Source organism: Xenopus laevis, chromosome 5L (assembly GCF_017654675.1).
Source record: "Xenopus laevis strain J_2021 chromosome 5L, Xenopus_laevis_v10.1, whole genome shotgun sequence".
Lineage (NCBI taxonomy): Eukaryota > Metazoa > Chordata > Amphibia > Anura > Pipidae > Xenopus > Xenopus laevis.
Window position 1 is genome coordinate 83,733,237 of NC_054379.1, and position 144,179 is coordinate 83,877,415.

Sequence of the window (144,179 nt, forward strand, 5' to 3'; positions counted from 1 at the left end):
AAAAGTGGAATTGGGGTTTGACTGTATATGTTTATAGGCAAACAGATTTTTTTTTATTTTAGACGAGAGGAGAAGAGATACATAAGGTAGAATAATTACTTGTTTTTAGGCATTTTTTTAATATAAAATATTGATATATTTATATCTAAAAATCCTTTAGAAGGGAAGTCTGGGTATGAGTTGCTGTGCCCCACCTCAAAAAAAATCTTTGGTCACTATTTATAATTCACCGGTAGCATGCAGAAATAGGTGCATTAATACTCAAAGCAGAGTACTGTATCAGAAAGCTTATATAAAGAAATTAAAGGTTCTAGAGAGGCTAAGGGATGGTAAAGGGTCTTGTGCGTAGCAAAACTCCAATCAGAAACTTTTGGGCCCTGCACTGAAAGGCAACTCCCAACTGTCCAGTTTTTTGCAGGATAGTCCTGATTTTGACAGCTCAGCCTGCAGTCCAAGATTTTTATAAAAATGTCCAGAGTTTCTCTTTGATCATCTGCAACGCCAGAAAAAGATTCAAAGTTTCTGGAACTTAATTCGATACAAAGCTTTTGCCAGAGAGCCCCAGAATACTCAGCACCTGCACCTAGATACAATTGCAACTAAAAAGATAAGCAGGTCTCTTGGGGGAACTGTGACTCTCAGCTTAAAGGAAAATTTCACCTTTATTAGCAAAACTGTTATACCACAAAAAACATGGCCCTTAAAACCCCATATATGTGTTCAAACTTTCCATAACCTGCCAAGTTTTGTAAAATGGACATGGTATTTAGGGGATGTGGACAAAAAATTGGCACGCTAATTGCAGCAGATCTTTCTGTCCCTCCTCGGTAACTGAAAAGTTCATGCAGGAGATGCTCATATAATTCCATAAATAGATGCCAATATAAATAAATATTATTTTACAATAATAAGTAGTTAATAGAAGTAGTTAAAGTGATTAATGTGCTAATAAATCAGTTGGTTCTTTGGTGGAGAGTGTAATTTCCCCCTGTCACACGGAAGTTCCTTAAGCTTCTACATAAGTTCTGTAAGTTTTTAGGGAAGTCAGGGCAGTTTTTTTACATAAATTGTGTAGTCCCCTTTTGCTTTTTCTGGGCCCAGGACAACAGTCTACCCTCTCCCCCACCCCATGGCAGCCTTAGTGTCCCCTGGTGGAATTTATTGGTAAGAGATGCTGAGCAGACAGGTGGAGGGGACTCTAAGGCTGAGGGCACACACAGCATTGGCTCCTTTGCTTTCAGCCTTGTTTTCTTCTTTTTTTTTTTGCAGCCTGAGAGAAATGGATCTGAAAAACAGGCATTTTCAGGCCGAGCTCTACTCTGTACGCCTGCATGCAACAACAACAAAAAAAAAGCTGCACTTTTCAGTGCAAATCAATGGACCTGTGATCCACTTCTCACAGCCTGCAAAAAAAAACAAGACAATACAAGGCTTAAAAACAGTGGAGCCAATCTATGTGCCCTGGCTCTACCACAGGTCAGAGGTGAGTTAATACAAAGTCAAGGGCCATGATGGTAGTTGTATATTATAGGGACCTTTAGTCCCATATGTAAGAAAAGGGACTTATAGCAACCAATATAGCATTTAATGAACACCTGTTAAAAACAATCTGCTATTCGGTTTGTAAGAGAAGAAACAGGTTGTATGTTTCCCCTGGATTTCTGTCATATGTGTGGTAATTTCAGCAAATGCAGTGGAAAAAAAGAAAGTGTTTTATAGTCAAAGCTGGTTTACAGAGTCCCTGGAGTCAATGGGCAAAAGTGGGTGAGTCCTCCATTCCATTAGGTCGCTCCACGTGAATTGTGTTCCCAGGCAGGTAACTGCAACAACTGTGCAGGGGTTGTTTCCCTAAAAATGGAGCTGGGTTTTTCCAGTGTGCAGTCGGAATAGGGATCAAGAGAAAGCAAGGCTTGACAGTAAGGTCCAAGCAAGCTTGCTCACTATACAGTTTTTGCTGTGATTTACACAGGGCAACAGCGAGGTAGATAACTGTACAATCTACTGACTTGACCAGCCACAATTTATACCAATTATATATCAATTACCCTCATCCTGTTTGGTGACTCCACTGCATCTTTTGATATGTATGTTTATCCGAATCCATTTACCATTACCATGTATGTCTATTTGGCATGTGTTTGTCTCTTTGATATGTGTGCCCCTTTGATACGTGTGTTTATCTTGTTTACCCTGTTCCCCCTAATATGTGTGGTGCCTCAGTGACGTGCTTTTCTGTGTGTGCCTCTGTGAATTGGATTCTATCTACCTTTTGATTTTCTGTATTGCACCCTAAGGGGGAAATTTACTAAAGGGCGAATTTTTGCCTTGGAAGGCTTTGCCACACACAGACGTTAATTTGCATCGCATATGATTCCTCAAAATGCGAAGTTACAGCTTGGCAGACGAACGCTGAAGTGTCGCCAGCGAAAATTTGTTAGTGTGAGAATTTCAAGGCGAACTTTCGCTAGTGTTAATTTCTGCCTAGAAAACTTTGTTAACACACTTATGATTAGGTCAATGAATAGAGTGGGTACATACAAGTCATATATATGTCTTTATTAGTGATGTTGGTAAAATTGCTTGAAGTGGCCACTTATTAAAAATGTCCAAAGAAGCAAAATAAAGACAAAAGAGATCATCTATTGTCCTAGACATGAGCCCTCCCTAAAACATATGTAGAACTTTAAAATATGAAACAACGCCATTGTTTTGTCTTTTTTTTTTTAATGACTATTCAACGTACAGGATATGATGTCATGACATAAAATTGAGGAGGATGTAGGAAAAGGGGTAACGTACTGGAAAATTTGCAATCTAGTGAATTTGCGGAGTAACTATCATTTGCCTGAGCAAAAATTCACTAGTGATGAGCTCTTTTACTAGCGAATTGTCTTCTACGCCTGTTCGGAAATTGGCGTTGCCCCTTCAGATTGTCTTTTTTCACTAGAGACGGCTTGCTTTTTAGTAAATTTGCTCCTAGGAGTTTAGTCACACCTGATAAATCTCCTCTCTTTTACTGAAATGCTTTCCAATGGGACATTGCAGCAATTATACGAAGTAGCCAAAAGTTACCTCTCCAGGAAACTTCGGACGAACTAACACTAGGTTATTTATAGGTAGGTAAGTGACAATACTAAAAGCAGACATACATATATTTGATAGTGGGCACTGGAAAAAGATTTTATATAGATTGGTCTATTTATAGCTTTTTAGAACATTCTTAATGGCAGAACCTCTATTGAACAGCAGTGCACTGATGATAGGAAACAGAAAAAAGCAAAAAATAAGGACATACTTGAGAACCATGGAAAACTGAGAAGGGGGGGGTCTGGGATGGGTTAAATAGTTCAGGAACTGAGAGAGAGAAGGCAGTAAGTCGTTCCTTAAAAAATAAACATGGCAGGCAGGGAAAGGAGCAAGGTGTGTGTAGGGTGAATAACAGAAGGAACTCGCTCACAGGCTCCTTTACCTTATTATCTAGCAACCAGCATAAGAAAACAAATAAATAAGGAAGGCAGTAAGGAGTAATACTTCCCCCCTCCCACCTGTAAATGTCAAAGCAAAGCAGAGAGCAAATTAAGGGAGGGTGGTGGGCGCTGGACAGCAGGCAGGAAGAAGCAAAGTGAAAGCAGTGGCTGCTCTGCGAACCATGTGACTTCTCTCCTCCTGACGTCACACACATGAGCCGATAGGGGAGGGGGAGGACACATCAAGATCCTCATGTCGCAGTGTGACTTGGCTTTGTAACGCAGAGTGGCTGCCCCCAAGCACTAATATGTAATACATCTGTGACTCTTTCCGGATGTTCAAATGCGCTTGTCTAGCAAATGACTACATTTCCCAGTAGCATCTAACTGTGTATGTCGGAAGTCACATGGCCCCAAACATCTGACAACAAGGTTGTGATGGATGAGTACCAAGATTGAGGTTCCCTAATGATCACGGACGCAGCTCAGTTCCAGCGAGAAGGAACGAGAAAGAGGCTCCGGCTCGGGGATGCAGCGTTGCTGCTTGGGACACTGACCTGCCCTAGTAACGATACACTTCCTTTCTCTACCTGTCAATCACGGACAGCCGGCACCTTCCCTGTTTTAGCGATCGCTTGTATGAAAGGAGCACCTTCACATCCGGGTGTCCCACTTACTGCTTAGGAACTGCTGAGCCTCTTCATCGCATTCTGAGGTGGAATATTGTTTCTTTGGGGGCTGAGCTCCCCTTAGGATGGAGAGAGCAATGGAGCAACTCAATCGCCTCACACGCTCCCTGCGCAGAGCCCGCACCGTGGAACTGCCTGAAGGTGATGATGTTTGTAATGCTGTTCCATCCGTTCCTGTCAGAATATTAAATGTTCATTTTAAATATACATTAGCAGCTTAGCACTGGGTGGAGTAACAAGAGAGCTTGTGGACACAGGAAGGGGAAGTGAATTGGTAGGAACATATAGTGTGGAGAGCACAGCCAGGAATAACGCTGACTTCTACCCTGCAGTCTGGCGTTCCTGTGTGCATTCTTCAAGTTCAACAACACCCTGCACTGGGTTATCACAATGTTAAAACTATTGGGCGAGGGGAAAGCTAGGAAAAGAGCAATAGACAAACAAATCTCTGAAGACACTCCGAATAGCTTTTGCTTTACTGGGTGTGGTAGAGAAGGTTGAAATCACATTATATGGTGGTGTTTATAGTGCAAAACTCTTCTGTGGAAGGAACACCAATGAGTCAGTGTGTTCTTGGCACAAAGCCTATTTACTATATAAGAAAAAAAAGTCATTCTAAGCAACTTCCTATTGTACATTCGTTAGAAATTATCCTTGGTCCTACTTTAATTGTTGCAATTTTTCTAGCAGTCCACTGTATTTGTACAACCCGTTTGGTTCTATTATTCTGAAACAATGTAGCAGATGTTCGTCCTACATTGCGTCTGTTAATCTGCAGTCAGAAACCAGTAGATCATAGAAGACAAAGTGAAAGATACTTCTTTCTATAGCAGGTACATTCACAAATCATTTTAATATTAACGAGATGTTTTATAAGCAATTAGGAGTGTCTTCAGAGATTTGTTTGTCTATTACACATTGCCTAGCTCTCCCCTTGCCCAATAGTTTTCACATTGTGTAAAGTGCAGGGTGTTGCGTTTATTGCCAATATGCTTAGAAATGCATTTTCTTCCGTTCCTTTTAAAAGAAGAAATCTACAGATATAAATTACTGAACCAGCACTAAGTTCAGGAATAAAACAATAAATCCAGCAGCACTCCGATATGTGATTCAATTGTTTATGCGTGCCATTAGCAAAGCAACGTTTCCTTAAAGGGCTGGAATAGCCCGAAACATTGCTTTGTTAATGGCACGAATAAACAATTGAATCACATATCGGAGTGCTGCTGGATTTATTGTTTTACTGTGGATGTATTCCTTGGCAGAGAGGAACACAGCTGTGTACCCAACGCTTCAAAAGGCAACTCCGTGTAAGTGTGGCACCATTACTGATTTGACTATAAGTTCAGGAATAAAGTGACAGACAATTGAACAAAACAGATAACATGTTTGTAGACATCTGGAATAAAGTCTGCTAAATCAATATATGGAATTAAAAAAGCCTGAGACATGCATTATAATGTTTTTAAAATGTATATTATTTAGGGCTATGGCACACTAGCCCCCAAGTGTAATACAAGGCACTAAGTTTGCCCAGGAGCAGTAACCAGTAGCCAGTAGCAACCAATAAGAGGTTTGTTGTTAAACATGTGACCAGGAAATTCTACCTGCTGATATAGGATACTGCCCCATGGCAAACTTTGTGCCTTTAATTACACAACCCCATATGAGTTTAGTCCTCTTTGATAAATCACCTCTTCCACTGAAATTAATCTCCTGCAAATGCTTTCCCAACGGGACGTTGCAGCAATTTTCTGAAGTAGCCAAAAGTTACTTAACAAGGAAACTTCAGGCGATTTTGCCACGTATGTTTCCCCATCAGCAATTTGTATGTTAGCCGACGGGACAGATACTTGTTGCAAACAGTGGCCAAGATGAAAGGGGTTGTTCACCTTTAAATTAGCTTTTAGTATGATGTAGGGAGTGATGTTCTAAGACAATTTGGTTTTCATTTCTCATTATTTATGGTTGTTGAGTTATTTAGCTTTTTATTCAGCAGCTCTCCAATTAAATTTCAACAATCTGGTTGCTAGGGTCCAAATTCCCATAGCAACCAGACATTTATTTGAATAAGATACTCGAATATGAGTAGGTGAGGTCTGAATAGAAAAATGAGTAATAAAAAGTAGCAATAACAATAGTGTTTGTATTTTCGATGGGGTCAGTGACCCCCATTTGAAAGCTGAAAAGTGTCAGGAGAAAAAGGAAAATAATTAAAAAACAATAAAAAGCAGATAATGAAGACTAATTTAAAAGTTTATTGGTACAAACTTGTACCTCAGGGTTTTTAAATGTACTGGGCTTCAAATCTGCCATCTATGTTTACCAAAATCGCATACCTTTCCATTGTGTGAAAAAAACAAACATGCCACTAGGTATGTGTAAAAGTGCAGATTAATTTGCTCCAAAAACCACACTCTTGACTACCAATGAGGCTGAGACGTTCCATAGAATTGGAGATGTACCCAGCAGTGCATTGTTGCATAGGAAAAATCATATACATAGGGGTTTCTAGGGTGTTGGGCTTTATGCTGTCTTTTCTTTGAAGGAATATTTGAATCAAATGACGGTTTGAGAACATTATTTTCTGCTGGTTACATATATTCAAACCGAGCAAATATTAACTGCGACATTTTTCTAATTTTCTTAGATAATGAAACTGCTGTTTACACCTTAATGCCGATGGTAATGGCTGATCAACATAGGTATGTATTTTTATGGATTATAAAGGTAGTTATGCCGGTGTACTAATATAGATTCCTACTTCAGCTGGGTGTGCAGAAACAAGGCTTTATTTTGTTATGCATTCTGCAAAATCAGCAGGTATGCATTAAAACCATTGTGAACAATATATATACCAATTTATAACCTGGATTCTAACAGTTCATTTAAGAAAAAAAAATATACTCGGTGACTATGAAGCCTTCCTTGGCTTTTTGTGCATTCTAAACATAAGGAAAAGTTCCCTTGAGGGACAAGAACATTGGTTAAATAAAGCTTTTTTTGTTCACAATCTCCCATGAGCTCTCCGTTTATTTTTGTTATATAGTAAATACATTTTCACCACACCATTAACTAGATAGAAATGACCCCCGTGTGCTGTATTCAAACAAATCCAAAATTAGGTGCACACCAGGAACCTTTGAAAATGAAAAAAAAAAACGAAATACAGGTATCGGACACGTTATCCAGAATGTTTGGGACCTGGCATTTTCCAGATAACGGGTCTTTCGTTAATTTGGATCTTCATACCTTAAGACTACTAGCAAATCATGTAAACATTAAATAACCCTAATAGACAAGTACAAGGTATTGTTTTATTATTACTGAGGAAAATGGAAATCATTTTAAGAAATTTGGATTATTTGATTATAATAGAGTCTAAGGGAGACGGTCTTTTAGTAATTTGGAGCTTTCTGGATAACGAGTTTCCAGATAACGGATCCCATACCTGTACTTCATTTTAGTAATTTAAAATAACAGGCCAACATTTTGGTCTCCATTCAGCCCTTGGTCTGAAAGGTTACTAGTATGCATCTATTTTCTATCTATCTATCTCCTATGATCTGTGTGTGTATATTTTCGTAGTGCAATTTTGTGCATTAAAAATCTTATTTTTGCAGAATGAAATCAATTTAATTTTTAAGCATCAGGAAAATTTATGCATTTCTTTTTCCAAGGTCTGTTTTGGAATTACTTTCAAATTCAAAATTTGATGTCAACTATGCCTTTGGAAGAGTTAAACGAAGTTTACTTCATATTGCTGCCAAGTAAGTTTTTCATTTAGTTTTATTTCAATGGTATTTAAAAATACTTTAGAGAACGCTTTATGATGCCATGTTTATGATGCCATGTTTATGATGCCATGTTTGCATGTTTGCATGTGTCCCACGCTTTAACTGTTGGTGCTTTCCCCAGTTATCTATGCAGTAGGCTGGTTAATCAGCATACTGCATAGATAACTTAACCACTATACTACTGGTTTGCAGCAAGATTTCATTAAAATACATTAAAAATCTCTGGCCTGCATTCAGTATAGTCCGTTTTATTGTAAAATTATTGAAATAGGGCATAATATTTTAATGATGCCTTTTAGGAAAAATAATGCAGTAGCCCAGGAAAGAAACATAGCAATTGAATTCACAGGGGGTGGTGATTAAAGCGGTGGTTCATCTTCAAGTTAACTTGTTATATAATGGCCATTTCTGAAATACTTTTCAATTGCCTTTCATTATTCTTTTTTTTTTTATTATAATTTTTAAATAAATTGCCTTCTTTTTCTGACTCTTGCCAACTTTCAAATGGGGGTCACTGACCCAATCTGAAAAAAAAAGGTTTTGTAAAGCTACACATTTATTGTTATTGATGTTTTCTTTCTATTCAGGCCCTCTCCCTATTCTCCTATTCATATTCCAATCTCTCAATTAAATCAGTGCATGCTTGCTAGGGTAATTTGAACCCTAGCAACCAGGTTGCTGAAAGTGCAAATTAGAGAGCTGCTGAATAAAAAGCTAAATAACTCAAAAAAACACAAATAACAAATAATGAAAACCAATTGCAAACAGTCTGTATTATACAGAAAGTTAATTTAAAGGTGAACAACCCCTTTAAGGCTTTCCTTGTCCTTCAGTGATATATTGAGGCACTTAGTTTTTTTTGTTTTAACCTTTTCTTTGTATAGCTGGCATTGATTAGGCTGCAGCACCTCTTCACTTCCCACTGTCTGGATCTTTTGGGCTGATGGTCTGAATGATGTATGTCCCCTCATACAATATCTGTCTGTTAAGCTTGTAGACTTATTGATTAGACACTTTAAGAGGGCTGGCCATATATACTCACTTTCTATTTTTTTGTTCAAAATGTGCAATGCAAATAAAAGAATTTGTCAGAATTTTCACAATGCAATGCATTTTGTGTTATGTAGTTCCTGCATGCTGTCTGTAAGCTGTGGAGACGTTATGTTGTGAAGCCACAGTCAACTAACATGCAAGCAGGCAATTGTTGTGAGAACACTCATCTGCACTTATAGCTGGACAATCAAAAGGGAGTCACTCTACAGGAATTTGCATGAAAGTCACAAAGCAGGTTTTCACCTGCAACCGCTGCCACCCAGGGCTGAGCCTTGTGGCTTTGAATAGCTGCTGACATCACTGCAGCTCAGAAGCTAGCTGTAACAATAAGGAGAGCTACCCATCTGCATTGATTGAAGCAAAGTCAAGGTCATAAGCAATGGTCAATACAGGCAGTGCAGGATCAGTATCAGGGACACAAACAAGGTGCAACACCATCTAAACCTTCAGCGTCAGGGAAAAGAGCCAAGATTATATATGAAACTGCATTTGTGGAAAAAAAGGAATCCCCAAGCTTTAAATAGCAAGCCACATCACATGATTTGTCTCATTATTTTCAGTTTCTAATACTATTCAGAGACAATATAGTATTTTACATAATTTTGTTTCTTGAAAAGGTGAGCAAGATTACTTAATGTTAGTGTAACAAACTGATGTTAACTCTAAAAAAATCAAACACCATTTAAAAAAGGCAAAAACAATTTAATGATTAGTGCACACAGTGGGTGATAGAAATGCCAGAAATGTTGCTTTTCATTGACTGCCATCAGGGACGGGGCAAGTAGCCCAGGCCTGTAATTATCACCCTATAAGGGCAATAAATGGGGCATGGGAAGCGTAGTTTTCACTGAAGGCATTAAAAGACCCAAAAATATCTGTTCATTGCTATGAATGGATTATCGCCCGTGCTACTGTTCTGTTATACAGCTGAGGAAAATTGCACGTGAAGACATTTTTGCACATCATTACCTTTACCAATGGAAATTCTTGTTTGTGTTAATGAAAAGTTACTTTCAGGCTAATTTAAATGAAACCATATTTACATCTATCATAGTATTGGCTTTGTTTGCTACTTATAATTTTGCCATAAAGTATTTGCACAATGCTTTTACATTCTGGTGCCCCATGTTCCTGTATGAGGGGGCTGCCATATTTGTGCAGCAGGAGTCCGTTAGCATTAGAAACTCTAACTGACAGGCTGAGATGGGACAGTCCAGTTGACAAAACAGTCATATTTAGGAACTTCAACTAAAAATTATTTACAAAAACAGACTATCAACATGACCTATAGGTAACTTTTAATGTGCATTCATATATTAAAAGTAGTTTTTTTAGCGTCAGTATCACTTTAATGTCATCTGATTTATGCACATCATCAAAAAAATCTCTGTCTTCATGTCTCAAGCAATGAAAATAAAGACTCAGATTTAGTTTGCCCAGTCCTAAAGATTAGGCTAAGTGAGAATATTGCAATAGGTCCTGGCATATTAAGACTGCCTAGGCATCACCATTAACCTTGTGGAGATTAGGTACCCTGGTGGAAATAGCACAAAACTTTTAAAGTGACAGTACATCCCCTAATTCACCATGAGTTAAGTTTATAGGGCTTGTGCCTAACATACTTTTTGCATATTGTTTTAATCATGAAAACGATCATGATAATTAGATAACCAGTATACAACTTGCCCCATAATTCGACTGCTATACTGTTTTGTTAGCAGGAAATTATCTGTGTACTGATAATCTAATTATCTTTAGTCTTAGTCATTAAGGGTTTTGAGTTATTTGTATTGTTACTATGGTAACTCTGAACTCTTAAACTGCTTTGATGACTAAGGCTCCAAAAGGGTTTAAGGGTTTTGAATTTCAATTTAGTCAGTGTCTTATGTTTCATTTATATCTACCTTGACAGTTTTAAGCCACTTCCACACTGGCTGAAATTCAGCCTGCTTTTTTTTTTTTTTTTTTTAAAAGGTGGCAACCCTAATCGTATCGGTAATTTTTTTTGCCATAGTTCACTGCTCCATTTTGGAAAAAACAGCACCAGCCTAGGGGAAAAAAGCGCCACACCTCCATTTTATGAAGCTTTTTCAAGAGTCCCTAGTGCTGACTTAGATTCAAGCAGTAGCTTAATATCAGAAAATGTTATTGTCCTACTCATGCCTAAGCCCAAGGTGGGGATGCCTGGGAATACAGTAAATTGGCAGTATAGGGCTCTGTTAGTTGTTTTCCTGGCCAGTGCAGTTTTTTCCAAAGAGGATCACTGGCATAGGGGAGCAATCTTTGCATTTTGATTTGACATTTGCACCCCCTCACTGAATACATCTTTTTTTTGTAATTTAAGCAGGGGTTGCCAGCCTACTATATTTGGCCATACAGATTAGGCTGATCAATTAGCCACTGGGCCTAGATCCGTCAGGCAGGGGTGATCCTGGCCCCTCCGCCGCCTGAGGCAGCAGCAGTTGCTGCTGCCCCCCCTCCCCCGGAAATTCGCTCTTAAAGTACCAGGAGCAGCATTTTTGCTGCCCCTGGTACCTAGTGGGGCGCTGTCGCCTGAGACTACAGCCTCAACTCGCCTCATTGGCGAAGCACCCCTGCCGTCAGGCAAGAACTATTTCTGTCTTATTGATGTCTTATGGATATCTGTCTGATCCCTGGCCAGGTATTGTTCATCTAGGCTTTTGTTTTTACCCCATGCAAGGGCCAGTTAGCTGCTTCTCTGTCTAGAAGACAGTATGTGTGTATGGAATTTATTAAAACAGTAGTTGGTACCAAATATCTACATGGCTATTGAAGATATTCTCAACTACTTGTTTTGGACTTTTCATGCTCCCTGTATTTTCAGGGTCTCAATGATATTTATTTCTTCTTACCTTACCTTTAAAGGAGTTAAATATTACAACAATACAGTATTTTATGTAAAGAATTTATGAACAATAAATTATTTTGTATCTGAAAATGTAAACACAAATACAAAAAACATGACTGTATACGTCCCTGAATTATACACCCTACTGAATTTAAAAACAGATGACCTTTTTAAGGTAATTGTAGGGAATTTACTTTTGAACATACAATACAATAACTCTAAGTAGTCTCCTGTTTCTGGCTGCAGTTGTTAATTCATTTGGAGTTCCGCAAAAAAATATAAAGGTAGCAAGATGAGTAAGATCTCCAAGCCCTTACATTATGATTTGACTTCCCACCATTGGGCTCGTCCTCATTCAGGATGTACTTCAGTGATATACTACACTAAAGGGATTATCAAAGAAGGTGTCCAGTATTGACAACTGAATGTTTTAAAACATTATTGTGACATTCTAAGGTAACTTGGCCTAGCAAAGCACTAGCACAAATTCATGGGAAAAAAGAAAAATATCTGTTTACTGATATTGCATTGTTCACTTAAAAGCATTTCTGAACCAGCTTTTTAATGTTCTCCTTTTTTTTTAATGGATTTTACAGTTGTGGATCAGTGGAATGCCTGGTTTTGCTTTTAAAAAGAGGAGCAGATCCCAACTACCAGGATATTTCTGGATGTACACCTCTTCACTTAGCGGCTCGGAATGGGTAAGGAATGTGAAAGCTTATAGGCCTTTCTGAAGGATGCTTTTTAGAAAATGTACCTCTGTTCAGAAGAAATACAGGACTTAAAGTGGATCTGTCACCCAGACATAAAAAGCTGTATAATAAATGTCCTTTTCCAAGTAAGCACGAAACCCAAATTATTTTTTTTATATAACCATTCATAGCTGTTGCAAACTCTTTAAAAAAATCTCAGCTGTCAATCAAATATTGTCTGCCCCTCCTCTATGCCTTAGGCATAGAGGCGGAACAAGCAATTACTTACACTTTTCATTCAGCACTTATTAGATGTAATTGCACTCCCCACATTCCCCCTGTTCTCTTCACCATTTAATTGTGTAACCAGTGCATGGGGATGGACATCAGTTCCCCAGTTCTGGTGCACACACAAGATTTTAAGCTGATGCAAGGCTTGTCTTTAGAACAGTGTCCACAAAATGGCTTCTGCCTGCTAGCTATAATTATTAATTCCCAAATGGAAGGAAACAAGATTCAAATAATTTTTACAGTGTAATTAAAGTTCATTTTACTTGACTAACATGATAAAATAGGATTTGGAATTATTTTTTTAGGGTGACAGGTCCCCTTAAATCAACATTAAAGCAGAAGACAATATTTATTTATCATAATTTGAAAGTACAGGTCAACAAAACCAAAAAAATAAACATGTCATTGCACAGTGACATGATTATTTGAACTGGTAGATGCTAAATATTTGTTGAACAAAGTTTATTGTAATATTTTTATGAACTGATGTTTAAGTAACATTATGGGGGTTATTTATCAGAGGTTGAGTTGGTTTTTCCATGAAAAATTTGAGTAAAATAATCGGGTTAAAAAAAACTCAAATTTTCCGAGATTAATTATACCCCCGACCCTTGAATTAGCTTGAATCTGAAAATACACCTTCTAAAACCTGTCTAAGTCACGTAGTCAATGGCAGAGGTCCCTTGAATCATTTGAAGATGTTAGCCTTCATGATGTTCGAGTTTTTTCCGGTGGGTTTCCCTTTCAATTCAACATGATCAATTCAAGTGATTCGAGTTTTTTTCACCAGTGTGTGTTTTTTTCCCCATTTGTAATATGTTTGCTATCAGCGCTAGTATCTGTACACATTGCTGCTAATGTTGCAAACATATGCAACTGTTACTTTCATCCTACGCCAGGTCATTCCTCAGATCACCACTTGTGTGATATTCAGATTCAGCTTAAAAAAAAAGCTCAAACTTGCATTTTCAGACAGAAAAACTACTGGCAGTTTTAAAATTCATGTCAAGAAAAGGACATTTCTCTTTTAATATATTAAACACTCTCTTTGCTATAAGCATAAGAGATATTAAGACACATTGGGGCTCATTTATCATTGCCTATAGCAACCAATCAGTGATTAGCTTTTTAAAGCCAGCTGCAAGTAGAAGAATGAAAGCAGCAATTTGATTGGTTGCCATGGGTTACTGCCCTAGGGCAAATTTGCCCAGTGTTGATAAATGACCCCCATTGATGCTGCCCATTTGACTATGGCTTATCCATGTCCCTTCCACATTTGGAACTGTTACTATTTAATGGAATTACTATCAAGTAACAGATTTTAGGGTAAAACATTTTTTTTGTTACGGGTCATATCCTGCACAATTTTAGTTTTTGTAACATCATCATCATCACATTTGTTTCCTGTTTGACTAATGATTCTTGAGTGTTTGAAATGCTTGTATATATTCTCTACAAAATGTTTTCTTGAATCAAATTGTATGTTTGCTTCTAGGCAGAAGAAGTGCATGAGTAAACTGTTAGAATACAATGCTGATGTCAACATTTGTAATAATGAGGGACTCACTGCTGTAAGTTTGGTGTCTATTTCTTTGATTATAACATTTGTTAAGCGCTGTATATGTTGCATTTATATATTGCACAAATATATACAGTGTCTCTTCATTGTGTGAAACTAGGCTTGCAAAATCATGCTTGGCTCGTTTGCATGTTTTAAATTGCCTTTTGTTGAAATAGCATTCAGATAAGAATCTGTCACTCTCTTACTATTAATCTATATAACAGCAAATATAGCTGTCAGCACACCATCAGGTTGTACAACTAGAGGGGGTGGCGCAGTGATTGCTGGGCATAAAAAGCCACATGTTCAGCATGGCGTAAGGGGGCTTATTTGTTAAATTTGTATGGGGCCTGTAGAATTCTGATGGCAAATCTGACACTAGGTCCGATTGATGGATTCTTCTGTCATTATGTGAGGGAGAACTTGAACTGCTGTCATCATAGATATTTAGCATCGTGTTTGCAAATTGTTGCTCATGACTTCTTAGTAAATTAGTAAGTAAATTTTTGAGTAAATGTTAAAAGGAAATGTAATTTGCATGTGTGCGGAGTGTTCCGAATAGACCTGTAAGAGTATAATAAACATTTCAGCCATAGATATCCATGAAAACTATCATGTTAATAACAATTTAGGTCCGTAGTCTATTGTAATTATTTATTAAAGTAATGCTACCAAACTAACAAAAGTTAATGTTAGATGCAGAGCTTATGAATGCTAAAGGATTTCCGGCAGTTCAAATATTTTCACAGCTTCTGCCAATTTCTTCACTGTCAGTTTAAATTCCCAAGCTTTTTGCCTTTTGCATCTTTTCCACTGTAAAAAACTAACATTTATCAAAGGTTTAATTTCGAATTCATGTGAGTTTTTAAAAACTTCCCTAAACTCCCATAAATTCAAAATTCGACCAATCGAAATGTATTGATAAAATTAAACTCAGGTGAATTTAATTGACGCGAAAACTCGAATTGAATGCGAATTAAATTATATTAAATTATATTGAATTAGAATTTTAAAAACTCGAAGGAAGACTACAAACAACTCCCGTTGACTTAAACAGCAATTCGGCGGGTTTTAGGTGGCAAATCGTCAAATTCGAGTTCTTAAAGGGCCAGAGTATGATAAATCTCGAAAATCGATTTCAATTTTTTTAAAAAAAACCTCTAATTGAATTTGAATTACTCCCTAGTCAAATTTGACAGTTTTGACTATAAAAAAATTTGAGAATTCGAATTTTCAATTTTTCCCTTGATAAATCTGCCTCTTAGTGTCCAAATCTTCAACATTCTCATTTCTCACCCTCTATGACCATGTGCTGGCCTAGAACTTGTGTCACAGAAAGCAGGGCTGGGTGTTTTTGGTGACAGATCATACGTAATATTTTAGCCATTGGGTGATTTTGTTGTCTTCCTACACCAGTTTTGCTGATGTAAGACCATTCTTTCAATATGCTGTAATATATATACAATACAAGTATAACACAGTTATCTGCTTTGTCATTTCAAATTCACTATAGGAAAAAACACATATCGTGCCTTCCTTAACACTAATGCAAATAGCCATCAAATTAAAGGAACAGTTTTCTTTTTTTACATTTATTGCTTTCAAGTGCAGACATAATTAAGCTCAAAAAAATAACATAGGTTCTTAAAGAAAATGAACCATGCTCCTCTTTTGTTGTGTATCCTGCTGTTCTCTCCAAATCAACTGAAACCACTGTAATTGATTGTTACTCTTTACTGCCCTCTGGTGTTTCATGTTTACATTTCAGTTTCATGTGGATAAGCGCAACAATTGAGCATGATTAAACTTTTATTTATTGTTTTTTTCTTTTATTCAAAGAGATTGTTTATTACCAGAGACATTGTTGCCCCAGCACAGCAACACATAACAACTGATCAACAGGGTTTACTTGACTAGTGCAGATAAAAATGCACTGGGATCTATACATGATTTGCCAATTTCTTTATCCCACACACTCTGTGAACAATTTAAAGAAGTTATAAGTAAAATAAAATTATGAAACCATTTTCATACTAATACTAATCTCAGGCTTTCCATAAACAAACATTTTGAACTATATTTCATCTGCTTAGATTCACTGGCTTGCTGTGAATGGTCGAACTGAACTTCTTCATGACCTTGTACAACATGTCACTAATGTGGATGTAGAAGATGCGATGGGGCAGACTGCACTTCATGTGGCATGTCAGAATGGACACAAAACGGTAAGTTTCATCACTTTTTGTATAGACTGGTGCTCTGAATTGCTGCCTGCAATGTTACTAGTAATGTGTCTTCCTGATGACTTTTCTGCCGTGTGTTGAAAACTTGATGTACTAAAGTTTTTCAAGTGCTTGCACAGGATAATTTACATTTTTTCCATTGTTTAAAGTAACCCTTATGTTTTTTCTCATTCATCTAGACTGTCTTGTGCTTGTTGGACAGTGGAGCAGATATAAACAGACCAAATGTATCAGGAGCTACTCCATTATATTTTGCATGCAGGTAAGATTCAGGTGAAATGTGAACGCCAATAACATGATTGAAACGTGAGGCGTGTTTAAACACAAGGAAAGGCTAATACACTGTGGGATGCCAATTTACTAGGCACCAGCTAGTGTATTTGTTAACATCTTTTCCCAGGCTAATTTCGCTGTTTCAGGCTTTGTAAATACATGTATAGGATCCATTATCTGGAAACCCGTTATCCAGAAAGCTCTGAATTACAGAAAGATTGTCCCATAGATTCCATTCTATGCAAATAATGTAAAAAAAACATATTTCCTTTTTCTCTGTAATAATAAAACAGTACCTCATACTTGATCCAAACGAAGATATAATTAATCCTTATTGGAAGCAAAACCAGCCTGTTTATTTAATGTTTACATGATTTTCTAGTAGACTTATGGCATGAATATCCAAATTACGAAAATATCTGTTATCCAGAATGCCCCATGTCCTGAGCATTTTGGATAACAGGTCCCATACCTGTACTCTCATCCTACTCAGTTTTTCCAGCGACCCTATGTCTGGAGTAGACTTGTGCAAGTGCAGTACAGTACAGTAGAGACAAATATTTATGGTACTGTACATGTGCAAATATAGAAGTGTGACAGAGTGTAAAATAGCAGCACCCCAGGTCGATGCAATTTTTTTTGAAAAAGTGCACCATCCCGGGGAGAAAAATTTGTGATTTAATGCACACCAGTGTATTTTCCTTTCTACGTTAGTGTGCCTGCCGCTTGCCAGGTTACTTTGAAGGTACGTGCACCAAAGAATGGATTAATTTCATTACCTGCATATGTGCTTTATATATCCTCTTTATAGCAGTAGGTAAATGGAATTTAGCAACGTGCCAAAACATAATAGAAATTTGCATGTTTCACATAGCCACGGCCAGAGGGATACAGCACAGATTCTTTTACTGCGTGGTGCAAAGTACTTGCCAGATAAGAATGGTGTTACACCTCTGGATCTCTGTGTGCAGGTAAGGAGAAAATACAATATTACTTTAGAAAAAAAGTGTGCTTTGAAAAGCTAGATTTATGTTATTGTTTTTTTTATTTATTTATTTATTTTTAAATCTTGCATTCAACAAAATAAAACCCAGTTGCTATACTGAGAATATTTATAAATGCTTGTAATAACAGTTCACTGTGTCGAAGCATATGTATTTATAATCAGTAATGTACAAAATCACACCATGTTTTCCTTTAAGGTAGACAAAATTGAATTATTAGGGGCACATTTATCAAAGTTTTCAGATTTGTGTTTAATGAAGCTAATAGGAGCTAAACGACTTTCCCTTGATATATTATTGGTTTGACAATCAATGTTGTGTAATTATAATTTTTAGAATCCATGGTCACAGTTTTAGAAATTTATGATATAACAAACTTGAATTGACTGGACGTTTCATCTCTCCAGCTCAGAACTGCCAAGATACCATAAACATCATTAGAACTGGAAATTCTGATTATGGACCCCTTGTAAGAAAGTTTAAACATCTTGTAATGCCATCATATCAAATGGGGCCTTTCTGTATAGAAAATCTAATTTTTTTTCATCTGTCCCTTTGACAAAAGCCACGGGGTTGCCATCTTCCTCACTTGCTCCACTAATTAAATTGGTACACTATTGTCCAACCCAAATAGAGCAATATCCAGCTGTTTAGACTGTGGATTAAAATGTCAGATAACGCAAAAATCAGCATGCTTTGCCATGCCAAACCTCAAGCAGTTAGTAGAATGGAACCGGCAACTAAACACATTTTAGAAATAATTTGAAAACATTGTGATGGGAGGACCATAAATGTAATCTGGTTTTTTGTTGTCACCCCAGTAACACAATTTGAAGAAAAAGTAACAAATCAGATGCTATTTGCAGTGCAACACTTTATTCTGAAATGAAAGGGGTATAAGAACAAATGTATTTAATATAATTTCAGAGAGAGGGGATATGTTTACATTTGGCTTTTGAATAGAGATGATGATTATTTATTTATTTTTTCAAAATTGCTTTTACTGAAAGTCCAGCATATCTAAACAATGCATTTCACTTTTGTAAAGATACAGTTGTGTTATTGAAAATTGTACATAAGTGCATGACTAAAAGTGTTGTTTTACACATATGGAGGTCTTAAATGATTGTTATTTAAGCATACATATTACATGAATATGTGCAAAAGAAAAGCACATTGGGTGAAATCTAAAACTTGTTATGATGGGGTGGCGGTGTTCACACTTCTTCAGTTACCACCACACCTCATAAGATAGGTACTGAAGATTCATTTTATATTTTTGAAAAGCTTTAACAACAAAATAAACAAGATAATTGAACTAGAGTCAAACATGCCTATTATTTGTCTTGTTAGATATAGGTCATTCTTAGTTACCTATGTTGGTGGACTCTGGGAGGCAGCTGTCATTTAAATCAGATTGGAGTCGTTGTGGCTAGGATTAATGGATTCCTACCTCGCAGGCTTTCTAAGTCATACCACGAGGTGTAGTGGAAGGTAGATACTGTAAGTTGTCTAATATCAGAGGGGAGACTTAAAATATATGCGGTCCAGGTGTCAAAGAACCTATCAGCTTGAATAGTTTTATTTAGGGAGGCTTTCAACCAATCCATGTGGAACAGAAAATGCAGTTTGTTCCTAACTAAGTTCATGGATGGTGGGGTAGAGGAGAGCCAGTCCTGTAGTATGGCTTTTCTGGTTGCTGCTGCTGCTAGTCTTTCTGCTAGTGCTTTGTTAGCTTTAGATACTTGCTGTGTCCCTTAGTTAGCTGGTACAGATTTGGTAAAGCACAATTAATGCTGTAGGATTTTTTTTAGATAAAAAACTGGCTATCATCAGAAAGGCACATCTTTTTGCCATCCCTGATAAGACTTGTCACAGGGGGTCACCAACTTGGAAAGTGTCTGCGACACTCGCATGCTCAGTGGACTCTGAGCAGCTGTTGAGAAGCTAAGTTTAGGGGTTGTAGCAAATTATCAAGCAGAAAATGAGGTTAGCCTGTAATAAAAGGTGATGCTACAAGGCTAATTATTAAATTCTGATGCTAGTTGTACTGTTTCTGTGTTGCCATGTAGTAATTATCTGTATTAATTACTAATCAGCCTTATATTGTGACATTTATATTCTATGTGTACTTCTAGCCTACTTCTTAAGTTAAGCTTTAGTTCTCATTTAAAGGAGATCAAAATCCAAAACACAAATTTTGGTATAAATGCTGTATTTTATATACAGAACTTACCACCAAGCACCAGTTAAAACTGGTACAGTACAGTAATTATTCAGGCCTTCAAAGTTGTGCACAGGGGTCACCATGTTGTGATCTGGGCAACTCTTGATAAGCTAGGCTTAGGGGTCATTGCAAATCATCAAGCAGAAAAGGAGGTTCTCATGTCTTAAAAGCTGATATTACAAGGGTGATAATTTCTGCTGCAAATTGCACTAATTTCTGAGCTGTTATGTAATAAAAATCTGAATTAATTACTAGTTAGCTCTGCATTGTGGCCTTTATATTTTATATAGACAGTTTATGATGAGCTGATTCAAAAGCTCAAGTAACGGACAGCAGCATGTACTTTGAATCAGCAAAACAGAAAATGGGAAGCTCCTTGGGGTATCTTCATAGACCCAGATCTGTGCTTGCCCAAAACATAATGTACAGCATTTGTAGCCTTATTCTTTGTTAGGTTTTAGTTCTCCTTTATCTCACTTCTCTCTGTACAGTAGATATAGATATAGATATAGATATAGATATATATATATATATATATATATATATATATATATATATATATATATATATGATTTCATACAGTATTTAGCTTATTAACAAAGCGTGCTGTATTAGCTCTGTTGAAATAGCAACTGAGGATTGGCCAATTTTGGTAGCTGGTTATCTGATATCTTATTATTCAATTTTTAGTAACAAAGTAAATATACAAAAATGAAGCTTAATTAAAGTAGCAATTTATATATCCTATTTTGCCGTTTCACCTCTATTGCCTGCATAGCTATAGAATCTGGAAGTACATTTACAATTAGTTTGACCATGGGGAATAATAAACAACATCTTGTAGTTGGAGCGTTGTCAAGTTTATAATTACACATTTTTCATTTTTAATTAGCTTTGACTAAACAGATTTTTGTGAGCTCTGAAAAATTGTTGGCTTGTGCATGTATTAATATATTTTTTTTTTATTTCAATTGTATTATATGTAGTCTGATATTTCAGTATTTTTACTCAGCCAACTTACTTACAAGGTGGGCCTACCTAATGCTGTTCTCATAAGGCTAAAAAATATAGTTCATATATTTCATATATATTATGCTCATGAATATACATGTTCCCAATTATTCAGTAAATATTTATTGGGACTATATGTCTGCCATAGAATTTGCCTAAAGGTAATTGCAGTAGTTTTGTCATAACTAACAGTTATTATTTTGTATTTGTTACTGTTATTCCAATTTTATTATTAAGGGTGTCCAACAAGCGGCACAGAGACTTAATGCAACTCTACAGCCTTTTTTTAATACTTCCAAGCCATCCACACATTTTTCTTTTTGTATGACATTATTGCTTTGCATAATTGGCTTGGTAGGAGGCAAAGTTGTATTGCCATGGTCTAGATAAATGTAAAAATTAAGTCCTAACAGTATACTTCTCTTGATCATTGTTGATGGAGATAAAATTCCAGATATATGTAGTAGTAAGAAAAAGAGAAAATGTAGTGTATGTGGCACAATCCAAAGGCCAATAGCCATTGTTGCTGGCTGGCCAAAAGTCATTGTCATTGTTCAAAAGTCTGTTCATTACGCTGATAAGCTGAACAAAATATCTAAAGAAAAATGAGAGGACACTGTGTGATGCCTTATACAGTACCTTATAACAGTCAAACTGCTAGATAAAGGAGCAGATTTATCAAAAATGTTTAGAGCATAAAAAATAAAAACTCATCCACGTTCTATTCATTCCAGTGGGATTTGTATTTATCAATGGGTAAACGCTAGAACTCCCCATTTGAATGCATGTACGTGGGTGAGTTTTTACTCACATTTTGATAACTCTGCCCCAAAATGTTATGCATTGAAACTTAGAAGAAGGATTTTTTATAGTTCATATCAAATGACGATTTGTATTTTAAGAGTGAGAGAACATAATATTGGCAGTAGAGTTTAAAATAAAAGTCAATTTAAAGCTGGAAGATCACATAATGAACGATTGACAGCATGTAATATCTGTGTGTGAGAGACTTGAAACCTAGAAAAATACAAGGAAAACTTTACCCCCAAAATGAATGGTTAAGTAACAGTTTATATCATAATAATGGCATATTAAAGAATCTTACCAAACTGGAATATATATTTAAAGGGATACTGTCATGGGAAAAAACATATATTTTCAAATTGAATCCAGCAGAATTCTGCACTGAAATCCATTTCTCAAAAGAGAAAACAGATTTTTTTATATTCAGTTTTGAAATCTGACATGGGGCTTGACATATTGTCAATTTCCCAGGTGCCCCAAGTCATGTGTCTTGTGCTCTGATAAACTTCAATCACTCTTTATTGCTGTACTGCAAGTTGGAGTGATATCACCCCCTCCCTCCCCCCCCCCCCAGCAGCCAAACAAAAGAAGAATGGGAAGGTAACCAGATCCCTCCCTAACACAAGATAACAGCTGTCTGGTAGATCTAAGAACAGCACTCAATAGTAAAAACCCATGTCAGACTGAGACACATTCAGTTACATTGAGAAGGAAAAACAGCAGCCTGCCAGAAAGCATTTCTCTCCTAAAGTGCAGGCACAAGTCACATGGCCAGGGGCAGCTGGGAAATTGAAAAAATGTCTAGCCCCATGTCAGATTTCAAAATTGAATATAAGAAAATCTGTTTGCTCTTTTGAGAAATGGATTTCAGTGCAGAATTCTGCTGGAGCAGCACTATTAACTGATTCATTTTGAAAAATCTTTTTCCCATGACAGTATCCCTTTAAGTAAATATTAAGTTCCAATAAAGGCTTTTTTAAACAAATCTTCAAGACTGGTGCTGTCTATTGGGATTTTGAAGCTGGTGGAAGTGGACACCAATTGACGTGCACCTGGTCGCTACATCTAAAGAATCAGAGTGGTGAGTGCTGGCTGACTATTCGTATATAAATATTGACCTTTTACATCTTTTCCCTTGAGCCACCATTTTGTGATGGTCTTTGTGCTGCCTCAGAGATCACCTGACCAGAAATACTGCAGCTCTAACTGTACAGGAAGATGTGTGTGAGTAAAACACAGGGCCTTGCCCAGTGTCGGAATTGCCCACCCGGCTACCAGGAAAACTCCCGGTGGGCCTAGGTGTCAGTGGGACCTCTTGCTTCTAACCATTTAGCCTATTTCATGATCCTTACCTATTCCTTTATGGAGAAAAATGCTTCATAATGGAAAAATATAGTAAGTAGATATAAAAGACTAGAAGAATAAGAGGTTGAGAGAGGAGAAGAGGAATAGTAGTTTGTAAAGTGGACCCACTGTCTAAGGTTTTCCGGTGGGCTGACGGTCTAAGGTTTTCTGGTGGGCCCACTGTCTGTTTTCTGGTGGGCCTCTGGCATCCCAGTCCGACACTGGCCTTGCTTATTAATTGGCTCATGTGACCTTATGTATGGTTTGTTTCTGTGCACCGTGAATCCAAGGATCCCAGGGGATGGCCCTTATGTTTTTTTAAAATGGCAATTTTCTATTTATGATTTCCCAATGGCACATACTACTAAAAAAGTATATTATTGTGAAAATAGTTATTTTTAAATGAAGCAGGGTTTTACATATGAGCTGGTTTATGCAATATATTTTTATAGAGACCTACATTGTGCGGGGGTATAGTTTTCAGCAATGTATGAGCATGCATCCCCTGTTATGGCAAAGATTGCTGTAGGACCACAATTTGTTTAGTTCTAGAAGATGTATGTTTAGTGCAGATTTTGTTAGATTAAAGAAAGCATTATACCACCCATCTGCTGTTACAGTTTGATTGATTACATAAGGAAGAGGATGCCCAGACACCCAGGAAAAAAACCTACTGGTAGAGGTCAACATTTTGAAGGCCAGAATGACCCTCACGTTATTGCATCCCCCCCCATGCTCCTCGTTATTTTGAGACTTGCTTCTCAATCCTATTTCTGCTTGGTTGACACACTTCTTAAATCTGTGTGTTGAGTGTTGTTAGTAAGAGAAAGGGGATAAAAGTAGCTCAGAGCTGCCATCTTACTTACCATCCCCAGGTGTTCTAGCACAGAATTTTGCTCTAATTCATGGGAATATACAGTAAGAAAGAAGACAACAATGTGTTACTTTTTTCCCTGACTGGTGAGTTTTTTCCTTATGGGAGCACTGGCCCAGGGAATAACATAGCAATGTAATTCACTGGAGAATGTCCAATAAATTGGCACCACACCTAGTGAATTTGGCTTTCCTTGTTCTTTAAGTTTAGGGCCCCTGCATCCCCCGTAACCATTGCTGTATGGTATCAAATATGCTTTAAAAAGGTGATGGAACTTGAATTTTATAGATGAAGGATCATTGAAATACTGCCAGTGAGTGTTGTTGCTTGCAGCCCTAAAACATCTGGATAGCTATAGATGCCACAAGCACACTGCTGACAGTTACAGTCTCAGTAACATATATGTCTTAAGAACGGTTATATGACATGCTTACCTTCATATTAAATGTATGAGAATGTATGTAAATAAGAATGCAATATTTATTTGCTTTTTTCTAAGGGTGGATACGGTGAAACTTGTGACATTCTTATACAGCATCACCCAAGGTTGTTTCAGACCCTAATCCAAATGACTCAGAACGAGGAGCTCCGTGAAAACATGGTAATACTAATTTTTCCTTCTTTTTCCTTTTTTGGCTACAATATTACAATGTATATTTACATAATTTATCACTGTCAAAGTTTATCAGTGTATATAGAGTATACCATGCATCACTGAATATTTTTGGTGTAAGTAAGCTTTATTAGGAGATTCATATTTGTATTTTATATGCCATCAATTTGTTGTTATTCTTCTAAACAATATACCATTAATATATTTGTATATATTATTAACATAGATATACTTGCTTAGTTAAGGCAGGTTCTTGAACATTTGTCTCAGCAAAGTGAAGTCCAGTATCTGAAGATACTCACAGGCCTTGCAGAAGTAGCCACAACAAATGGTCACAAACTCCTAAGGTAAGTTTTCTTTTAAAGGAGAATTAAAGGTAAAATTCTGGAGGGGGGCAGTTTGTTAGTTACCTCCAATTGACAACATTTAACCTTAGGATGGCTCACCTTCTACTTAAAAAGTGACTATGCACACTGCAGAGCTTCAAACAGCACTTGAAAGACCTATGTGCATGCCCACTTTTTTTTTCTTTTTTTTTCTTTTTTTTTTAAAGAAGAGATGAACTGTTCCTGAGTCGGTGTCTTTAGCCACTGGGTGTGTTTTTACCTTTTGTTTGCCTTAAATATGGCAAAACACTCCAAAAGAAGCACTTAATTTATTCTGTCGCTGACCTTATATACAGTACATCTTGCATCAAAACATAGTGATTTTTTCACTAAAGCTACAGACTTTTTTGGACAGTCTGTTGCCATGCCATAGGTTTCTTATTAACATGTGCATTTGTTAAGTGTATAACATTAATTCCAAGTAAACTTTTTTTTCTCCTTTTTGTAGCTTAAAGGGGATCTAAAACCAATGTATCCAATGCAATGTATATTTACATAATGTCTATTTTATGTAAATATATATATATATATATATATATATATATATATATATATATCAGTCCACGAAAGCACTCACAGCGATTACCATCCAATGTGTATCAATAAATCATTTATTGATACACATTGGATGGTGATTGCTGTGAGTTCTTTCATGGACTGTTATGATTACTTTTGGATAGCACCCAGCAAGTGACTTTGTGAGTGGTGAGTGCCCATAATCCCCATATATATATATTATATATAACATGGAGGAGCACTCACCAAACTAAAACACAGCATGCCTGGGTCCGCACTCAACAGGCTAATTTAGAGTAACTGATTTTAATAGACAAACAAAAGAAATTCCAACATTTCGATCACATAATATATATATATATATATTCGATTTTGATATAGTAGCAATTTCCATTTGGTTTTCATTTTTTATTACTTTTGGTGTTTTAAATATTTAGTTTATTATTCAACAGCTCTCCATTTTGCAATTACAGCAGTCGTTCTATTCAGGTCCTCTCCTATTCATATTCCAGTCTCTTCTTCAAATCAGTGCTTGGTTGCTAGGGTCATTTGGACTATGAATAGGAGAGGACCTGAATAGAAAGGGAGTTATAAAAAGTAGCAATAACAATAAATGTGTAGCCTTACAGAGAATTTGTTTTTTAGAAGGGATCGGTGACCCCCATTTGAAAGCTGGAAAGAGTCAAAAAAAGACCGCAAATAATTCAAAAACGAATTGCTTTGAATTGGCCATTCTATAACATACTGAAAGTCAATTTAAATGTGAACCACCTTTTTAACGGCATAATTGAGGATTTTTTTTACAAAAAACAGTAGTTCCTAATAGTATAATGTAACACCATTACCCATCTATTTGGTCTTTCCTTTGTGCAGCAAACTTAAATAAATTATGAGTAATCAAAATTGTAGTCAACATTTCTATCCAATGGATTCTTTCTCAAGACAAAAAAAAGTATATATATTTGCAGTACAATAAAATATGCCTAGTGATTCCCTTTACCAGCTCAATTAATGATAAGCATTTTTTTTGTACAGTATCTCAAGTAGTTATGAAGCTCAAATGAAGAGTCTGCTGAGGATTGTACGGATTTTCTGCCATGTTTTTCGTATTGGCCCATCTTCCCCTAATAATGGAAATGACATGGGCTACAATGGAAACAAAACTCCTCGAAACCAGGTGTTCAAGGTCAGAAATGTGTCTGATGTCTTTAGGAAGATAAACATTAAAGAGATGAATTTGCCAAAGCATACACTCATTTATCAGGCCACTTCTGAACAGGACGTAAGTGTAGCTGATGTCATTTACATTAAGTCCTCTACTTACTCCCACTTCTGCCTATCTCCTTTTGCTATTTCTTTACTGTAAGACATTTGGTACCTACTGTGCTACATAAGAATGCTAAGCACGTATTCCAAAGCATTTCCCCGAGCCCTTGACTCTGTAATGTGGGAAGACATTTGATACTAATACTCCCAACATTTGATTCCTTGATTCAATTTTGCCAATTTTCACTTGCAGGGTTTACTGGACAGGGTCATAACACTGTTCAGTCACACAGCCATTTCTATGTTTACTCTTTTAACAAAAGCTTTTTTACGAGAGTGTTTTTTTTTTTTAGTAATGTTACCATTTATTATTACAGCAGCTGAACACATTCCTCAAGACTGTAACAGAAATCATAAGTATACCGTTCTGTTGCAAAGATTTTACCAAATAAATAAAGGAACTCCAATATCTTTAGAGATCTGTTAAAGGGTACCCGTCGCCCAAAAAAATTATTCAAAATCCTATTTTATCACATTAGTCAAGCAAAATTAACTTTAATTACACTATATAAATTATTTGAATTGTGTTTCCTTCAGACTGGGAATTCATAATTCTACCAAGCAGGCAGGAGCCATTTTGTGGACACTGTTATTAAGGCAAGCCGTGCATCATCTCAAAATCTTGTTTTGTGCACCAGAATGGGGGACCCGATGTCCATTCCCATGCACTGGCTACACAATTAAACCGTGAAGAGAACAGGGAAATGTAGGCAGAGCACATCTAGGAAGTGCTGAATGGAAAGTGAACGTAATTGTCTGCTCCTCCTCTATGCCTAAGGGATAGAGGAGGGGCAGACAATATTTAATTGACAACTGAGATTTTTAAATGAGCTTATGAGTGCTTTAATAAAAAAAAAAATGAAATTGGATTTCATGTTTAATTGAAAAGGACTTTTTACACCGCTTTTTGTGTCTGGATGACATGTCCACTTTAAACCCACAGTGTTTTTCAATGTGTTTTCAATCTTAAGCAGTCAGGTCAGTTAGTGCTCCCAAGTAACTGTTTCAAACCCACAGTGTTAACAGTCCTTTTACATTAAAATTGGTTTACTAGGATAAGGTACCAGAATTGTCCCTTAAAAATGTTAGGGTTAATTTCACTTTTTATTTAATTAATATTATCACATATTTCTTAAGTGCCAACATATTCCACAGTGCACAATAAACAGACACTCCAGATAGCTCTCTTGTAATGTCCATTTTGAGCAAATATATATTTTTTATATTCATTTTGTTTTCTTTGTACTTGTACTGTGAGCTATGCTTACATAAACCAATACAGATGGGAAAACTTGGTTCTTTTTTAAATGTTTTTTAGTAGATGTTGACACAAATTATATAAAAATCCCTTATCCAGAATACCCCAGCTACCAAGTATTCCAGATAATAGATACAACACCTGTCCTGACATTTATAGGAAGCAAAGCAAATAGGTTTTTATTGTAGCTCACTGATTAGGAATTGTGGCTCATCCCACAGGTATCCTGTGCTGATATCCCAAACGGATCATCCAAAGATTAAATATAAAGTGTAGGACAAGTCTAAGGCAGTATTTTCAGCTGCAAATACTTTTAGCATTTGTCTGCCAATGACCTTTCGTGTATAACATTGTGCATTGTGGGTAACAGACTAAAAGTGAGAGACAAGTGGAAAATACCATGCAAATGTGCCATAATTTTTAAAAATAGTAGCCTCCAAAGGATGTATAATATACAAGAGTTCATTCAAAAAAGTCCAATCCGTGTAGGTTAGGGTACCAAAACCCAATGTTAGTCTAGTAAAAAAGTCAAATTTTAAAGTCCATAGTTTCCATTGGATCTTAACGCCAGGCCTCAGCTTGTATTACAGTGTAACAGATTGTAGCGTGGTAATGGCGGAGCTCACCCTGATCGGCAAATCCCCTCCGGTCGCTGCTCCTGCGAGATCCCGGACCTTCTCAACCGGCTAGTACAATGTAACATCTACCTCGCATTAGCGAGCGCTGATCCAAGAGGGGAAGACGTTAATAATATCAATACGGCTTTTATTGAAGCACACATATACAATTTACAGCAGTGGGGTGCAAACTAACGCGTTTCGTGCCCGTATCTCGGCACTTCCTCAGAACTTCCTCACAACTCTGAGGAAGTGCCAAGATACGGGCACGAAACGCGTTAGTTTGTACCCCACTGCTGTAAATTGTATATGTGTGCTTCAGTAAAAGCCGTATTGATACAAACGTCTTCCCTTCTTGGATCAGCGCTCACTAATGCGAGGTAGATGTTACATTGTACTCTGCTTGTATTAGCCTAACCTGTGCAGAAAAGAAAATTGCAATTATGCCTATCCAAGCACTAGCTTCCTGAAACAGTGTGTTTGTTATATATTAATGTTACAATATCGGTATTGCCAAAGTGCTTTATCAACATATCAGTGTTTTGTCAGCATATCAGTATTATCAAAACAAAAGCCAGCAATTTAAAACTAGACTCCTGTAACAATTGTTACAGGAGTTGTTCATCCATTCCCTTGGGGTACATACTCTCTAAATGTCTACCCATTGTGCTTCCCTTTGTATTGGAAGCACAGCACACCTAATTATTCATAGTGCCCCACAGTGTTTACATTATAGGCTTTTAAGCCTGGTGTACACTGAACAATCCATATACAGATGAAGCCAGGTTTGCCATATACTGGTAAAGATGAAGTACTGTCAATAGCAAAATAAACACTGGACTATACAGTTATGATAAATCACAAAAAACAGCAGTTAAGGTCAGCTGACAGTGCTTCTTCTGTGTGAAGGTTGTAAGCTCTTAAGACAGGAACTCCTTCTGACCCTGCCATTAACTACACAACTCCAGTGTATATGTTTCTGCTTCTCATTTGTGAACAGTGTTATACACAATATATACATTTAGAGCTTTCTCTCTCTTTACAAAGAATAAAAATTACAGATTTCAGATAGGTCATCCAGATAATGTCAAGCAAATCGCTTCAACCAACCTGTAAGAGAGAAGTATTCAGAATATCAGCATAGCTGCAGGATGATTTAGTTCTGGTTAGATTGTAATTTCTATCCTATAAAGCCTATTCTGAATGAACAGCTTCAGAATTCAAACATAGCTGCAGAATAGCTTGGTTGGCAGTGCAAGGCACTTCTGCTTTTTATTTCTTTTTAAATGTTAGGATCCACAGCAGCAATACATACTATTATATTCATGTCTCCAATCAACATCCTGTTTCCCCACAATCTCTTAATCTTATATACCACAAGATGGTGCTGCTGTGGTAGCATATTGCAAGTGATTATAGCCTGAAATTAAATGATGGATTTTTTTCAGAAGCCATTTATTTCAATAACCTAAACATAGTTTAAAACTTCCCTAGGCCATATACCTGAATGCAAAATCAAATTCCTATTTGACACATCAGTGTATTTCCTTACGTGGAATAACAAATTCCAAAATGAGTTTGCTGGTATTTTGTCTAAAGTTTTGCCACAACTGGTAAATTCTATATCCATTGTTTGTTTGCTGTTCCTTCCCAATTCATTATAGTATCCCCTATTTTTAACATCTTCGTGATAGTAGGCCTAGGGTTACCAGTAATATTAAATTCTTCTACTTCTATGTGTGGATGTTTGAAAGCTGCTGGCTTGTCATAAATGGATTCTGTTTTATTTTGTAGCAACATTTTTAAAAAAAACGTCAGCCAAATGCAATGAATTTTATGGAAGTAATCTCTAGTGTCCAGTATGGACAATAGAAATGTACTGACCTATCTTACCGGCAATTTCTGTTGTATTGCAGTATTTACAGATAGAATTTAAAGGTCAAACCTGTTTTCTGACCCTTGCTCTGCTTCCCTGAAGTTGCCTCCAGAGAAGTGAGAATAACAAGAGATAAGGATTATAGATACAGGTATAGGATCTATATTGTGGAATGCTTGGCATTTTCCTATTTGATTTTTTTTTTCCAGAAAAATATTATTTTCCGTTTCCTTCTATGTAAATTCTCAAAGTGTCTATGTAGAAATGCCTCACCAGAGACCCCTCTGCATGCCAGATGAATACATATGTCCATGGCGTCAACTGTCTATTGAATTTAGATTTAGTTACACCCAATCACTCTTCAAGGCAGCCCTGTAGACACCCCCCATCACGATTACAAATGGTCTAGTGCCTGAAAATCGAATTGAATTACAAATACAAAGCCTTGTATACAGTTAAACAAAAATCCAGGTAACATAATAAGCAAAATATACAATAATGCGAAAAAACCTTAGTTAAAATATGGGTCTAAGTCAGACATGTTGATGTCTTCCAGAATGACCCAGTTCAAAAGGAGGATTTTTAATTAAAATTTAATTACCGTGATAGTCATAAAAATCTTATTCGTTCTCCATGGTGTTCACATTTTTTTTTTTTTTTTGAAAGATCAAATGCAGTAACGAAAGAGGGAAATACTCTAATTCCAAATGTTTGTTTCCATGATGTCCATATACACGAAAGCTATATTTGCCAAGAATAGAGTCTTTTAATTAATTATACAAAAATAATGGTTTAAAATGCACTCAGTTGGAAATGGCATTTCTGGATAATGGGTTTTCAGATAAGAGATCCCATACCTGTACATTTTTTTTAACTAATAGACGTTAATACAAGACTTAATCTTCTGTGATGTGTGCTGATTTGTTGAACTAAATTCATAGTTAATATCACATATAGGTTGGTTGTAGTAGACTGCAAAATGTGCTATATAATACTCAAGACACACTTAGGACTATAATTTCATGTGTAGCATGTCCTTATAAGCAGGCTGCCTATAATTTGTAATCTATTTCATACACGATTTCAATCACTCGGCACCATTATTATCAATGACATATAATAGCGAAGGCCTCACAGCACATGGAACAGCAATGAAAGATGTGACCTTTTAGCACAGTATTTTGTATAGTGCGTTGTCACTCTCTAAAAGTGACCGTGAGGAACATCCATATGTATATGGGGAAGGCATAAATGTGTGTTCTGAATTATAGGACTCCCTAGGAAAATAACACATAGTGCTATTTGTCGCCCATGTTTTGTCGAAACGAAAAAAAAAATGCCAGAAAATAACCAAAGACAATATTAAGAAATGTTTCTGTTAAAACAGAACGATTATGCGATTATGGTCAGTATGGTCTTCGGCATGGTATTTTCTGGTGTTTTGTAGCCACTACAAATAGCATGTATTTGATTGCCCTTATATCCTTATAACAGTAGGGGGAACATGATACGCTATGTAATACAAATATCATATTTATTTTTCACTTCGGCATGTTATTTCCCACATCATATGCTATTAAGCTGTAATGGAACTGGCCTGTACTCTCAAATATATTTGCTAGATAGAAGGGTATTCCAGTGTTTGCAGCTTGCCAAATTGCTAGAATGCATCATTCTCTATCTAGGTATTTATTTTGTTTCTGTCACGGCATAAAGTTTACCCTATAGAGGGAAATGGAGCTACAGTATAACTTCTTTTTGGGAGCGAGGCAGACCATTTGCAGCAACAGTATTGCAAACCTTATCTAGTTACACCTAACATTTCAATACATTTCAATCTGTTTCTTGCATAGTAGGATCATTGTTATTTTTCACCTAATGCAGTTACACTAGTTAATAGAATTTTCATTGTCTTTGTACTGTTTTCTATATATTCAATCTGCACCTTGCTACATATCAGAAAATGCTTATTTCTTTTATTTCATCTGCAATAAGAACATTATCTATTTTGTGCCTGATTGTCAAGTGTGTACTTACATTTTCACCCTTATTTAGACAGCAGTGTTTGTGTTTTTTGTTACTTTTGCAGCCTCTAGAATTGCTTTGGCATTCTTTAGATGAATGGTTAGTGCTCATCGCCACAGAATTAACCAAGAACAAAAGGGACTCCTCCAACATCGCTTGCATTTTACTAAAGCAAAGTCCACTGGATCAGCAAGATATTTCTTTAGCTCATCAATCAGCCATTGGTGAAAGTGGAAATCATGACCATCTATTAGCATCAACAAGAGCAGGAGACTTAGAGAGCTGCAGTGCTATTGGAATTCAGGAACCAGTTGCAGATGGTCAGGATGTTATCTCAATGACCGCAAATCGACTGAGTGCTGTTATTCAAGCCTTCTACATGTGCTGCTCTTGCCAAATGCCTCAGGGGTAAGCGGTGTTTGGTTTTTAAAAAAAGGCTTATGCTTTGCATTTTTTAATTTCCCTTTTTGCATGAAATACTATTCAGAATTTTCTAATGTTTTTCTCTAAATATACACTTAAAAATATGTATTTCCAATTTTCATTATTTAGTGCCTTTGCAAAAGTATTTTGACTCTTGACCTATTAGATTAGATTTTGTTATGAAATCAAAATAAGAAGAATCACTTTATTTTTTTTACTGCCATATTTTGCAGCATCTTTAAATTTAAAAAAAATCCTGTTTTACTCCAGCCAATTTAGTTATGTTTATGTTAAAAGTTGCATAAACACTATCTGAACTTCCAACTTACATACTTGATTCCACCTGATTAAAAGGAAACCATGGTACTGAAGTGACCAGTTCCTTATGCTCCTCAAGCCTCAGAATCCACTACCACTTACTTACTTTGCACTTTGGATGTAACTTTGATCCATTCTTCATTCAGATTTGGTTAAGGTTAGTTGAATGAGTTGACTGAGATCAGGGCTATGGTTTCAGGACGTTTACCTTTTTGCTTCTGAAACACTCCAGTGTTACTTTAGTCTAGTGTTTTTGATAAATGCCCTGCTAAAAATGAACTTTTGCCCAAGTTTCAGTTTTTTTTTACAAAATTATTTCTTTCATTTACCCTGTCCATGTTTTGTTTTAACAAAATGCCACTCTCCCTGTGCCACAGCAAGATGTTACACTACTATACTTCAGTGTAGGTATTGTGTATGTTGAATAAGCAGTGTTAGAGCTTTTTGGTTAAGTTCAATGCAATATTCATGGCCAAATCTATCTTGGACTTGTATGACTGGAATACTTTTTCCACAGTGTCCGTTTTATGGGGTAAATTTATCAAAGAGTGAAGTTCCGCCACTAGAGTGAAATTCCGCAGCTCTCCATTCATTTCTATGGGATTTTGAAAGGCGTATTTATCAATGGGTGAAAGTGAAATTACACCTTTAAAAACCCCATAGAAATGAATGGGGAGTGACGGAACTTCACTCTAGTGGCGGAACTTCACTATTAACTTTACTCTTTGATAAATATACCCCTATGTGTCTTGGTAAAATCTAGGGGGCAGATTTATCAAGGGTTGAATAGTAAATTCGAATTTTCGAGTGAAATTCACACATTCAAATTTTATTCCCCCTATTCAAATTTAAATTCAAATGTGATGTTTATCACAAACCTGCAGAGTTCATATATAAGTCAGTGGCAGAGGTCCCTTGAGCCATTTGGAGATGTTAATAGCCTTCCTGACATTCAAGTTTTTGTACAAAACAAATACGATTCGAATTTTCGGGTCGGATCAATTCGATAGAATATTAGACAAATTTTTTATTAAATAACCTCCGAGTAGAATTGTGAGTATTTTCGAATAAAAAAAAATTCACATGAATTCGAAATTCGACCTTTGATAAATGGGCCTCTAGATGAGCTTTCACATGTTTTCTTTTGAGTAATGACTTCCTTTATGCTACCCTCCCATACAAGCCAGTAGTAATATCTACAGCTTTATACTCTAGGATTGATTCTAAAAAGGGTAAAACGTCTTAAAATGGCAAATTAATGCTCTGATTGCAGTCTGTGTCATTATTTAAATATTGGAGTGCACAAGAGCTAACCCGAATGAACTGGTGAAATGAACAGTATGAAAGGCGGTGCATACTTACTTCCAAAAAGCCTAAACCAGTTATTGTTCCAAAAAATGATGTTACAAAATATTAAAGTTGGTGGAGTGATCCTTTATGCAAGCAACTTTAATTTCCTTTTTTTTATATTTCTTATGATAAACATTAGCAATGTGTGTCACATTAAAAACATAATAACGATCATAGAGACCGTACTAGTATCTAATTATATATATATTATATCTAATTATACTAGATATAATATTCAGTAAAATGAAATAGTCAAGTGTGTGATTGATTTTGTAAAGGCATGGTATGTTTGACAAACGTATTTGAAAACCAGCGCTGCAGTAGAACTACATTATCTTCTGTGCATTGATGTTTACAGCTGTTCTGACATGAACGTTGGTGTACTGAGTTTGCAGACACTTGTATTGTAGTAAAGTGTGCTTAAGCACAAGAGTTTCCACAGCAGATGTCTGCCGCTGCATCTCAGTTGAAGATTAAGTAAATTTGATTTGTTTGATACACAGGAGAGAGGTTGCACAGACACAACTACAAAATAAAAGCAAAACAGCAGGAGGATAAGCTTTAGAACAGGTGTTTGCATATATATTATAGCTAAATCACTTGTAGACTTTCACCTTTCAGATATGTAAGGCACTGCTTAGTGGTTCAGTCTCATTTTACTGTTACTTATAAACAGCAAAAGATTAAAATTGACAGAAACTTCAAATTGTCTTCGAATACCACCACAATAAAAGTGAAGTTTGCATTGAAGCAACTTGTTCAAGCTACACTGAAATAAAACATAGGGATCCCCAATTCACTATTTAATCCACACAAGTCTCCTACAAAGTAGCATGTGTAAGAAGAGGAAACGTACAGTGATACACTATTTACTAAATTTGATTAATTGCTTATTAAATATCATGTTCATGCATATGTTGGTACTGGTTTAACAACTCGAGAAACCACTATTAAGGGGCATATTTATCAAGGATCGAATTTCGAAGTTAAAAAACCATCGAATTTGAGTACTTTGATAGCCGAAGTTTTTTTTCCATCTAAAACGGCCGTATTCGATCAAAGTAAAATCGTCCGATCGTACAATTTAATCCTTCAAATCAAACAATTCGAAGGATTTTACAACTTCTTGATAAGTTTCGACTTCTCAAAACTTGCCCAAAAGCCTCAGATAGGTTCTAGGAGATCCCCCATAGGCTAAACAGCAATTCGGCAGGTTTAAGGTAGCAAAGGGTCGAAGTTTTTTAAAGAGACAACACTTAGATTTTCGAGTGGTCGAATTTTCAAAGTTTTTTCAATTCAAATTGAATTTTGGCCTATTCAATGGTCGAAGTAGTTTTTTTACATTTCTGAGAATTAAATTTCCTTTCACTATGGAAAAAGTATTTTTTGGGTGGTGCATATTTTTTTAGATGAGGACTTACGAGACATAAGTCGGGAACCTTAGAGAAATATATCACCCTTTAACAAATTTTCTTGTTTTTATGATATACATAATTTTTTCAATTCAAATTGAATTTTGGCCTATTCAATGGTCGAAGTAGTTTTTTACATTCAAAAATTCAGTTAAACCCTTGATAAATCTCCCCCTAAAAGTCAATGATTTGGTGCCATTAGGTAAAATAGCTTGCTTTTCCCCATAGTGTACTGAGGTCTTTTATTATGTTTGTTTTGTAGATTTTGTTGTGTAATGCCATCACTATTATGGAACCCAAAGACTAGCTTCTTTCAAACCACTCAAAGCACTTGAAACGTTTTATGACATGATAATTCACAACTCAAATTTGAGAGTTTTGACCATAAAAAAAATTTGAAAACTCTTATTTTAAATTCGACCCTTAATAGATCTTTTGGCATAAATTGTATTGCATATAATTGTAAACAGTAATTGAAAATTGTTCCTGATTTTAAATGTATTTGTAATAGTTTTTGCTATTAAAATAGTGTCTGTCTACCTCTTAATAGCCTCCACTACCTGTTCTGACTGCCTGTAACATTGTATTGGTAGTTAGCTCTACTTTATCGAGTCTTTATCAAAGACACCCTCATTTCCTTTGAGTTTATAGGAGATGGTTTTTCTAATAATTTGGAACTTTTGTAAACAACAGGTTAATCCACACCTGTATTTATGTGTTGTTTAAGTAATTATGTTTTGTGAAAGTATCTTTGTTATTAAACAACTCTGAGATTTAATAAAAATATTTTTCTTTTCAAAGCATGACATCCCCACGTTTTATAGAATTTGTCTGCAAGCATGACGAAGTTCTTAAATGTTTTGTGACAAGGTAAGTTTGAGAATCTGCAGTATACCAGTTATATTTTGTCCTCTTTCCTATGTTTCACTTGGTCTCTGCCTTCATCAAAATAGCTTATGAACAGGCACTCAAAGTAGACAAAGGGGTAGTTCACAATTCAAACACTTTTTTTCAGTACTAGCAATAATTACTTTTTAGCAGTTGTTCTATTTTTATGACAGCAATATTGTCTTTCCATGGATTTGCCTCAAAAATTATACATTTCATATGTTTACAGATTATTATTACTACATAACTGCATTCCGTTTTTCAGGTGACCAGAAAAAAATTGTGTAAAATCCAGGAAAATCAGGGAATTGCATTATTTATTTGTGGTAAATAAAACTTAAAATCGGAAACATACAGTGATACACTATTTACTAAATTTGATTAATTGCTTATTAAATAGCATGTTCATGCATATGTTGGTACTGGTTTAACAACTCGAGAAACCACTATTAAGGGGCATATTTATCAAGGATCGAATTTCGAAGTTAAAAAACCATCGAATTTGAGTACTTTGATAGCCGAAGTTTTTTTTCCATCTAAAACGGCCGTATTCGATCAAAGTAAAATCGTACGATCGTACAATTTAATCCTTCAAATCAAACGATTCGAAGGATTTTACAACTTCTTGATAAGTTTCGACTACTCAAAACTTGCCCAAAAGCCTCAGATAGGTTCTAGGAGATCCCCCATAGGCTAAACAGCAATTCGGCAGGTTTAAGGTAGCAGTGTCGAAGTTTTTTAAAGAGACAACACTTAGATTTTCGAGTGGTCGAATTTTCAAAGTTTTTTCAATTCAAATTGAATTTTGGCCTATTCAATGGTCGAAGTAGTTTTTTTACATTTCTGAGAATTAAATTTCCTTTCACTATGGAAAAAGTATTTTTTGGGTGGTGCATATTTTTTTAGATGAGGACTTACGAGACATAAGTCGGGAACCTTAGAGAAATATATCACCCTTTAACAAATTTTCTTGTTTTTATGATATACATTGTACGTATGCTTATGTGAAGCATTAACGGTATTAAATGTATCATGGAGAAATTAGTATGCGTGACTTTTTAGTTGGAGAGCTTTGTTGATGAGTACAAAAATGTGTTGCCATAGTCTAGTGATGGATGGGCTCTCGCACCACATGTGGAGCAGGGTACCCTCTCCAGCAAAGAAAAGAGTATGTGCCTGTAATTTTATTGAGCTTCACTGGTGTAAGATGCCATCTGAAGAGCATTTTCTTGTATGCCTTGAGGTGGTTGGTACATCTAGTGGCACTTGAGAGTGTGGATTGTATATCTTGCCTGCTCTGGAGTAAGTAACATTTTTTTCCCCATTTTATTTATATTTTATGTGGGGGTGTTTGTAGTCCAATGGCAGGGTGAGTAGAAACCTGTAACAGTCCGAAAGGATTCTTTTCACCTGTCCTCCTGTGGTACATAGGGGCTCTATTGTAGTTCTCCGGCGTAGTGTTTTATAAGTTGGAAGGGTTCTACTGAGGAAATGTGTAAGTGCACCTTCCTTGGTAATTTTCTTTTGTAGTTCCGGAAATGTCCTGTATAGATTTATAAAAAAAAGTTTTGAAATGAGTGATTCCTTTCTGTATCCAACTCTGTAAATTTAGATCCTGGAACAGATATTTAATATTGCCACTAGGAGTGATGGGAGAGGGAAATTGTCCAAAATCCACTTTTTTGTAGCATGTGTCCCAGTTGGATACAATAGTTGTGGTTGTAGGCAGTATGTTTAAGTCTCTCGGTCTACTTTTGACAGGCAACCATAGTAGCCTGGGGTATTGACATGCCTGGAATTCAGTGTCCAACCATTCCTGTGATATAATGGGCTGTAAAGTTATCCATTTTTAAATTCATTTTATTATTTTTTAATGATTTCATTTGTTTCCCTTTCTTAGGAATCCAAAAATAATATTTGACCACTTCCATTTTCTTCTGGAGTGCCCTGAATTAATGTCTCGGTTTATGCATATCATAAAAGCACAGGTATGTTATTTGCTCAGAAGAAGCTTTTCTAGAGCAGGCTCAATTACAAATAAATCGCTGATGCTTACTTAATTCACCAGTAGGTCCTTCCAGCAAACTAGATCCCTTTGATTTAAATAGTAGGCATGTTTCACTCTGGCATTTAGTATCAATTTGATCTTTTTTTTAACCCTAATCATTTATGTTACTTTTACCAATGTAATGCCATTCGGCACTATGGAGTGGTAGTGCTCTGTGCACATGGTATTTTATGCCTCTCTGGATAGCATAACATCTCTGTTTGATGTAGATAAAAATTATTAAGGAAGAAAGACAGAAATCATAGGCAACTGCCAATACAGGCCAGGGGCACTCTGTATACTGACCTGAGAGTATTCCAAGATGTGACTTCAGTGGGAGCACATCCATGTTGATATGCAGTGCCAGTACCATTGCATATCTTCTAAGGATACTCCCTCTCTGAAGCAGATCTGCTGCTTTTCTTCTTCAGATATGTAATTTGCACTGAATGTTTGAAATACCTGGATTGCAGCTTTATTTAGCCAAGCACCTAAAGCAGAGATTTAAATATTTTCCTGATTAAAGGTAAATCCAATAAAAGAGAATTTAACATATTTGTATGTATGTCAAGGAGCCCAGGAAATCCTATCTAACACTTTTTGGAGAGCAAGGGAGTAGAATATCCAAACCTGTGTCTTTGTTATCATCAAAAAACCACAACACAAATGTGTGTGTTTTTTTTTTTTTTCAATATGTAGTGTAAATCCTCAACTCCACCTCTTTCAAAACACGCAAACCCATCAATGGGTGCACATACACGATAGTTTGACAAGCTGCAGTAATTTGTCTTTGTGTATTTTTGTGTGTTTGGTTCATCAGTTTTAAAGCATAACTAAGCCTATTATTTTAAAATCCCCTAAAATTACTCTAAACACCCCCAGAATAACAAACTATCTTGCATTGTTTCCTTAAGTTTCTGTATTACATACAGCTCAATTGCAGCTTTAAGTTACTTCCTTATGTAGCGTGAAGCTTCAGCCCCTTTTCCTTTCTGAGCTCTCCATTAGTGATGGGCGAATTTATTCGCCAGGCGCAAATTCGCGGCCAAAAAAATTGTCGCCGGCGTCCAAAAAAACGGACGCAGGTGTTAAAAACGGCCGTCGGCACCTAAAAAAATGGACGCCGGTGCAGTTTCGTGAATTTTGCAGCGAAACGGCGCAAATTCGCCCATCACTACTCTCCATCTCTCTGTAACTATGAAGACCTCAAAGAGGTGTCTATTGGGCATCCTCAATGACTCTGCTCCAATCGAAATCAATCAGGTATGACCTGTAGGCACTTTTTTTGATATGAGCTATATAAAACTGAAGTCAGGGAAAAAGGTATGTTATTCTGTTGGTTGTTTAGAGTAATTGTAGAGATAGAAACAAATAAACTACTTACTTGTTTCACGCACCTTTATATTTCTTGCATAAAGTGCATAATGCTGTGCACTGTATTAAACTTTATTGCTGTTCTCTTTCAGCCTTTTAAAGAACGGTGTGAATGGTTTTATGAACACTTACTTGCTGGACAGCCTGATACAGATATGGTTCATAGACCTGTAAATGAGAATGATATACTGCTGGTTCATAGAGGTAGGGTTTTAACTTGTAACACTTGGTGAACGCTAATAGTTTTTCTAATAAGGGAGTGCAATTAATTATTGTTACATATTTAGATTCTATTTTTAGGAGTAGCTGTGAAGTGGTGTTTAAATCCAACTGTGAAAAACTAAAGCAAGGGATTGCTGTGCGTTTTCATGGAGAAGAAGGCATGGTAGGTTGTCTCTAATGTTATATCAAATAAAATGGATTCACGGTATACTGGATTCATGTTATAGATTTTGCATGGTGCTTTATCAGCAATACTCTTTTTTTTTTTTTAATTCTATTTGCAGGGCCAAGGAGTTGTAAGGGAATGGTTTGATATATTGTCTTCTGAAATGATCAATCCTGACTATGCTCTCTTCACACAGTCAGCAGACGGTAGGCAATTGTTACAGTGCAGATTTTAAGAGATTCTCACACACACAAACTCACACTCATTAAAAATGATATATGTTTGGATAGCCTACTAATAATTAAAATAACGATAAAACACAACTAATGGAGGTAGGATTGACACACTTAATGGGATTGCAGCATAATTGATTTTAGAAATCGTGGTGATAAGTGCATAGTGTATTAGTAAAATAGCATCAAGTAGTTAGGTTGTATGCCTAGGTAGTCCGAGGCATTGTCTATAAGCTATATCTTTGCAATTGAGAGAGAAGAGAGAGCACCAGGATACTATCACCATTATACCCCAAATTAAAATGATTTCACCACAATGTCCATTTGCCTCATCTAACTCTATTGCTAAAATCAATCTTGCTGCAATTCCATTAACAGCTTCAGTCCTACCTCCACCCCTACATGCTTTTTAACCAATCGTATCTATATTCATTCAACTTGCTATCTTTAGTTGGATGCTGTTTTTAATGACTCACTCTATACTCTGTGCTTTGGATGAATTGTCACATTATTAATTTGAAGGAATTAGCTTTTTTAATAATTAGTAGGCTGGACAGCAATTGTCTTATGAAGTGTTGTTGAAGAAATCCCACATATATTATATTTTGTCCTTGTTTTATCCCATTTAGGGATAAATTGGTCGCTAATCAGACCTTAGTGAGTTTGGATTTTTTAGAGCACTCTATCACCCCTTAATTGTTATCAACACACACACACACAAATTATTTTTCAATAAATGTATTTTTCACAAGTATTCCTGTTGAGTGCTATACTATATATATATATATATATATATATATATATATATATATATATATATATATATATATATATATATATATATATATTATATATATTATATATAATATATATATATATATATATATATATATATATATATATTATATATATTATATATATTATATATAATATATATATATATATATATATATATATATATATATTATATATATTATATATATTATATATATTATATATATTATATATGATATATATATATATATGATATATATATATATATGATATATATATATATATGATATATATATATATATGATATATATATATATATGATATATATATATATATGATATATATATATATATATATGATATATATATATATATATATATATATATATATATATATATATATATGATATATATATATATATATATATATATATATATATATATGATATATATATATAATATATATATATATAATATATGATATATATATATATGATATATATATATAATATATATATATATATATATATATATATATATATGATATATATATATATGATATATATATATATATATATATATATATATATTATATCAGGGTGTTGGGTGTATTTGAAGCAGGATTTTAGTAGTAGAAAATATATTATGCTGCTGCCCACTGATACTGGCTCTGATTCTGAGATCATTTCTAGAATACCTTCTTTAAAAGGGCATGACCTCTATTTGTAGACAGATGAGAAATAGAAATAGTAACATGAAGACCATGAAATACATTACAGTAAACTACTTTACAATATTGTATTCGGGCAAAAGAAAAATGTTTTTAATTCGATGACAGGATCCCTTTAAAGGGCAACTAAAGTCTAAAATAGAATAATGTTAGAAATGCTGTATTTTGTATACTAAATATAAACATGAACTTATGGCACCAGAAGCCCAATTAAACAAATGATTTATGCTTTTAAAAATGGCGCAGGGGGCTGTCATCTTGTAACTTTGTTAAACATCTTTGCAATACCAAAACCATGCTCATGCTCAGTGTGGTCCTGGCTTCAGTTGGGAGATTTAGCTTAGGGATCGTCATAAATTATCGAAACAGCACAAGTCAAATAATATCTGTCAGAAGCCGATACAGCAAGACTGATTAATAATCAGAATATACAGACTGCGCTGGGTCTGTGGATACAAATCTACACACTTGTTACAGGGAAACAAGCAAAGATGCTCGGGTTCTGGGAAGTAAGGTGGGGGTCGTTTGAAAGTATGATTGTTTCCCTGCACAGCAGTTAGGGACTGTCTGAAGTTTCCTATCTGCAGCTGTCAGAGTAAGTAAATTAAGGGGGAATTTCACTGCATACAGACAGGTTTCTTATAAAAACGGTACACATTTTTAAATTAAAGTATATTGGAGGTAAGTTTCTTTTTCATTAAAGAAAGTAAAAATGGGATTTTATTTTTTTGCCTTTACATCCCCTTTAAGATTCTTGTCTGAGAAGAGTAGGTGCTTGTGCCATTTGTCAAGCTTCAATATGTCCATGACCATTATTCTTGGGAAATTAAGGTTTTCTCTGTACATGCCAATCATATATAAATATTTATAAGTGCAAAACTAATTTACAAAGTTTTGCAAATTCACAATTAAGTTGACCAGACTATCAGCTTGGAGATCTATGGCAGCAGCCCTGGGAAGTCCCCAAACCAGGATGCTCCCTTTGGCTGTGCTGTATAATGTGTGACACTGAGACTTTACTGATACCAAAGTCCTTGGGAATGATGCATCATGATAGTTACTAAAATGTACACAGTGACACTTGAGGCTCTATGCCCAAGTTATATGGTTGCAGTTGTTTCTTGCCTTTGTATTGTAAAAATATATTTTAAATAAATCTTTAATTGCTTTTTAAAATTCTCTTCAAAGGAACAACCTTCCAGCCAAACAGCAACTCTTCTGTAAATCCAGACCATCTCAACTACTTCAGATTTGCAGGGGAAATCCTGGGCTTGGCTCTCTATCATAGACAACTGGTCAACATTTATTTCACCAGGTCATTTTACAAGCACATCCTTGGTATGATTAATACAGCAGTTATAAAACTATGTTCTTGTTAGAAAAACCACCTTATGCAAGTATTGCATAGTGTGGGTAGGTTTGATGTAGCATGCTACAGGTAGAAACTAGATACAGCTGTGTTTTGTGTTTTATCAAGAGTGGTGAGCTCCCATGAGACCACAATGCCTGTGTGATTGATCTTGTTCCTGAGCTGGTGCCATACATAAATAAATATAATTTTTTAAAGGTGATGTTCACCTTTAAATTAACTTTTAGTATGATGTATCGAGTGAGATTCTGAAAAAAATTGTAATTGGTTTTCATTTTTTATTATTTGGGGTTTTGAGTTATTTAGCATTTTATTCAGCAGCTCTCTAGTTTGCAATTTTAGTAATGTGGTTGCTTGGGTTCACATTACCCTAGCAACTATGCATGGATTTGAATAAGAGACTGAAATATGAATTTAAAAGGGCCTGAATAGAAAGATGAGTAATAAAAAGTAGCAATACGATACATTTGTTGCCCGTCAGAACATTTGTTTTGTAAATGGGGCCAGTGACCTTCATTTGAAAGCTGCAAAGAATCAGAAGAAAAAGACAAATAATTAAACAACTATACAAAATAAATAATGAAGTTGCTTAGAATTCTCCATTCTATAACATACTAAAATTAACTGAAATGAGAACTATCAAGAACATGAAAATTTAACATTAGCTCTAGGATACTGAAATAAGAAACTTTCTGAATACAATCAATTAAAGATTCGGTACCGTTTCTGAAATAATCAAGTTTATCTTCACTATTCTTCTCTCAGCATCTGCTATCTTCGTTTAGGAGTTGGGTGTCAGATGAATGATCCAATATATCTTATAGGGGGGGCTCCTTTTGCCTAGAAGATGTATTAGGGCTCACTCTATTAAAATCACCAGAAATCATGTCTCTCTACATGCAGGATTTATTTTGTTAGATTTTGTTTGTACTGGAATCATTTATTTTAGTGAGCTCTGTTACATCTGCTACAGTACCATGTAGTTGCTGATAACTAAGTTGCATGAATCTTTATTGTTGGTAAAACAATCCTATTGGGTTTATTTAATGTTTACATGTTTTTAAGTAGGCTTAAGGCGCAGAGATTCAAATTCAGAAAAGATCCCTTATCCAGAAAACCACAGGTTCCTATCATTCTGAATAATAGATCTTACACCTTTATATATTTTATCTATCTTAATGTATTGCATTATTGAAGTGCCACTGAAGAGGGCAATCTTCTACAAGAAATGTGTTGATGAGTATAATGAAGTAACAAAAAATTCTTCAACCAAACATCTGCGTTACAGTTTTTTTTCTCTCTACTGCAGGTATTCCTGTAAATTATCAGGACGTAGCCTCCATTGACCCAGAATACGCAAAGAACCTGCAGTGGATATTAGATAACGATATTAGTGACTTAGGACTGGAACTCACTTTCTCAGTTGAGACAGATGTGTTTGGAGCTATGGAGGAAGTCCCTTTAAAGCCTGGAGGAGCAAGCATCCTTGTTACTCAAGAGAACAAGGTGAGTGATGAGAGCAGGATGTGGCTGTAAATTGTTATTGGAATCATGCAGTTCACAGTTGTACAGTGAGGTAGAAATTACTACATTTACTCCACTGGGGTATGATTTCTTTATAGAAAATGTAACCTTGTGTCAGATCTCTACTCTTGCCGTGACATTAGTAATCCATCATAACATTAACTATTCCAAAATGCTTCCTTCGCATGAGTTTGCAGCGCTATGCATGTTTTCCATTAATCTGCTGAGATTTAGTGGTGGTGGTGGGGGGGATTCTGCGCCTGTAAAAGCAGCAGCAGTTACAAACTGATGGCTATTATTGCAGGCTATCAAAATCAATTGTGCTATTGTGTTTCTGTAAATCCATTTTAAGGGGAACATGAAATCCTGCAGCTTGGTCTTGTTCAAAGGCTGTAGCATTTCTGCTTTTTTGGCTTTGTGTAAGGTGATGCTTTCTCAGTCTGAACATATTTCATTTCTTTTAGGTTTTTCTGGTCAAACATAACTTACAATGGATTTTCTATAAGCTATTAAACAAATATTAGGTGTTTTTGTTTGATACAGATTATTATTAGACATGTAACATTTTTATCCATTCTGTGTCAGACTATCGAGGAAAATATGAGTTAAGTTTAGACTTTGCCACAGTAATAAAGAGTATTGATTTTTTTGTGTGTGACAAATACACAAATGTGGCCGTAGTAAGAGTCATCTGTGTGTTTCTGTAAATGTATCCACTTACTCATTGACTAATAAATCACGGCTATGAGCTATGATTGGATTTAACAAAGCACTGGGTAAAGCTGTCTATTCTGTTTTCCTTCCATATGTGTAGATGCTTGGAATTCACTACAATTTAATTATGGTGTATAAAATATTCACAGCTTCTCTCTGGTGATATTTATATTTTGTTATACGTTGGAAGGACTTTAAGTTACAGAACAAGCCAATGTTTTTGGTGGGATTAAAATTTAAACTGAAATTTAACAAGCAACATAATCAATAAGATTTACAACATTCATTTTACGTCATGCTGCCTAGTTTTATTAATGTAACTTAATTAATATAAACCTTTCTCTTCAAGACAACCTATATTTGCATAACTAGGGACAAACTTATACTTGAGCAACATAGTTTGCTTCAAATGTGAAGTGACATATCAAAAGGCAAGACTTTCTCACAAACAATCTAATATGATGAAACTACATTTTTGTGGGTGAAATTTTGGAAGAATTAGTTGCATTACTTAAATTTCTATGAACTCATCATGTTTAGTATACATTTTGATTTCCCTGCAATGAGCAATGCTTTGTATTTATTGCAAAACCGCACCCAGGGTCAGACTGTATGCGCTCCCTGTACTTACTGCCCCCGACCTGTCTCTCCGGGCCTGGTTACTGCAAACGAAGGTACACGCATGCACGAGGGGGGCTGTAGGGAGCTTTCCGGCAGGGGTGGAGGTGCCCAGATAGACAGTGGGCCCAGGGACCCCAGTCTGACCCTGACCACACCCCAAACATGCTACATTTTGTTTTACCATGACATGTTTACCTGTGACCAGTCCAGTATGCCCTCGAGTTATTTCACAGATTTTTTTATTTAATATTTTGACAAGTGAATCTTTCTAGATGATTTGCTTGTTTATCTTTAAGTGAACATTTTTTTTTCTATGATTCAGTCTCTTACTGTCCTAAATACAGCTCTTAGCAATTTGGTTGCTAAGGTCCAAATTACCCTAGCAATCATGCACTGGGATATGAATAGCAGAGGGGCTAAATTGAAAGATGAGTAATAAAAAGTAGCAATAACAAGAAATGCGTAGCTCAGATAAGAAGAAGAAGGCAAATAATTCAAAAACAATAAAAAAAAGTGAAAAATGAAGACCAATTGAAAAGTTTCATAGAATTGGACACTCCAACTTACATAAAACCTTGAGAAAGCAAAAATAAAGACTTACAAAAAAATTGGACACTCTATATCATTAACTTAATGGTTAACCACCCCTTTAAGTTGGAGATATTTACTCCAGTAGCCTGCACTAAGGCACTAAAAACAGCAGTCCTTCGTGACCAGATCTAGCATGTGCAGCCACCAACTCTGGCTAACTCTGGCTTCTGTGCACAGAAGAAAGTGTGATTTAAAACTAACACATTTCACATGAACATAAAATAATGTAAAAGATTTTTAAAGACTTTTTTTTATCGTTCTTTGACTGTTTTTGTTCACATGATATTTTAGATTTCATTGCTTTATTATTCTGATTTAAAGAACAGTTCAATTAACTGCGAACATTGAAAACCACTTTACATCCCCTGCTTCACTAATTTAATAGTTAATTACAGTTAGAATAATATGAGCAAAAAGATCTTAAAGTGAAGGAAAGTTAATGATATACACCTGCTAAAATACAAATTGCAAACTCCCATTCTCAGGCCTGTCTTTATCTGACAGAGGTCTGAGCTATTAACACTTATATTACAATTGGAACGACTAGGCAATCTGTTTCATCGATGTAAAATTGCACACCTCTGAAAGGCACCAATTCTCTCTATAAAGAAAATGGAGAAAAAAAGACCAATGCGGTGGAAGGAATTAAAAAATAGATTTCTGTTAACCCATTTGTCTCAAAAACTATTTTCGATTTCCCATCGCCCTCACCCATATTATATAGGAATTGGTGTATATTAACCCATAATTAAGAAAAAAAGACGTGTTGCCATATATTTTATTTTACATTTAAATCTAAGGTTTTGAAAGGAGTAGAGTGAAGAAAAACATACTGCATACTATACAGGGTACAAGAAAAGAACGAAAAGAATGCATCTATTGCTTTGTCTCTATACAAAGTTTAGAAACGGATATATATGTAGAAGAGGTGTGGGTGGGGGTGGGTGGGTGTTTGGGCTAAATTCTGAATCCTGGAGTATGGGGTGATGCAGTATCAGTATACAACAGTTCTCTGAGATTAAAAACAAATTGTAACAAACCAGCCAATTGTTTATGGGAGTAATATTTTTCTCTGAAGCATAGTGCAATGCAGCTTCTTATACTTTGTGATCTATAAGGGAGATGATTTTGGAGCCAGTGATCAGCTTTGACCTAGGTACTTTGTTAAATATTATTTTCTTTTTGTACTAAATCACCTTAATCAGCATTCCAATTTAGGGCAAATTCATAAATGTAATGTGCTCAAAAGAACTGTGTAGGACAGTTATGGAAAGCAATATCGGATGGTGGAAAATTTTAGGCTGGGGGAGAGGGTTAACCTTTGATCCTGCAATCTGGATATATGGACCTTATATCGGAGCAGCAAAGAACACTATATTAATATAGGGCCATTGTTCTTAAAGAAGAGTTGTTACCTACAAATGGTTTATAACAAGTGTTATATCACCAGACAATCCTCCTTCTGTGAAATCCATCTACAGCTAGGGTGATTGTGGATCATCATGCTCAATAATATGGAGAGTAGAATCCATACATTATTAATCTATTGCTGTATGTTGATTCAATTACCAATATACTTAAATATATAATGCAATCATTTTAATTTTCTGGCAGGGCATTTATTGAAGTTTGTCTTTTACAGGGAATAGTGGTGTTCCACTGTAGTTTAACTCCAATCATAGCACCTCTAGGTCCCTTTTGCTGTTTATGCAATGCTGGGAAGATATAACAGCTACAAACCCATAGGTTGTTAGTTCTTTGATCTAATTAAAAAAATCACCCTGCTGCATCAAACTGTCGTATGTATTAGAAGTGCCTTTCAGCAGCACATAATACAGTATGTGTTTTGCTGCTTGCTTTTCTGCAGTTTCTCTGAGCAGAAAAAAATGTTCATCCTGGGTACTGGGTTGTCATTTTAGTAGCCTCTGAGACATCGACAGCCCTGTGATGCTTTTGTATGTACATTTGCAGAAAACATTAAATTGCGTTGCAGGCCCAGTAGCAAAATATTTTAGTCTCCTTTTTTCAGTATTGCTGTTGTGTAGCAACTGTATTTTAAATGTATATTTAAAAAAAAATCCTACATGGAAGATTTAATAGTAATTCATAATTTCTTGAGAGACTTGGAATGCAGCTTTCTGGATTGCTGACTCCCTTAATGCCAAGGTGCTTGGGATTCAAAATCTTTGCTGGTCTTCTCTAATAAAAGAAAAAAAGATTTGTGTTAAGTTAGTGTGTAGGTGTTTAAAATAGGAAACATACCTTATTTTAATGTGGGTTCATCTCTTTAACCTCAATCTATATGTTTGCTTTTTGTGTAAAAGGAATAAAGTCTTGAGGCTACCACTATTTTAAAATCTTTTTATTATACCTTGTCTATATGACTTTATAGCTGGCTGTTGATATTTTGACATAGAATAGATGACTCTTTGAGGTAAGAGTATTTATCTCCCATTTAAAAATTCAAATTAAAAGGGTGTTTACCTTCAAAAAGCACGTTTTTTTTTCAAAATAGTACACCACATACAATGAGCTTTGTTCCTTTTTTAAAAACACAGATCAGTAAGCCTGTGCTCTGACTGTAAACAGTCCTAAATCAAATACAATGCTGGCATTTACATCTTGCTAAATTAAACACTGTTATAAATTGTATATATATATATATATATATATATATATATATATATATATATATATATATATATATATATATATATATATATATATATTGTAAAAAGGATCAGCACACACTGTATGTCAGGTGAAAAATCTTGTCATTTATTGTGAAAATATCAACATAATCCTTGGATTATGTTGATATTTTCACAATAAATGACAAGATTTTTTTGGTACTGTGGGAATATATATATATATATATATATATATATATATATATATATATATATATATATATATATATATGTATATTTTTTTTTCGTTTTAGGACCCTCAAATATGTGGCTTGTTTCCAATGAATGGTTTAAGAATTAGTTTATAAATGCAATTAACAATAGGATTAAGTAAAAAGCCTCAGTTTTCTTGATTTCTAGTACTCATTCATTAATGGTCATCCCTGCGTACTTGCATCGCCAGAAAAGATCTGTGCTGGCCTTTTGCTATACTAGCACATATTGTTATGCACGCAACATTGCATTGTATGACCTTGTGAGATTATAGAGCACAGTGTGTTCTGGAGATATCCTTTAGATGTCACTATACAGCTGCAGTTTTCTTGTTTAAAACGATGGATCTTTCTACTGCATTTCTTCATATGTTCAGCAATTAGTAATGTTATTTAAAAGGGATGTAAAAAAAAAACGCCGTGCACATTAATTTATCTTCTGCATGGTTGAAATAATGTGCATCTCTTAAAGAATACTATTTTTTCTTCTGGGCGCTAGTGTAAAGTCTGTATATAGGGGCTGCATATTTTTATTTGATATGTAGGATGTTTGTGTACAGTCTCTGAACTACAGTATGTATGCTCAGTCTGATATCTGGAGGATGTTTGTGTCTGGCGTGGTGTACTGCGTCATTTTAGCTTGTTGTTTGGGCTGTGTGTCTGTGTGTTTGCAGTCTGATTTCTGTTGTGTGTTTTTTTTTTTGTGCAGTCTGATATCTGAGCTATGTGCTATTTCTGCTTCATATTGTACATCACAATTTGTATTGATCAGAGTCTACATAAATGAAAGAATGTTTGTATTTGAAGTGATAATCACAGATCTTTTCTGGTATTGGTTTGTATCCATGCTGCATACTTGTGTGCAGCTTGATACTTGGAATGTGTATTTGTTTATAATCTGATGTTTAGGCTGTGTATGTGTTAAGAACAAATAACTGTAATGGAGACTTTATACAATTATACTATCTGTAAATAATGCTGTCCCTTCTATTGTAGGCAGAATACGTCCAGCTTGTTACTGAGCTTCGCATGACAAGAGCAATTCAACCTCAGATCAATGGATTTTTGCAGGGGTTTCACATGTTTATTCCACCTTCCCTTATACAACTATTTGATGAATATGAGCTGGTGAGAAGAATCCTTTCCTTGTACAATTTTCTATTTTTTGTTTAACCATAAAAGCAATCCAGCAAATTAACACACACACACTGCTTCACTTATACCAAATGGGCAAGGCATTGTACTTGAAAAAGCATATATGAAAACGTGGTCCTAAACCTCTGTCATGTTTTCAAAGAGGTATTGCTTGATTTGTTCTGGAGACTGTGACTTAAGTTTAAAGTGGAGACTGATAGAGACTTTGACACTGTGTTTAATTACAGGTATTCTCGGGACCTTGGGGGTTTTCCCAGATAACTAGTCTTTCCGTAATTTGAATCTTTATACTTTGTCTACTAGAAAATAGTAAATAAACCCAATAGGCTGGTTTTGATTAATTATATCATTGTTGGGATTGAGTACAAGGTACTGTTTTATTATAACAGAGAAAAAAAGGAAATCATTTTTACAAATTTAGATTTTTTTTGGATAAAATGGAGACTATGTGAGGCAGTCATCCCTTAATTCAGAACTTTCTGGATAACAGGTTTCCAGATAAAGTATCCCATTCCTATACTATGTAAACTACAAATTAAAGCATTTCTCTTTGTGAAAAGTGGGAGAAATGTATGTTTTTTCTGCAGTTTTACAAACTTCTTTAACTTACATTTATGGTGTGCTCCTCTGTTTTTTATCCCAAATATGACCTGGCTCAGTGTATGGTTGGTGGTATAAATTCTCAAATTTTCTTGCTGGGTTTTACATTCCCCAGTGCAAGGTTACAATGGTATACTATTCTTTTCAGCTAACTCGTTTCCATATACTTAGCGCTTCTAATAATAATAAAATGTATTACCTACAATTATTTTTTATGCATATTTTGAATCGTCTCCTAAATGAAATCTACTGAGTAAATAAATCTAATGTGCAGTGAAGCAATCCAATGCAAATAAGCTGTTCTGTAATTGCAAGATAGGAAACCAGCATTACTGCATATACCATTAGAAGAAGAGTGAGATAAATATGCACAGTCAGCCTTCCTAATTTCCTAATGCAGTTCTGGAGCACATCCGGGCTCTCAAGGGGGGACCAATAAGATACTTATTAATTGTTTACATTTATAAATTAAAACTGACTCCTGTAATTATATCCTTAAAGAATTAGTTATTTTACCATATTTCTCTGATTTTGCATTTTTCCAGATGTATTATATGGTTTCATGGTTCCCTGAGAAATGTAAAACGTGGGTTATACTGTCTTAAGATAATATCACTATGATTAATTTTTCTTTAATTGCTCAGAAACAAAACAACAATACAACCTTTTGATTTATTTTATAACTATAAAATGTGATCTACAAATTGCATTCAGTAGCTCCCAGATAGAAAGACAAGTGTGATTTGCATTTCAATGGGCTAGCAAACGATTCAAGCTAACTCTCCTACACTTTTTTTGTGGATCCCTGAAAAATAATGCATGTTTTGTGACCTAGGTTAAGATCTGTGGTGCAACTCTAAAATATGGCAAGTCAAGACAGACAAAACCTTTTTGAATATCTGTGCCAATGAAATGTGAACCAGCCATGTGAAGCTGAAACAATAGTTTTTTTTTTTTATTCCCAGTTCTCCCAGCAATTTGACACACAACATTTGGTACATGCTGGAATTCTGTGTGATCGTCACATTTAATGAAGAAGAAAATTGCTTGTAGACTCACATTATCTTTTTTAGATGGAATGCGCCTACACGGGGCTGCTGTATGCTCTGAAAATGTCTCTTTGTAAACCAACTTTAATATCCTGATTGATTGAAACTTCTTTCTTTTAGTTAGTTATATCATTCAACATTTTTCCGTATAATTTGTATTTTAACATAGTTACAACATACATTTAGCAAATATTTTTATAATGCAAATTAAATGCCTTACATTTTTAATTGGTTTTTAATTTAACTCATTTAAAAAAATCATCTTTTTTAGGAGCTGCTTCTGTCTGGCATGCCAGAAATTGATGTGAATGACTGGATGAAAAATACAGAATATACAAGTGGCTATGAAAGGGATGACCAAGTAATTCAGGTGAAAGCATCTTTAAAATTTGTTAAATGTGCTTCCTATCTTCATAGGTTTTTTTTTTTTAAATAATGTATCATTTTATGGGGAAAGGGGTCCTGAAAAGAGAAGGCTGGGAAGAGGATATCCAGTAACATCAAGTTGTAATGTTTGATACAATATAATGAACAAAATGGTGTACATCACTGTCCTTATTACATTTCATTTCTTAACTAGTAAGTATATCTATAAATCAATCAGCCTTATTTATATAAACTATAGTAATGTTTTTGACGCAAACACATTTTTATTTACCAGTGCAGGGTAACAGCACATTGTATTTAAATGCACATATACAATTTCATTTTTGATGGTACTGTTTCCTTAAAGAAATGAAATGTACAACAAGCTTCTTTCTTTTCCATCTTGCTAACTTTGTCTCAGACAGAAGGTGGTGTTATTATATTATACAGGGGTTTAACTTTGTGGTAGTTATAATTAAATTATGCTTCTTCTATAGTTGCACTGAAGGTCCAAGAAGGTGAGATCCAATGGAAGCTGAAAGTGGTCTCTAATTTTAGTGTTCTGTACTTTGGTATAAAGTGCAGAAGATTTTTTATTAAGACAAAATGTGTTTTCAACAGAAACTCTATTCATTTGTCTCATGTTGAATGCATAAAAAATAATTCATCTCTATTTTAATCAATAAGAATATTAGAGGTCATTCATATATACTATGGCTATACATTTTTATTCTGTTTATGGAGCTCTGTGTTATAACATTTGTTTTTTGATTTGCATAAAGCAAATAAACTTCTTTTTTTGTCTTTTTAGTGGTTTTGGGAAGTTGTACAGGAGCTAACTCAAGAGGAGAGAGTCTTGCTTTTACAGTTTGTAACAGGCAGGTCAGTTATGTACCTTGACAACAGTCGTATTACATATTTTATCGATTACTTTTATGAACTGCAGAGGTAATACACAGCTCGATATTTAGATCTGCATCAAACATCGATGATAGTTTCTGGGTATATCCTGTGACCCGCTGTATCGCTGCAGGTATCTTTTATTTCAAAAGACTTGTGTGCCAAAAGCACAGCTAAAATGCTTTATTTACTACCTACGGTACATTTTTGTGAATGCAAAGGTCTAGTTTTGTTGAAATAAATGGAAAGCATTACTGCCAATCACTGTAGATCAAACTCTAGAGAAAAATGAAAACACAATTCAAGTTCCCTGATCATTAGCTGTTTTTTTTTTGTTTTTAGTATTTTCTCATATAAATAGGCCTCCATTGCCTGCTTTCTGCATTTACAGTTTATTCATTACAATCTCATCTCCGCCTGAGTATACCTTTAGTACCACTTCAGTGGAAAAATCAAACATTCTTTTCTCTGGCTGCAGACCATAAAATTAATTCAATGGATCTGGTAAAGCAAATACATTTATGATTGTGGCATTTATTATTCCTGAATATCTTTACGCATAACTTAGATGTCTTTGTCTCCTGCCGTACATTTACTTGACAGTAATAATGGTCTAACTTTTGCTTTCTACACTGTTTATAAAACAAAAATATATTATTAATATTGATAATTGACAAATAATACTCATAACTGTCATTTCTTATTGATGCCCTATTTCCCCCTTTCTGTTCCACACTTTCTAGTTTTCAGTAATGTTTACATAATGGGATTATGATGTTTTAGAGCATTTTTAGGCTTCAGCAGGAAGGAAAATATTCCAGAGTAGGAACCTTATGTTAATATACACTGCTAAGAAAATCCTTTGTAAATACAAGGAATCTAATACTGATCATGCTGTTTGAATAAATTAAATTTTACTGAGATAATGGAGTTACAAGGAGATACAAGCAACTCTACATTAAATATTTAGAATTTGTGCAAGAATTTTAATTATAAGAGAAATCTATTAGAAAAAGCAGAGTGTGCTAGTGGTCTAATCACCTATACCAAATAATCGTCAAGAAGCATTTACTGTTAACATGCTTAAATTCATGGATCTAATTGGTTGCTATTAGGGATGTACCGAATCCACTATTTTGGATTTGGACGAACCCCCGATTTCTTTGTGAAAGATTCGGGCGAATACCGAACCGAATCTGAACCCTAATTTGCATATGCAAATTAGGGGGAAGGGGGAAAATATTTTGCGTCCTTGTTTTGTGACGAAAAGTCATGCGATTTTCCTCCCCACCCCTAATTTGCATGTGCAAATTCGGGTTCGGCCGGCCAGAAGGATTCGCCCGAATCTGAATCCTGCTGAAAAAGGGCGAATCCTGGATTCGGTGCATCCCTAGTTGTTATGTATTACTGTACCTAGGCAAACATAGCGCCTTTTACATATGGGGGATAGTTAGCTAGCTGCTGTTGTTTCCATATAGTTTGTGTTATACTCTTATAGCTTCAGTAAATAAGACATTGTACAATATCTTTAGACCAAGGCTAATAGATGACCAGGAGGTGAGTCTAAAATGGCCAAAATCACCTCCCATTGGCCCTTATGTTTAACTGCAGGGGATACAAACAAAATACATTAGAACTTTTATCAAAACATATTTTTCTCATACAGGTATGGGATCTGTTTCTGGAAACCTGTTATCCACAAAGTTTCAAATTACGATAAAGCCATCTCCCATACACTTAATTTTATCCAAATAATCCAAATTTTTTTTAAAAAAACAGTGCCTCGTACTTGATCCTAACTAAGAAAGTATTACTCTTTATTGGAGGCAAAACAAGCCAATTGGGGTTTTTTAATGTTAACATGATTTTCTAGTAGACTTAAGGTATGAAGATCCAAATTACGGAAAGTTCTCTTATCCGGAATAACTCTGGTCCTTAACATTCTGCATAACAGGTCCTGTACCTGTATGGTTATTTCAGCAACAGAGCTGTATTAAAATCCAAATACTGTCATCCATGTCTGCTTAATGCTGGCCATGTAAATTGATGTAAGACCCTTACAAAAACTGATTTGCAATATCAACCTTTAGTATGATCATAACAAAACAAACATAGGCAAGCCATAGATCTGATTTGCATAACGCCTTTCAGGCTCTTCTACTAAGTGTGGCAGTGCAATTTGACGATACACATGTGTAGAAAATATACACTAATAACCTTAATTATGCTCTTGTAGAGACACTTATGAAAAATAATGACCCCTTCATTTGCTCTGGCTTCTGGAATACCCTGCTATTTATAAATTAACAGTTGTAAAGTCACTGCATCAGAGGGAGGTCTAGTATAACCCATTGCTTGAGTTAAAAGTGCCTGCCCATTAAGGCATCAAAATTACTCCTGTCTGAACCATGAACAGCATGACACTTAAACAAGACACTTGAGCATTGGGTTGATTAAGTGGGCTGATTGGCATCAAAGAGTGGAGTAAAACTCCAAGAACTAAGTAAACTGGAACATGCTTGAAACATCTAAGCAAAAACCCTAATATTGTTTTTGTAAGATTTTTGTTTGTAGATGCAATAAACTTGGAGACTGTCTCATCAACTAAAATGTCTTTCTACCTACAATAGTAGGAAAAAAATGATTGGCCTTACACAAAAATATATTTAATTCAGTATATATAGAGACCAAAAGACAAATCATGGTCTGTGTCAGTTTATATCACTTTCACAAAAATAGTGACTGTTTAAGATTATCTTAAGCACTATATGTACATTTAAAAAAGAAGTTGCAAACACCAGCGGTAACATTATGGAAAAGGGAAGGAGTACCAGTATGGGATATGTTGCTCTGAATTATGGGAAGGCCATCTCCCATAGATTCCATTTTAATCAATTAAAATTTGTAAAAAAGTTATTTTTCTCTGTAATAATAAAACAGTACCTTGTACTTGATCCCAGTTAAGACATAATTAATCCTTATTGGGACAAAACAATCCTATTGGGTGCAATTAATGTTTAAATTACTTTTTAGTAGATTAAAAGTATGGAGATCCAAATTATGGAAAGATCCGTTATAGGAACCCCCCCAGGTCCCAGGCATTCCAGATAACCAGTCCCATACCTGTACAATATAGTGATTATGTAAGACTCTTTAAAACATATATGTTTATAAATATAAAATCAATGCTTATGTTAAAAAGTATCCTCTGCATTTTGTTAATCTGAATAAATATAATTCATGTCATGTTACTGTTAATGGCAGAGTTAATTAGTACCCTGTCCAGCAACATCTGGGGACCCAAGATTAAGAAACACAGTGAAGTTCATGCCTATAGTAGTAGATATTATGCAAATGAATACATGCAGCACAGAGGAAAAGAGAGGTGCTTAAGCATGCATTGGTAATGATGAGCACATGTACTGGCTGTTTATTTAAAGGTGTTGAGTTCCACTCTTACACTTTAGGCTAAGGCCACACTAGGCGATAGCGCGGCGATTTGACTCGCGGCGACTTTTCGCCGCGACTTTTAAGCCGCAATCGCTGTGGAAACTTTTACGCTGGCGTCTATGGGGAATCGCGAGCGTAAAAACACACGCGGCGATCTTTTTTCTATTGTCGCTCGAAATCGCCTCGCTAGGCGATTTCGAGCGACAATAGAAAAAAGATCGCCGCGTGTGTTTTTACACTGGCGATTTGTCGCAATTCCCCATAGACGCCAGCGCCAAAGTTTCCCCAGCGATTGCGGATTAAAAGTCGCGGCGAAAAGTCGCCGCGAGTCAAATCGCGGCGCTATCGCCTAGTGTGCCCTTAGCCTTATGATGATTTATCCACTAACCAAAGCTCTCTTTTGTCCTGGAAAAAACTTTTTCTGTGTATTTTGCACAAAGGTTGTATTTTTTCTGTTGACGCTTTTATCTATCTTCCTAGTCTTTTATGAAACCAGTGCAGATTGTCAAGCTTCATCAAAGTTGAACCTTGATCTCAGAACTTTCAGCCAGCTAGTTTTTCTTGAAGCTACTGGACAATCTGCTGACAGTTCAGCATTCTTTATTCTCATTTGTATCAACCAACCCCATGCCCTTGTTTGTTTGGAATAATGAATTTTAAACTGTTTAAAGTATTAAATTTTAAAATTGACTTAGAAAGGTTACAGTTTCCATTGCTGTGTAAAGAGTATTGGAATGACCCAAGTCATATGCGCAGTATATGACTTTTTTATAGTTAAGGTTATTTTAAAGTTTAGAGCAAGCTTATAATTCTACTTTCTGCTATGTGGTACCACTATTGTTGATACAGATATATCCGTAACATTTATAAGTAACTCTGATGAGCCAATATAAATTTTTCCCAGAGGATCCTCCTCCTCTTTCTAAAAGTAAGCAAAGGGGTCATAGCACTGTGCAACCTGTACAGTCATCTAATTAGCAAATGCAGGTGTATAAAAAGGCAAGAATAACTGCCTAGTGTTGGGCGCACAATGTTGCACAATGCATGGTGGCAGAGCTGGTGCAAGTAGAAATAAAAAGTAATATCATCACACTAATGGTGGGGTATAGAAATGTTGCGACCTGCCACTTATGTTCCTTCGTTAATGCAACATGTAACTCAAAACACAAGAAAATACATACTTAGAAGATCAATCATTTTCCAGTGTAAATAATGCTGATAAAACTAGTTCTAGCAAAAATAGTAAATGAGAGCCATCAGATATCTTAACATTGTGGTATGGGTTGGAATTGATATTTTTCCTAGACATAAAAATAGACTTTGTGGTCTCCAAGGAACTATTGAACCAGTGTCACAAACATTATTGATTCATTTAAAGGAGAAGAATGTGATAATCAATGGGGGGGGGGCAAGATATTAGGCACCCCAAGCAATTATAATCACTTTTTACACAAAAAAGCTGCTATTTTCACTCTACTATGCCTGTGCTGGCCCTAGACCACTGTAGAATAAAGAAAGAAGACGATGGTTTGCAACATAATGCTTATACAGAAGTACCCTGGGTCAGTGCAGTTTTCAGCAGACAGGAGCAGCAGCCCAGGGTATTAGGTTAGCTACTATAATCACTGGTGGTGCTTAATATTTTGGCAGCAAGATTTGTCTAAAATTTTAAGAAGGGTGTGCCGTTTTATTATATATATATATATATATATATATATATATATATATATATATATATATATATATATATATATATATATATATATACTAAATAGTATGGATAAGACTAAAGCAGTGACATTACTAATAAGTCATGTTCATTATGCCATCTTTGGTAGAACATAATGCTGTTTTGCAATTGTTTGCTATAGAATTATGAAGCACATTTTAATTTCCTGTTTATTATCTCACTGGCTAAAAGTCTATAATACAATATTTATAGAACTGTCTCTATCAACAGCAATAGCAGCGGTATTTTCAAGGAATTTCCAGTCACAGTACTGATGAACAGTAGTTAATCAGTGGGCCAGTAACACACCCCAACTATAGTTGCAGATTACACATTTAAACAGGCTTTAAATATCTAGAATCACTTGGGAAGTCACTGCTCATTTGATTGCTCTTGCATAATAGGTTTTTCAATAATCATTGTGTGTGTTTTCTTTACACAAGACATATAGCCATATTAAGTCAGCATTGTGTGATGTATTGCTGGTGTTTTCATGGTATAAAGTCTTATTTTGGAATTCATTATTTCCATTGCAGTTCCAGGGTACCCCATGGGGGTTTTGCATATATCATGGGTGGAAGTGGGCTACAAAATTTCACCATAGCAGCAGTAGCATATACAGCAAATCTACTGCCTACATCAAGCACATGGTAAGTACATATATTAACAGTCATGTGATCAGGTTTCTATGTATGTTTGGTAACAAAGTAATTTTAAATAAACAACATATGTATGGTGCCCTTTTTTCTTAATTGAACAAAAAAAAATATATATATATATTTTTTTTTTAGAAATAATAAAGCAGTTGTAAATCCAAAATGAAAATTTGCCTTAAAATAAAACTTAAGGGTTAAGTAACTTTACAATATTGATTCATTACAAATTTACACAGTTGTTATAATATAAAATTATATTTTAATGTTATTACTGTTAAAAGCAGAATGCTTTTGTCCCTCTGATTCTCCTATTCTTATGGTCTTTGGAGAATCCCTCCACTGGGGCATGACCTATGGCATCTCAAATAGATAAGTATGAATGCTGTAGAAGTAAGAATGCTTACTTCTATATAAACTCTCCAGCTTTTAATTGCAGAGATTTTTTTTTTTTAAATCTAACCACTTTTGTCCTCAAATTGAGAAGAAAAAAAAAACGCACTCAATTTGTATATAAATAAGCCCGAAAGGCTTTTTAAAAATACTAAATAACAAATCAAAAATAAATGTTATTGGATGTTAAATGTTTTTGCTTTCAGTTTTATTTTTCATTCTAGTAAAATGGAAACCTGTTATCCAAAAAGCTCAGCATTATAGTATCTCCCATAGACTTCATTTAAATTATATATTTCCGATTTTAAAACTGGATTTCCTTTTTCTCTGTAATAATAAAACAGTACCTTGTACTTGATCCCAACTAAAATATAATTAATCCGTATTGGAGCCAAAACAATCCTATTCGGTTTAAATGATTTTTAAGGTGGCCATAGACACACAGATCCTACCGTACAAATCGAGGATCCGTACGATTTTCGGATCGTGTGTGTCGTGTGCCGATCTTTCGTCCGGCGGAGATTGGTTGTTTGGTCAATCGGTCAGGTTTGATTTTGACCCAACTGATCCCGCCGGAGCCCATGGCACATCATAATCTGATCGTTTGGCCGAACAAACAGATCACCCCTCGCTGCGTCTATGGCCACCTTTAGACTTATAGTATTGAGGCAAAAAGATCCCTTATCCAGAAACCCCCGGTCCCAAGCATTCTGGATAACATGTCCCATGCCTGTATAGAAATAACAATCATTCTGTTAACATTAGTGTTGTATTTTAATGGATTTTCTATAGCAAACTTGCCATTAAAATGTATTACTCCATTTAAGTCAGGTTTCCTGTATAACACTGTTGTACTTTTAATTCTGTTTTTCCAGCATCAACATGCTAAAATTGCCTGAGTACCCAAGTAAAGAAATCCTTAAAGACAGGCTTCTGGTGGCATTGCATTGTGGAAGCTACGGCTACACAATGGCATAATGAAGAAAGTAAAACTCATCTGACTACTGATGCGCAATTCAGACTGGCAGAAGCAATTTAGAAAACTGTCAAGAGGAAAACAAGCTGGATATTGCCCACAGGCAGGGCTGACTTTCAAAAGATTTGTAAAGTACCTTTTTTCCCCTAGATTAACCATTGCTTATGGGGATGTGTGATTCTGTTTTTATTTAAATGCTGACAAAATCAATGAGTTTACTCTCTGTTATCAGTGATTTTTTTTTTTTAACTAGAGATGTACTTTACAAATTGCCTTGTTTTCAAATTGTTTTAAATTTGATTTGCATTTTCTTTTATATGCCAAAATGAACACTAGTGTATTTTATCTTTTATTGGGAAGAGGTTAGTGGTATGATTGTTGTGTGGGCAATGCAAGTGTTCTGGGGGAAAAAACAGCACATTATTTTGTCTTTCCAACTCTTATCTTTTTGCCATCTTAATGCATCTGTGCTGAAAAATGACTAAACTTTATTTTAAGCTGACCACAAAGATGACAATTTCCCCTGTATTTTAGTTTGCATAATTTGTATTATCATACATCTTTCAATGTTTTTGTTTATGCATATTTTGTTTAGAAATAGTTTTTAGTTGACCCTGATTATGATGCAGTTGTGTTAATATATCTTTTATCATAGGCAAAATGTGCTTTTTATTCTGTATATTTTTGCTTATTTTGTTATCTGACATTTCTTGTGCAAAGAAATCTGAAATGTATTTTTGTACAGAGACATTTGCAGAAATGTATAAAACACTTTATAAATTGTATTTAATACAGTGACACTAAATACAAATCTTTTTTGCCTTGCATTCTTAATACAACATTAATGATCTGCACCAGCAGTAAAGATCACAAATCATATGAAACAACCCTGTCAGCAGTCATGAAGGCTTTTTAATTGAAAAGATAAGAGCAGCAACACCAAGCTGGAGTCAGGATAAATTGAGAGGATAATTAGAGTGTGCACATTACTTTGGAGTGGTCTTTTTATGGATCTTTTAATGAATAAACAAGACCATATACAGCCCAATTTATATGGTCCCAATTCAAAGCATGTTAAGGACTGTCATAAAATAGCATTGTATTTAAAGCATATGTTACATTTTGTTTTGGTTTTTCAAATGTTTGTTTCACTCTTTCATACCCTGATAGGTTATACTTCATCTTTTAGGAAAAAAATGAAATCCAGGATCAGCCTGCCTTGCTTAAATCGTATGTTATTTTGAGTAGTGAGGAGCAAGCTACAATAAGCTTCATTGTTTTTGAGCTTAGTCCTCAACCCTCTGTGTTTTAACTTCTGCTGTTTTGGTGGGGTTCCAACTGATTGGTTACAGTGCAAGCTATCTTAAGGTGGCCATACACGGATAGATCCGCTCGTTTGGCGATGTCGCCAAACGAGCGGATCTCCCTCCGATATGCCCACCTTGAGGTGGGCAATATCGGGCTGATCCGATCGTGGGCCCTAGGGCCCAACGATCGGATCCTAGTGTTCACCAAACGGGCGGTCGGATCGCGGGACCGCATCAACGAACAGATGCGGCCGCGATCCGACGGGATTTTTAATCCCATCCGATCGAGATCTGGCCGACTTTCGGCCAGATCTCGATCGGGGAAGCCCGTCGGGGGCCCCCATACACGGGCCAATAAGCTGCCGACACGGTCTGTCGGCAGCTTTTATCGGCCCGTGTATGGCCACCTTTACATGCTGACCTTTGCTTATCAAGCCAACTTTCATTGTCATGGTCAGCTCTGTGTATTAGCTGCTCCAAGATTTCTTAAACATTTGGGAAATAAGCTCATTGCAAACAATTTAAACATTAACATTTCAAAGTGGCAAGGAAAGTTGGCACACCAAACCCAAATGTTTTACTGAAAAATACATTTGTTGACATTTTCTGTTAAAATTTGATATTTTTTGAATATTTCTAAAAGGCCATAAACAAATTTTTACATGCCTGTTTTTTTCTGATGCCATTCCTTTATTTGAGATGCCCTGTCTGCTTAGTATCTGCTTAGCTACCTGAAGTTTATGTTTGGTATGGAGCTACTAGAAAGCATTCTCTTAGGGGGTTATTTATCAAAGGTCAAGTTTGTGAGGTTTGTAAGGTTTTTACAACCTTGAATAAACTTACAACTCAAATGATTGCTTATTTATGAAAAAACTCGAATCAATGTAGTCGGGATGAAAACCTCAAATACTCTAATCGATCAAGTTATCAGCGAAAAAACATTGAATACCTCAAACTGATCGAGTTTTCTAGCGCATAATGCCAAAAAAGGAAAAATCATGAAGGCTAAAAACATCTTCAAATGGTTCAAAGGACCTCTGCCATTGACTTCTACATGACCTCAACAGGTTTTAGCTGGAGTATTTTTGGATTTGGACTTTTTGCGGCTTCTAGGCATAATAAATCTCTAAAAAAAATGAGTTTCTTTTATCCTGAAAAATTCAAGTTTTTACTGAAACTACCTTTGAAAAACTAGAATTTTTTTTAGAAAGAACACAACCAAACCTTAAATAAATAAATGACCCCTTAGTGTCAAAACATTAAGGGGTTTATTTATCAATGGTTGAGTTGTGCTTTTCCAAAAAGTAGGAGGTTTTTTTTTTTGAGGGTAGTATTTAGTCAAAAACTTGAATTTTCAAGTAAAAAAGCTGGAAATAGCTTGAATCTGAAAATACTCCAGTTAAAACCTGTCGAGGTCATGTAGAAGTCAGTGGCAGAGGTCCATTGAACCTTTTGAATGCAATAAAAGCCTCCATGATGTTCAATTTTTTTTCAGTGGGTTTCGCACGGAAACTCAATTCGAGCGATTTGAATTGTTTACCCGCAGAAAATTAGATTAAGTTTTCCGGTTGTTCACCCTAAATTCATTGTTTTTTCTTAAATCAGAAAAACCTCACAAAACTCTAAAATTCAACCTTTAATAAATAACCCCCTAAAATTAGCTCTCCTGAGTTAATTGCTGTCTGGCAAGGACATGGTATTTTCCTGCTCTGTTGCCATATCTGCAATCAAAATGACAAAATAATATTACAGGTATGGGACCCGTTATCCAGAATGCTCAGGATCTGGGGTTTTCCAGATAAAGTATGGAGACAAAAATTATGAAAAGGTTCCTTAAAGGACCAGTAACATCAAAAAAAATTTGTTCGTACACAACGAAAAAAAACACCAACACAAATTATACTTTAAAAAAGCAAAGTCTTTATTAAGAAATAACTTACAGAAACTCTGCTTCCTGTCTTCTACAGAAAAGGCGAAAGGGCGACCATCAATTAAGCGGTGCTTGATTTCTCCTCCCTGGCTCTCTGCTGCTGGATCCTTTAGCTGCCACATTCTATGCTTTCTGTAGTGCAGCGGCGCTTCCAGCATGAACTTTCTTTTCTCTTTCGGATCTGCGGTGCCATTGTTCCTATGGGGGCCATGATCTCTCTCTCACTGCTGTACAGGCTCACACACTGCTCCCCAAAGCCTTGCTCTCCTGTTCCAGCCGCGATGCAATTACCAACACCCCTGAGGCGCCTTCTGCATTTGCTCATTATCCCAGATGTATGGGTACAGGACGGGAAGGTCCGGTCATTAAAAGCCGGCTCTGGATGCTGCTGCCCTTCGCCTCTTGAGCCGGTTGATCTCTTACTGCTACCCCTGCGCACCGGCACCGTATCTTCCTGGCCCAGTCTCCCCTCTTGCTGGCTGCCCGGGAACAACTGCTGGTGAATTGCTTTGTTTGAATTCCATTTCCGACATTGATGAAACACTGTAACAACCTGGTCTTGTGTGTGAATAAGATCTGTGCACAACTCAATGCATGTTCTCAGTCCCATCTCCTTCTCCATCTCTGCAATTTCTTTATTCATGGGAACAGAAATTCGGCTATAGGATTCCGTGCTTGGGAATCTGAAATAGCGCCGGTGTGAGCACCGAGGCACGCATTGAGTTGTGCACAGATATTATTCACACAGTGGAAGGCACGGTGCCGGTGCGCAGGGGCAGCAGTAAAAGATCAATCTGCTCAAGAGGCGAAGGGCAGCAGCAGCATCCAGAGCCGGCTTTTAATGTCCGGACCTTCCAGTCCTGTACCCATAAATCTGGGATAATGGGCGAATGCAGAAGGCGCCTCGGGGATTTTGGTAATTGCACCGCAGCTGGAACCGGTGAGCAAGGCACCGCAGAACTGCAGAAAGTTCATGCTGGAAACGCTGCTGTACTACAGAAAGCACAGAATGTGGAAGCTAAAAGAGAGCCAGGGAGGAGAAATCAAGCGTCAATCAATGGATGGTCGCCCTTTCGCCGTTTCTATACAAGACAGGAAGCAGAGTTTCTGTAAGTTATTTCTTAATAAAGACTTTGCTTTTTTCAAAGTATAATTTGTGTTGGTGTTTTTTTTCATTGTGTGCTAACGATTTTTTTTTTTTTGATGTTACTGGTTTAAGTCTGTAAAAAAAATAATTTACACTTTAAATAAGCCCAATAAAATATTTTTGCCTCCAATAAGGATTCATTATATGTTACTTGGGATCAAGTACAAAGTACTGTTTTATTATAACAGCGAAAATGGAAATAATTTTATTTAATTATTTGTTTAAGATGGAGTCTATGGGAGATGGCCTTGCTGTAATTCTGAGCTTTCTGGGTAATGAGTTTCCTGATAACGGATCACATACTGCATTTTTAGAATTTGAAGGGTTTCTATGATTTTTTTCGGGCCCCTCTTTCTCTAGTTTACAACTTCTGAATGTTTTCTCTTGTCCTTTAAAGGAGAAGGAAAGGTTAAAATTAAGTAAGCCTTATAAGAAAGGTCCAACTTAATATACCAGTAAACCCTTAAAGTAATGCTGCTCTGAGTCCTCTGTCAAAAGAAACACAGCATTTCTTTACTTCTATTGTGTGTACATGGGCTTCTGTATCAGACTTCCTGTTATCAGTTTAAACTTCCTTTGCCCTGGGCGTGAGCATGCTCAGTTTGCTCCTCTTCCCCACCCCTTCCTTCTCTGCTGTAATCTGAACCCAGAGCTATGAGTTAGCAGGAAGAGACTAAGGCAGGAAGTGATGTCACACCAAACAATATGGCAGCTGCTATCCTAAACAAACAAAGCGCTTCTAGAGCTAATTACTCAGGTATGGTAAAATAAAATAAATATATTGCAGCTAATCTATTGGCAATAAAATGCCTCTGTAGCTTTCCTTCTCCTTTAAAAATTTTTTATCAATTTCTAAAATCCTCTAGGCAGGATTCCAACCTGCATTTGTTAACTGAAGAGGATAACATACCCAGGCAATAGTAGTGAGATAAAATACTGATTTTTCAGGCTCAGGAATATGATGTTGAAGTACATTTCATGGAGAACAGAATCCAATTAAATGAAATGGATCTAAAAGCAATGGATAAGAATGTGTATGCTATTTCAGTGACTTTGATATTCAAGTGCTTTAGTAGCTTTTTTTCATGACAGGCTTAATTAAAAGAAAGCTTGGAAAACTCTTTGAATTCCCTAATAATAAGCCAGTTTTGTATTTATCCTTTTTATGTCATTAAAAACAATTGTGACCCCCCCATTACAGTTAACAAACCTTTATCATATCTATTTAATGAGCACAGCAGATTTATTTTTCTATCCTTTGAAATAAGTGCAATACGTTGCTTTCAGTCAGTATGAATGTATATTAATATCTAATTGAGGTGGGCTCAAATTAATGTTTACATTAAACATGTTTGAAATGGTTCAAATTAAAATGTTTTTTTTTAATCTAATTGTATAGTCAATATTTATTGAGTTGCACTTGCAATAATTCAAGAGAAAAGAGTCCTAATACAATATCCGAAAGGTAAATATGCATGAATTAAAGAACAACAAAGAAACAGGAAATGGAGTTCTCCAAACATGTTACATGTCTTAGGTTGTCTACTTATGAAGATAGATCTACTAATATGTTGTAGTAGTAACTCAGCAGTGATAGCTCCTTATCTTCCATTGTAACTATATTGCGAGCTTTTTTAAGAGATCATAACGTTACCAATAAAATATATACCAAAGAATACATGCTCCAAATTTATATAAGATAAACTGCAGCTCACCGACAAAGGTTTTTTGCTGGTTGTCCTGCGGGGTAACTTTGTGTTGATATCCCAATTTAATTGTTCAAAGGAAGGTAGAAGTGCAGGACAAATCCACGGCAGTAGCCTTGAAGGGGGAAAATTCACTAACCTGCGGAGTTGCGCTAGCGCGGGCTTCCCCCGCACTTCGCCAGACGAAGTTTCGCCAGGGTGCCGCTAATTCACTAAAATCTGAAGTTGCAATCAGGGAGGCGAACGGTAGCGAAGTTGCGCTAGCGTTAATTCGTCAAGCAAATCGAAGTTACGCTAGCGATGCCTAATTTGCATATGGTGCCAAGATAAAGTTGGATGGACATATATGTAACATCAAATACATTACACTACACAAGCTGGGAAAGCTTCATTAAATAAAAAAGATTTCATATTTTGCCCTATACATGTGCCCACTGTATAGTTTAGGTGCCATATGTTAGGAAATGTAGGGGGGAAGGAGGGATGCTCCCAAAATGTACAATCTTTTTCAGCCTGTCACCCTTAAAAAAGGAAAAGACGCCAGTGTTTTTTTTTTACTTACAAAAGATTTCAACTTTTTTTTTTTTTTTTGAAGCAATCCCTATCTTCACTATTGCACTTCGCCAGGTCTGAGGTGGCAAAGGCAAGTCTGGCGCAAGAGGTAACGTTCAGTAAAATGTGCAAGTTATTGAATGGTAGTTTGGAAGAATGGTGGACAAGATCTTAAAGTGTCCGGTACGTTTTTAATTTCTACTTAAGAGTTAATGTGATACAGACCTCTTTTTACAGTTGCCGCTAAATCAACATCAAGACCCGATATGTGGGGAATGGCATCTTTTCAAATTCTTATATTTGCAGGGCTACAGTTAGCCAAACATTCTAATATAAAGAGGCTTAGTAAGTTGGGCTGCTGACTCCCATAGAGCAGCAAACTTATCTCTGGTATTTAGTAGTGAGATACACCTAGAAATTTACGGCCTATTATCATGAAAATAAGATGATTTTAAAAATAGCATCACTATAATATCAGGTCCTGGGGATGGCATTGCCACAGCAGTCATAAAAAGTCCATATTGCTTAAAGGACTGCACTAATGCTGATGATATGAGAAGGTTAGTGAAAGCATTGAGTCTAACAACTATAAACTGTCTAGTTTAGATATGTAGGCTGACTTGGATTATTAACACTAGTATTTGTGGAAACAGAACAAGCTCTAGATGCTTTTTACCCAGAGCAAAAAAATGGGAAAAGTAACATGCTTGCGCAGCATCCAACATTGACCTACCCCCCCATATCTGACAGCTTGCAGAAACCTAAAGAATAAAGTTACCTGCTCATATATAGATCAGAACTACATCTACAAAAACATATAATTCATACACTACTATTAATTAATTAATTAATTAATTAATCAATTCATTTAGTCAAACCAGTTAAGCGGCAGAAAAGTCAGATATATATAGTCTACCTAATCAGGAAAACCACAACACCTTATGTGAGCATTTTCCCGTAGCTGCATATAGCATAAAAAAATGGAGCTATATTTAGCCCACATCTCACCAAAGAGATTAAGGAAAATATCATCTGATTTATGAACATGCCCATGAGATTTTGCCAGCTCTGGAGTGTTTTTAGGAAAAAGGATTTGTCTTTGTATCCCTGGTGACAATACCTGTGATGAGATCCCCTTAACTAGGTTAATGTTATAAGCACCTTAAGACAAAATGTTTCTGTAAATATGCTGTTTATTGTGTTATATTGTAGGGTGCTTAAGTTAAATCTGGCAGTTCTGCTTGCTTTTCCATGATATGTGATCCTGTAATATTATCCAGATACACACATACTTTAGGAAGGTAAATAGAAAGAATCTATCATACAGTTTCTGAAGCACAGCCACCAAAATTCACTCTGGTTAAAAGCTGATTAGAGTTGTGTGAAAGTGCCTTGCTAAGCACAGGCCAGAGTTATTCTAGCTATAGAGTGTGAATATGGAAAGCTGTAGCCTACTGATCCAACAAATCTAAAGTCACATATAAAATGAGAAACCGTTTAAGAAACAAAAAGGGTTCCTCGTGTCTGAAACTGTTACTCTCATGTTTAGTTTTACATTGCCTCCACGCAAAAACCAGAACAAGTGGATTGCAATATTCTTTCTCAAAAGACAAAAGAAAATCTTTGTAGGCCAGTATGTCTTATTTAAAATAACATTTAACAATGTAACTTAAAACACCCAATTTTGAAGAACACCTGCTGGCTAATATATTTTAGCTATTCCAGGCCTGTTGAGAAGCAATAACTTTATATAGTTTGCAATTTAGATTGATTAATCTTTTCCTTTAGTGGCACTACAAACTTGGGTGGTTGTTTTATCATCTATGAATGTCTAGGGATAAAAACAGATGTGTTGTCGCATCATAGATCATGAGTACTCATTAACTTTTATTATTATATATATATAAAACCTTAGGCTTTAAAGTATTGCTTTCAGTGGATGGGAATATGTTGTGCATCTAAAGTGGCAAAACTGAAATATATACATGTGATTAGCAAGATCTGAATATTCTGCATGACAAAAACAGTACCATTATGCAAAGATTGTAATGTTGTCTCATCAAGTCATTCCAGTGCATGAATGTGTTCTTCCATGCTTTTAATACAAATCAAGCTTTGTTGCTTTTCAAGGGCAACCACTAAGGAAAACATTTTCGTACATCATATAAGTGACATTAGAACACTTTATTTGTGATGTGAGCGGTTTTAGGAAATCACAGGTGTTGTTCCATAGTGATTCATATTCAATGGATGTGCCCAAAGGAGGCCTGTGATATTTAATGTAGGTGCATTGATTAAACATGTGTCACTATACTTGAAAATTTAAGGTGAAGAATTGATTGGTTGTAATAAAGTGATGAAGGTAATTATTGATCTCTAGGAATAGGATTGAAAAATTCATTTTCTGTTTCTGTTTGCTATGTGCTATGAGTGACAGTCTTCATGCAAAAACACCAGGGCACTTTGTTATTTCATGTATGCCTTTGCAGCAATGCTATTTCCCAAGAAGGGTTGTCAAAAAAATCATTTAGGGGAAGTACCAAGTTCTGAGGCACCTCTGTTGACCAAGGATTTTTTTATGTAAATATGTTTATTTATTCTCATATACACATTGTAATGGTTGGCACCCTGAATCTAGAACCAATGCCAAGCACCCTTGTCTCGGCTCATTCTTCTGCCTGTAGCAGCCGCCTTTGGCCTCAGGAGGAGCCCTCAGCTACTCAGATCCCGCCAGGTCTTAAAACGAGAGGTGCAAGGCGAAAGGTTCTAAACAAGCGAAGGTCCACAACTGTAAGCAAAGTCTTTTGGGCAGAAGGTCGTGGTGCAAGGTGTAAGACAGAATCGTAGTCAGGACAGGCCGGGTCGAGGCAGGCAGAGAATAAGCGAAGTCAGGCAGGCAAGGGTCAAAACTGGAAGATCAATCAGAAGGGATTTAGCAGAAGAGGTAGTCGGTATTCAGGCAAGGGTCAGGATCCAGAGGTCAGAATAGTCAAAAGCCGGGCAGGGGTCACAACAGGAATCAAACAGGTTCAAAACAGAATAGCACAAAGCTCAAATAGCACCAGCAGGGCAGCCATCAGGGGGGGACAGGGGGGACAGTTGTAGGGGGCCCGAGGGTAAGGGGGGCCCGGCCATGCCACACTTTCTTTATTAGCCAGGCCCCCCTGCTTTCTTAGAGCTGCTGACTTCGGGAAGGCAGGGCGGGAGGTATCTTCTGTCCATTCCTTTCCCTTATTGGTCACAGAGTTTAAGTCCTGGTTGAGCTGCTCAGGGATTGGATAGCTGAGGTTTAAAATTCTCCTCCAGCTCATTCAATCACCATGCAGCTTTACCAGGACTTGAAATTCTGTGACCAATAACTGAAGAAAATGCTGTCACTGGAAGAAGATGCAGCCACCTGTGCTCCCCTCGTCCCTACTGTAGTTGTCAGCTCACTGACAGCAGGTGGGCCTCACTTATGAAATGTAACATGGCAGTGCCCCCCTAAAGGTAACCCTTTGTGGTCCCTGTTGTGTGGTGGGGCCCTGGGCAATAATTTTTTTTTAAACTTCTGGGGGGGGCAAGTTTTTTACATGGACGTTTAAGAGGGGTCCTGGCCACCAATTTTCTTATAACATTTTTTCCCCATGTGGGGTCCTAGCCACCAATATTTTTTAATGGGTGGCCCTGACCACAAATGTTTTTTTCCATGGGGGGGCCCTGGCCACCAATATTTTTTATTTTGTTATTTACATGTGGGAACCATAGCCACCAATGTTTTTTTTTTTTTTAAGTGTGTGGTGGGGGGTGGACCTGTGGGGTGGGGAGGGCGGACCTGTAGGTGGGGCTTGTGGTGGGCATAGCCCAGGAGGCCCAGGAATTTTTTTCGTATGGGGCCCTGTGATTTCTGATGGCAGTCCTGAGCACCAGGAACAAACTCCTATAACGGGCAAGGTCTGGAAGCCCTATTATGCTATTTATACTATTTGAATTTTGCGCCCTCACGCTGACGTCATCACACCAGTGCGCCTGCACCTTTAAATATACCAGCAGCGCACCGCGCGCGCCCTAGAGAACAGGCGCCTGCGGCCTAATAGCAGACACAGCACGGCGCAGCATGCAGTCCCTGCAGTCCCCCCCACTAGACCACCAGGTACAATGGCTACACACATGTACATATGTAGTCCTGGCTATAATGGTTCTTTAATGAAAGAGATAGCTCAGTCAATATATACATTTATTAACAAAAGCTATTGACAGATATCTACAGAAATAAATATGTAAATACAAAATAACACTGAAACCACTGCCTCCTTCCATTGGGTCTGGTAGCTGTGTTCTCACTGCAAGAACTCTAGAAACGCTCTGACTAACCTATTCTGTTAACCTAGAGATTTACCATAGGTAGATGTCAGGTTCTGATTGGTTTGTGACCATTAAGTTAATCTTGGGGAATTGGGCGTGGATTCCTGAGGTAGTCCATTCAGAATCAAGATACTAGAAGGTTGAAAATGCAATGTGGAGACAGAAAGGACTGAATTCTCAATTGCCCTTGGTCAAGAAGGAGGGGGCATAGCAACTCTGTGCAAAATAGGATGTGTTTGAAGCTTGTATGTATTGTATCCTGATACTATCTAGTATTTACACAATAACAAGTGTGTATGTATTGTAACTGTGTGGGGAGAGAGGATGGTGCAAGTGCATGACCGGGCCTGGGTTGGCAAGGCCCACGAAGGCCAGGGCCCACTGGCTTTTTTCCCGGTGTTCCACTGGCCCAGTCTGACACTGGGCATGTACCATGCAGAATTGCAGATGGGGACCCAGTAAAAGAAGAAAGATTTTGGTGCACTTCCCTGCAAGCAACAACCAGGTTGGCACTTTTTGAAGAAGAGGAACATCAGTCTGGGTTAACAGGTAAGTGACTAAAATCACCTGGCACCATCCATTAGGTTTTTATTCTTCGCCTATAATGTGTTACATAGTGGTAGACTCTGTTAAGAAATATTCATATTTATGTGTTATGAGTTTAACTATGAAGATTTTCATTCATCCAGGTCATAGTATATCTAGTATAGGTCAATCTAAAAACAACTGGACTTGCTGAGTAATCAATGAAGTTCATTGATTACTCAGCAAGTCCAGTTGTTTTTAGATTGACCTATACTAGATATGTTATGAGTTTGGTTAAAATTGATCAAAGAACTATAAATAGTGTAAAGACTAAAACTGGTAAAAGAGAACATTACAAATATACAAATAGCATAAAAAGTCTTCCTGAGATGGAACAAACTACTGGGGAATTTACAATCATATATGGGTGTACAAAGGGTCACATGACCTGTTGTCAAACATTCACCATGTTTGTAATTAAACCTTATAATTTGGCATACAACTTATAATTAGTTTACCATTGTCCTTTTTTTTTCACTAACTTTTATCATGTACAGAGTTTTAAGTGTATTTGTAGGAGAGCATTTTCCAAGAGTGAGGGGTTCAACACTGTCAAAACTGTCCCCGGAATTTTGCTTAAATTGCCAAGGGCTTCCAGTAAGAATAATCTGGAAGAAATGCTTACTCGTCAATATAGAGTTATGATTCTTACTGGAAGTTCCTTATGCCTAGATCCTACTATATTTTACAGTTTCTTACTCCTTAAACTATCATCCACAAAACATTACTGGATATGTGTTCTGCCATAAATATTAACTGAGATTCTATTATACCGTTAGTCAATCATGGCTGAATATAATGAAGTGACATATTATCGGTGAGATATAAATCAACAGCGATATTCTAAAAACAATTGAGATGATTTTATCTAAAAGGCAATAAAGCAGTGGTTTCAATTAGGATCAAACAGCTGTGCTCTATATTGTAAAGACGTCCATAGCCATAACTGAAAGACACAAAGGTAGCCGAGTCAAGAAGAGTTGAATTATGGTTTTATTTAACAAAACACCTTCCACATAACATATCACCTTCTGGAATGAGACTGGCAAGACCTAACACCTCTGCCGTGCAAGAGATTTTACAACATGCTCTTCAAATGGCATTTTTGTCATTTTAATCAATATGCTCTTTTGTGTGACAATAAGTGCCATCTTTTCTTCAAATGGTAATAAGAAAAAGTACTACTAGGACTACTACTGCACAAACTTTCACAGCTAGTATTTCTCTTAATCGCTTACATTAAGTTACAATGTTATTATAATTTAAAATTAATATACAGTACACACAATCATTAGACATAAGACAACTTTGACTGAACCCTAGCAAAATACAGATCTATAATGAAAGGGTTAATAATATGTTGAAAGTTTGCATTTATACACCAAAGGAGAATATTTAGTGTGTAGTGCTGGAAAAAGTATTGTTTATATGATTTAATAAATTACATTTACAGATTCTTGATTAGAAACGTATTGTTTAAAAAACACTGCACTGCATAGAGACCTTTATTATATTTATTGGCAGATTTGTAGAGGAAAAAAGCCAAAAGACATCAAAACACTGTAAATATGTACTGTACGTTAATAGCAAACTGTGTTAATTAGATGTCCATGCTGCATTTAATGTTCATGGAGGCTTTTACCATAAGGCTAAATGAGAACCTTAATTCAAGTGGCAAATCCAGGGAGCAGCAAAAAAGCTGCTACTGAAAGCAAAATATCATTCCATTTGAAGCTCAATTCATAGGAAAAATATTGATGGTGGGGGAGAGATGTGATTTCACCTCAATTATTGACCAAAGTGCCCCTGTATTAACTGTTATGGAAAAATGGAAACATGGATCGACATGGTAAGGCAAGGAAAGGGGACAAAAAGGAGGACTTCATTTTATAACTATTGTTGGATGGTTTATTTGAAAATGAGAATTACTATTTATATATTTAAGATATAGTTTGGGATATTTTTTAATCCTTAAATTCTGCTAACATTATTTTTTTTTTGGCATGATCAGTTGGCCTTGTTGCACTTTAGATGACCTAAATGTTTGAGGGAGAACTAATGTCAAAAAAGAATATGGCTATAAATGCTGTATTTTGTATAGTGATCTTACCATACCAACCCAGAGGATCTGCATTCATATAACAGGTATGATCCATGTCTTCAAAGATGCCCACAATATTTCTGATTCTTGAATCTTGCTAGACCAACTTTTGAGAGCCAGCATCACTGGACATGCTTAAAGTGCTCTGGGCTGCTGTTGAGAAGCTAATCTTAGGGGCATCAGAAATCTTCAGAGTATAAACTACATCTGCCATAGAAGCTGATGCTATATAGGGCATCATTTCAATAAGTTTAATTCAGGTAACTCAGAGCACACCAGTAAGTTAGGGGAAGTTTAGATAGTGGGAGGCTTCTACATGCCCCCCACCAGCCCCTCTTCAATACAGTAGTACAGTAGTGCTGGATGCAGTCTAACTAAAGACTAAAGAATCACTATATTTAATCTTACCCAGTATTTCCAAAAATAAATTCCTTTGAAGATATTATATATCTTTATTTTGAAAATTAATGTGTCGGGCTCTCTTTTCATCTGTATCTTTGTTCTTTTGATGCCAACTATACCACTATTTTCTTCTACACTAAATTGCCCTTTAGTTGATGAAAACACAAAGACAATGTTCTGCAGAGGCGTTATTTGCATGCATATTATTTTCTTTCGTTTTTTTTTTTTTTAACAAAGTGATTTTTAATTTGTACATGAATGTACTTTGCCAGTTTGCAGAAAAAGGCTTTGTGATGGCGAGTGTCTATCAAAATCCAAATATTAGCTTTTAGATAACCAATTGCGAATTAAGTAGAAAAGCTTCCCTTTGGATCCCGGTTTGTACAACAAATCATGACCATTCATTTAAAACCGAACTGTATTTAAAAATGATCATATCAAATTAGCTGGGGGACGTACATGTATCAGAAAATCCAACTTAAAGGGGAACTATCGCGAAAATGAAAATTTAATATAAGCTGACATAAGAAAATACAATCAATTAAAAATTCTGCATTGTTTCTGAAATTATCAAGTTTATCTTCTCTCAGCATCTGTTTCTCTTCATTCTCTCTTCATGCAGGAGTTGGGTGTCAGATATTCATTGACAGTTAGATCCAATATATTTTATAGGGGGGGCTCCTTTTGCCTGGAAGATGTATTAGCGCTCACTATATTAAAATCACCAGACATCATGTCTCTCTACATGCATAATTTGTGCAGAAGCAGTTATTTTGTTAGATTTTGTTTGTACTGGAATCAGTTATTTGAGTGAGCTTTAATTCATCTGCTAGGAAAGGAAGTCCTCCTATAAGATATATAGTATCTAACTGTCAATGGATACCTGACACACAGCTCCTGCATGAAGAAAGAATGAAGAGAAACAGATGCTGAGAGAGGGATGGTGAAAATAAACTTGATTTCAGAAACAATGCAGAATTTTTAATTGATTGTATTAGAAAGTTTCTTATTTTAGTATGATGAAGCACATATTAAAATTTTCATTTTCACGATAGTTCCCCTTTAAAGGTAATTATAAAGTCACAATATGGTACTGGTAGTTTTCAATGCAGGCAATGTACAGTTATTTCAGGTGCATCCATTCATACAATTAATAAATTGGTACAGCAAGGGTAAAAAGTTAACTGCTTCATCCCCAGTGGTCTTTTGATCTCTTCTCTTTGTGTGGTTTGTTGATGAAAGCTTTTGTATGTAGAATGTCAGCTGGTTTTACTGAAAATCATTCAAATGTTTATCTGGGGAGCCATGTTTATATCCTGGTATCACACTTTTTATCATAAACAATATGTGTGTATGGATTTGGTAGAAAGATCTAAATTTCCCTTTTTAATTCTGAAGGCCTGGCAACTTGAGATATTCCAGTTAATGCTGGAGATACACTAGCTGTATGAGTATACACTATCTTTCTCAAGATTTCATTCTCTTGGTTGACTTGCAATATGAGTTAGGGGTTAGGGCGAGGGTGAGGTGGGAACAGAGACGTGGACAAAGCTATAATACAACCAACTCCCAAAGCCTCCTGTGACTCAGTGGAAAAATAACTACTGTAGTTCTCCTCTGTGCATATCAAGGTTCTAAACTGGCTGGAGATGTGAAAGCACAGCTGTACCCATATTTCTTTCTTTCTAATCTGAAATGTCCTAGGCTGCTTGTGACTAAAACTCAGGCATTTCCATAGTACCAGCTGTATCATAACCTAAACCATGCCACTGGGCTGACACTTTTTGTTCATTTATTTTAGTATTGCAGATGAAATTGATTGAAGTGGTTACAAGAAATCTACTTAAATATCTGGGTTTGCAGTAAATGTACCTGCCATTATATCCCAGTATAAAACTGGCACCCTGATTTTGCTTTTTTTTTTCTAGATGCACAGTTGAACTGTTGCATATTCCATCATTTTAGTGAGACAGAATGTTTAATGAAATGATTGTGATGTTTTCTGCAGGTGTTTATTTGAAAAGGAATATGCTTTGTTGATCTTCCACTTTCAAAACATTTGTCATTCTTTCCTTGGTTGCACATTGTGATACTAATAATTTGAGAAAACCTTGAAAGGAAATTATCTAGCTAAAATGTATTTAATGTTTTAGTTGTGAATAACAGCCAGCTTATATGCAACAGTATTTAAAAGACATGAAACATGAAAAATTACTCTTTAATTCTCTCTTGTGCATGTACAAATCCTTTCTCCTTTCTTTTAAGCAAAAATATTGAGGGCCCTTTATGAAAATTCCCAAAATTTGTCTTTACTTTGCTTATAGGGGACCAATGTTGTCAGGTTCAAATCTTTAGGTCTAGGGAAGCATCTGATTTTTAATGGTGGTTGCAACTGGAAAGCTGGTGGTTGCAACTTGTGACCACCATATATGGGTTGGCATGGAAGATGTCCTCAAATATTACATTTTTTATGTAGAAATCACACTTTTATAAATAAGACTGTAAATTAAATTTAAGAAATTACAAGGTGATTAGTACTGCTAAGAAAGATAAATCAATAACTTGATGTCCAGTTTTTTTACAGAGGCTCCCTTGTACAAAACAGAGAGAAACTACCACATTCTTGTGTTCTATTATCATTTATAAAAAAAATTCTGCTGTACTGTACTTGTTTAAAACAGTCCAAAAAAATTAATTACAAAACAAATGAGTTTATAATAATGGGGGGGGGGGTATTTAACCTTGCCAGCAGTGTCATATTATTGACCACTAGTTAAACTTAGGTGGCTAATAGGTTTGTAGGCCTTTATTACTGTGTTGGCATATGAGACTTATGGTTTTACTGGAGCACAATGCCACTAGTGATCATCAATAAGGAGCTATTATTATTGTTGTCAGTGGATATTTTACAGGCTTAACTCAATAATATGGCACATTCTGTGTCTTGATTACAAACCTGCAGGAACTAACACCTATGAAGCTATCTCACCTTTATAAATATGTTACCTTAAAGCGGACCTGTCACGCTGAGATATAATTCCATATACTTTTCTATAATGTCAGTTCAGCAAAATAAACTTAAATGAATATATAACTATAAATTATTTGAAATGTATTTACTTCTCCCCATTTTGTGGACACTGTTATTAAAGCAAGCATTTGCCCCTTAAAATCTTGTACAGTATATGCACCAAAAAGGAGCTCCTAATGCTCATGCCCAACCTTCACAAATATAGACTGTGAGGAGGGTGGGGAAAAGAGAGGAGGCAGTGACATCTAAGAAGTGCTAAATGGAAAGTAAAAATAATTGACTGTCCACCTCTATGCCTGAGGCATAGCAGTGGAGCAGGCAATATATGATTGATAACTCATATTTTAAATTAATTGATAACAGGTATGGATGTTTTAATAGAATAATAATTTGGGTATCGTGTTTAATTTGAAAATGACTTTTATTATACAGCTTATTATGTGTGAGTGACAGGTCCCCTTTAATTGGTTAAGGACTACTGAGTGAATAATTAGATGCATGAAAGGGAAAGCAAACCACAAAGGCCACCACCATCATATCATAGTTTGCAAGGGGTAAAGGTAAGAATTACAGAAACATATGAATATGTTTCAATATTAAGATTGATTATGAGTAGTTTAATGAGGATAGAAAAATAAATATTCTTTCAATTATATGTTTTAGAGAACAGTAGAATCAATGCCACGTGGACTGCGGAAGAGTGTTCCAGAGGATATGGTTAATGTAGGGAAAAAATACATGGCATATAATAGATGGAACAGAGAAAGAAAAGATTGAAAAAAATGTGACATTAAGCAGTCTATATGTAATAGAAAAGACAGAAGCTGATTCTGACATTTATCAGAAGTGAATGTTTTCAGATATTTATGTTGAGGCAGTTGTTACATACTGAATAAAGATATGTCAACTTCTAATTCTCAAAATTTGTATATGTTGCATTTGGTGTTAATGCCTGAGCCTAAGCCTGATGTCAGTATACTGTTTACTTTTCACTTCAATGGGTCGTAATGTTTAATTGCTGGCAGACCATTTAAGGTATCCAAAATGCTACTCTTTGTCTGTCCAGTTTGATTTACACTTAGATTTCTTTCTTCTGTGCCAATCACTGGCATTTTGTAGTTATTTCATCTTTGCTGGGCTGAACTGCTGTGTGGTAACACTTGCCGTAGGTAGAGCATTGTGATGCCACATTTGCTTTATATGTCTTATGGTGTATTATTCTGCTCTCCACGTGTGATACTCATTTAAAGGCTGTAATAGAGATGTCTACTCCAATGATTCCACTTACCCTGTAGTAGTAACTCTTTCATTACATGTTCCATTACATCCACTGCTTAGCTTACCTCTGAAACTGTACAGAAAATCCTAAGGTTTAATAGATCTTTTGATGGAAACATTTATTTTCAAGGTTTATTTTATCATAACTTAAATCTATTTTATTTCTATTTATGTCCTACTTTAACAAGCATCTCGACACTTTATTTATTTTTGTTAAGGTGTTTTTCAATTAGACAGTTCCTACTGAACCCATTTATGTAGCCATTTTGCTCATGTACAGACTATGAACAGGTAATTAGTTAAGGGACTTGTTGTTATGCGATGCTACATTGCCATTTGATCAGCACTGACCTTTAAGTAAATCTGTCAAACACCAAGACTATAGAAATTGCCCACAACCAATACCTGGTGAGGGGTTAGCTAGATATCTATCAGGCTGGCTGGAGATTAATTTCTGGGGATGGGCTCACCAGGCTGAGGATGCACTACTCTCCCAAAGAGTCAGAAAAAATCATGCAGTGATCTGCTGTTGTCAAACAAACTGTGAGGGTTGTGAGGTTTGTTTTATACCTTGAATGAACTCACAACTCGAATGTTTTCTAAGTTATAAAAAAACACAAATGTAAAAATCTTGAATCAGTGAATTCAGGGTGAAGAAACCCCAATAATTCTAATTAATCAAGTTTTTGCCAAAAAAAACTTGAATTGCTCGATTTGATCGAGTTTCGAGTGAAACACTCCAAAAAACATTAACATCCTAAAGGCTACAACCATCTTCATCTTCATCATAAAAAACTAATTTTGACTGAAAAATGCAATTGAAAACTACTTTAGGTTAAATACAACTCAAACTCTAATAAATCTGCCCCTTAATGTATAACTATTTTACTATACACACATAAATGTTGTATGAATCTGACTCCTTCCCTATATTTATTTCTGAAGACATTAGGACATCATTTTATTAGTAACACAAAAATCCTTTCAAATGGCTCTAATAGAAAAATACAATGAACTTCAGGCAATATAAGACCCTGATTAGTATACCCTGCTGGGGATACACGACAGTTACCACTAAAGATGATGGAACGTGATATATTGCTCCAGGAAACTGAAGCATATAACACTGTTCGTGTTTGTAAACAAGACATTTAGGGAAAGAAAACTTAACTGCATTAGACTGTAGATTTTTCTGATGTTTGTACAAAATACATTGATTCAAAATATATCACCTATTTGTATTATTTTCATTCAGGTTTATTTTTTTTTGGAAAAAAGTGTGTGTATTATAGTACTGCATCACTATTTTTATTGTTACCCTACCAACCATCCTGTGATTGAAACGCCAGACTGCAAGTTGACTTGGAAAGGGCCTCAGCTCACACATCAATTTCTATTCAACTGTCCAAAACACTATTATCTTCAACCTCACACTACAATATATTTATTTTTCTGGGTTATTGGTCACATTCTAAAGCTATCAAGACGAACCTTTAAAAAGATATCAATGTGAAAAAAAATCATATCTTATTTGTTAACTAAAACATCTCCACATATATCCTAAATAGGCCTTTCATCAATTGTCATCACTAAACATTCTTAATCAATTCCCTTTCAATGGATCTCAGTAATACACTGTGTAAACCATTTAATCATCTACAATTGTTTGCACATGACTGTTAACCCTTCATCTTTGCAAGTTGAATGTGCTAAGCTCATTTTCAATATTGTTTTTAAGACCCAGACCTGAAAGTGTTAATCTTAAATTTGGCCATTGCAAATAGGACTATAAAACTCTTCACTCCTTGGGGCAGATTCACTTACCAGCGACAATTCGCCAGCGACAGCTTCACGGCCATCTTTACACTTCGCCAGGCGAAAATTCGCTCAGACAATGCTAATTCACTAAAATGCAGAGTTTCGACGTGGGTGCCGAATGCTGGCGACTTTACGCTAGCGTTACTTCGGCAAATCGAGCAATTTAAAGCAACAATGTGCTAGCGTTCATTTATGCCTAGCGCAAATTCACTGGAGGTCTTGCACTCAGGTTAATTTGCATACGGCGGGAAATTTAAAGTTGAATGAATTTATGTTATATGTTGCAGCAAATACATTACATTTCCACATGTCCAGGGAACCTTAATAAAGAAAATAGAGTTGTTATAATGCCATACACATGAGGCCACTGTATAGTTAATGTTCTATATGTTACAAAATGTATGGGGGAAACCGGTTTATCCAAAAAAAATGTTTTAGGACTTTTGCAGGCTATCACTCTGAAAAAGGAAAAGATGCCAGTGTTTTTTGAACTTTGATGCTTGTTCCACTCACATAATATGATGTAATTAACAGAAGATTGAGGTACTCCATTGCACTTCGCCTGGTCTGAGCTGGCGAAGGCAAATCTGGCGAAAGAGGTAACGTTCAATAAAATCCGCATTTTAGTGAATTTGCGGAGTAACGTCCATTTGCCAGACCGAGTTGTCTCCTGGCGATAGAGTGCGAATGAGGTCTACCGCCTATCTCTTTCGCTAGCGAATTGGCACCTGCGCCCATTAGTAAATTGCCGATGCACTTCGCCCTTTAGTAAACCTGCCCCCTTGGCATATCGCCTTTATACGATGGAAAATGTTGGGGCTCCTTTCTGGCTCAGATGCGTCTGGGATGCTGAGAAGAGAAGACGACTTAGGAGAGCAAGGAGACTTCACTTAATATTGCAGCTTAGAAGGGCTGTTGCTTCCCCTGCTGCATCACACCACTCAGCAGAGGATCTACTAGTAGTTGCTGCAGCACCACTGCCAATGCTTTATAGAGCCAGGGTCTTGCTGGCTGGCTTAGGGGAGGCTGAAGTCGTTGAATGATATTGACTTAATAATCAGTGCCTCATGGTTCTTTAAGAGCTTATCTAAAATTATATTGCTCTTCTGACACCTACAAATAGGGCAGTTTCAGGATTCAGCAAGTTATTGGCAACCTGTCATTTTCTGGCATCTGGCAGGTTTCAGTCATCAGAAGGGCTTGTCAGTGGCATGTCTCAGTCCACTTTCTCTTTGTCACTGACTCAAGTTGTACAAGCTCTTAAAAAAGTTGTCATCTATTTATCAAATTTCCCAACACCAGACAGGAGTGGCTGAAAGTGAAGGGACTGTAACCCTATTTAGACTAGGCTAGACTGGTAGGTGTCCTGCTAGGAAACAAGCAGAGCACCAGTTACATTTGACCCTCTCTCCCCTGAAATCCCTACACTACAGGCAATATGGCCTGGGAGAGATACCTCCATATTGCCACTCCTATGTTGGAGCTCAGAACTGCTCTTTTTAGCTCAACCCTTACTGACTTACACTCGGGGAGGCACATTTATCAAGGGTCGAATTTCGAATTCATGTGAACTCTTTTTACATACTAATTGTGCCGAACAATTGTTAAGTAACATGAACTATTCCAAATCATTCTTAGTCAACATCCATCCTAGAGTGTAATCCCTTTGTCTATATGATGTGTTATACGTGTGTTAACGTTCAAAGGAAATACGCTTATGCAATGAATTGACATTAGAGGAATATATAGAAATAATGGTGTTTGCTTTATTTATGGCGGTTTGGAAACTATAAATCTATAAATTTTAACTATAAATCAAACTAAGGGTTAAAACTGATCGCATTGGGGTTGATTGAATTGATAAATTAATTAATTCATTTCCTGTTTGGGGTTTTAAAAAACCGTAAGTGCTATGCCTATGACTACGTATCTTGTATACGAAACATGTCATGATTTCGGATGTTTTTATTCTGTTAAAATAAATCTTGACTTTTATCCATCGAGTGACTTCTGGAAGTGCTTGCCAAACTTTTGTATTCTGTGTTACTACTAAACACTCATACCAGCCTTGTTTGCAAAGGGATGAAAGATAAATCTTTCAAAAGGTGTTAATTGGTAGAAAATGTGTTGACACTCTATCCTTTGTTTGTTCAAGTTAGATGTTTTCCATTAAAGTGTTATGTCTTCATTTCAGTTGCCCCCCCACCAACAAAAACTAAATTGCAATTGTAAACAGAATTGTAGGTGCCAAAAGAGCAATGTAAAGTGTTTAATTTTTATAAATTCATGTAGAATGATTCAACTCTCTATACTGATTAAAGCATATGCCTAGGTTGGGAGTTGAAGTAATATCATTTGATTGGTTGCGATGAACCAACAGAGGATGTTGCTAGGCGTCCCAGGCAGACTTGACCTTTAGTAACTGGAGTTTATTTTTTGCACCAAATAATGTAAAGTTTTGAACTTGACATATGATGTATTTATGCAATTGTATATGGAAGTAGAACTTTGCTTGTTAAGTTGCGGCATGAGTTGCAAAAAAAAAAGAGAACAACCAGTTCCACAAAAAAACATATTCACCAAATTCCATATGGCAATGAATTGAATTAGGTAGATTAGTGCATTATTTCTCACAGGTAAACGCATCTTTTCATTATCGCACATTAAGCCCATTGAATTGAATCAAGCCCATTATGTGGAAATGGGACACTCTGACTATAACTTAAAATATATGGTGTTGGAAGAAGTCCATCCACTTAAACTGTGAGCTGGCATTGAGAAAGAGAGAGGTCTGGTGGATCCATCAATGAAATTCACTGGCTCCCAATGGGTGAAATAAGGACTATGATTTCTATGTTTATGTAAATAATATTAAGGTTCCACTGTTATCTCTTTTTGCTTTATCTCCTTTTTTTTAGAGGGGAGGTATTGGGAGTAGAATTAGAGGAAATTGATAATGTGGCGGAGTATTTTTTTTTAAAGATTTACATATAATTTAACATCAGCTCAGAGCATGCTGAGAGTGTGCGGTGCCACTGAAACACAAAAGATTACCTTACTGGTAAGGCACAGACGATGTGAGCAAATTTAAATGTCATCACTTTTATAGGACTGCTTAAACTCTGGGATAGCACAGTTAGTTTAGTATATAAAATATAGCACTTCTAGCTTTAATTCTCCTGTAAACATTACTGATTACTAGGGATGGCTGAATCTGTGCCGTTTTGCTTCACCGAAAAATTTGTGAAACACATTAAAAGTCAATGGGCGTCAAAATAATTTTAACACGAGCGTAAATTTTTATACGCATGACTATTTGGTCCAAATGCATTAAAGTCAATGGGCGTCCGAATAATTTTGATGCACGCCAATTTTTATGCATGCAACAATTTTGACACCCGCCAATTATGACATGCGCCATTTTTTTGACACCGTTGATTTTTCACAGGCGAATTGTTGCTGCAGTTTCGCTAATTAATTTGCTTGCGCCGATACGTGGAAATTCACAGCAGATTAGTGTCATCACTACAGATGACATGGGTTGTAGAGGAGGACATAATATGTCAGTCAAAGGCAGAGGTAAAAGGCTAACTGCCCACTGACCACATGCACACATTCTGGTGCAAACATACGGAGATTAAGAGATCTAGTAGGAATATTAATATAGCATTTTATGACTAATTTCTCAAATAGTTTTAACAGTATTGTAAGGTGTGAAGACAGGATTTTTAATGCACAACATTAATTGCCTAACCTGCTTTGACATGACGTGTGTATTGCCATATCTTTATATGTTATTTTCTGCATCCATAATTATGCTCAAGATGAAAATCCTATAATCTGTAAGGTAAAACATTATAATAAGACATAGATTAATTTTCCAATTTGAAAGAATCTTGATTGAAAATTAATTATGGCAGTTTTAGCTTTTCCCAAGAGTGGGCTTGTTGCAAAAATATGTTTGAATTTGACAATGTTGTCTAAATAGCTCATAGTAGAAGGTCCCTGGACACTTAATTTAATATTTCTGAGTACTTGACTTAATAACATGAGAATAAACCTTTCTACGAAAACTTCCCAGAAAATTGGCTATTATTCCCTTTACACATTTCTTGTAAGTATTTTTTTTCCAAGGCTAAATTCTGACTGAAAAGCATCAAACTAATGAAATTAAGAACTGGAACCTGTAGAAATAGCAAAATATTGCGTAATAGATTGTATGACTATTATAGTTGCAGAACGTACAGAGGTTGAGGTGGCAGGGAAGAAGGCATTACCTTTGGTGAAGAATGAAAAGGAAACACTATGTAAAATCCAACATTGTAAACATTCAGTAAAAAAAGAAAAACAATATTCCAAGGAACGGTAATATCATAAAGTGAAAGTTTTTATACTAAACATTTATATTTGTTTATCCAGCAGTAAATGTCCTCTTTTATACCAGAAAGGTCTTAATTCTATGTTCTTTAACCCTGTTTACCTTCTCTGTTATCTGCTATGTAAACCCATGCCCTATAGCCCAGTTTTAACTTGATTGTCTTCACAGCATTTTATTTTTCAACTATAGTAGTGTTTCTTGGTCTTACTGGTCTTTTAAACATCTCAAAAGTTGTTCTTGGCCTTTGGTTGAACTTTTCTTACTCAATTAGCCTCATTAATGGGGTAATGTAATAGAAGGCACTAAGTTTGCCCAGGTGCAGTAACCTATAGCAACCAATCAGCAGGTACTAGTGAACTGGCCCTCTCTGCTGCCCTGGTGGACCCCCCTGGACCCCCTCAGGCGCAAAAAGGTAAGTGCACGGGGGAGGGGGCGGCAGCAACTGCTGCTGCCTCGGGCGGCGGAGGGGCCAGGATCGCCCCTGCATTTGCTGATCACTTGTTTAAAAGCAAATATTTATCTTATTGGTTCCTGCTCCTGGGCAAGCTTAGTGCTTTATATTACATATGGGGGTTAGTCTTCTGTACCATTGTTAGTTCTTTGGGTTCTCAAATGCAAGCGCGATCTGCAGAAATCTACTAAACCTCAAATTAATCAATTTTTTTTACTAAAACAAAGTCGACCAAATTCCCTTCCACGAATTGAACGCATTTATCAATAAAGTAGGAGCGACAAAATGTCACAACAGAATTGAGCGTCAATTTATATTGTACGATTGACACTCGACTTTATCAAATTGTTGCTGCGAAAACTCGACTTTATTGGATTTTTGGCCAAAAAACACATTTCAGATTATCCAGTGTAGATCACGATGTCACAACAAACAACTTCAGGGACATCTGCCATTTACTTTATTCAGATTTTTTAATAAATCTCACAACATTTGTAGTTTTAGAGTTTGTGAGTTTAGTCTAGGGATGCACTGAATCCAGGATTCAGTTCGGGATTCGGCCAGGATTAGGCCTTTTTCAGCAGGATTCGGGCGAATCCTTCTTCCTGGTCAAATTACATATGCAAATTAGGGGGCGGGGAGGGAAAACCACGTGACTTTTTGTCACAAAACAAGGAAGTAAAAAATGTTTTCCCCTTCCCACCCCTAATTTGCATACGCAAATTTTTGCATATGCAAATTAGGATTTGGTTCAGTAATCGGCCGAATCTCTCGTGAAGGATTTGGGGGTTCGGCCGAATCCAAAATAGTGGATTCAGTGCATCCCTAGTTTAGTCTGGGTTTCAAAAACCACTTAAACCACGAAAATGAGTCTATTGATAAACAGGCCAACATGTGTGGCACAATCAGGGCCGGACTGGGAGTAAAAATCAGCCCTGTCAAAAAAATCAAAGCAGCCCACACATAAATGCGTCCTGGTTTTTTACTTATACACATGCATATTTTTATATATATATATATATATATATATATATATATATATATATATATATATATATATATGTATATATATATATATATATATATATATATATATATATATAAAAAAAATATGCATGTGTATAAGTAAAAAACCAGGACGCATTTATGTGTGGGCTGCTTTGATTTTTTCATCTATCTATATCTCTCCATATATATATATAATATGCAGGAAATTATGGCAAAAAGAAAAAGGGTCCTTATTCAGCTCAACGTTTCGAGCCCGCACAGGGCTCTTCATCAGGAGTATATAACAAAATATTATGTACTCCTGACGAAGAGCCCTGTGCGGGCTCGAAACGTTGAGCTGAATAAAGAACCTTTTTGTATTTACTAAACAAATCCTATTATATATATATATAAAATTATGATAAGGACCAGAACTCGGTTTTCAAAAATCACGATAAAACCGATAATTTTCATAATTATCTACATATTATTTGACCAAGCACCCGGAAAATGGAAATATTGTTTGAAATTTGTTTGATTCACAAAGAATTGGAGTGCGGGTCTTTTCAACTAAATTGTATATATTTAGTTTGACCCTGCACCTGTACACATCAATGAAAGACTGGTTTTCAAGTGCAGCTGCTTAATAATGAATAGACAGATAGACAGACAATAAAAAGATAGATAGATAGATAGATAGATATAGACAGACAGACGGACAGACAATTATGAAAAGGACCAGCACTCCATTTTCAAAAATTACAATAATTTATTGTAGTGTAAATATACTTGGTAAAAGTGAGAGAGTAAATTAACAGTGGCAGATAGTTATAGTTTGAGGCGAAAAAAGCTTTAGTCTTTTGCACTATTCTCCAGGCACGCAGTTTGGCTGGGGGGGGGGAGTTTGAGAGCAGAGGGGGAATCTGGAAAACAGCCAGCCACAAACTTACCCAGTTTTTTCAGAGCCCAGATCAGTATGAGGCTGTCTGCAGCTGTTTGGTTGTTCTGGCGCTCGTTTGCTCTTCCCTGACAGAGGAACATCACAGGCAGGAGGCGGGCCTCACATTGGAGAGGATCCCGGCAAACTTCTGTCACAGTGTGCACAAAGAAATATGCTGCTCCTGGGTCCTAATGGTGAGCGATCTGCCGGCCCTGTGCTCCCCCCCACACCCTCACTCAGTCTGAGCAGCAGCCAGCAGGGCAGTCCTAAACCTTACAAAACAGGCGCAATGTTTAATTAGTGCTGCATCTATTCAGGGAGCGGGCAGCCCACTTAAACAGAGGCTAGAGCAGCCCTTCGGGCAAATGCCCGATCTGATACATTACCAGTCCGGGCCTGGGCACAATGTGTGGCATTTGTGTACTTCCTTTAGGTGCTCAGGATTCGTTTGACACCCCAAAGACCATACTGTTTGGTTTGTTAATTGGTCCCTGATTAACTGGATCTATGTGGCAGGGATGGATGTGAATACCTGAATATTCTCTTAAGTGTGGCATAATATGTTGCACTAATGTTAGTACTACATAACTAAAGATTATAATAATGATACATTCTAATGTTTCTGAAGTTAAATATCATGAAGAATAAAGATCAATGAAATAGTATTGACAAGGGAAACAAGAGATATAAGCATGAAAGATACAAGTAATGCTTTTGATGTAGTCCTCATATTTCATTATATCTCTGAAAGTTGAGAGTTCCAAAATGTATGTTAGCATTTGCTAATGTATTTGCTAATATGTTGCTAATATGTTTGTTTTCAATTTCATCTCAAACTCTGTAGGTTGCAATATCAACTCATTACATTTTAGTACAAGATGATATCATATCGATAACTTTCCTACAATATGCTGAGAAGGTACCTTCCTGCTCCAAACTTGACCATAAGATAACTCTTGTCAATTAACACTGTTGTTTATTAATAATAATAATAAAAATAATAATAATAATCATAATAATTATAAATACACAGAATAGAATGTAGTCCATAACAAGCCTTGCCAATTTATACATGATTAACAATATGATATGTCCCGCAGTAGTGAATTCCATGACTTGATTTACTGGGGGTCATATTTAACCACTGGGCAAATTTGTACCTGGGCATTCATGCATAACAACCAATCAGGTAATTGCTTTCAGTGTTTGACCTGCAGCTGGTTGAAAAAAAGCCAATCACTGATTGGTTACTGCCTAGTGTTAATAAAGGAATCCAATTGTATTTATGAGTAGAGAATCTTTACGAAGCAAAGGATTAAAGGTTATTAATACAAATCTCGAGCAATGTCATCAAGTCACCTTCACCATCCAATGGGCAAATTATTAGACACATTTATTATGAGTTATAAATGTTATAGTTAGCAGATCATTGACAAATAGAGCATAGTTTAGCAGATAGGATTTACATCTTATAGAGAACAATTAGATCCAGAAAAGAAGCATATACAATACATGTGGTTTGCTGCATTGACCTCTTTGTTTTATTTGTATAAACAATGTTCACTATATTTGCAGTCTATAGTTTTCAGCAAATACAGGTCTGGGACCTGATATCCAGAATGCTCAAGACCTGTGATCTTTCTGTAAACTGGATCTCCAAACTTTGTCTGCTAAAAATCATTAGAACATAAAATACATCCAATAGTATTGTTTTGCCTCCAATATGGATTGTGATGGAAGATGGAGGACACCCCACTGTTGACGAGTTCTGCCTGTACAAAGGGACACAGTATAAAATGTTAACTGAAACCCCAGTCCTGAATACAAAGAGGCTAACCTAAAGCAGGTGGGCAGGAGATAGTTGATGGTGGTCTAATAAGGTAATATAAGACTGTGCTATTTCAAGATAATGTCAAGACCCTGCTGCCAGAGACCAAGCGCTTATCATAAATGTAAATACGAGACAGGACTGTAACAACCAACAGCACATACACCCTGTCTGCAGTTGGCAGATATAGACCACAAGCTTCCCAAGATTCCAATTTCTGTCTGATAGATTCAGTTATTCTGAAGAACCTTGTCTTGGAATCTTGCTTAATAATATGGTTCTGGTAAGTAAATTACCAACAATTGATATATACTGTATCTTTGTACAAGGTACTGTTTTATTATTACAGAGACAAATGAAATCATTAAAATTAAAAATTATTATTTGATTAAAATGGAATCTATGGGAGATGACCTTGCCATAATTTGGAGCTTTCTCCAAATGGATAACATACCTGTAGTATGTTGTTTTGCAGTAACTCAATTATAACATTAGGAAAGAGGAGGGTAAACACATACTTGTCTTATGAATCTGATACTGAATTGAACTTGGAATTAGAGTTCTACCCACTTTGGTCTCCTGTATATCTGGATCTGCATACATGCAAATGGTGCATGTTTAACCTTGTCAGTTGCTTGCCCAATGTCTGAACCTTTTTATAATAAAAAATATTGCTATAACAACCCCATAGCACATTCTGACACTGCAATAGGTTTTTGTATTATTAACAAACTGCTCTTTACATTTATTCTGTTGCATCTGAAAGATAGTATCAATTCCAGTGCGATGTTCCATTTCAGCTTTTTCTAATCTCAAGATTTTGAGATTTTGAGAGCCTTTTTCCTAATACAATGTTTTAGGGTTAAACCCTCTAGAAATGCACTTCATCTCAGACAGCAGATGTGCATATTGTTGCTCTCTGTGTTTTAATTGCACTGCCATTATCATGGATTTGACAAATGTAAGCTGGCTGCATCAATATTTTCATGAGGAATTTGAGTATGCAGTATTTTTTGTCTTGTACCATAGTAAAGTTATTGGTAGGGGCTGTTGCACAAGATGTGTCATCTAGAGGCAGAGTGTCATATATATAACAAGGGAAAGTTGTGCTCACCACTAATTTTTAAAACCATTAGGCGGGGGTGCAATGAGGCTGTGACCACAAAATACATATAGACAAATACAAGAGTCCTCTGCACTCAACCCATTATCAATATGAATGAAAAGGATCTAGGGGTCTTTGTAGATAACACGTTGTCTAATTCTGGGCAGTGTCATTCTGTGACTACTAAAGCAAATAAAGTTCTGTCTTGCATAAAAAAGGGCATTAACTCAAGGGATGAAAACATAATTATGCCTCTTTATAGGTCCTTGGTGAGGCCTCATCTGGAGTATGCAGTTCAGTTTTGGACTCCAGTCCTTAAGAGGGATATAAATGAGCTGGAGAGAGTGCAGAGACGTGCAACTAAATTGGTTAGAGGGACGGAAGACTTAAATTATGAGGGTAGACTGTCAAGGTTGGGGTTGTTTTCTCTGGAAAAAAGGCGCTTGCGAGGGGACATGATTACACTTTACAAGTACATTAGAGGACATTATAGACAAATGGCAGGGGACCTTTTTACCCATAAAGTGGATCACCGTACCAGAGGCCACCCCTTTAGACTAGAAGAAAAGAACTTTCATTTGAAGCAACGTAGAGGGTTCTTCACAGTCAGGACAGTGAGGTTGTGGAATGCACTGCCGGGTGATGTTGTGATGGCTGATTCAGTTAATGCCTTTAAGAATGGCTTGGATGATTTTTTGGACAGACATAATATCCAAGGCTATTGTGATACTAAACTCTATAGTTAGTATAGGTATGGGTATATAGAATTTTAATTAAAAGTAGGGAGGGGTGTGTGTATGGATGATGGGTTTTCATTTGGAGGGGTTGAACTTGATGGACTTTGTCTTTTTTCAACCCAATTTAACTATGTAACTATGTAACTATGTAATATATTTAAGACACTATTTAGTGTTCCTTGCAGCATGCTGAAATACAAGAGCCCTTTCCTTTTTATTATTCCCTTTTATTATATGTCTAGCTGTTTTTTTCAGTTTTGTGCAACATTATGAGTGCTAATTGAACACATGTATTAGTTCATCCATTTTATGCTGCAGAAAAGAATAATGTCAGGTACAATCAATGCACAGTGATTTTTGTACAACGGCTGTTATTGTGCTCTGATGCAAAGTTAATTTCCATCTCTGGCAGTTGTATGGTTCAAAACCCATGGTGCTCAAAATCAGCAGTGAAAACATTTGGTATTAAGTAAAAGGGTTCATTTCCAAATCAATCTGTCTCTCCACTGATCTACAGTTTGTAAACTTTTATAAATGTAAATAGTTCTGGCAACGTGTTTCTAGTTCCTGTTGGCCTGTGGGGTAAATCCCCTGCAAGAGAAAATATAAGGCAGTGCCTAACACCATCTACAAGAGAGACAGACATACAGTACAGTAACTGAGCCAGACCAGGTTGGTAGCTGATCCTTGCTAGGCATATACCAGGAGACCTCAAAAGAGGCCGGCACAAGCCTGGAACCCACGAAATAGTAAAGCCGGAGTCAGATGGTAAAAGGTTAAAAAAGCTTAGCCAATGACTAAGTGTCCTTGGTAGACACGAAACGCGTCAGGCCTTGGTTCCTAATTTTTGGAAAAATAAAATGTAAGCTTTTTTAACCTTTTAACATGTGACTCTGGCTTTACTATTTCGTGGGTTCCAGGCTTGTGCTGGCCTCTTTAGAAGTCTCCTGGTATTTGCTCCCCTTGCTGAAGGTCTGGGGTGTGTGCACTTGTGCAAGTTTTGAAGCTGGGGCACACAAATTGTGGTGTGCACCCAGGGCTGGATTTACATAGTGGGCACTGCCATTCATTGCCCCAGTCCCCTCCCCTTTATTCAGGCAAATTTTCGTCATCAGGACCAGAGCAATGGGGATTGGTGCATGGGAAATTTAAAAAACTATCTCCTGCAGATTCCCAGTGTTTCTGAACCAATGTGGGTGTGGTTGGGCAGCATGCTGCCCCCTAAAATTCTGCCACCCTAGGCCTGGGCCTTGGTGGCCTCTCCACAAATCCGGGCCTGTGTGCACCAAGAATTTTGTGTGAAAACACAAAATGTTGTTTTTATTTTGACCTGAGCCCACAGTTTTTAAAAACTGAGCACAAAGGATTTTTTTGAGCACAAGAAGGAATTAGAGGGAACATTGGTCACCTCGTCTCCCACCATATACACACACCAAATATCGTATGATATTGTTGCGTACAATAATAGCTGTGCCTGTATGGCCACCTTTTGTATGCAAAAGGTTCTTTGCTCTTCCAAGATACCACTGTGTCCAAATAAAGTGGTGGCTGGTTTTGGGCAGTTTGGAGTTGTTTAAACAACGTGTTCTCACTCTTGATTTGAAATTCATTTTATGGTTAGGTAAAGTTCATTGAGTTCCAGGTACCTGTAGAACAGCTGGGCAGGGGGGTTAGTGGGAATTAATTAATAATTAATATATTGTTTCCTGGAAATATTGTATTTATTAATGCTCATTAGTTCAGCAAAACAAAAGGATTTCCCGCAGTGATGCTTGTATTGTGCGTTAGGCAAACTAGCAACAATCCTAGCTGAGTTATTGCTTCTGCTTAACTTTCATATAAGTTAATGTTAGCTAATCTATTCCTTCTATGTGTGCAATGGCTCTTTGGGCCTAATGTTTAGTATTTACTACTATTTCAACATAGAGTCTAGCGATTTTTATTGTTCTAATTATGGAATGGAAAACATTTAAATGACAATTAAAATATGAGGGCACTTGTAACCCAGTAACATTCCAGTGAGCAAGTCCTGTTTGTTGACTGTCATAAGCATGATGAAAAAAGGAATGAGAACTGTTGCTTTAATATCAAAAACCCCTGCGGGGCCATGGCCAATTTATTGCAAACTGAATCCTGTTTCTAAGCTTTTGGGGGGTTTTATGTTCCTGTATCATGTCCATTTCCTTCCTGTACTTGTGGAGTTGTTGACTTCTAATTAGAAAGTATGCCGTGATATACCAAAGATCTAAAACAAACTGCAGGTAATTATTTTGTCAGGTGATTTTCTAGTCACATGTAGAGTAATTTCCTCTTAGAATACGATATTGGATTTCACAACGTATGGTTCTGCATACAATTAATTTGGTTCACTGCTGTAAAATATAATTTGTTAATGTTTGCACATTCCTGCACTGGCATATATTTAATTGTTATCTGCTGGATGTGCAGGGGGAAGAGATAGCTTGTTTAATGGATTTGGCAAGAAATAATTCAGCTAAAGGATTTATGTCCATTCCAATTAAAATACAACCAAATGGGTTTGGAGATGTGTTTATCGTGATCCTAAAACCAGACACATTTTTGTTATAGGCTTTACATTTCTTTCAGTCATTACATTGTTTACTGTCTTTGTTCTAAATTATTCTTTTTACAATATGTTAAATGAAGAGTTTCTTATCATTTGGTATTTACAGAGTTTATGAAGCTTGGTTTATTTTGTGCAACAATATGTTCCATATTTACTTGTGGCTACTCCACTCATTCTTATAATAATTTGGATTTGCAAAGCCTGTTTTTTAAAAAAAATAAAGTTAGTTATTTGGTTGCAGAGTTACACATTGGAGCAGCCAATGATCCACATTATGTTACATTCTACATACATTGCTTTAGTACAAGTGGCTTGCCTTCTTGGTGGGACATTAATTTTTCATTATGTTCACCTACAAATCTGCACAGGATGTTATTCAATGATTATGCACACAATAAAACAGAAAATGTACTTTTAGTTATGGAATGGCAAGCCCAATTAGGAGAATTAGTGCAATAAGAAATTGCCAAAAATATATATTGTCACTACAAATACGACATTTTTACCACCACTCTGAAGCTGGTGGTTCCCACTGTGGGCTGCACAGCAAATTTGAGCCTACTGAATCACTTGCAGCAATTGCAACTAATGTTTTTATTTGTCAACATGCACTAGATATTGCATTTTTGATGCATCTGGCAATATTATGTCAGATGCAACTACCCCTTTAGGCCGCAATTACCCAGGTTTTTTGGGTAAAATACTGTTGTGAGTTGAAATGCTGAATTGCATCTAAAATTGGACTTTGCATTGCATTCATAACTGAGTCCTAATAATATGTTTCTGTCTCAAGAATGATAGCAATATCTACCTGGGGTTGGGCACATTAGCCGGTTCAGGTTCAGAACAATGACAATAAGCAGGGAGTAAAAAGATAGTAGTAAGTTAATAGGCAGTAAATGACGATATAGGTAAGACAGTCTATTTTGAGAGTATAAACTGGTTCTACAGTAGAAACAGTAGCAAGAGAAGTCTTTATTGGAAATGAGCAATGGGTAGGATATTTTAGGGATTGAAACTTCCTTAACTTAAGGGAATACAAGTGAATTTACAGAAAATGTCCAAGCTCAAATGTCTACCTATAGGCATATATTTAAACAGTGGTCACAGTTTATATACCTTTAGATCCATAAACACTGTATAGAAACCTTCCCAAGTGATTGAGATGTGACATAATTAGCCTGGGCAAGTAAATTAGAAGGAAAGAATCTGAAAGTTAATAAATGGAAATATGAACTAAAGAAATTAGTGACCATATAGAAGGTCTGAATTAACTATGTGATAAGCGGCACAGGTAGCCAATAAGGCTGCATAATGTCTTCCTTTGTGTCCAAGTCCAACCTCAAGTCCAAAAGTCACAATGTTCAATGTTGAATCCTTGGAAGAAAAAAATGATTTACACCTACCATTTAATTTACAAGTATGCTAGCAACTCTAAATCAGTTCCTGCAAAGCTTAAACCAAGCATCATCTGAAACATTAATAAATGTTCGCCTTCATAAATATCTATAGGCAGGGGTTACTTGTATGGTCACTTTTGTGAAGAGCACCTTTGTGTTCTGCCACAGGAATCCTTTCCCATAAATTGCTACATGTTGTCTTCTGTATCGATATTTCCTGTGGGATTGTGAAAGAGTGACTCTACTTTGATTACTGTATTGTGCATTCTTGTTGCTTTGGATACTTGTGTGGTTACATGCTGTAGGTTCAGAAAAAAATATGATCTTGGAACACCTTCTTGAACAGTACAATATGAGTACATTAACATTTAACCATTAACAAAGGAATGTAATACAAGTCACTGGGGCTCAAATGGACAAATGTGCCCATGGGCAGTATCAATTGCAAGCAGGTTAAACAATGAAAGTAAACATCTGATTGCTTACCAAGGGTTACTGCCCATTTGCAGATTTGCCCAGTGTTTATAAATGAGCCCCAGTAATAAAAAAAAATGATTTACAATGTGAAAATGTATGCCTTTGTGCCAACCACAAATAGTAGCTGCCTTTGGCTTCGGGAGGAGCTCTCCACTACTTAGATGCCACCAGGACTTAATGTAAGAGGACTAATGAGAGAGTTCTGAGCAGGCTTAGAAGAACTAGTGTGTATTATCATGCCCAGATTTTAAGAAATGTCTTCTGCCAGATGCAGAATCATAGTAGTGAGGTGTTGGTGTTATCCAAACAATGACTAATACTGCACTTTAATTTTATGTTTTTGAAGGACAATCATTCCATGGCTCACTCTTGTCATGCCATTTCCACATAGATATAGGGTTGACGGTAATTCTCCCACCTAGCCGGTAAGTCAACAACTAGGAACACTGCCAATTGTATTACAAATTAACCCACAATGTAATAGCTGGTAAATTCATAACTCCCTTCTTTCTTAATGTTTTTCCCTTCACTCATATCCCCATTCTACACTCATGTGAGCTCATTGCCCCACCTCTGTGATGTCACTGCTGTCCTCTCTGGATGGTAAGACTAGGGAAAGGTGGCAACCCTACATGGATATGTGGTGCAAATGAGAACAGTTAAAGGAAGGCTTATATCATGTTTAATACGCAATGGGTAATTATTAACTTCAAGGGGCAGATTTATCTAAGGTCGAAGTGAACTTTCGAATTGAAAAACTTTGAATTTCAAGCTATTTTTTGTGTACTTGGGAATAGTCCAACTTTGATTCGAATTTGAAAAAACTTTGAAATTCGAAAGACTAATTTTTTTGAAATACTGTCTCTTTTAAACTTCGACTTCTACCATTCGCCACCTAAAAGCTGCCGAAGTGCTGTAGAACCTGTATGGAGGCAATTGGGGGAGTTTGGGAGATCGAAGGTCGAAGTAAAAAAACTATGAATCGAAGTAGCGCTACTTCGAATCGTACGATTCTAAGTAGGCCCACCTCGACCTCAAAAAACTTAGACCAACATTGATTGGTCTTTTTGAATTCGAAGTTCGAAGTTTTTTTAACTTCGACCTTTGATAAATATGACCCCAAGTGTTTATTAAGAAATGGGAGACACCAAAGCAAACATTTAGTTTTCCATGTAAAGGAATTGGAGCTTTGGTCACAATGTGCTGTTTCCTTATTAGCATGACAACTACATCTTCACAAATGTTATTTAGAAACCCTGTGCTGCAGAACTACATTACGTGGGAAAGGGGTATATACTGTAGCTTCTATGTGCTATGCTTTAAAGCCCATTGGCTGAGTATCAAAATAAAAAAAATGTACAGGGAATCTGAGTCTTCCTATATGTATATAAAAATAATAATTTATTTGAAATTATGCATAAATGCTTACAATCATTGCACAAATAAAAAGAAGAATGCTAAACATTATAAATGACCACAAAATTGGTAAAAGTTCTAAGAATAAAGCCCTACATGAATAATCCAGCTACATGCAGGGTTTTGAAACTGGAAATAAAAAAACAGGATTGGAAAGAATTTGAGGCCAAAGAAAACCAGGCTAAATCAGTTGGATGAGGCCTGTTTTTCTTTATTTATTTGTGCCAAGATCAATACTTTGCTGTAAGTCTACTACTACATTAAAAGCAATTACAGCTCTTGATCTCTACAGGTAGAAGCTGTAGCGAGTTTTCTGTTGACTCAAAAAGCACTACTGAGCAAGCTATCACAGCAAGGAACAGTTTCCATGGAAAAACCCATACCATCGCCTTTCAGCTTCTGCATTGTTTGTTGTATCTCTGGAGCATTAGAGAAACATTCATCACAGAAATATATGTTGCTATGCAGCTGTAAAAAATAATATTCCAAATGGTTTAAGTTTAAGTGATTCTAAGAATTATTTATACTTTATGGTGTTAACCAAACCAATACTGCCAAGATGGCAACATAATTAATGAGAACAAATGCCATTTAATAACATTTTAATTGGAACATAAATTATTTTAATTCTTTCAAAAGTCATAATTTAACATAGTTTGTAAAAAAAATGATAAAGAGTTTACCGAGCAATAAATCAAGTAGGGCAATCAAGTCGTAAATGTTTCACTTTATTATTTTATTGTATAGACAAGACAAACATTCTAGAGAAGTGTACACAAGGGGAAAATAAAGAGAAACTTTTAGTGCCAAAGAGGGGCAGATACAAACAAAAAACAAGTTTTACATTTTCTGTAGAAAGACAAAGCATTACACGCTAACCTCATTTCAAAGGACAAGGAAAGTGAAAGAAATTGCTGTTTATTCCGAGCTGGTGCTCCATTTTGGAGGAAACTGAACAGGCCTGTCTCAGCGAGCACTAAGATTATCCTTACCTATTTCCCAGGAGTCATATTTAAGCATGCACAGTAAGCAAAACTAGAAAGTCATACTTAAGTGCGCATGCATGTATGCTCAAGCCCAAGCTCAGACAAACAGAAGGTAATTAAATGTCCCTTGCGTCCAAATAGTAATGCCACGCGTCCTTTTGCTGCTTCCGGGTTTACGCGTCGATGCGCGTGATGTCATTGCGCACCAGCGCGAAATTCAAATATTTAAAGGGCTCACGAGCTAATTTTCTTTGCCCAACGTAGGTCTAATTTGTTAGTTCCTGGGTGTGATTTGCATTGTGTTTATTCATGTTTGACCTTACCTGTCCCTGATCTTGTCTTTTTTGCCACCTGTCCTGACCCTTGCCTGTATTTTGACCATTCTCTCGGATCCTGTCTATTGCTGCTTAATTGTGTACCACCACGGCCTGTGACCTTGACTATGCTCCTGCCTCCCGACTTTGTACTGCACTTCCTGATTTGGTATCGACCCGGCCTGTCCTTGACCATGCTCCTATTCTCCATTCCTGTTTGCAAGTACGGTTCCCTTGCTCACTCAGAATTCTCTCCTAGGTCCTCTCACATTAAGAACTGCCGGCATCCGAGTAGCGGAGAGCTCCTTCCGCAGCGAAAGGCAGAACAGTGAGCCGTGACTGGGACCTTGTGGTCTGTGTTTGGGATACCTAACATCACACCATGAGACTTAGCCATATGCCATTGATGACTTTTCTTTCTAATTTTCAGGAAAGGAGCAGGGGAGTGGGAAATCAAAGGGACAACATGGGGGCCATAAACAAAGACCCTGGATGCAAAGGTAAGAGCACAAAGATGAGAAAAAAAGCACAACAATCAATTAAATTTTTTTTTTTATTTGTTTACTTACTGAACAACGCTAATGACACATTGCTTTCTATGGATTACTACCCAGTTGTAAATTGTCCAGTTTGAGTAACTGAAATCTGTCAGTCTGTGTACTTTATATTTGTTTCCAGTTTTCAGTTAACCCTAGGGTTGCTGACTCTTAGTTGAGCCAAAAGCCTGGTTTAAAATGCAAATATTTCAAAAACTGCTAAAAATAAATTAAATTGAAAAAAAAGCTACTCCCAAAAGCACTCTGAGTAAGTCTACATCAGTTAGTTTTTTGGATTTAAATCCACTTTAAGGGACTCGCATATAAAATTGTTAAATGTATGAACAGCTAAAGATACACTGCAGTTTAGTGAATTTCTCTAATAGTGAAGGTTCGCCTTTATAGACTTCACATCATGCACTGCAGAAACTAGCAAGATGAGAGCAGGCTAATTTATTTTGTAATTCATTCTGCACATAGTACTGATAACAGGCTGGACTCAAGTCTGTGGTTTCTGTGGCTGCAAATGACGGGAACTATTAGGGAATCTTTTTTTTCTATGACATGTTCCCAGATATTATTTCTGTCAATTTAAAGCTGCATATTTCCATTAAACAGATATGCTTTTTTGTATTTGCTAGGAACTTATTATTCTTTGCTTATCTACATTTGCCTAATTTGCATTTATTAGCTCTGTACGTACAACTACTGCCTACATTTTTTTGAAGCTTACTGCTTTTCTTTTCTACTATTGTCTTTCTAAATGTAGTGTCATCTAATAAAATTGGATAAATTACTTTACTTCTTTGTTTTAAAAGATTGATTTAACATTGGAGTCTAATAATGACAATTTTAATAAAACATATGGTGCATTTGTTATTATAATTTGACTCCTGGGTTTTATTAAAGTGTCATAAACTGGCAGAAGCTCTTGAAAGTGAAAATTGGAGTATAGATAACTCTTGTACAGAACACATTCTTCTTCTCTTTCTCATCAGCAGGGTGACAGAAGTCATTCCAGGGCTATTTTGTTTAATTGCATTTAGGATTCTTGTCATAAGAGATGTTAAAATGTCAGCGGATAAACCAAATATTTTTTTATATGTAATATACAGTAAATATATACACAGTTTTAGGCTCCGTACAGGATGCCCCAGTAAGCCAATATTGAATTTGGACAGTACTCGTTAACTCATGATTATCTGAAGCTGTAGGTACAAAAAGTCAAGCAAAGTTTTCTTAGTAGGTCAGTTAGCTCCCCGGCATCTAGTTCTATTAGTTAGAGCAGTGCTGTCCAACTTCTTTGGTACCGAGGGCCAGGATTTTTCTGGTCTACATGGTGGAGGGCTGATAACAGAAGCCAGTGTTAGCCACTCCCTGTTTTAGACCACATCCACTTTAAACCACACCCATGTTACCACAAGACCATGTCCACATTAATAGCACACCAAAAAACCAAATGTTTGGTGCTCACTGCAGGGATCAGGGCCGGAACTAGGGGTAGGCAGAGTTTTCGGCTGCCTAGGGTGCCATAGTTGAGGGGCGCACTTTGAAGGGGATTTTTTTTTCTATTCTAGTTTTTTCCAAGCATTTATTTAATCATTTGTTTCAGTAATCATGGTCACTCAGTCAGGTGGAATCCACCTCCTCCCTCTTGCCAGCAAGTAATAGCTCCTTCTGTGCGGTGCGACGGTGCAGCGCGACATGCGTACATGTGTTAGTGATGTCAATCACTGCATTTCTGAAATAAAGTGATTACTGATCAAAGAAATTGACTCTCCAGAGTGATACCTACAATTTGTGAAAGATTGGGGGCAATATAATGGCTGCTGGGCTTGCTGGCACAGGTACGAGGTGAAGCCTATGATTAAGGGAGTTGCTCCCGAAACGCGTCAGGCGATGTCAGTCTGTGACCTGTTGCAATAAACCACCTTTTTCTTTTTAATTGGAGTGCCGCCTTTCCAATTTTTTTGCAAGTCGTGATTACAGTGGGAACGCTGGTGGCTGAGCATCCGATAGAGCAGAATGGAGCTGTATTAATTATACACACAGGGGGTGAGTCTGGAGTGGCCTTTCCCCCCCCTCTTTCCACTTCACAGCTACGAGGGGGCTGTATTATGGATGGCTGCTGGGCTTGCTGTTACAGGTACAGGGTTGACTTTTGGCACAGGTTTGGGGGGGCTGTATTATGGATGGCTGCTGGGCTTGCTGGTACAGGTAGAGGGGGCAGTCATATAAATGAAAAAGTGTTGAACACTTTCTTGCTTTCTTTATTTAAAAACCATCATGGTAAGGAGGGAAACGGTACTGCAGGAAGGGGGGCAAACTAACTTGGCCCGGCCCTGGCAGGGCTGTCAGTTATATGTGAAAAAGTTTTTTAAGTCATATTAAGTCATATTAAGACATACCCTTAAATCCATATGCCTCCTCCTCCCCTGTGTATAATACCGTACTCCCAGCATATGATTAAACACCTTAGGGGCCCCTTAACAATAATTTTCAAATGCTAACAAACCCCCAGAACAAATACCAGGCTTATGTTCCATTGGGATCATAGGTCATGCAGAGTATGGCAAACACAGGGTGCAAAGAGCAGGCAGAGTATGACACACACAGGGAGCATAGGGCAGACAGAACAGAGCAGGAGACAGGGAAACCCATCAGGACCACTCTAAAATGTACTATATACAGTGACACAGTTCTGGTGCCACATTAGCGTTTTGAATAAGGTGCAAACACGTGAACAATTTGGGCAGTTTCAGTCTGGGTCTCAGGTGTGAACAGTACAGGGCATTAGGATGTGAACAATAGAGGTGTCAGAAATGTGAACAATGCAGGAGGGATTACATGTGTGAACAATACAGAGGATTACAGTGTGAATTTGAGGTTTAAACAATGCAGGGGCCAGTTAATTTCTGTAGCGATAACTTTTAAAGTTTACACATGGTAAGCAGACACAGCAGGCTGACTTTGCTCTCCATTGAGGACAATAGTCTGTTGACTAGTTGTATGACATATAATGTGTTTTTTCCCCTTCTGCTTCTTTAGTTCTATGCTTGGATCATAATTAAAAGAGAGCACTCCTGTATCTCCTGGAAATAATAAAAAAAAAACTGTTACATAGTTACATAGTTAAATCGGGTTGAAAAAGTCCATCACGTCCACCGCCTCCAAATGAAAACCCATCATCCATACACACCCCACCATACTTTCACATAAATTATATATACCCATGTGTCAGGTACTTACTGGGATTCTGGGAGACACGGCTCTTCGGCGTGATGCGTTCCAGCGCTGCGTTCCGGTGACGTCACAGCGCGGGCGCCGTGACGCCAGCGCTGGGGAATGGCTGGGCGCAGTGTATTGACGCAGGCGACGGTATTTCTTTCAGCGCAGAGTTTCTCCCAGTGCTCGGACATCGCCTTACTAGCTGTTGTGAGTAAATTCTCTGATTATTATTGTACCTTGGTTTTGACCCTGTTTCTGCCTATTGACTACGCTCCTGCTTAACCCCTTGGAACCCTGCTTGATTTACTTGAACTCCTGTTGCCGAACCTGCTTGTCTTGACTACGCTTCCGTGTTAACCCTTTGAACTCTGCTTGATATATTGATCTCCTGTTGCCAACTCCTGCCTGCCTTCTGACTTCGCTGCTGAATTAACCCCTGGAACCTTGCCTGTATCCGTTTACCTGTTGCCGAACTTTGCCTGTTATTGGTTCCGCCTTTTGCCTTGACTCTTGCTTATCGAATATTATTACTACTGCCGATCCAGTACCCATCTCGTCTACGCTTCAGTTTCATCTTGGGAGCCCTTCTTCTGTGTCTACCATCAACGTGCGCTACCTGCTCTAAACCAGCAAGTACAGTGCAGCAGCCATAGTGTCGTCGGTGCTGATTGTTATTCTGCTACTACTCTTCTATCAATACCTGCAGTGAACACTAAGGTGATTACCGCACTAGTTCCTGCGACTTCCTCCCTAGACCTACTGCTCAGCAACTAAACCTGCACTTTCCTATATCCCTACAGACACCAGACCTGCTCCTTCACAGACCAGCGCACCCTGCCGGAAATTCCAGGCTCCCCTACTACACCTTCACTGATCTCCCTCTGTTCCCATTGGAGGGTGTATTGGTAGAGGAGCTGTAAGGGCTGTCTTCCTCCCGTCCGTGGTCCCTCCCGGTTCGGTAAGTCTGACACCATGCCTATAGTAACTATAGAGTTTAGTATCACAATAAGGTGACAGGTGAAAATTGTGGCAGGTATGTTGTAAGGCCCCAGGCTATATTGTAAGGAGCTTGGTGGAGGCTTGGCCCCAAGATATGTGGCATGTATGGCCCACTGGTGTGTGGCTGAGCGCTGGCACACACACATATATCTCAGAAGTGAGTAAATAACTTCACAACCTTGTAAATGCCATGGGGAAGGATAAGATTAGGGAATTAACCATAGATGATTCTGGACTGTCCCTAACAGTCCCTCTGTGGTTTACTTTAACACCTTTCTAGCAGCTCCTGCAACCATACTAGGGTAAGATGTCTTACCCTGCATTCCAAGTCAGAGCACTCCTCACTGTACTGCACTGCATACACACTGTTACTCTTCTTATGCTTTAGTAGTGGGTCTTTTGGGATTCAAACAGCAGATACTAGTCCATGTGGGTTTGTTTCCTGTATACCCCTATTTCTAGCGTTATGCCCACTCTGACTCTTACCAAGTATGCCAAAAAGCTAGTGTGTTATCTTGCCTATCATCATGTGTAAACTTGATGTTATGGTCTACTATGTTGGTGTGTTCAATGAAATCATGTACCTCTTGTGTGTGTGTGTATGTTAACCCAAGTGTCATCTACCTATCTGAACCAACAACTGGGTGTGATTCCTTTGAAGGTATTCAGAGCCTCTCCCCCCCACTCTTTCCCAGATTGTACAGGGAGACTGTGAGGTCAGGTTCTGCTCTGAGTGATGTTATGTTTTATGGCATCAACTGGGATGCAACATCTATTGTCTGCCACATACAGTGCTGTTTTTGCAACTCTCCCTGGACAGTTTAATAACATCTCATAGCTCCAATCATGCTAATACAAACAGCACCTTGCCTCCATGAGGTCGCTGACCCCCATGCTGTTATGCTAAACATATTATGATGCTTAGAACAAGATTCCAGGGTATTTAACTTCAGAAAGATCTTTGTGCAAGTTATTCTGAAGTGAGAAAGCCAATCAGATGACTAGCAAAATGTCTTCAAGAGAAAAAATATAGCATGTCCAGTTTATTTGACTTATTACTATAGATATACCCAGTCAAGAGGTTAATGCTATTATGGGTACATGGAGCTAAGTGCTCAAGTATAACAAGCAAGTGAAATTTGTGTACCAGGTAAATCAAAACTAAAAGAAAAGTTACCAGCATTATTAGCAAGCTGGAATGTTAGGACATTGTACTCGGCAATATTAGTAGTCCTGGTGACAACAAGAAATAATGCAACTCATAAGGAACCCAGGCTTGCCTCCAGAGGATCTATTAAGGAACAAAATTGTACTTTTGCTATTGAAATGTAAAGACCCGAAGGACACTTACATTGTGGTGTTGCCTTCAAAGTCAAGAATATATCTGGCGATTTATCTAATTTGCATACAGAGAACTTCGAACCTCTTCTGAATGATATTATAAACCTTTTAATTAATTGGAGAAAGATTAACCTGTCATGTCTGGGTAAAATTCAGGCAATAAAGATGATGGCATTACATAAAATACTCTATATTCTTAAATGCTTCCAATAGAAATTCCTAAGAGCTTTGGAGAGATAAAAACTTATGACAATTTCCAAATTTGTGCAATTTTAGAGAAAGGTAGACAAGCAGTGGCCAAAAAACAAAAATTATTATCTATAAGGAAATTTTAGTATTAGTGGCTTAAACCATAAAATACTCTCTCTAGTTTTCTCTTCTTCTTTGTTTTATTTTTTATATGGTTAATTTAAAAGTTTGCATATGAAATATACACGGAAGGAGAATGACATGCAGTAAACATTTTCCCTTCCTTCCTTATTCACTTTGCCCTGTTTTTTTCTGTATCCCTTTGAAAAAACTTGTATAAATAAAGAATGTAAAAAAAAAAGTCAAGAATTCTTTACTGGTTTTGACCATCCACCAGTGGGTCAGAATGCACTATATTGATCTGCCAGGCAGCATTGCCAAGACTTATAAACTTCTTATGCTTCTTATAAACAAGCCTTGGTGTGGAGTAAAGTGAAATTCTGATTATATAACCATATTGCTCAAGGCCAACCACACATCATCCTGGCTAGGTACCCTGAATAACAGGAGGAATGTACATTGTCTCAATGGTAGTCTCTTACCAGAACAAGATGCAGCTGCAAGAGGTAGAAAGAAAATGGATGACATTTATAATGTTGCAATTTCTGAATCTGGCAAAAGGGTACAGTAAACCATGGACAGGATTAATGCAAACTTGATATGCTATTGAAGCTGCACAGTTCTGTTGGGTTATAAGATGACCCATGCAAATTGCATATAACACCCATATCTCTATTGACTGGGGAAATGTTAAGTACTGCTGAAGAAATGTTCTCAGTAACCCAGATGTGATGTTTCTAAGTAGCATAGCAAAGCCATTAATTTACTCTTTAGAGGAAAATTAGCATGCATTGATGACATACCTCCAGATATTACCAAGTGTGGTAAGCCCACCCTGTTAAAGATGTTTTATCATTAACTTTGCCTGTACTGGGAAGAGGGTGAAAAACATGATATTCTATTTTTTCCAGCTTCAGTTGAGCAGCAAGACACTGCTGGTGGCATTTATTGATGTGACCAAGACCTGACATTTGTGCTAAAAGAATAGGGCACATATGACATTCAAACACTGAAAAACAGAAATGACACAGAAGCACATGTGCAGTTGTGTTCAATTTGGCAAATCTGGTGCACTTGTTTTGAGTGCAGTGCACTTGCATCAGATTCAACACCCCCTTTGTGTAAGCAATGATGCTGGAATTCTGGGGGAAATGCTGCATTGTGGGAAAAAGACATGGTGGTGATTGCGCTCAGCATTGCACTTAGCTTACTGCACTTGTGAATTAACTCTAATGTCTCCTTCATCCTAATTTTCAGTGAGCTAATGTATATAAGTAACATGAATTGTAGACTGCCACTTCAAGATATGCTGCAATATGAATTACTTAATGTAAGTTAACCAAGGGTCGCACTGACATTGTCTCCTGAGACAAGGCAACAAAACCATATAGGGTAAATAAACATATAGAAAAATAGAAATCATTTAGTATAGATCATTCCCTAGTATCCCACTGTTTGTTTTTTTTTTATATATTAGCGGTGTACTGTTTTCTGTTGCTTTAGATAACCAGTTTCATAGAATGGCACACTTTCTAACATCATTGCTTGGCTTTCACTTTACCTTTTTAAGTTTTCCTATACCAATTATGTTGATAATTAATCTTATTAAAGGACTGACATTCTGCAGTTATTAAAATAATGAGTTTTAACTAGAACTGAATATAAAACATGCACAGGGGCTCAGTAAATCCAAAGTAAATAAACTGAATACATAAGTGTAGTGATGGGCGAAACAAATTGTAGTCAATGGGTGTCAAAATAATTTTTATACACGCAAATATTTGGTCCAAATGCATTAAAGTCAACGTGTCCGAATAATTTTGATGCCCGACTATTTTGACGTGCGTCAATTTTTTTCTATGCGGCAAATTTTTCACCGGCGAATTGTAGGAGCGGATTCACAAATCGAGTTGCTGGTGGCGAAACATGGAAATTCGCAGTGAATTTGTGTCTGGCGAATTTATTCACCCATCACTAGTGCTGAGACAGCTTTGGAAAGACTGTGTCCCTGAAAAGTGTGTGCTATGAGGGCGAGGAAACATACGGGAACAAAACAGGAAAATCTATTCAATAGAAATATTTCCTTTATTATTAATATCAGTGTTTCCTAATATACACTTTATAAAGGAAGTATTTCTATTAAATTGATTTTTCCTGCTCTGAATAATTCAAAAGTTATTACCAGCTCATTAAAAGGGTTGTGGACAGCGGATATACTAATAAGACCCAGTGAATATTATAGTGGGTCAAAAATTGTTACATAGGGAACTAAGAACTCTAAACTCTAAAAATATGGACATAGATGACATATTTTACACACTGAACTGCACCAGAATCGCTATCACAGTAATTATAACAGTATAACAGTAACAATTTTATTTTGTTCACGTTCATATATGGACTATCCTCGACATCTACCCAACATACGCCATGCCACAAGGACACTGTACCATAACAATCAATCCTCAGGTATCACATACTAGTCTGCTGTTCAAAAGTGAATGTTTAAATTCTGTGGGTTACTAGACTTGAAGCAACCTTAGAGTCTGCTATTTACATAACACTAATAATAACAATAACATTTAACAAAAAATTGTTATGAAAAGATTGTGGGAACAATGGTGTTACATGCAGGTCTTTGAAAATAGTGCAGGTATGGAATCTGTAACTTGGATCATCATTCCTGAGTCTAATGCCACACAGGCCTGAATCAGTCCCAACACTGGCATCAGCCTTTTCCTGTGACTGCACATGTAGCCACTGCATTGGCCTGGGTGCTGGCACACAGAGAGAATTTCTCTGTTGAGATACAAACACATGCGTTTCGAGATCTGCTCCGTGTAACAGAACGGAGTCTTAAGGCTACTAAAACATTTAAACATTAAAAAAAGACTGGTTTGGCATCAATATGGATTTATGCAGCTTATTAATTAATTTATTTTTAAAATCAGTCAAAAATAGGATCACATAATTTGGAACTTTGGAAAACAGATCGCATAATTGTAAAATATAATTAAAATATAAGTAAATATATAAATAAAACACCCATTCTTATTTTGTCCAGAAAGCTGTAAATTGAATCTTAATTTACATTCAAATAAATTCTTCTTTAGGAAATATTTAAATGATTGCAACAGGTCCAACAATATGATCTATTTAACAGCATTTTTATATAAGATTAGCAAAGCATTTAGCATTATTTCGTTGTTCAACGCAAGTGGTTCAGGGATTGTTTTTAGAAGTTAATGATTCAGAATAATGACTTTTTTCATCTTTGGCTGTAAATAGACTTGTAATGTCTTTAATTCCTGCTCTGGGAAGGAATAGTTCTGCAGATTCATTAATGCATTTTACTTTAGAGTGGTAAAACAAGCAAACAAGCAAAGGGAAAAAATGTAGATTTGGGATTCTGTGCATATTCCTGTAATTTGTGAAAAGCTGTTTAATTTGCTTTTAAATCAGGTTTTGAGTTAAAGGCAATTCAAAGAGTTGGTAAGGATGAGCTCTCAAAGGGGGAATTGTATTTAGAGCAAAATGCTGTCACTGATTGCCTCTGTCTTGAACATAACATTTAGATGTCAAAACAAACAAAAATTCAGATGACCAGGCTAGATCAGACTTTTTTTACATTTCTGTTTTAAAACTGAATATGTAATTTGTAGTAACATATTTATTACAACAATGAAATATCATCCAATTAAACCATATTTTGTTACTGTTGCAATTATTGGGAAGACAAAGGCCTATCCTATTGTATATTTACATAATTTGAACTGTTTTGGACATATGCAAATTTATCTAAAAAGGGAGATTTGTTTACTAACAAGGAATCATTGGGGCAGAATTGAATTTTTTTTTTCATATTGAAAAACTGGATTGCTGTAAAATGACATCATTTTCAAATTTCTAATTCATTGCCTAATTTCAAATGAACCTAAAAAAACTCGACTTGAAATAAGCTCATCATAAATTTGAAAGAACAACTCCTATTGACTTCTACATGAACTCAACAACTTTTAGAATGTTTTGCTGTTAATAAATTTTCAAAATCCAAGATTTAGAAACTTGAATTCAAATTCATGATTTTTGCATCAAAAAACTTGAATCACAGTGAAAATAATCTAATTAGAATGTTATAATTCTGCACCATAATGGACCTGCCTCATGAAGGGAAGAATTGCAATTAAAGATATTGCCAATTGTTACTTGTTTGATGAACACAACAAAATTAGATCCTGACATAAAAATCATATTATTTCTTACTCTAATATTACATAGTGATCTTTATTGAGCATTATCTGTTCTCACAAAGAGATTTTTGTTGAACAACATTATTTTACATAATGCAAGTTTACCAGAAAATTTGGGGATATGTCTCTAGAAGATCCGACTAGAAGGGCTAAACTAAGTGCAATTTAATTTAAATGCAATTATTGCACATACATTAGAAGTGATCTGGTAACCTTAACATAATGACTGTTTTTACATTTTTAAAACTGAGCCATCGTTCAACAAATCATTGGTGTTCAGTGTTGACCTCTGCAAGTAGAGCCAGCATAGGGAATGTGGGCTAACAAAGTAAAGATGCGCTTCTGAAAAAAAAAAAAAATTTGTGGCAGTGGTTCAGTCTGAATTAATGGGATACATTTATAGGTATGTTGATGTCTTTACACCTTTCCATCGCCTTTAAAAATGTACTTGCAGTTCAGTGTTACTGTTTGTAAGAAAAAATAGAGAAGAGAACGGCTCAAGACTTTTGTTCTTCAGTTTGATATTCATCAGATCTACAGAGACTTTCTGAAAGTAATGTAAAGAACATTTCAACATTCAAAATAACTTTTTTTCAAAATATTGTTCGTAGGTAACATAATTATATATTAGGACTTTATTTCTAGCTAGCACTTTCTCCATTTCTCTCTTTCTCCTGTTTCATAAAGGAGGTTTTTTTACATTTTCACAATTTTGTATGTTGTCTACACAGACATCAGGTAACAGTGAAAATGTGGTTTATTTAGTATCCCCTATCTCCTTTCCCTTGCTTCTCTCTAACTCCATGTCTGCTTACCCAGCTTATCTTTTCTGTATACAGATGCCTGCATACGCCACTATCACTAACATGCACCCACCGCCACTAACACATGTAATATGAAACTGCAGAGGGAGACACATTTATCGCAATATGAGACCATGTGATCAGTCTCCTCATTTTTATCTGATTCTGTCACCTTTCATGTTAAAAAAAAAATTGGGGAACTCTTTCAGTAGCAAGAACAATCCAACTAAATACAGTTCTTAGTGTGTAAAATTGACAAATTCCTCCTCTCATTTGTATTAGTATCAAAATATAAATATGGTTTAGATGTTAAATATTCATGGGCCTATGAAGGGCATTTTCAATATAGATTTAAAACACTAAACATTAGGAATTTTAATGTTAGCATTCCACTGAAGCCGACTAGGGGTCATTTGTACGAGATACTATATTCTAGCTGTTTGCATGTGATGCTTTATTGTTAATTTTCTGGGAAATTATCAGCCACTAGGGATGTAGCGAACTGTTCGCCGGCGAACTTGTTCGCGCGAACTTCGACCGTTCACGTCCGCCGAATGTTCGCGAACGTCGCGCGACGTTCGCGTTCGATTCGAATACAAATCGTTCGAACATTCGACCATTCGAATTCCTTCGACCGCTAAAAATCGAACGATTTCCATTCGTTCGAACGATTGTAAGCATTCGATCGAATGAAAAGCATTCGATTAAAATCCTTCGATCGTTCGAATCGAACGATTTTAGCGGGTGTTCGAAGTTCGCGAACTGTTCGCGAACGGTCGCATTTTTTGCCGGTGTTCGCGAACGGCGTACGCGAACACCAAATCGGCAGTTCGCTACATCCCTATCAGCCACTAAAATGGATTTGCCAACACACATGGAATCAAAATTCGAATTTGTGTAGTTAGAGGTTTTTTCTACTTTGAATCTCAAATTTTTTCATAACTCAAATGTTTGCTTATTTATTGAAAAAACAAATATAAAAAATCAATGAAAAAAATACAAATACATCAAATTTTAACTCTGTTAAAAACTTTGCATTGAAAAAGCTCTTTAAAATTGACAGCTCCCTTTGACCGAGATGCCGAACTTTTTCATTCAAGCTTCACAAATTTCAAATTTCAAATAAAATTTCAAATTTTTGAAAGCATAATTTGAATGCCTGAGTTTTTGTGCAAAAACATTTGAATTCAAATGCTGATAAATTACCCCCACAGTGTCACTGTACAGTCCATGTCTGTGAAAAGCAAAACCTAATAATAATTGAATAAATTTACCTATTGTTAGATCTCACTCGTAGTCATCTAAAACTATCAGTGTTTTGCTTGGCAAACCAAAAGCACCACTTTTTTTTGTCTTTCTACTCTAAGAGGAGGAGGATGGCTAACCTAAGAGCACCATTTTGACACTTTGACATTTGATAAAATTAAATTGTCAGCCAATTAGAACACAGAGGAGACCCTTCTCCATTATGCATCTTTTTCTGGTTCTGCATCAGTTCAAGTTTCTTTTGCACACTTGTACCTCACCGAGGCACCTGAGCTGATTTATCCATCTGTCTATCTATCCCATGACGGTAGTCAATAGTTTGGTGTTATTGGTAATTTTTTAAATATTTCTACTAAGTTAATATTGGGCATTGACTGTGAGATGCTTGCACGTTTCATATATTATTTACAGATTTATATACTGCTCAGGCTAGTATTTTTATTGTGTTGGTAAACAAAGGCTTTCCAAAATATAAATTCATCTGCACAGGGCAGCTATGAAAGTTTCAGTTAAATGCAAGAACTTTTGGCTTATAGAAATTTATTGTGCCTAAAGCACATTCTGCAGAAAACAAGTATGCATTTTACCGTCACACTCACAAAGTGATGGTTTTATTGCTTAATATGTTTCTGCTGGAGAAACTTATTGCAGGCTGTTGGTTTTGGGACCAATGAAGAATAAATGATTTGAGATCCACTGGCATACTAACAGCTTTTCCACATATACATGAGCTGCCTCTAGAGAAACGTTACCCTATTATGGAAGGAATTGATTCTGCCAGAGTGCCAGCAGAAACAATTTCTCATAGCAGAACTGGCACAGTAAAACAGTTAGTGTAACTCAAAAATGCATACATATGTACATGCTGTATGGCAGGAAAATGGAGGCATTTGCAAATAAAGCAGTCTGTTTTGAAATCAAGACAGGATTTCTCCTATGGGCAACAGAAAGGTCAAGGTGGATATTACTCTTACCCACTGAGTTATGAGATTAAATGATATTTTTTTTTCATGAAGTGCATGGTGGTTGTCAAGGATATTTCAGAAAGTAAAGCTGGTTAGAAATAGCTGAAGTATTTTATACAATGGCAGGAGAAAAAAAACAACAACAGGAAACTATAAACAAAAATACGTTTTCCCTTTCATTCTAGTCAGATACTGTAAATTAATGATTCTTAATATATGCCTAATGCTGCTGATGCTTGACATTGAAGAATATCTTACTCAACTTTTATCTAATGGCAGAAGCACAGGAAACAAGCAGGAGTTTGGAGAAACCTTTATGTGCAAATGTCAAGATTCAGACTCATAATTTAATATAAATCTTTATGGCACTTTTCAAAGTCACGTGTCTACTCAAGAAATTCCCTATAATTATATACATTCAGCACCGTAGAAAGAACACACACTGTGCTTGTTGGTCGTGTTGTGCTTTCGTAGTGAATACATTACATTACCAAACTGCAATTTTTGTTATCAATAAATATTTAACTAGTAGAGAAAGCACACTTCCAAGAGCAGTTAATATGCTTCTAGACAAACGAGCTGTGATTTCTCAGGTACACTTTAACTATTATATCCATCTTCTCAATGGTATGTTTTTGATCTTGAAAGGTAATGGACAAATGCTCAGTTATTTATCTACTTAATATAAATCCTGCCATTCTTAATGATAAAAAAAAAATCTGACGTATAAAATATTTAACAGCAGAAATCCATCAGTTCACTCGCCCAGACAAACTCGCCCAGAGAAACAAACAGATTTAGCTTTCTGCAATGAATACTTATAGTCCATTGACCTTGAAATAAGGCTACCCCATGACTTTAAATTGCAGTTTTACATAGACAACAATGCTGCACGTCAGCTAGCAACCCTGACATGTACAGGATAATTGGTTCTTACGAGAACAATAGAAATTAAATTAAAGGAGTGTAAGAAAAACATGGGAGCAATAAGAATTTAAAAAATCCCAGAGGCATTTGTTCTTTCTTTTTACAAACCAGTTCATTTATGTCAATGTTCTGCTTTAAAAACAAACAACAATAATATATATATATATATATATATATATATATATATATATATATATATATATATCTTCACAAGGGCAGCACCCTGGGTGCACAGTAAACAGTTCACATATCACAAAAAGACCAGCAACACCGGGATATTTGTGCATCAAAATAAAAATGTATTCAAATTGTGCATGAATAGTCAACGTGATGTTTCGGTCCACGCAGGGACCTTCCTCATGGCAAACATACCCATATTACACATCCCCCTAAATACCCAACAAAAGGAAGTCACATCATGACCAGTTAGTGACTGCTGTGCACATGTCAAAATGTTTTTGTGTATACAAAGTGACTAGTGCTGATAGTGTGTTGATGTTTCTATTCAAATTGACTCAAGTTTTTCATATGTGTGATGTTATCATTATCATAATAAATATGTGCGTGTACATTACCTTGTGCATTTAAAACATATATATTATTAAGAATTTTTTGCACAGACAAAGTGTATCTAAAATCTGATAACAATGTAAACGTGGTAAAGTTAAAAACATGTCAATTAAAAACAATTATATCATGCTCCAGTTCAAATTTGCACAAATATCCCGGTGTTGCTGGTCTTTTTTGTAATATATATATATATAGATATATATATATATCTATATATATATATATCTATATATATATATATATATATATATAGCAACAAAAAACCGCACTCACAGGACTTAGTTTAGTGCAAACAAAGTGGTTTTATTCAGACGTTTCGGCTCTAACACTTGAGCCTTCTTCATTTCCTGAAGAAGGCTCCAGTGTTAGAGCCGAAACGTCGGAATAAAACCACTTTGTTTGCACTAAACTAAGTCCTATGAGTGCGTTTTTTTGTTGCTATTTATATTATTATATAACCAGCACCCAGGCAGTTGACCAAGCTTTTGAGTGAGTGCTCCAGCTTGCTTGTTATATATATATATATATATATATATATATATATATGTGCTGTATAGAGATAGTAGGGAGTCCAGTTGATTTCAGACTTGTATAGTATAAGTAAAGCAATATACCTATGTCGAAATGTAATCCAAATTTTTAAATATCAGTTGCACTGCTAATAGTTGAGGCCTTGCCTAACATGTTGAAAAAAAGAGTCACACTGAACACTATTAAAGGGGTGGTTCACCTTTAAGTTAACTTTTAGTATGTATTTAGTATTAGTATTTAGTATGGCTAATTCCAAGCAACTTTTCATTGGGCCTTCATTTTTTTCTTTTTCATAGTTTTCAAATTACTTGACTTCTTCTTCGGACTGCTTCCAGATTTCAAATGTGGGGCCACTGACCCCATCTAAAAACAAATGCTCTGTAAGGCTACAAACTTATAGTTTTTATTACACATCTTTCTATTCAGGGTCTCTCCTATTGAGAGTCCAGTTTTTATTCAAATCAATGCATGGTTGCTAGGGTAATTTGGATCCTAACCACCGGATTGCTGAAATGGCAAATGAGAGCTGCTGAATAAAAAGCTAAATAATGCAAAAATCACAAATAATACAAAATGAAAACCAATTGCAAATTGTCTCAGAATATCACTCTCTGCATCATACTAAAATTTAATTTAAAGGTGAACAACCCCTTTAAATAGATAACCCTTAAAATGATGGTCCCTCAAAAAATGTCATTACTGCATGTGTCTACTGCCTGCAATAATTAGCACATCACCATGGCAACCTAATTTACCCACCGGGTTAGACTTTCATATTGGAGGTAATTTCCTTATTTCCTGGATGCATGTGTGAAATTTCGCCCCTGTGCTAATTTACACAGTAATCATGTCTGAGGCATTGCTGTGCTCTTCACTTTGTATCAGATTGAATATTCAGCTTTGGAGCAAAATGTAGCCCTGCACCATAGCATTTCCTTACTTGTGCATCTAAACAACTTCCAATTTATGGAGGCCCAATAGGGGATGTCTACTTGCCATCCATCCCCTGCTCCTGGTGCTGGCAAATAAAGGCAGAGCTGTTTTTATTGAGGTGGCACAGGTCTATGGGTTCTAAGTGCAAAGAGAGAAAAAGGTAGCAGTTTATTGCCTTATGAACCCTTCCCTGTACATTGTAAATGAGCCATTAAGTGCTGATGAAGTGATAGCCCCATAATTACTATTACATACATTTGGTTAGAGGATTAATTTTTTGTATATTACCAAAATTATAGCAAACTTTTATGCCAATGGCATAACTTTCATAACTGTTTTCGTATAGGACTCCAGAATAACATTTTTATTATTATTTCCATTTAGCACTTTACAGAGAAGAAACTGTAAATAGCAAGAAAAAGTCAAAGACATAAGAAATGAATTACTTTCTTGGATAATTTGTCCAAGGGCATTTCATTCTTTCAAATATTATTTTAAATAATAACATTCCTCTGTGCTATTCTCTAAATGAAAGATAGTGAGACGCTTTGTACATGAGATTACTACAAAACAGACTTTTTTCATCTGAGAATCCTGATGAGGATTTACATTGCTATGCTTTGAAGATGTATTGGAAACACTATAATGTGCTGGAGACTAAGGATTTGTGGAGTAGTAAAAGAAATGTACAGGGTGAAATATCAATGTGTTTTTATCATTATGCTATTATTGTGACATGCTGTAAAAATGTATTTATTTTGCATTCAAAGTAGTATAGGTTTAGAATTTGAACTCAGGCAGATATTTGGAAAACTGCATCTTGACTAGTGGCTTTGGGAGCAATGCTAGTGATGCCTTAGGGCACAGGGATGGGGTAATTCTCTGTAACCGTTAAATTAAGCCTTGGCATTTTAAGCAGAATTGCCCAAAGCTATGTTAACTCATTATAAGGATTAAAAATAAAATTAATATTTGCAATTTTATTGAATAGATAGAGACTGTGATAATGGGTTGTAGTAAAGTTTACTCTTACAGTAGATAGAACCATTTATTAGACATATTTCTTTTGTACGATAATGTTGCTTTGTGTTAACCTGCAATTATGTGTTACGGATTTCATGTGAACAGAGAGGGAACAGATTGCATGTCTTCATAGGAGGGCACAGAATACACCCTGATTGCTGGATAATCCACATATACAACAATCACTTATCAAGTAACAAGATGTTGCTTGTAGACTAGAGTAAAATAAGCAGTGACAGATTGAACTATTTTGCCAAAAGGTTGACTGTCCAGCAAATAAACTGGAAATAGATACAGGTTGTCTCACTCTTTCTTCTTTCTTTGTATTCACAATAACTGTGGGTGCAGTGGAAAAGGAAGAATTATAGAATAGATATTTAAGAGAAGAAGTTGATTTCAAACTTGGAAAAATAGGGAAATTGTATTGAAAATATTGGTGGTTTTTAAGGGAAATACAAACATTATTTAATTTAAAGTTATATTTAGATCTCATTATATGTGACAAATGAGATAATGGGTCTAGGAATTCTTTACATTTGAGTCCTTGCCAGTATAAAAATTAATGTAATTTTGCAGTATATGTTATCATCAAACTGCTCCATTGTTCATTCCAGAACCTCACTGTCCTCACTGTGAATAACCACCTACGCAAATGTAACTTATTTGTCTCTAGTCTAAAGGGTTGTCTTCTGGTCCGATGATCCATTACTCCAATACTAATCATTTCCCCTCGCAAGTGTCTTTTCTCTAAAGAAAACAACCACAACTATGTCAGTCTACCCTCATAGTTTTAATTCTTCCATTCCCTTAACCAGTATAGTTGCACGTCTCTGCACTCTCTCCAGCTCATTTAAATCCCTCTTAAAGGAGAAGGAAACCCCCTGGGCGTAAAAATGCCCTCCCCTGTGTTCCCCCCCTCCCTCCTCCACCCTGGCCTACCTGTCCCCCCGGGCAAATGCCCCTAACTTGTTACTCACCTCTCTGTGCAGGTCCTGTCCACAGAGTTCACAGGCGCCATCTTCTCCCAAGCGGTCTTCTTCCTGGATTAATCTGCATCTTCTGGCGCATGCACAGTAGGAGCATTTACTGGTACGGATCTACTGTGCATGCGCTGTACTGGTAAATGCTCCTACTGCGCATGCGCCAAAAACGCCAGTCAAAGCAGGAAGAAGACCGCTTGGGAGAATATAGTTACATAGTTAAATTGGGTTGAAAAAAAGACAAAGTCCATCAAGTTCAACCCCTCCAAATGAAAACCCAGCATCCATACACACACCCCTCCCTACTTTTAATTAAATTCTATATACCCATACCTATACTAACTATAGAGCTTAGTATCACAATAGCCTTTGATATTATGTCTGTCCAAAAAATCATCCAAGCCATTCTTAAAGACATTAACTGAATCAGCCATCACAACATCGCCCGGCAGTGCATTCCACAACCTCACTGTCCTGACTGTGAAGAACCCCCTACGTTGCTTCAAATGAAAGTTCTTTTCTTCTAGTCTAAAGGGGTGGCCTCTGGTACGGTGATCCATTTTATGGGTAAAAAGGTCCCCTGCTATTTGTCTATAATGTCCTCTAATGTACTTGTAAAGTGTAATCATCGCAAGCACCTTTTTTCCAGAGAAAACAACCCCAACCTTGACAGTCTACCCTCATAATTTAAGTCTTCCGTCCCTCTAACCAATTTTGTTGCACGTCTCTGCACTCTCTCCAGCTCATTTATATCCCTCTTAAGGAGTGGAGTCCAAAACTGCACTGCATACTCCAGATGAGGCCTTACCAGGTACCTATAAAGAGGCATAATTATGTTTTCATCCCTTGAGTTAATGCCCGTTTTTATGCAAGACAGAACTTTATTTGCTTTAGTAGCCACAGAATGACACTGCCCAGAATTAGACAACTTGTTATCTACAAAGACCCCTAGATCCTTCTCATTTAAGGAAACTCCCAACACACTGCCATTTAGTGTATAACTTGCATTTATATTATTTTTGCCAAAGTGCATAACCTTGCATTTATCAACATTGAACCTCATTTTCCAGTTTGCTGCCCAGTTTTCCAGTTTAGACAAATCACTCTGCAAAGTGGCAGCATCCTGCATGGAACCTATAGTTCTGCACAATTTAGTATCATCTGCAAAAATAGAAACAGTACTTTCAATGCCCACCTGTCAGGTATCAAGGTGAGTCTGTAGGTAGGAGCCTTCCCACTGAGCTGCGCCCTGGAAGTTGGTACAGGACGGTCCCAGATAAGGAATAGCAGGAGTGCCAGGTGAGCCCGCAGAATAACAGTTCGTAATAAGGACTCTCTTCAACTCTTATCTGCAGTTGAAGAGACGAAGTCAGGGACAGGCCGGGTCATACACAGAGAAAGAACAGGAAGCAGGTGCCAATTGAGGAAAATCCAGCAGAGTAGTCAGGGAAGCCAAGGACGAGATCAGGAATAACAAACACAGGAATCCAGGGATAATCAGAAGAATAGTCAGGAACAAGCCGTAGTCGTAATCAGAATAACCATCAGTAGTAAATACGCTCAGTGTCAGTAGAGACGATCACCTCGCATTGAGCCTAGGCCTGAGTGACCTTTTAACCCCAGGGCGCCCGTTTGCGTCAGAACACGTGCCTGCGCCAGAACGCGCGCCTGCGTAAGAACGCACGCGCGCCTGCGCTAAAACGTGCGCGCATTAGAACATTCGCCTGCGCTAATTACAGGCGCTAGCGTGGGGACGTTGGCTAGAGGGGACGTCGGTTCAACCCGAACCTGACCTGCTGGGACCTGACACCACCTCCAGGTCATTAATAAACAAGTTGAAAAGCAAGGGACCTAGTACAGAGCCCTGCGGTACTCCACTAACAACACTGGTCCAATTAGAAAATGTTCCATTTACCACCACTCTTTGTAGTCTATCTTTTAGCCAGTTCTCTATCCAGGTACAAATACTATGTTCCAGGCCAACATTCCTTAATTTAACCAGTAACCTTTTGTGTGTCACTGTATCAAATGCTTTAGCAAAGTCTAAGTAAATCACATCCACTGCCATCCCAGAATCGAGGTCTCTACTTACATTCTCATAAAAAGAAATTAAATTAGTCTGGCAAGATCTATTACGCATAAAACCATGCTGGCACAAACTCATAGTATTATGATTTGCTATGAAGTCCAGTATCTTATCCTTTATTAACCCTTCGAAAAGCTTTTCTACCACTGACGTCAGACTAACAGGCCTATAGTTTTGAGGCTGAGAACGGGATCCTTTTTTGAATAGAGGCACCACATTAGCAATTCGCCAGTCTCTCGGCACTATGCCAGATCTCAATGAATCCTGAAAAATTAAGTAAAGAGGTTTGGCAATCACAGAGCTAAGCTCGCTAAGTACCCTGGGATGAATACCATCTGGCCCGGACCTTTGTTAATCTTAACATGTTCTAGTCTCTTTTGAATTTCTTCATGTGTGTACCATGCATCATTAGTTGTATTACTAGAATTGGGACTATTAAGAAGGAAACCTTCACTTACTGGTTCCTCATTTGTGTAGAAAGATGAAAAATATGAGTTCAGAATCTGCGCTTTTATTTTGTTTTCATCAACCAGCTGACCCCCCTCTGATAGTAAGGGTCCCACCCCTTCCTGCTTCATTTTTTTACTATTAACATATTTAAAAAATAATTTTGGATTTTTTTTACTGCTTGCTGCAATATCCTTTTCTATATCAATTTTAGCTTGCCTTATAGCTTCTTTGCATGATTTATTGGCCTCCTTGTACCTTATAAATGTTTCGGCTGTACCAGCTAACTTGAAAGCCTTAAAAGCACGTCTTTTCTTACCCACCTCAACACCAACGCTTCTATTGAACCAAAAAGGTTTTGCTTTGCATCAACGTTCCTTGCTTACAAGTGGAATATACTGACAAGTATATTTATTAAGCAGCATTTTAATAAATATATGGCACCTGTGAACTCCGTGGACAGGACCTGCGCAGAGTGGTGAGTAACAAGTTAGGGGCAGGGGGGACAGGTAGGCCAGGGGGGAGGAGGGAGGGGGGGCAACACAGGGGAGGGGGGAGGGTTTTTGCGCCCAGGGAATTTCATTCTCCTTTAAGGCCTGGAGCCCAAAACTGATCTGCATACTCCAGGCGAGGCTTTACCAGGGACCTATAAAGAGGCAAAATTATGCCCAAAATAATGCCCTTTTATATGCAAGACAGCACTTTATTTACTATAGTAGCCACAGAATGACACTGCCTGGAATTAGACAACTTGTTTTCTACAAAAACCCCTAGATCCTTCTCAATTAAGGAAATTCCCAACACACTGCCCTTTAGTGTATACCTTGCATTTATATTATTTCTGCCAAAGTGCATAACCTTGCATTTATCAACATTGAACCTTATTTTCCAGTTGCTGCATAGTTGTCTAATCTAGTCAAATCACTCTGCAAAGTGGCAGCATCCTGCATGGAACCTATAGTTCTGCACAATTTAGTATCAGCAACAATAGAAACCGTATTTTCAATGCCCACCTCCAGGTGATTAATAAACAAGTTGAAAAGCAAAGGACCTTCTGACAATACTGGTCCAATTAGAAAATGTTCCATTTACCATCACTCTTTGTAATGTATCCTTCAGCCAGTTCTCTATCCAAATATAAATACTATGTTCATGTTCCAGGCCAATATTCCTTAATTTATCCATTAACCTTCTGTGAGCCAATGTATCAAATGCTTTAGCAAATTCCAAGTATATTACATCCACTGCCTTTGAGGAGTTAAGGTTCTTGCTCACCACCTCATAAAAGTGTAGCACCCTATTATGTGTGCAGACTGTTTGAACATTATAATGCGGGACTATAATTAGTATTAATGGACAATGGATTACTAAATTGCTCCCTGATGTGATAAAACAGAGACTGCAAACATTTGATATTTCTGGAGGCAGAACTATTGCTTGGGGTTAAGAACTACATTTCCAACAAGCCCTTGTTACAGGAAGTACATGGAGACAGCCAATAGGAGCCCAACCCAGGAACCGGAAGAGGAGGGGGAATTAACCAGCAAGGAGGACTGTGCTGTGCTGGAAGACTTAGTGACTGGGGCAGTTGTGTTGCAGCCAGGATTAGTGATTAGTCAGAAAGAGAAACTATCACTAATCTGCAGAGGAAGACACTGCAGTTTTGCTGAAAGTTGGTTCCTGTTATTCCCTGGAGGGAAAGTGCACAAGGTCCCAGTAGCCAGTGTGATCCTGGGTTGTGGCCTTCCAGCCATTTTTGATCAGGAGGAAAATCCAATGAGAGGAGAAGCAGAGTTCCTGATAAACTGTGAGTCATCATTAACCCCTGCCCTGCCAGATTGGAAGATTAATATTCAGCCTTATTCTATCTGTGAGACTGTGTGATTTCTACGGACAGAGGAGCCCCTAAGTTGCTGGATGTTTTCACATGTGTTCAGATGTGCCTCCTTTTTGTTATTACAATCATCAGCGTTGAGAGAGTGTTGCAGTGAACCAGCAAAGTTACTGAAGGTGATTTCAGGGATTGCATAGTCACCTCATCAACCTGCAAGGATTATAAGTAAGGCTGACAGCATTGCATTCATCACAAGGGGCCCCCACCGGTACTCACACTATATCCAGCTGGCAACTTGTTGGGAGAGACTTAGGTGTGCATACCAGGGTTACACTGGGCTATTCTTATAGCTGTTATTGTTGTTATATTATTGTTATTTACTACTATTCTAAGTAACTAATCTCTTTTCTTACAGCTTCAGCTTTTAAATAAAATAAGGCTGTGCCTGTTGCATTGCCATTCTTGTTTGCCTGTTCACTGGATCTGGGGTGTCACCAGTATACTTTACAAGATCATACCCAATAGCACAATTTCATAACACACTCACGGGTGTGCTACAAAAGGCAATTACATTTGTTTGGCAAGATCAGTTACACATAAAACCATGCTGGCACAAACTCATAGTATTATGCAATGAAGTCAACAATTTTATCCCTTAAACCCCTGTATATTTCCTGTCATTAACATCAGACTAACCAGCCTATAGTTTTGAGGCTGAGAACAGAATCCCTTTTTGAATACCTGTACCACATTAGCAATTCGCCAATCTCTCTGCACCATGCCAGACCTCAATGAATCCTGAAAAATTATGATTTGGCAATCACAGAGCTAAACTAGTTTAGTACCCTGGGATGAATACCATCTGGTCTTGGACCTATATCTATCTTTACATGTTTTAGTCTCTTTTGAATTTCCCCTTGCGTGAACCATTGCATCATTTGTCAAATTAATTTAATTGGGACTATTTACTATTTACTTCATTACTTGGTAAAAATATAGATGTAACACACACAGAGATACCTGCCTCTATATCATATTCTTGCCAGAAAGAGACAAAAGGTACTTTGAGATACAAAACATGGTACATGTTACTGCACTTTTGGTATGCATAGACTGATTAATATAATTGATCCATTTTCCTAGGATCTAATACAAAATTAAAGAACCATCAAGAATTTAAATTATACATTTGTATTGATACAGTATGTCAGATTTTTTTATTCCAAGTTCTAAAATATGCTTGTATTTGTTTCTATACCTTGTTATTCAGAATCCAGTTACACATTACATAATAACAGAATAACCCAAGTGGAAGAGAAAGACATGTAAATATATGAGGTAAGAAGGGGTGTTACTTGTACATATAAAATTAATTAAACTGAATGAAACCATTCCATACTGTATGAACAATGAAGATTGCTTTGGCTCTACATTGTAATATTTTTTTTCTAAATATTTCATGTGCCCCTTGCAACAAAAAAGCAACTGAAAGCCCTTGGAGTATGTGTATACTGTATGTGTTTCAATATCATGAAAGAAGAGGGTATTTATGCACAGCCTATTTTTCATAGCACAAGCTCTAAATACACTCAAGGACTTCTTGGACACAGCATATCTTTTTCTAGATACCTTCTGTCACATTTAATCCTTTCTCCATGTCCAGTGAACATAAATGTCCATGTGACTGGCTTCCTGAAATTTCAGAAAGAACCTTCATTTCAGAAAGAACCTTCATCTTTAAAACAAAAAGTGTGTTAAAACAGAAAAATTTTAGGGCGTGTGCAATGATTTGATAAGAATCCATACTGTTCTAATTATTAAAAAGAGCAATGTAGCCCATGCTGTCAAATCAGTCTGGTGACTGTTACCTGTGACCCTAATGCATGCAATTCGTCGGCTTCAATCCTTGTTAAGTACCTCCACCTGGGTACACTTCAAACTGGAACAATAAGGTTTAGGCAAGGAAGAGCCTGAGAGGCAGAAAAACTGCTCAAGTGAATTTATTTATGTTTCACACTACATGTTTTGAGCCTCCTGGCTCTTTGTCAAGTGTCAAGCCCATGCTGTCCCATGGCTCCATTAAAGGGGACCCGTCACCCAAAAAAATGATTCATAATCCTATTTTATCACATTAGTCAAGCAAAATTAACTTTAATTAGACTATATAAATTATTTGAATCTTGTTTCCTCATAAATCATAATTATAGCAGGCAGGAGCCATTTTGTGGACACTGTTATTTAGACAAGCCTTGCATCATCTCAGAATCTTGTTTGTGCACCAGAATGGGGGACCTGATGTCGATCCCCATGCCCTGGTTACACAATTAAACGGTGAAGAGAACGGGGGAATGTGAGGAGAGCAGTGACATGTAGGAAGTGCTGAATGGAAAGTGAAAGTAATTGTCTGCCCAGCCTCTATGCCCTCTGCATAGAGGAGGGACAGACAATATTTGATTGACAGCTGAGATTTTTAAATGAGCTTACAACTGCTATGAATGCTTTAATAAAAAATAGAAATTGGATTTCATGTTTAATTTGAAAAGGACTTTTATTATACAGCTTTTTGTGTCTGGATGACAGGTCCACTATAAGTAAAGCTGAGTTGTGTCTTTTGTGTTCAATTTCAACTACTGAGGTGGGGTAGGGTTTATCATCTGTTACATAATATACATGCCTTATTTTTTAAAAACTGAACAGAAGAATCAGCTAAAGATCCTACTGTTTATATTTACATAAAAACACATAATGCTACTTTTCTGATTGTCTGTCCAGATTTAAACTCACAGCTACGACTAATAAATCTATCCCAAATGGCTTTCGGACAAAGTGCTCTTTTAAAGGGCCATAAGTCTGCAGGAGGATTTCTGTCAGCTTATCTGAGCATGCTCGTGTCCTTGATACCAGCATGTTGCCAGCAGCAAGCTAAATGGCAGAGTACGCTGGCCATTAAACATTGTAGGACAGAGCCTATTTTGAGTGGTTCCTCCTAAGGACACACATACCACGTCCATGGAGTGGATGAAAAACTGAAAATGGTCTGCTAAACCTTATAAATAAGCCCTATAGTATTTAGTGGCCAAACTGGGACAATGTGTCTGATGCTTCTAGGCATTTAAAAATAGCCTTTTTACTGCCCACCTTGTAGTTGGAGTATATGCAAACTGCAGACATTTGTAATCATCTCCCTATCTTGTAATTTAGGATACTTTATATTGCCAGCAGCTGTTAAATACATTCAATTATATTTTGTACATGAATGCCCTCCCCTGCCCTCAATCTGGCAAAGTCCATATGTTTGGCGGCATCCTTCAGTGATGTTTAAACCACACCAATGTAATTGCATTAGAAACAGGTGATTGTTATTCATGGGTGGGATTATTTAGGATTAAAACTCCTCAAAATGCATTAAGCATATTTCAGAAGAAACACATATACAATGACTTTCCATTTGGTTTGGTTCTTGCTGAGCCTTCAAATTAGAAAGTGAAGCAAAGCCAAAAGATTAATACAATGAAAACAAAGATCGGGAAATTAAATGACACGATGCAATTTTCTGCCTCATTCGCCTGGCACCAATAAAATGCAGAGAGAGCTGGCACAGTAGTGGTTAGCCACTATAGTCATGGGGGACAATCCATCTCTTACTCAAATTATGACATTTTTTTAAAATCACAGAGCCACTGACTCTTTCAATTAACAGAGTTCCCTGAACAGATCAAGGTTCCCATCTGCTTATGTTGATAAACTTCATCAGTCATATTACAATCATTACTAAGGGATGTAATTCACGCAGGTTCACAATGTACATTATCTTATTATTTTATGCTTAATATAGTGGGGGGTACAATTGCTTTTACATTTTTTTCACATCACAGATATTAAATAAAGCATATGAAGCTACAAATGAAAATGTCAGCAATCAGTACATTTTATTATAGAACATTAAGGTCTTAATGCTTGTTTCTGATTTGCAAATATTAAGGGGTTATTTATTAATGTTAGGTACAAGTACTAGGTTCCCTAATGGACACTATTTGATAAAATTAACTGAACATTGTGACAGTCATGTTTGATCCATTGATCATCACAAGGTATATATATATATATATATATATATATATATATATATATATATATATATATATATATATATATATATATATATATATATATATATGCACAAATACAAGAGTCCTCTGCACTCAACCCATTATCAATATATTTAAGACAGAGACATTTTGTGCATACTACTACTGAAAAATGCCTTACCCTTTAAACAAAACAGGGATTGTTTGTCCATATATTGCAATATATTTAAGCTGGCCAACTACGTCAAAGTCATCCCATATCTGGCCAGTCCTATGTTCAATTTTATCTGATTCATTAAGAATTCTATTGCTTCATTATACATTTTACAAAAGGGACTAGTTTTACCTGCAACTTACTAGCTGCTTTCAAAGTAAAACTCCCAAACTTGGCTGCCCTTTTATTAGACACCAGTGGGATCACCTGACTATAGCTGGGAAGGGTGGGAGCTACTACATGGAGCTGATCACTGCTCCTGTATTAACTATAACAAACAAGGGAAAGTTGTGCTCACCAAGTTGCACCCCCGCCTAATGGTTTTAAAAAATAGTGGAGAGCACAACTTTCCCTTGTTTGTTATAGTTATACAGGAGCAGTGACCAGCTCCATGTTGTAGCTCCCACCCTTCCCAGCTATAGTCAGGTGATCTCACTGGTGTCTAATAAAAGGGCAGCCAAGTTTGGGAGGTTTACTTTGAAAGCAGCTAGTAAGTTGCAGGTAAAACTTAGTCCCTTTGTAAAATGTATAATGAAGCAATAGAATTCTTAATGAATCAGATGAAAATTGAGCATAGGACTGGCCAGATATGGGATGACTTTGACGTAGTTGGCCAGCTTAAATATATTGCAATATATGGACAAACAATCCCTGTTTTTTTTAAAGGGTAAGGCATTTTTCAGTAGCAGTATGCACAAAATGTCTCTGTCTTAAATATATTGATAATGGGTTGAGTGCAGAGGACTCTTGTATTATATATATATATATATTAAGGTACCAAGGTTTTCATAGTAACTTCATTATTCAGATTTTTGTATTGAAATTTTATAACTTTGACAAGATGTTGGGTCTGTTTTAAGAATAGTTACATAACATGCAGTACATGAATGGTCAATCCATACTTGAATACTGCAGTCTTCTCTAGTAGTGAATATACTTTCATATGGTGGGGGCTTAAGATGGCCGACCTTCAAGGATTAGGGAACTATTATTTGAGTTGCTTAGAAGTTGCCTGTCTGTGCACACAACATACTACCTTCTTGTATTACCACAATCATCATGAAATTGATGCTATGGTGTCTTTTTGTTCTAAGAATGTGAAGGCATGGGCAAGCCATGGAGAGGATATACTAATAGACGGTGGATCATATGTGCTAACAGGAGTTTTATGCAGAATACATAATATTACCAGTGCCTGTATGGGGGTCAATTATCAAAATCATTAACTAAAGTTCTTTCATCCTGTAAGACATGATATGGCAATTAGATGCACGCAATTACATACATACAGAATATACAGTAATAGTTCAATCCTATGACACAGAGCAGCTGTTTTGTGCTCCTTTATGCTGATTTGCTTTTGAAACTGGCGTGAGGAACATAGGGTAGTGCTGTTCTCCCCATGGAAGCCTGGTACAGGCTAATGCTGTTCATTCTACTCCTTCTAGGGCTTAATATATTGCATATATAGAGCTGCAAAGAGGCATACACGTGGACACTCCTTGTAATGTAATTGCATTAGAAACAGGTGATTGGTCACTGATGATGTTTGTCTTCAATGTTAATAAATATGCCCATTTGTGTACTAAAGGAACATAATACTGCTTGGATAAAACAACACAACATATTTCTTTTTATTTTCCTAGGCCATACACACACAAACTCAAACAAGTGAAACTAAGTATTATACAATGATCTGTGTGTGTATGCTGGCCTGTTAATCCCAGATGATATATATACATGCATTATAGTTATTAGTTGATAATGGATCACCTGGGTATAAAAGTTTACAGATTTGGTTTTGTGTGGGTTTTCCTGTTGTAAAAACTGGCATGTTTAAGATATTATTTGTTCAATCGTGCAAACATTGAACAATTGGTGGGAACAAAGTCGCTGGTGGGAACTCCATGAATGATCCCTTTTATATAATTTATGCAGATGTGTACAGGCACATGTCTGGGTACAAGGGAAGCTATCAAGGTGTGTACTCTCTCTTGAAGGTTTTTTTTTTTTTATCTCCAATAAGGATTAATTATACCTTATTTAAGATCAATTACAAGGTTGGAGTTTCTGAGTTTTAGAAAAAAAAAACTGGAATCATATTTATAACCCAAATTTGAACACCGATAAATCAGCCCCTAAAAGTAAGCAAATTAGTTAAACTCTTGTATTTAAGTTCATTTAGGCATTAGTTTCCTGAAGAGCTGTAGTCTGCTAAAATTGCTTAAACATTAAATAAACCCAATAGGATTGTTTTGTCTCCAATAAAGATTAATTATATCTCAGTTGGGATAAAGTACAAGGTAGATCAAGATCAAGTACAAGTACTGTTTTATTATTACAGAGAAAAGGGAAATCATTTTTTAATTTAATTTGAATTATTTGGTTACAATGGTGTCTATGGGAGATGGCCTTTCTATAATTCTGAGCTTTCTGGATAAAGCATTTACAGATAATGGATTCTGTACCTGTACCATCTTTAGCTGGGTTAACTTCTCATTCCTAATACGTCCAAGGGCTCATTTACATCCCCAAGTGCAGTGAGCAAAGTGACAAATGCCATGGTTTTTCCCATAATGCATAATTCCCCCCCTGTAATTCCAACTTTGTTACAATAGCCTGACACAATTGCAGCTGATACATCAGACTTAACACAATTGTGCACTTTCATGTATATCGGACGCAATTGAGCTGAATGGTTTCCAAGTCTGGTTGGCGTAATTTCAAGTGTTTGGCATGACAGTGACATGCGTGCCTGATTCTTGAAATGAAAGTGCTCTGGGTCTATTGATGCTGTGCACTGAGGGAACCTGGGAGCTAGAGGTGGTGGTGCCTTTAATTTAATGGGTTTTAATGCACAACTGACTGTGTGAAATATTGTGCGAACGCAGAAATACAAAATTCAAAGTTTTGGGCATGAATTACCCATAAAGACTTTTGACATAGAGGGGCACCAGTGAAAAAAATCGTATGTATGAAGTATTTTTTCCCTGTTTACCTCCTAGTCAGCATCCAAACGGATTGCCAAACTAGAGTATTTATGTCTGGGAGGAAAGAAATAAAGACAATCACAACTCTAACATGAAGATAAGACATAACCAACTTTACTCAGCCTCAAATACAATATTGGTCAAAATAAGTTTTCTTTTTGAGCATATTTGATTTTCTGAAGCCTTAGGCAGCCTCACATACATGTCTTTTAAATCTGCATCTACCCCATCTCCCAAATAGGTTGGAAGAGATAACTTTTTCTGCAAGTAAAAACAAAACTAGATACAACGTTGGGCTTGTTGGAATGAGGGACAGAATTTCAGAAAAATTTTGTGTGGAAAAAACTGAGATAAATCAAATTTAAGGGCCTCCCCTACTCATTTTACAAAGGTCACCAGGAAGACCTCCCTGAGGGTAAGCGATCTTCACTGTAGAAAAATTAGATTTAGCCACTGCATGGAGGACTAAAGGAGGATCTCATTGTGAACATCTAACCAGAAGTGTCCTAACCTCTGCTTGTTAAAATGGATAACCAGGGGATGTTGAACCCACTTAGCCAGAGAATGTTGAAATTGCTGAAGCCTGCGCTGTGATGTTTAATGCTTTATCTAACATGACTGTAAGAATTCCAGTTCCTGAGCCACTTATAAAGTATTAACAGAAGCAATTCCAGCATAATAAGGTTTCTTATGTCTTCAGATACCTAGCATTTGTGGACTGTTTCCTTAACTTAACACATTAACAAAAGTTTGACTACTCCCTCTGATATTGCTTCTGCCTACTGAACCTTGGTCTAGACTCACAAATGGACCATTTACTAAGGGAGGACTCACACACTGAGCTTACAAGTGTGGTTACTGCAAGCTGTAACAAGCAATGGAATTATGCTATCCTTGACCAGGTTGGAGCTATGAAGATGAAATCTGCCCTGTTGTCTACTATCTACTGCAGCAGTTGGTATTGGAATCAGGGACAGAGGAGAAATATTTAGATGCAGCATGAATGTGATAGTGCCTCTGAGATAGGGCACCTACAGTTTCAGCTTCTTTGACCTAGAGAAAAACTATTTTTGGCCACTGTAATAGACTCCCATCAGATCCATAAGCAGACGATGGCCGAGAAAAAAAGAACTTCTACCGCTGCAAAAAAGAGATCCACTGAGTGTCTGCCATATGCGGTGGTGTATTGATCTTATGCATGTATGTTGCCTGATCTTACTTTATCTCAACCTTGCACCTTGCAGTTGCTCCTGAAAAGTGAGACAATGATTGGCTCATTTTTTTAAAAAAACTTTATTTTTAAACCTTTTACAGCAAGGCAATGTAAATAAAGTTGTCTCTATTTGTTCATAGTCCTGGTTAGAAGGTTCATTGTGACAATATTCAAGTTAGACTTATATTTATATATAATGATATATGATATATTATGCCTTTTCGTAACATAAAATGAAAAGGAAGAACGTACAACAGGGAACAAGTGGGTGGGGAAGGGGGCTCTTGCCCAGTATTCACTGCATATCAACATACAAATATAATCCCAGATTATATTACATCCAAGGTGGCGCCACCCAGCACCAGGCGCATGATGTCAGCGCACCGAGGAATGGCGCAAAATTTGAAAATAAAAGCCCTTCCAGGTCACAAGTTCGATACCCGATGATAGAATTTCCATTGTGTTTCCTGGCCGTTTCTAATTTTACTACTGACTTATTCCTGAACCTTTTGACCCTGCCTGAACTTTGCTACTCATCTGCCTGCCTTTTGATCTTTTGCCTGGAATTGACTGCGATTACTCCTGATCCCTTTTTGATTACCACAAACTTGAACTTTGTCCTGAAGCTTCCTCCTTGGTACGAACTTCTCAGCTAGGAGCCAATAGGTCCCTGATAATAATAAGATCAGCTAGGCAAGCTGTCAATAGTTTGTGCGGGGTGACATTCGCATCAGATTGTTCATAGAGATCAAATATCCATATTTTCCCTCTCATTTCTGAAAGTGTTGGAGGCCAGTTTTTCCCATCATAGCACATCTGGAGGTATCCCACTGTTGAATGAGTGTGCTCAAGGATCATACCAATGTATGATGACTACATACTTAGCATCCTCAAGTTAAAAATAGTTATTCAAAGAAGAGCAGTTGTAGAACAAGTGGAAAGGAGCTTCTCTAACAAGGCAGGGCAATGTACAGTATACAGTATGCTGCTGAAGAGCTAAAAACACCTTAACCACAAGGTCATTTCTCTATCCTATTGCCTCCAAAGGATTTTGGATTTTGTGATTGGCTAACATTTTCTGTGGTTTGGCTACATTTTCAGTGAAGCAAAATTCCACAAGTTCACTAGTAATGATAGGTAGGTTATTTGCAGTAAAAATTACCACATGGACCTGGGACCATTCTATAAGCAAAAATACATAAGCTAAATGTTTAGAATAACAATTATTATATGCTTTTCTGAGAACTGTGGGTAGGAAAATATTGAAGTTAAAATTTTAATAATTTATTGGATTTCAGATCTCTGTATTTGTTTACATTTATACACAAAATGGATGATGATTCAGACAAGTTGTTTTAGTTCATGTACAGAAATAAATATATATTTTTTGTATTTTCAAAAAGAGAGAAGCTGACAAACATAGACCCATAAGCATTTTAAGGATGTACTTAGAATAAAAATACTTCCATGCAGCATTTTGTTCATTTTTTATTGCAGTTCCATAAAAGTGTATTTCTGGTTTGTGTTTCTTTGTTCTGTTCATGGGAATCAGGAATGAATGGTATCTCTTGAAAGAGCAGTTGTTTAAAATAAATAAATAAAAAGAACATAAACTTGTATTGGAAAATCAAAGAAAAATCTATGAAAAGACACTTGATAGAAACAAGAGCATTTCAAAACAAGTCTTATTACAGAGGTGAAAAATATCTCTCCAGTAAAGTAGTTTTCATGAAATGGAAGCCTAAGGAATACTAAGAACCTACATATTTAATAATCAGAAGCAGGAAATAGCAAAATGCAGACATCAGTTCAATGGCAAAAGTCCAAAAATCTTTTTAAATACATTTTAAATAGGCTGTTTGGGTGATTCATATGTAACGCTCATGTGGAAATACATAAAGTAAAAATAATAAATTGACACAGATTTTCATTCAAGTTATTGTATTAAGATCTGCTACCTCAAGTAACATCATTGCATTATAGCAAGCAACCCCAATTTTGTTCAAGCCATTTTCTTAAAGAAACTGAATAATGGGAAATACTAACAGGGAAATCCAATTATTATTATTAACAACATGTATTTATAAAGTGCCAACATATTTTGCATCACTATAATGTACCGTAATAAATTCAGAAGTTAAAGAGGGCTCTGCTCAATCGTGTACTGTAGTTCTTGTGGACAGTGCTTCGTTGTTGTGTCCAACAGATCTACTGGTAAGATCCCAAATACCTTTGGACTGTTTTGCTATAAAGATTTATACATATTTTAATTTATAGTAAGAAAATATATAAAACTGGCTGAGGAAGGAGGGTCATCCTTTGGTAAAGTTAACTGTTCATAAATACAAAAAGTACTGATTTACCTGAAAGAACAATTATATATAATGGGAACAATGATTGGATTGAATAAAGGAATGGCTTTAGTTTTCAAATAATATATAAAAACCTACTATAGCAAAAAGATATAGTCAAGCTTTACTTTGCCAACCAACCTTCCTAGCTCATTCAATACATTCATAAAAGGCCAGCTGTATCTCGAGATCTTTCACTGGTGATATATATAGTGAAGAAAATATAGATCCTGTTTTTGAAAAGGGGAGTGTTCATCCATACAAGGTCTGCCATGTGTGTACAGTAACCTATGGCAGATGGGAATTCATTATATTATATTCATTATATTAAACACCTGTCATAAAATCCAAAGCATGTGTGCTGCATCCTCACTTGTCCATGTTAAAGAGGTTTAATGGCAAAAAGCTTTCATCCTACCTAACTTTATCTTACACCACTCCTCTAGTGTTGCATGAAGTATTGTGGGATGAGAGAGACTTTGTATTTGTCAGCTATATCTAGGTTATATCTGGTATTTAGAATTATTTTGTATTCTACGTTGTGCATAAAACTAAAAATGTTGTGTGATTTGTAGATTGGTATATATCTGTATAGTGTGTGAAATGTAGATTCCGCAATTTACCAAAGCCAGGTAAAAGGATGGAACCGAAGTTCCCATAAATGAACAATTTATTGATTATCGAGCCTAGAGGCAGAAAATGATTCAGAGGTCTTTAAAAATGTGCCCACAGGTTATATGTATAGGGTATAGTCTGCAAAAGAGCCTTTCCATATGTTCTTCCTTCCTTCCTTCCTTCCTTCCTTCCTTCCCTTCTCTCTCTTCCCTATATATTCCTTTTTTTTCTAAAATCAGTCAAAAACAGCTCCTTTGTTATACTGTTTCTATCCCATTGACCAAAATGGGGAATGGTTCTGATTGGCTGACAACAAGTTAACAGGTATCTCAATGTTATTATTTTCGTTAAATCAGGTAACTGTCCTTTTTACCAATAACAACTGTACAACCAGGTCCTCTTTGAAATGAAAAAGACCCTTTCCAGATTGTTTCTTGGGGTATATTGTTGTTAGACCACCCACTTGTTATCATATCAGTTAGGAATCAAAGCATCTTAGATGGACCTATCTTATGTTGCATTTGATTAGACTACAGGATAGGTAATCCTTTAAAGTAGGCAGACACTAGAGTTTGGGTCATAAAAACTCAGGACGTCTACTACCTGACTAGGGTTATAATACTTTCACGTAATCAGGAACTAAATGAATTTATACAGCTGTCATTGGTGAGTAAAACATTAGGCCCAATATGTAAGTCACACACACACACACACCAGCCAGTTCACATATATACATTGGTCCCATAAATATAACTACACCACTGCATATATAAATGGCGGTAATGTAACTGTACTAGTTTGAAACCACCAAAATTCCCATTTAATCTTGCAGGAATAAATACAGTACATAAATAAACACATCCTATTTTATTTGATATGGTAACATAGTAAGTTAGGTTTAAACTGCTAGTTCAGCCAGAGGAAGGCAAACCCCCCTTCTGAAGCCTTTTCCCTCAGAGGGGGAAAGAAATTCCTTCTTGACTCCAAGATGGCAATTGGACCAGCCAACTTGTTCTAAGAGCTATTTCCAATAACCCTGTATTTTCTCACTTGCCAAAAAGTCATTCAACCCTTCTTGAAGCTATCTAATTTATAAGCTAGCTTTCAAAATTGTACAGGGGTTGAACTGTGAATTATTTATTAAGTGGACAATACAAAATGCTTCTTATTATAAATGGAACACAAAATTAAGTGAAAGACATTTACGTATTATAACTTTTATATTATTTTTTTGCTGTTCTTTAGTTCAGATTTACCATCAGGCTTTATTAAATTACCATGATAAATTGTTTTAGTCAATTAAAGTAGCATGGTAAATATTTCTTCCTGGGTCAGTAAATGTATGGTTTCTCATATCATTATCTTTCATATTAATTACTTGGTTATTACTATGGCACAGTACTGTTTATCAACAGTTCAGCTCTAACTTTCAGAATTGTCGCCGGCGTAGGAATTGTTGCCGATGTCAAAAAAACATTTTTGCGTTCCACAAATTTTTCACGGGAGAAATTCGCCCATCACTAATACTCAATTAACAAAGTGATTTGGTTTACATGGGAGGAAGGAAATTAATTATTACACCTTCATTATCTGTGCTTATATTTGGGCTTAGTGAAAGGCACACAGGGAACTCCAAGTTATCAAAATTAATGACAGAGAAATTTACAAAAATGCAGACTATTCAAGGTTACAAAAAATACCCATAAATTAGTTTTCATGTTTTTGCTAAATCTGCCGCATGTGTGTTAGTCAAGAAAGTTCTCAATGTAGCTCCTTGATGGCATTAAGTGCTCATTAAAAAGCATGTATGATATCACTCTGATTTCCCTACTTTGTCTTAATTGGGAAAATAGTGAGAAATGGACGTTGCTTCTGGTGTATTACTGCATACATCTATGCATACAGTTCTTCTGAATATAACAAATCACTGATCTTAACACCCATATGTTTAAAGTGTATTATGTATGTGTATCTATGTTTCACTCTTTCTCTCTTTTTTATGTATTAGAGATTGAAAATAAAATATTCTACATTCTAGTTTACTACTAAAAAGAAGACATAATTGCTAAACATGTCTGGATTGAATTTAGTTCTCAACAATGTTATTTTCCTTCTACTTTTGAGATCAGAAAATTGGATATTGATTTGTTTTCCAAATTGATACACTCAAACCTCTTTTATGTTCAGATTGAAAAAAAAAAGCCACACTTTGGATTACAGATTTTTCTATTTTATGTTCTAACTTCTATATAATAGTTACACTATAAATATGAAATGTATAGTCCTCTCAGGATGTGGCAAGCATATAATATGTATCTGTGCCCTACAGCAAACCAACTGCAATATAAAAATAAACATGGAATTGTTGACAGTAAGTTGTCCTACTGGAAATATGTTTTTTGCTCTGACCTTATGAAATCTGACAGTTAGGCTCATTATGCTCTTGAAACATAATGCTGAAAAAAGGTCATTTTTAAAAATTTTGAAAAACACTCATTTTAATCAAATTGGATTTTATATACCATCAAATAATCATTTGTGCTCTGTTTGTAATTATAACTATTTGTTTTTCCTGTCCAAAAAGTCTTGGGTGTGTAAATATCCTTTCAATATAAAAAATCCAGTTAATGTAGTATTTTGGAAATGTTAGGAAACTTCTCATTATTTCTTACCCCTTTCACCCTTTGCTATTTCTCTATTTTTTCAGGATTTACTAAATCGAATGAGTGAAAAGAATGAAGGGGAAAAATATAAAACAATTGATTATATGTTCTTGGCTATAACAGGTAAGACAGCAGAATGTGATGGATAAGCTTTAATAGTAAGTCTAATAAAACTTGGCAAAATATTATGAAGTATCTTAGAGGATATAAAGAAATCTGAGTTCCTCAATGTCAGTAAAACCTAATATCCTTCTGTAAGCTTTTTCATGATAAACAAACATTGGTCTAAGAACACTGCCAGGACAGACAATTCCAGCGAAACTGACAATGGAAAGATTTGTCCTACTTTTCTAATACTATTTTGTTTTTTATTTTGTATTTTTTACAATAACCTATATATAATTTTTGATATTTTGTTTAAGGTAATTGCATAAAGTATGTGCATGGACACATTTGAGGACAATGACAATGAGGATTGCTTTATGTTGGATCTGCTTACAGTGATTTGTGTATCTTGTGTTGAACTATATAATTTAGTTACTGTTTATAGAAGTTGTTGTTAGACTTTTCAGTTTAAAACCCCAATTGAAGTTCCAAATATTGGCCAAAGCCAATGGTCCAACCTTTTGATAGGGAGCTCCTTAAAGGTCCAACCATTGGTCACGGCCCCCTTTAGGTCTTGAATTCACCACAGATGTAGGGAAACATAGGCTGGTAATATTTTTAAGAAAATCTAGGACATCAAAATTATGTTATGTAATGTATATATATTTGCCTAAAATGTCACCCCAACTGACCTTAAATCTGGCCAATTCTCACCCTAACTGACTTTTTTTATTACTATTTCATTTTTAACATGCTTCAGGAGTCAGGAAAAGTACCTTTTTATGAGTTTTTATTCCTCCTTTTTTACAAGATATAATGATGTAACTATCTTGTTCTATTTACCTTTTGGCCCTAACATTGTATTTAATAATTTATTATTCACTTATTTACATTTTAGTAATATGTTTCACTTACTCACTCTTCCATAATTTTGATGTTTATTCTTATTTATTTCATTTAGTTATATTAATTTCACTTTCGAATACAATTTGCTTTATAGTATCTTTCTTTTTTTATCGCGAAGAGCAAGATCAGTCCTATATTGCACAACTACCCTCTAAATCAGACCTAAGAGACATGTTCCAGGAGATGACAAGATCTATTAAAAAGATATCCAAGACATTAAAAGAGACAGACAACACGGATGGACAACCTTAAAATAAATATTGGCAAGGCTGTTGCCCACCAAAGGACAATGCAAAAACACATCATAGACCAAGATAATAAAATATCTGAATTGCAAAGACAGTTGGAAGACCAGGAGAACAGGAGTAGAAGAAACAACATCAGAATAAGAGGGGTGCCTGAGGCTGTAGCAAGTGATGGGATACAACCAGCCTTACTCCAAATATTCAACAACCTCTTGAAAAGAAAGTCAACCTTGGAGATAAAGATCGATAGAGCACACTAGGTGCAAAAGGCCAAAGCTGCTCCCCCTAACGCCCCTCGCATTATCCTGTGCTGCCTTCATAACTTCTCTCTTAAAGAGGAGATTTTACTGAAAGCCAGATAGCACAAGATAGCACTATAAAACTTTTTCAAGACTTATCAAGGCAAACTATATTTAAAAGGAAAATGCTGAAACCACTGACCGATATGCTAAGAGGGAAAAACATACTCTACAAATGGGGATTTCCCTTCTCCCTCATGGTGATTAAAGATGGGATAACAGCAATTATCAGGTCGCCTGCTGATACTGGAAGCTTTATGAGAAAACTTAAATTATCCCCTATCAATCTCCCGGGGTGGCTAAAGGGTAGCGAGCCATTGTCAGAAGATACAATCGAACTACAGGGAGAATGGACCCAGGTAAAGGGCCCTAAGAGAACTTCGGACATCTCAAGAGCCACACGTGGAACGACAAGATCGTCCAGAGTAAAAACACAGATGACTGTTGAGCTTGACCCTGGTGCGTGCAGTGGTCGGTTTCTTCCTTGTTGTGTACCTCCACCAAGGTACGGTTCAAACTGGAACAATCTTATAGCGTAAGCAAGGAAAAACCTGGGAGGCAGAAGGTATCTGCTCAAGTGATTGTTCAAGATCGTCCAGAGATTGATATTGCAATACCCTGGAAGCCTCCTTTTCCCAGGAAAGCCGACAGAAACTTTGAAGAGTGGAGACACTGCATGATCAATACACCCTCTATACTTATAGACTAAAATAGCTCTACAACTTAATGGATCTAATTGTTTTAAGGTCACCCCAAATGAGAATCTGGAACAAACCATGCCCTGGTCTAGAAACTGCCATTCTTAAGGGCGCAGCGGAGGGCCCGAACCATCCAGAACTGGTAAGTATTTAAGACTTTATGCTGCCCATGTCTTATAAACTTTCCCCCCAGGTATCCTACAAGTTTCTATGATTTTGTATCCCTTCCCTGATAACGATATGATGTTATGCTGTGATGTATGGTTTAAAGAAATTGGATAGATAGCTGGGGTGTTATAAGCAAAATTCGCAGAAAGTAGAAGATGGCTTGCTTAATGTATAAATTGCGTTTTTGACAGCATTTTCCTTATTATTATGTTTCACAATCAATTGGGGCTGGCTGGGCAGATTCAAAGACGGAGGCCAATTGCACAAGTAGTACTCACCGTTCCCCCTAATAACCCACTTCCCCCACATGAAGGTACTAGTCACTTCTACCGCTGCTAAAATTTTGAATCATTCCCCATTATCCAAATGTGGCTTGATATTCTCCCCAAACCTTTCCCAACTCCAGAAATTCTTTCCTACACTTGGGGGTCCAGAACATACCAATTACTATATACGACAAGGGGGTGCATAAAGTTTCAAGTAACACATAAGCAATAGAGTGTTCTTAGCTGATTGTAGTAAAGCAAACTACGATTGATAAAACCTGTTCAGAGTGTACTGTAATGTCACTTAATGTGAATGGGATCAATGAGAAGATAAAGAGAACTCAAATTTTATCTGAATGTAAAAAATATCAAGCAAAAATAATATTGATCCAAGAATCCCATTTTAAGGAGAACCACTCCTGAGACTAAAATCCTACCCCTATGTTTATACAAGTAACAATCCAGTAAAGAAATCACTAGGTGTGCTTACCGTGAAAAATCTTACCCTTTAAGTATATAGACTCGATGTCAGATACAGAAGGCAGATTCCTTATAATAAAAGGGAAATTATCTAACCAAATGTATACCATTGCCAATGTCTATGTCCCAAACTCCGGTCAAGTCACTTATATTAAGCAATTCTTAGAGGTTTTAGATAAATTTAGAGAAGGGATTGTAATTTTGGGTGGAGATTTTAATTTAACCTTGAATCCTTTGACAGACTCCTTCAAGAGGATTAGTGTGTCTTATAAGGGTATTAAGGAAGTGAAACAGAGATTAAGTAAGATGTCCTTAGTTGACATATGGAAAACCTTAAACCCCCCCTAAAGAGAGATTATACCCATTATTCTAAGGTCTTTAATGTTTATTCCAGAATAGATTTAATCTTTGTGTCCCAGCAGTGGTTACATCTATTTCTAGATCAGATATAGGGATTTCTACATACTCTGACCACTCCCCAGCAATAATGCATTTTACAATACCCCATTCTCTTAAATATGAGTTTAATTGGAGACTGAACTACTATTTGCTACATACAAAAACTAGAAGGGATCTTATTAGTTCCTTGATTTCAGATTTAGTTCAAACATTCCAAGCCTACCAAGCACTCTTTAAATTTAAACCCCCTCATAAACCTGCTTTATAGTATCTAATTTTATTTTGGTGTGTCAGGGAACTACACTCTACACAGACACAAAATAAGTTGCTGACTATGTGACTATTTTTACACATTTAATGGCTTTCTGATTTGAAAAGATCATTGGATTGGATAATTCACAAATGATGTAATTCACTTAAACTATCACTGTTTTTTTACATGCTTGTGCTACATTACACTGATTGGTTATCACTATGTATGATGTCATGTATGCAAATTGTAAATGGTCATCTTCCCCTCTTTAAAAGGACTCTGTTGTGGGCAGACTGTTAACCTATGAGTAAGTGCCCATTCTTGGCACAAAACGCGTTAGGTTTGAATATGTCTTTCTACTTTTATATCATCTGGGCTCCTTTTTTAACTAACAGTAAGTCTATCCTGCTTTTGTTTTTTGCTTGATTACATTTAATTACATGGCCCTTGGACTGGGGGTCTGCCTGGGGTTAGACGACTGTGAATGATTTCATGGAATAAGAATTTTTTGGAATCTGCATTGATTTTGGACTATGCTCTATGAGTAGAGGCAACGTTTCAAGCCATCTCTGGCTCTTTATCAAGCTAACACACCTGGTCACAAAGATTTCTTTGTGACCTGGTGTGTTAGCTTGATAAAGAGCCAGAGATGGCTTGAAACGTTGCTACTATTGGTCTGTGCCATGTTTGAATAAAGGCCTTTTTATCACATTAAGAAGGTGCTGTTCTCATCTATACTGAATTGTCTACGGTGTGGGGTGGCCACCATTGAACGTGCACCAGAAACAGTGGAGGAGTTGTGTGCTGACACAGAATCACTATGAGTAGAGGCACATGCCACAGCTAATCAGTTTATTCACTTGCTAGTCTCCTCCAATCAGTAATTGGGGGAAGTGTTTTATAGTTTCTGCCTCATTTGCATTTCTGCAATTTAAATTAAGGAATTAGGGTGTTCCAGCAATTTAGTGTGAATGGCCTGTACAACCCTGCTTTCTCTGCTTTCCTGGTAATGCATTTCACTATAATCTGTTTGTGCATTATCCAACCCATTGTTTGTTTTTTCCTGTTCTATTTCCTGGTAGTGTACTTTTTTCTGCTGCTCTTGTATGGCATCCTTAGGTTTACCTCTCAATTCCTGGTTATGCATATCTAAACTACTCACTCCCATGTAATACACATTCTGCCTTAATTTAAATGATCCTGTTTACAGAGCTTCCTTGTTCTGTCTATTCTTCCACCTCCTGCTCCCAGCAGTCACTGTTGACTTTCTTCAGACTTCTAATCCAATTGACAGAAACTTGCCTGAAACACCAGCTACGCCTCCAGTTTCCATTATGCAGTCAGTGCTAATTCGGTATTCTGTTTTTCACCTTAGGAACACCTGGTTCAGATACCAGAAAAGTCTCTAAAACAACGCAAACACATGAAACAAGTAAATGTTGATGAAAATACAAGCTTGTGGCATCTTGCATAATATAAAATAATTCATAATAGTATAATATAGATCATCTTGTTTGTATCAAATAAAGGTACTGTAGCATTGCCTTAAATTAGGAAGTTAAAAAAGATGGATAGTGGATATTTCTTACAGATCCATCAATACCACCATGGGGTTCACATCTTCTCAAGTATCATCGTCCAGAAGCTATGCACTATCTCATGTCTGAGAACATCAAGAGATCAAACATCTCCATGTTCTCCATGCATTTCTGGTTCTGAAGTATTTGTTAAAATAGAAAGCTTGAAACTGCATGCACCTTTGCCACAGTGTCACAAATTGCGCGCAGTATAAGAGTCAGCTAATGGAGCTGTTCTTTAGGTTCCATTTGCATAAACTTGTCTCCATGTTAACTAACAAAAAATGTATTATATGAAGAGCAATTATTAAGACAATGGGGGTTATTTATAATCACTGGGCAAATTTGCACCTGGGCAGTAACCCATGGCAACCAATGAGATGATTGCTTTCAGTTTTCAACCTATAGCTGGCTGATAAAAGCTCATCACTGATTGGTTGTTACAGTTACTGGCCAGGTGCAAATTTGTTTATAAGTGAGCCCCATTGTCTTAAATGACCATACTGTAAAACATAGAACAATATCAGTAATTACTATTATTTAAAACTTCAAAATAGTTTTATTTTAATATATTATTTAGTAAACTGAGCATGCACCATATGTATCATTTATTTAGATTGTTTAATAAATCTTTCCATGCATAGATCAATTAGAATGAGAAGAACAGACCATTTTACATCCATATCAAATCATCTTGAAGCCTCATTAGTTACAATATGTATTATTAATACATTGAACATGGTCATTCTTCTGTCTGAATAAGATGGATCGTTTTAATGATGACATGCCTTTACTCTATTTTTAAATGAACATTTCTTTTTAACATGAACATTCTAATTATGATTTCAGAAGGGGTAGTGTAGTGAAGGGTATAGTGTAGTGAAGCTTTCTTATAAAAAACAACAATCATATACTTAACATTGTTAACAATGTCTAAAAATTAATACACTGACAGGCATATTCACCAAAGATACAAGACAGTCCTGTTGCACATCTATATATGTGTTATTATAACATAGATTAGTAAATTAAATTGCTGCAAGTTTGAATGCTATTTCTATGTTATGCTCTATGGCTCCAGTAAAGGCGGCCAGCAAAAGAAATTATTTGGAATTTTGGAAAATTGACTGATAGACTATACATTTCTTTTATATTATACTGAAATGTAATTTTGTTTATTTTATAGAAGCAAGCAAACCCATAAATAAAAAATCTTGCAAAAGTCTTTTTTTATAGTAGATGAAATATTTTTGGTGAAAAGTCTCCCATAAGAATAATTTGAAAGTTGAAGACACAACCCCTCATATGTGAGGTTATGTGCAAACCTGAGAGGTTTTTATCAGTACCCCACATGTTTTCAGCATTGTTGTATTTATTTGACTTGAAGGATATGCCATCCATGACACACGCATATACACTCTACCTGTCGCTTCGGGTTTCTGAAGTTTCCACTATCCAGCAAGCATAAGGGTTAATTCCTGCTGTCCTTTGCACCAATCAGGTACTGGGAGAGGCTTTTTATAGGGCTGAATTGGAGTTGCTCACTGCTTGAACAGACAGGTTTTTTTTTAGTTGCAAGGTGTTGAAATCTTAGATAGTTTGTGTTTGAAAATTGGCTTTTCTCGACTATCAATTTGTTTAATTGTTTGGTACTGCGTTTATCTTGTGATAAATTGCGATGTATGGCCCGGCCTGGCTTCTCTGCCTGTTTTGGTCTTTTGGTGCTTTGTCATGGATTCCCCTGTGTATTTTTATAGAAAGTACTTTTCAACTGCTTCACAATGCCCTGTGTATTACAGCTTCCCCCCCCCGACTGACTTGCTTGAGTTATACGGAGCTCTCCTCTCTGCCAGTCCCACTCCGAGAATCTGATTTCAGTGAATCACAGGTGCTGAACGTCTTCCAAGTTTCTTGTTAAGCAGTTGAAATGTACTCTAAAATCGTGAAAAAGTCGTCTACAGTAATACCTGTAATTCCTTTTCTGTCTCCGCAAACCAGGTCCTTCTGATATAAATTTAAAACTACCACTAATTTTCATGATGGATAAGGTACATTTTAAAGTACCAATTA

The 144,179-nt window shown here is 36.4% G+C and overlaps 1 protein-coding gene across 2 annotated transcripts; it reads left to right on the top strand.

The window, feature by feature from the left end:
- The first annotated feature begins 2,982 nt into the window (after positions 1 to 2,982).
- hace1.L (HECT domain and ankyrin repeat containing E3 ubiquitin protein ligase 1 L homeolog) lies at positions 2,983 to 62,555 on the top strand. Of its 2 annotated transcripts, none has more exons than XM_018261979.2 (24): positions 2,983 to 4,297; positions 6,807 to 6,861; positions 7,837 to 7,926; positions 12,472 to 12,576; positions 14,354 to 14,429; positions 16,513 to 16,644; positions 16,842 to 16,924; positions 17,810 to 17,906; positions 24,699 to 24,800; positions 25,053 to 25,159; positions 26,750 to 26,900; positions 32,881 to 33,224; positions 37,121 to 37,189; positions 39,108 to 39,195; positions 40,721 to 40,832; positions 40,916 to 41,013; positions 41,135 to 41,222; positions 43,941 to 44,090; positions 45,431 to 45,627; positions 51,470 to 51,601; positions 53,549 to 53,647; positions 54,455 to 54,525; positions 60,259 to 60,372; positions 61,644 to 62,555. In XM_018261979.2, exons 1-24 carry the CDS (start codon positions 4,222 to 4,224, stop codon positions 61,744 to 61,746), a joined length of 2,739 nt encoding a protein of 912 aa, XP_018117468.1. In that variant the 5' UTR covers positions 2,983 to 4,221; the 3' UTR covers positions 61,747 to 62,555.
- The last annotated feature ends 81,624 nt before the right edge of the window (positions 62,556 to 144,179 follow it).

Coding starts and splice junctions, on each gene's coding strand:
- hace1.L (XM_018261979.2), top strand. CDS start 4,222: ATGGAGAGAGCAATGGAGCAACTCAATCGCCTCACACGCTCCCTGCGC. Junction 14,430..16,512: donor ATAATGAGGGACTCACTGCT/GTAAGTTTGGTG, acceptor TCATCTGCTTAG/ATTCACTGGCTTGCTGTGAA. Junction 51,602..53,548: donor TATTTGATGAATATGAGCTG/GTGAGAAGAATC, acceptor CATCTTTTTTAG/GAGCTGCTTCTGTCTGGCAT.